Source organism: Pungitius pungitius, chromosome 2, assembly GCF_949316345.1.
Source record: "Pungitius pungitius chromosome 2, fPunPun2.1, whole genome shotgun sequence".
Classification (NCBI taxonomy): Eukaryota; Metazoa; Chordata; class Actinopteri; order Perciformes; family Gasterosteidae; genus Pungitius; species Pungitius pungitius.
The window spans coordinates 26,924,113-27,068,291 of NC_084901.1; the positions used below are offsets into that span (position 1 = coordinate 26,924,113).

At 43.5% G+C, this 144,179-nt stretch overlaps 4 protein-coding genes across 9 annotated transcripts in view; 1 reads left to right on the forward strand and 3 right to left on the reverse strand.

The window, feature by feature from the left end:
* The first annotated feature begins 6,496 nt into the window (after positions 1-6,496).
* dnd1 (DND microRNA-mediated repression inhibitor 1) lies at positions 6,497-13,687 on the forward strand. Its single transcript, XM_037461529.2, has 5 exons — positions 6,497-6,703; positions 9,031-9,136; positions 9,895-10,220; positions 11,160-11,292; positions 12,380-13,687. The coding sequence occupies exons 1-5, from the start codon at positions 6,683-6,685 to the stop codon at positions 12,925-12,927; spliced, it is 1,134 nt and encodes a 377-aa protein (XP_037317426.1). The 5' UTR covers positions 6,497-6,682; the 3' UTR covers positions 12,928-13,687.
* A 104-nt stretch (positions 13,688-13,791) lies between these two features.
* On the reverse strand, positions 13,792-37,593 carry myot (myotilin). 2 transcript variants are annotated; one of them, XM_037461527.2, is made up of 18 exons: positions 37,420-37,593; positions 31,607-31,752; positions 31,344-31,473; positions 31,209-31,268; positions 30,487-30,628; positions 30,216-30,239; positions 29,504-29,623; positions 29,212-29,416; positions 21,989-22,181; positions 20,480-21,687; positions 18,979-19,129; positions 18,768-18,869; positions 18,198-18,235; positions 17,689-17,827; positions 17,383-17,590; positions 17,081-17,246; positions 16,674-16,807; positions 13,792-15,180 (listed from the first exon to the last, which is right to left on the reverse strand). In XM_037461527.2, the coding sequence occupies exons 2-18, from the start codon at positions 31,612-31,614 to the stop codon at positions 15,038-15,040; spliced, it is 3,171 nt and encodes a 1,056-aa protein (XP_037317424.2). In that variant the 5' UTR covers positions 31,615-31,752; positions 37,420-37,593; the 3' UTR covers positions 13,792-15,037. The 2 variants fall into 2 exon arrangements, with proteins under 2 accessions (XP_037317424.2, XP_037317425.2); XM_037461528.2 differs by lacking the exons at positions 29,212-29,416; positions 29,504-29,623; positions 30,216-30,239; ... (3 more) ...; positions 31,607-31,752; positions 37,420-37,593 and adding an exon at positions 28,321-28,691 and having other exon boundaries at positions 18,198-18,241.
* Positions 37,594-39,981: 2,388 nt separating this feature from the next.
* On the reverse strand, positions 39,982-90,562 carry si:zfos-2326c3.2 (misshapen-like kinase 1). Of its 4 annotated transcripts, none has more exons than XM_062560726.1 (34): positions 89,840-90,562; positions 78,999-81,465; positions 78,217-78,282; positions 69,084-69,140; positions 67,916-68,041; positions 67,673-67,783; positions 66,041-66,131; positions 65,820-65,950; positions 65,589-65,643; positions 65,424-65,502; positions 64,558-64,730; positions 62,574-62,646; positions 62,160-62,283; positions 61,384-61,500; positions 60,965-61,099; positions 57,880-57,948; positions 55,123-55,416; positions 54,751-54,885; positions 54,503-54,637; positions 53,633-53,703; positions 53,284-53,363; positions 51,488-51,576; positions 51,216-51,310; positions 50,639-50,723; positions 50,337-50,495; positions 49,758-49,860; positions 49,445-49,600; positions 49,210-49,353; positions 48,992-49,126; positions 48,776-48,876; positions 47,980-48,129; positions 43,945-44,104; positions 43,685-43,824; positions 39,982-43,577 (listed from the first exon to the last, which is right to left on the reverse strand). In XM_062560726.1, the coding sequence occupies exons 2-34, from the start codon at positions 79,053-79,055 to the stop codon at positions 43,494-43,496; spliced, it is 3,780 nt and encodes a 1,259-aa protein (XP_062416710.1). In that variant the 5' UTR covers positions 79,056-81,465; positions 89,840-90,562; the 3' UTR covers positions 39,982-43,493. The 4 variants fall into 4 exon arrangements, with proteins under 4 accessions (XP_062416710.1, XP_062416708.1, XP_062416709.1 ...); XM_062560724.1 differs by having other exon boundaries at positions 57,880-57,951; XM_062560725.1 differs by lacking the exon at positions 89,840-90,562 and adding an exon at positions 86,410-86,545 and having other exon boundaries at positions 57,880-57,951.
* Positions 90,563-104,276: 13,714 nt separating this feature from the next.
* The window catches only part of il1rapl2 (interleukin 1 receptor accessory protein-like 2), a 287,495-nt gene continuing 247,592 nt past the window's right edge, over positions 104,277-144,179 (reverse strand). Inside the window, exons 7-18 of one of the 2 annotated variants that reach the window (XM_062560729.1) lie at positions 133,709-133,841; positions 128,967-129,112; positions 118,347-118,487; positions 117,611-117,671; positions 117,046-117,155; positions 113,976-114,121; positions 113,814-113,891; positions 113,608-113,724; positions 111,075-111,197; positions 110,349-110,588; positions 108,182-108,212; positions 104,277-106,266 (exon numbers count right to left, since the gene is read on the reverse strand). In XM_062560729.1, the coding sequence (XP_062416713.1) occupies positions 106,178-106,266; positions 108,182-108,212; positions 110,349-110,588; positions 111,075-111,197; positions 113,608-113,724; positions 113,814-113,891; positions 113,976-114,121; positions 117,046-117,155; positions 117,611-117,671; positions 118,347-118,487; positions 128,967-129,112; positions 133,709-133,841 (1,415 nt within the window). In that variant the 3' untranslated portion in view covers positions 104,277-106,177. The remainder of the gene's footprint in view (positions 106,267-108,181; positions 108,213-110,348; positions 110,589-111,074; positions 111,198-113,607; positions 113,725-113,813; positions 113,892-113,975; positions 114,122-117,045; positions 117,156-117,610; positions 117,672-118,346; positions 118,488-128,966; positions 129,113-133,708; positions 133,842-144,179) is intronic. The other variant, XM_062560730.1, reaches the window with a different exon arrangement.

A 144,179-nucleotide genomic window follows, 5' to 3' on the forward strand; every position in this document is an offset into this window, starting at 1 on the left:
GAGTGTTCTAAGAGCCATCGCTCAGGGTGTGAAAGCCCTATTTCAAACTGGTCGATATATACTATGTACTTCACTGAATAAAAACAAAGTTTTGCAAATTTAATCCAAAAATTGTAAGTAGTAAGTAAGGGATACTCTTATGATACAATATACCAAAGAGGGTCAAAAGAGGCTATAGAGTTGCTGTAGCATCTGCTTTTGTCCCCTGGCACACATTTAGATGCTTGTTAATAATAATAATAATAATCCTCATCATGAATTTACAAGAATGTATTGGCATCCATTCCATTAACTTCTGGTAACGTGGGCCGGGTCGCACAGTACCTGTGCCCCTACAGGCCTAACCATAGAGGCGTGTGATTGGCAACTCAACGTCGCACTAGTCTACGTACACACCTTCTACATCTTAAACATAGTGGTGGGTTCATGTGAATCCTTTTGATGATTAGGTCTGTAATGTGTGTGTGTGTGTGTGTGTGTGTGTAGTTCCAAGGCGTTGTCGACCGATTAAGGCATGTGGAGCAGGCCTCTTCAGGGGGTGTCTTGTCGACTGCAGATGACTTGTGTTGCTGGAAGGATGACGTACCAACGATTACACACAACAGTTCCTCACTTCCCTGGAGTCAACGAGCAAAGAGTAGTTTTGGCAGGGAGCGCTGGCCAGGGGGGGGGGGGGGGCCCGTTTCCGAATGGCGCGTCCCCCAGCAACACTACAAGCAGGAATACAAACATTCTGCCTCTCCAGCTCTCCTTAATTGGATAGAGTTTGCTTATGGCCAATAATAATATAGAGCTGCATAATGGGAATTGGAGGAGTGCAGTTTCTTTTAGCTTCACTCTAAAATTCAGGATTTCTTTGCTCACATTTTGGCATTTCCTTTGTAAATGTGTCACTGTCAAAGTCCCTCAATATCATGGAAAACTACTCTTATCAAATGTTCTATAATGATGACAGAACAAGGCTAGATTCGGGTAGTGATCAGGGACCACCAGCAGTTGGGCCTGTGTGTAAACCACACTGGTAAAGAGTTGTGCACACCCCACCATCTATTTGAAGGACCAGGCTGATGCTTTTCCATGTTTTTTCCACATAAACAACAAATGGCCTATTACTGCCAACCATTCTCAAAACCAAAGCATATGTCTGTGAATTGATTTCCTACCTTCCAGGCAGCCAGTGAATAGAGCCGAGTTTTAGAGCATCAACGGTGCCTGAAGATGAAATGTTGGGATCTGGAGGCTCTGCTGGGCACTAAAACAGTATCATTATGCTTGATTGGTTTAGAAATTCTCATATTGAAAAACACTCCTGCAGCTCCCCTATTGCTTTGCCCATATCCAGCAATCTTTTCTCTGGTATGCTCCTGATACAATGTTTTAATAGTGCTACAATTAAACAACTGTAATCAAGGAGGAAGTATTCATTCTGTCTTTTTTCAACATTGAATATCCTTTTAATTAGCTCTTGTGTTTCCCTCTTTTGTTATGGCGCCGTGTTTTCCAGCATTCAAGTTCAATTATAATATATATATATATATATATATACTCCAATGATAAATGTGTAATCCCTTAATAAATATATACATATAAATCCCACACAAACTTCTGAGCAGAGACGGTTGTTACTAAATAAAACATTTGAAACACGAGTAAATGTGTCGGGGAGTTGAATGGAGAGCTGGAGACCTTCCTCTACCACTGATAGGCTCACCATGGCTCTCTAAACATGCATCATTTCTACTAACCACCAGGGAGAGAGTCCTCTAGTGCAATAGAAGTCTATAGGAAACGGACTCTACGTCTCTCTTGATTTATTCCTTCAGTAAACATTGTAAACATGGGTTTATGGTCTCAATCTCTAGTTTCACATCTTCTTCAATACAGCATGATGTTCTTCTAGTAAATGATTTTGAGTCTAATAGACTATATAGCAAAGTATACTTTAAGGCGGGCTACCTTGTGATTGACAGGTTGCTGCCACATTCCATATATTGTACCTTCTGTTCAAGTGGTAAACTCTTAACTAAAGGCTTTAAAACATCTTTCGATAAAACAATGTGTGACATCACAATGTCAACGTTTACATCTTTTATGCGGTGTATGCTTGGAACCTAAGCCCATCGTGTGACAATGATTTGCTTTTTTGTTTTCTTTTGCTAAAAAAGGAAATGTTAACTAAATGAGAACTGGTTGAGACAATCACATGGTAGGTCTTTATAGCTTGACAACGCCGCTAAAATGTCCTCAACAAGTCCTTTTCATTTTATTGGTCCTCTTTTATTGATCTCTGTGCTAAGCTACGGCAAATTAAACTAGAGCAAACAGAGATTTTGGATCATGGATCATGGAGCATAACAATATGATTTATAATTTGTGATGTATTTTAGATACAAAACTACAAATAATTCTCAGTATCTTTTAACATATTAAAACTAATAATATCTATCTTTCTTTCTCGGCAACGGCTTCAAACAGATGTGCATTGATGTGTGTGTGTGTGGGCCTGTGTGCATGCATGCGTGTGTGTGTTTGTGTGTATGCGTGTGTTTATGGGGGTGTGTGGAGGCCAGGAAAGACACCTACACAGGCAGAGAAAAGACAGCCTCATAACTAAAACAAATGGCTGAGCTGAAAGTCAAAGTGAGGGCTAGATGGTTTTGCTCTCTCTATGAATTACTTTATAATGCAGCTTTTTGCCGCCTGGTGCTGACGGAGCAGCAGCGCTCCATCCGCTTCATCCTGTGACAGGCAGAAGGACACACATGCAGCGCTCAGTGAGAAAACTCCTTTTTGTGGTGGAGGTGATGGGATCTCCTCAATCCTCAACCCTCTTCAGTACACACTCACCATAACACAAGAGTCAATTAGATTTCCAATATTTTTTATTTATTTTTATATTAACTTATGGAATTTTTCTTTTTAATGAATTGAATTGACTTCATTTTGGGCAGCTCCAAATCACAAATCAATCTGTGTCCCTGCAACATCCTTTGTCTTTAGATCTTCACAGTCAGTACAGAATAAACTCCCCTGAAAAATAATTTAGTGGTAAAAATTGATCATTGAGAAGATAATAATTATTATTGTTATTCCTGGACAAACAAACAATGAAAGAGGTGGAGTTTGTTATTAACAGGCAATAACATTTAGCATAAACTCATTCAGGAAGGAATATTCAAGATTGCTATTTTAGTGTAATTTAATTTAGGAATGTGAATTCTATGTGGCATAAGTGCATCTACATATCAATGTGTTGATTTTCAGTCAACTTGTTGTAGAACATTTTTTTCAATGCAATATATTGCTGTTGGTAGCAAGGTTCTTATTTGCAAAGCAACACTGGGTCAATTTGGAGATTTTGAGCATCCATAATGTCTTCGTTCAGACCAGTGTAACAAAAGCAAAATCCACATTTAGCTATTACTTTGTGTATTTGCATGTCTAGAGTCAGTTCACTAAAGTGTTAAATGTTGTCTAATTTGCATATTTAGATATAACACTTCTTCTTTAATAAATTACATTCTACAGGAAATCGTTGAAAAAATCTATTCATTTGACACCTACTTACATTTTTTTTACCTATCCTACATTCAGTTTATCCTCACAGCAAAACTGGAATTACTACAAAGTAAATCAATTTTGGATAATGGCAATACAAACAAAGTGCTACATTTGGGGAATATATTTCTAATACCACCGACAATAGGATTATCAAAGACGCGAGTGAGATCTCATTTCTCAATATTTATTCTGCATAAATTGTTGTTCATTAAGCTGCAAACACCATGTTTATCTGGGTTACATATCTCATCAGTTTCCCTGCTGCTGGGACAACAGACATGATCCCACACTGACACCTTGTGGAACACAACCTGCTGCCATGCTTTAAAGTCACACATTGTTAATTCTTCTGTCCACTTTGTTATAGAAGACTTTCTTTAGAATCTTGCATTAAAGGTTCTACACAATGGACTCACGATTTTAATGGAAATGTATGGTTCAATATGTGGAGATTGATAGCATAATGTTGCGCTGACTCCTCCATTAGTCACCCTTTTGCTACAATTATTTCTTTGCATATCTGTATTTATTTACACTGACCTAATTTGAAGTGTCATTTGTTTATTGACACTTTCCTTTCCTTAATGTTAAAGGGACTCAAAATACAATACAATAAAATACATTTTAAACATGAAGGTCCAATGTGCAGCATTTAAGGAATCTAGTGGTATAATTGGCATCAAATATAGCTAAGTATATGTTTTCTTTGGCACTTCATTACTGATAATAAGCCTTGTATTTTGGGGACTGTAAAACCAGCTATTTATATTTCTGGTCTACTTTGTGACACCACTGTGATGCAGTCTAGATGAGACTGAACAAACACTGGCCATCTCCACACATGGGATTACTTCTGTAACCCCTCCACTAGATTCCGTCAGATCCTACACACTCTACCTTTTAGATCTAGTTTCCCTTTAGTGGAGTTGATCAAGTTGCTTTAACAAAGTTTTAATGACACATGATGTTATTCAAATCCCAATTCTTATTTTTTAGCGAGTGCATGAGTCTTGTTTTCCAGTTCACTATTTCCATTTGTGTGTATACCTTGTAAACCGAGCGTACATCTTCAGGATCCTACAGGATTAAACATAATTGTTATTGTTAAACACATATAGGAGAAGCAACTTGTGTGACTTCCTACTAAACAATTTGAAAGCAATCTGTGAATTCCTTGGCTAATACAACAACAACATAGACTTCTTTCACCGGGCAGATGGAAATACTATCCCTGTGCTCAGCCATCTGTAGATCTGTAGAGATAAATATTCAAAATACAAACTATTCCAAAATCCTAATGAACATTGCAATTTGAAGAACTTAGCTCCCCAGCTGCTTGCCGCGGTGCTGGCAGCGGCTCTACCACGGGTTCGACAGCTTCTGATGGAAATTAATTTAGTCCTGTGAAAAACTTAAAACACTGCAAGATGTGCAACAGACTTTATGTACCTGCTGAAACTGGCAGCAGCTGTGAAAGAACCACCTGGTTTGCCGACTGGAGTTCCGGTAGATGGCCAGCTCCTCCATGGAGAGGAGGTCAGGTGCATCTCGAACCATCTTTTGTTTTTCTTTTCTGAATTCCAAAAAAATGATACTGTAGACATAGATAAACAAGAAATAATTACATTTAAGGATACGCATTTGGTTTTTTTGTAACTTTTTAGCCAATGTTTCTCTTGTTTTGGCCTTTGGTAGTTAAAAGTTATTAAATAAAAAAATTATCCTGATTAAATGCTGTATCATTCATTGTTTTTCCAAATAACTCCTGAGTGAAAAGCAGTTTCTCTGCATCAAAACATCTGTTTCTGTTTATATCATTCAGTTTCAGTATATCATTCAAATTCAATAGTATTTGTTTGTACGGCCGAAAAGCACAAGTTTGAATCATAGGGCTTTAAAATTGATACAACAATCCTCTGTACAAGAATAAGAGTAAACTTTAATGGAAATAAAAGAAAGAAATATCAGGAACGGGAGAAAACTCCGGAAATAAACAAAGTTATTGATATGCTGATGCATGTCAATAACTTAACCCTATTCACCCTATTCACACAGAAGGAGAGAGAGAAGCTGAGACAGCCCTAACTATAACCCTGAGCCAGCCCTAACTACAAACCTGAGCCAGCCCTAACTACAAACCTGAGCCAGCCCTAACTACAAACCTGAGCCAGCCCTAACTACAAACCTGAGCCAGCCCTAACTACAAACCTGAGCCAGCCCTAACTACAAACCTAAGCCAGCCCTAACTACAAACTTAAGCCAGCCCTAACTACAAACCTGAGCCAGCCCTAACTACAAACCTGAGCCAGCCCTAACTACAAACCTAAGCCAGCCCTAACTACAAACCTGAGCCAGCCCTAACTACAAACCTAAGCCAGCCCTAACTACAAACTTAAGCCAGCCCTAACTACAAACCTGAGCCAGCCCTAACTACAAACCTGAGCCAGCCCTAACTACAAACCTAAGCCAGCCCTAACTACAAACCTGAGCCAGCCCTAACTACAAACCTAAGCCAGCCCTAACTACAAACTTAAGCCAGCCCTAACTACAAACCTGAGCCAGCCCTAACTACAAACCTGAGCCAGGCCTTACTATGTGTCAGATCAAACTCTGTGACCTTAGAGTTTGGTCTAAACAGCTGTGAATATTAATGGTAGGAAGCACTATGCTGGGTTCTTCAGTTGGATTATTTTTTGATCTAGCGATCTTTTGCTATATTTTCAAGATTAAAACCTTTAGCTGTAAATCCAATGAACCAAAAATATATATTCATTTAAAATGTGTTGAATTATCAAATTGCATTTTTTTCTCAACAGCTTTTAACCTGTTTTCCGTTAAAGGATATTTATGACACATTTCTATTTTAGACTACCTACAACACTTTTTCAGTTTTAAAGTAGCGCTCCATACATGTTTGTTTCAGAGTGCACCCATTTCCTGTGAGTTGTGTTTTTTCTAGTTGCTAACATCCCCAACGTCCGGAGGAGGCGACCGGGGCGCGATGTGGCCGTGAGGGCGGCGCCGTGTCAAGTGCAATCTACTGGCCGACAGTGGGCTCCAGGTGCGGTCAGGGGGCCGCAGTCTCGTTACAGTCCGAGCGAACACAACGCCGGTGGAGACCATGGAAACCAAGCAGAGCCAGGTAACTAAAAATGCATTTCATTTGTTTCCCTCTTTATGCAATGCGTCGTCTGTCTTTAAAGTGAAGCGAAAACCACGTTTTTACAGGGAAACGGCGGAGGCCAACTTCTTTTCCCTCCGCCTTTGGACGTTTATCGGCACGAGGTGATTCCGCTTTGATGTCTCGTTATTGTTTCGCGCTCCTCGAGCGGTTTTACAAACACGCGCGTCGCGTCGCACGTGGGGAAGTGGTTTTGCCAACTTCGTGCCCATTAATTCCGCTTGTTTGTCGTGTTTTTTTTGTGGAAAACATTGTTTTTCTGTGGTTGGCTCTTCGGCCTCGTTGAGGCCCACCTGCCGCTCGTTACATTGATAGAGGGCCCTCGCTGTTGTGATTTATTTTGATGATTGTAGTTGAAATGTCTGGATGTTTCCAAAGTAACTCGTTGTATTATATATATAGGGGTATATGCCTCACCCCTATCATTCGCACTAACCGCCGAACCCTGGGGGACCGAGCCTTTGCCATCGCCGCCCCCACCCTTTGGAACTCACTCCCACAGCCCATTAGAAACTCTGACTCACTACCTTCCTTCAAATCAGTGCTCAAAACCCACCTGTTCAAACTAGCTTTTTCGTAAACCCCCTTTTTTGTTTTTTTCCCCCATGTAAAGCGTCTTTGAGTGTCCAAAAAAGCGCTATACAAGTTCGATTTATTATTATTATTATTATATATTTCAAATGGGTTGCCAGCTTAAAGTTCGTCAATAGTTTGTTTTGTGAACCGTTTTGGTAATGCTTCAGGCCGTCTACCAACGTTAAATGTTATCATTATCTCACAAAAACAACTTTGGCATCAATAAAAGCAGACACGATGGCTGCTGTGATTGATTAGTGAACCACATTGAAGCCAACATGGTGTCGTCCATGTGTCCTTCACAAACGGACAAAGAAGTTATGTATCCTAAATTTAACCAAAGTCGACATCAGATAATGCCTCAGTTGCATGTGTTTGCACTTGTTTTATGTAATTAATGATGGGGATATCTTGGTTTTGTCTACTAAATGTAGACTACTAAAAGTTTTCAGAAATAAGTTTTCCTCCAGTAGAATGTCACAATCTAATGTTCTGTAGGTGTTGTACAGGGGCTTTGTTCAAACATCCTTCAGTGGCTGATTTTTTTTATTTTTTAGCCAATTTATCTAGAGCGCTTCCCCAACAGACTATCAGGATGGTGTTTTGTTCAAACATTGGGTCGGAATTAAAACATCACGTTAGTCAAGAATTCAAATTGCTTTTACCACTTTGTGGTTTGTTTCTGTACCTAATTGTTGTGTTTAAATGCTTGAAAACGAAGCATCTCACTTGTTTTCTATTCGGTGGTAGTCTTTGTGCTGTGGAATGAATTGATACATAAACGCATCAAAAAAATCACCGAAGGAAGGCTGGTTTAATACTTCGGTGGGGGCCGTCCGACGGGAGGGGGGCGGTGGTTGCTGACGCATGCTCGGTGTCCGCTGGGGAGCGCGTGCGCTCCTGTGTACGCGCACGTGTCAGTGTCTGCCTGCGTCCATTGGGGGGTGGGGGGGAAGACTTCTAATAACGAGGGAAGCACGGACTTAAATGACTAGAATCAGAAGGTAGATGGCTAGCTAGCCGCTGTACCTACACAAGCGCTAGGCTATTGTTAGCTGCTACGAGGTGTATACATAAAGTGTTTCGATCGGATCAGGAACCGAAAGGCACCGGTGTTACCCCGAAATCTGTGACCCATCAGAAACTGTGACCACAGAGGGCGCTGTTTCACATCGTCTGCTCGTGCGTACTAGACAATGGAGGGCGAAGAAGAGCGCCTACGCAAACGGCGTAAACGTTACTACATTACTGGCTCTGTGAAGACTCCAAATAAGAAAATATGTGTCCAGAGTAATGTGAAGAGATGAAATAATAACCCCGAACAATATTTTGAAGTTTGACTCATTTATTCAGCAGTTATAGTGGGGTCACACATTCTGACTTAGCTAATGTGCTGGTCCATTAATTATTTTGTTCTTTCTTTTCTTAACACTACAATATGATGCTTTCATCCGTGGACGTAATGTATAAACCTTTACTTATATATAGTCTATATATATATTATATATTGGTACCGGTTCTAGACAGGCATGTTTGAGGGGGCAGCCACAAATCTTGAGGGGGCATTGTGCTCCAGCACCTAGTTTGAGGGGGCACAACATTTATTTGAGGGGGCCAGGCCCCCTCTTGCTCCTGCCTAGACCCGGCCCTGTTCTTGATACTTCTTGATGCGCTCCGTGTTCCTCCCCACCAAACCCCCTCCCCAACAAAAGGTGCTGAACCTCGAACGGGTGCAGGCGCTGGACACCTGGCTGAGAACGACCAATGCAAAGCTGACTCAAGTTAACGGCCAGAGGAAGTACGGAGGACCACCCCAGGGTGAGGCGGGCTGCTCGGCCACTGCTCCACACGCTGCTATGACTGGTGGCTCCTCAGAGAAGCTGGGACACGCAGCCGCACCGTATAGTGTTATGTTTAGTCTTAATTAAATCACGTGTACAGGATACAACTTAGCACCTTGGTGCCAAAGGAAGTGGTTTAGCAGCTCACATGTTCACCAGTTATTTGATTGGAGGGTCAAACTGGGACCCATCTGACTAATATACCTCAGTGGAGATTCACACTGACTTGTGTGGGAATGTTAGAGTGTAGAAAACAAGTGTTCAAGACCAGTTTGCCGCCTCGAACACTATCTACGGTCAGAATACAGAGAGCCCTAAAGCATACCATGCTTCATCCTCTATTTGACTTTAAATGGCTAATCATTTACTAAATGATTATCCTGCTGTATAGAAGAAGACTAGAGATTGAGATCATAATGATGTTTACGGAGGTCATAATTCCCTCTGGCAGCCAGTACCTACAATGCAGGGTTCCTCGTTGGGGTCACTTGCCATGAGTTTCTGTCTGCTTCTACTGTCGTTCTTTTTCTACGCAGGAAGCGGTGTCAGTGAGTTAGTTTGCACGATATCAGGATCTTGATACGCAAGCAATTAATAATAATAATTTCATTATTAATCAAAACATATTGTGTCAGAAGCTCAGACCTGGTTCATTCAACATGATGAAACGTGATGCGTGTATCAAAAAATCAGGCCACATCACCAACTCCCCCATGCTCTCCGTTGTGCTGTCAGTGTGGGATGGTCCCGCCCCAGGAGCCCGCTGTGAGGTCTTTATCAGCCAGATTCCTCGGGACGCCTATGAGGATCTGCTGATCCCCCTGTTCAGCTCTGTGGGGCCCCTCTGGGAGTTCCGGCTCATGATGAACTTTAGCGGTCAGAATCGGGGCTTTGCCTACTGCAAATATGGCTCTGCGGAGGTAGCTAACGAAGCCATCCGCCTTCTGCACGGCTACATGATAGAGCCCACCTTCCGCCTCAACGTCCGCCGCAGTACGGAGAAGAGACACCTCTGTATCGGAGAGCTGCCAGCCACCACCAAGCAGGAGGACCTACTGAAGGTACGACAGATCGGTGTGAGAGATGTTCTTTAGCAATTTCACAATTCATTTCATTAATAAATGACAACAAAGATCATTTCCCAAACCCCTTCTCATAAATTGATTTATTTGTCTGTGCCCCAACAATCTTTAATTCACATTTAAAGACGGACATGTTCTCTGTGTAGATATGAGAATTTCTTTTTGAGGTCAGGTTTAAAGGGTTATTTGAGTTACCTATTCCTTATCAATGTGTGACCTACTGTATATCCCCCCCCCCCCCAGCAGTGTGCACTGTTATTTTCATATTCCCCTCGCTGTGCTTTGTCGTCAGAGAGCCGTATCCATTCCGTTCGGTCCGTCTGTGCTCTGTTCAGCCCACTAGACTAAAAAAGCAATGTTGCTTCACAAAATGCTGAAGTTGCAGTTCCCCATTCAAAGTGCTATATGACAGCAAAGGAAAAGGGTGAAAATGTTGTAGGTAGTCTGGGTTTATTCCATGAGGTACTGATCAATAACCAGTTTAGGAACAGACAGGAGCTACACACAGCAAAACATGTGTTTGCGCTCTATTTTTTTCTAAATGTAAACTGGCACTGTTGGTTTTCCTTTGTGCTGCTGCCCCCTGGTCCACAGCACTGCATTGCAAAAGTTACATAGGTGATACCGCCACTATATACAAGTACCTCACAATCCAGACATCCCTCATATGTACAATAAAAGGACAACTTATTTATTGGTATAATAAAAACAACCACTCCCATTAGTTCAGTGCCTTCCCTCCTGCATTGCTTACACATGTGTGTGTGTATATATATATATATATATATATGTGTGTGTGACATATATTACTACCAGTTATGACCACTCCACTGCTAACCTTGAACCCCAGAATGCCAACAGCCGATTGGAATTGTGGAGAAGTGTGAATAAACATTGAGTTGGCGCCATGGTTCCCAGGTGCTGTGCGTACTGGCCGATGGGGTGGAGAGAGTGTCCCTGAAGGCCGGGCCTGGTATAGATGGGGTGTCTGCGATGGTGGCCTTCTCATCCCACCACGCTGCCTCTATGGCCAAGAAGATGCTTGTGGAAGGTATGTTGGTGGAGACGGCTGGATGCATGGGAGCATGTGTATCTGTGAGTGGTCCTATTGGTGGTTACACAGTAATGGAATGCAGATGCAACAGGTCAATAAGTGAAGGGTTTTTTATCAGTGTATCTTTCTAGCTCTGGCAATGTGAGACTTGATCTGACCTGCAGGCTGAAATCTGAGGAGATTGGATTTAGCGACCCATGAATATTGAAAAATGCTCCACTTAACGTAGTTTTCCCAAAGTGTCCTGAATACTAACCAAAATGCTTACACTGACGCACACTTCCAATTATGTCTGCTGGCGTCAGAACTAAATCAAGAAAAGTCCATTTCTACTGATGAAAGAAACTAATGGTTCATTTTAAGATGAACCCATGCACATAAATGAAATGCTCTACTAAAGTTCCTTCCTCATCAGCGTATGGCCTTTTTACCGCCTTGCAGCGGTGGAAAGGATTCTGACAATCAAAATAGGTCTGTTTAAAAATATATAGGACAAACATGAGCATGTTTTCATCTGTTCTATTAAATGTATCCTGCTTTTAGACAGACATCAGGGAGGCAGCCTAAAACATGAGGGATTAGTTATGTGAAATAATCTTCACTACTAAAAGGACGAGCACACCTGACACCAGTGTGTGTAACTGCTCTCAAACACGACACAATAGGAAGTTAAGGGATAATGCTAACATCACTGCTAATCCCCTTGACTTTAACCTGAAGGTGGAACTGAGCTTTACTTTTAGGACCATGTTAAAGGCAACATAACGTTCTCCTTAGCTTCTACAGACCCTTTCACGTCTACCACATGTGCTGTGAACCGGCCAATTCTGGTGTTGTATAGCAAATGCCAAAGGAGCTCCACAGTGCACGGGAGAGAGTACAGGACATCACGCCATCATGAAGTCTGTTTCTGATTGTTTGGGCAGAGACATTCACACAAGTGGCCTGGTGGAAGTAATTCTGTGTGGTTTGGGCAGTGCTTTGCCTGTTAGTCCTTGCACAAAGTGTGTGTGTGTGTGTTCTCTATTTGGTCCCCTTCAGAGTAAACCACCTTCTCAGCCTGCCCTGTTCTTCCTGTGCACAGCATTCAAGAAGCGGTTTTCCCTGAACGTCTCCATTAAGTGGCAGTCCACAGTGAGGCCGAGCCCAGATGAGCCACCGTCTCTACCCAAACGGCCCCCCAGCCTTCTGCCGGCCCCTCAAAAGCCACCGCGCCACACCCCAAGTACCCTGCCCAGTCGCATGGCCCGCCCTCCGTCCTTCCTGCAGGCCTTCTGCAGGGCCGTGGGAGGCCCCGTGGCTCCCCAGCACTCTGCCCTTCCCAGCTCCTCCCGTTCTCCCTCCCAGGGGCGCCCGGTGTCTCCCCCGCCATCCCCCGTGACCTTCCTGCATGAGCTGTGCAAGGCCACCGCCGTGGGCCAGCCGCTTTATAAGACGTACTACAGCCACGCTGGGCCCGATGGATTCCTCTTCTTCAATTATAAGGTACACTTCACCGGAGCGCCCGCCACCTTCGAGGGGCTGGTCATGATCTTGCCGGGGCCCTCGGTGACCAGCACACTGGAAGAAGCTCAGCGGGCTGCAGCCCAGCAGGTCCTCCAGAGGCTGTCCAATAATCAGCTGGCCCCCTGAGGGCCCAATCAGAAACGCCTGCCTTTGTTCAGTCAATGTTCCATCTAAAGAAAGAAGTGTAATCTTTATGTATTTGGTTTCAATTCTGCATGCTTTTATGTAATATTAGTAACTAGTTTTTCCTGTTTTCTGCATGTTTTTGAATGTGTGTTACTGTTTGGTTCCTCATTTTAAGAGATTTGAAAAGAAAATATGAAAGTTTAATTTTGTGGTTGCCTTGATGTTTCCATACCATTTTGTAAAATAGATTTCTTCTTTAAATGTGACGTGTTTTGTATGATTATTTTGGATCAAAACCTTACACTTTACATGCAGTGGGTTTTGAAAGGTGAATATGTGACCCCAAATGGAAAGGTTTATCAGACTGAGTATGGAATGAGGAATATCACAAAAATTAGTTTACGATGCCATTTCAAATGTCCAAATATGTAAAGGAAAAAATCATGAAATCCAATCCCCAAAAGTATTATAGGATATCAAAATCAAATCAATTTCTCCAAAGTATAAAAACAGTCATACTATATTTCATGAAACAAGTTGCCATTATTTACAAAAACAGGAAAATCCTAGTTTCATAGTATACTAAAAAATGTCATGAGTACAACGTATCACGAATGCTTTAAAAGTCATGGAATCATAATATTTAGCGAAACATGCATGTGGATGAATTCATACTATGTTTATTTTCAATACTCTGCCTCTTATTCTAAACGTATGCATGGGTACACGTGCCTCAGCGCTGTGGAAGGAAAACCACGTGCTTGTGTAATGTGAAGCGGCGCTGGAGGAACAGCCCCCTCCTGTGGCGTAGCACATGGAGCCTGCGAGTGCTGGTCTGAGACCAAAACAGAACCGGAGTCCAAGTCAGGATCATAACTTTATTCCTCATTCATACAGTCATATGTAGAACTTACACTACACACTACTAGCTCACTAAAAAGGTTTAACCACATTTGATTCAACACCACAAATAAATAGTTTAGATATCCTGTCACTGAGCACAGTGACTGCACTAGATCAGCAGAACCGGGTTTCTGAAGGTAGCAACACATCCAGCTTTTTGTATTTAAGGCTCCGGTGAGAAAGTGAGTTTGCTTCCTCAACCGATCTGCACTGCAGATGTTATCCAACGTTCAAGTGTGGGGTTCAGTCGTCAGAGGGGCAGGCTGCTGCTCAAGCCCCGACACATGTCACTGACAATTGAACCGTTTATTTGTGAACTGTTTATTAGAAAAGCAACTTTAAAATGACATATTGGACTCAATGAGGAGCAGCTGGAGCTCAAAGACAAGGAGAGCCCCTCAGAGCTGGACCAAGAGGTCAGAGGTGTTTATCTTTTACCTGCCACGTTAGGGGACCCAGACACTTAGCCGGTCCCGAAGAGTGTGTGTGTGTTTGAGAGAGGGACATTGCGGTTTGCCTATACGTTTTTATAAGTTAAGTCAACCCACCCAAACCAAAATAACGTTAGCACAGCCCCACACCCACAGGGTTGTGGGTCGGCCTGCTCACCACTAGTGGGTACTCTCAGGTTGCTCCCGAGGAAAACAGATGCCGCATTGCTGTTTGAGGCCTTCTGGACCTCAATGCACAATGTATCCAGGTCTATTTATGCATCCATGACCTGCAGACAGGCTTACAGCAGCTCTGCAGCCTCTAGCGCACACACACACAGGGGTGACAAACAGCAGCAGATGGACCACATGAGGTTATTTTAACTCACCAGGCTCCCGACTGGGGAAACATTTGTCTGAGTGACTACCGACTGCTCCTCATCACCACGGAAACAAGCACCAGGCAGAGGACGGGTGAGCTTGTTACCAAGACACCGTCAAACTTTTTGTAACAGGAAAACCATGAAATAAATATCTTGGTTTATGTGGAAGATTTCCCCTGTTAATGTACCGTACTCTGTATCGAACAGTAAGAAACTTGAAATAAAACTGCAGAGTTTATATTATAGTACAATAACCAGACATGCAATTGAACTCAAGTGTTGTGTGTCCTGGTTCTGCTGCACTGAACCAAAGACCACTAGAACAAAAAGTGCCTCGAGGCTTCTGAGATGTGTGACGGTTCTGAGGATGTGAGTGGAGGGACGGGGGGACGTCTACAGCTCCTCGCTTTCGTACAGGGGGGCAGTGTGCTGGGCGGGGCTCTCCACGGTCCGGGTAGGCACATGGCTCAGAGAGGACAGCATCTTCAACGTCTTGGAGCCGGGGGGCGCTGTTTTCATGGGCGGGGCTGTGCGAGCTAGGGAGACAGGGAAGGGGGGGGGGGGGGGGGTTAAGACGTACATTCATTTCTCTGACCGTTACTGTGCTTGACAACAATGTGATCATCACTCCATATTCTGAACTGATGTGTAGGTGTAATGTGGAGATCACTTATTTGTGGGAGACTTCAGGTATCGCATATACATCGATCCATATCCAGCTGGCTTTCATTACATGAATACAACGTTCCACCACACATCGTTTAAAGAGACTCCTAGAAATACCACTACGGGTGTGTTGGATCTTACTCATTCGAAAAGTGGCTCATCATTCCTCTGATGCGAGGTGAAATGACTCCCCTGCAGCCCCGCACAGGCTCAGTGCCACATGTGGAACCACCAGACAGTAGTGAGGTCCAGTCAACGCAGGTGTGTGTGTGTGTGGTTATAAAAAGAAAGGTCAGCTCATTCACCCAGCTCATTGATGCCATACATGCAGAAACATGTCACCTGTAAATCTAACTTACCGTATTTTCGTGACTATAAGGCGCACCTTGAATGAATCTCCTATTTAGGGCGCACCAGATTATAAGGCGCATAGAATAGAAGATACTGCACTAAAACGTTTGACCGGGGTTGCGTTATGCATCCACAGATCGGGCTGTGCTAAATCAAACGTTATTAAGCGTTCACTCCCATGGTAACGTTGTTCAAACATTAATGTGGATATTAACAATATCTCTCAACCTCCAACTTTCCTTCTTGATTAATGAAAACATTCTTGGCAAATGCTTTGGTGCATCTTGCGCCGAGAGGCAGCGCTGGAACAGACGGTGGCGCCTCGCGGCGGACCGTCAGCGCGATGTCGACATCCAACTACGAGCTTTAATATACGCTGTTGGAGCTGGAATTACCTCGGCTGCTGGCACCAGACTTTCCCTTCAATGGATCCTCGTTAACCAGTATGGATCAACCAATTGATCCATATATATATATATATGGATCAACCAATTGATCCATATATATATGGCGCTCCGGATTATAAGGCGCACTGTCGTCTTTTGAGAAAAAAAAAGGATTTTAAGTGCACCTTATAGTCGCGAAAATACGGTACACACTGGAGGGACCTTCACTATTCACTAAGCGTCCTTAGTGGTGACGTCCCAGACGTGAGTAGCTCTGTGAAAGCTCCACCTTCCATTGCTGTGGCTCAGGCCTCTCACTCTGCAGATGGCAAGCCATGTGATGCAGCAGAAACCTGATACCTGTCGCTGAGTGGTCTTCAGGGGCCCCCCCTGAGTGTTCCCTGTTCTTCTGCTTGATCACGTGCTGCAGCGTTTGTTTGACGGAGCGCTGGAGACACTGGAGCGTGGGGCGCACAGCGTTCTCCATATGCTGTTTGACTTTACAGTCCACGCTACCACGGCAACCAGTGTCTCCAGCGCTCCGTCAAACAAACGCTGCGGCACGTGAGGTGGGCCCTTTACAGCACGTTTGCGTGGATATTTGAGAACACACACGGTTCACTTACTGCCCACATCCAGCCTGGCGTTGCACGTGGACATGCCGGCTTCATTGATGGCAGACAGCGTGTACCAACCGGCATCCGACTTCAACAGCCTCTCCAGCAGCAGGCACTGGCGCCCTGAGCCGTCCTGGTACAGACTGTGGACCAACACAGGGTCATAATGCTGACTGCAACTTACTGCACATGGACATCGGCTCCGAGCTGGTTTCACATCACTATTCTTTATGGCACACAGAAATCTATTGAATGTTTTTGGCCTCTCAGAAGCAGCAGGGACTCGCGTTACACATACGACATTGAGAAATAAATGGAGCATGTATTGACGTGGCCCTTCTTTAGAGCTAGGGGTGCTTCTGATGCCACCAGTGCAAACAGCAGCACTGAGGGTCCTGATGTGCAGGGAGAGGTACCTCATTCTGTTTGGGTCGATGCGCAGCATGTCCTTGTCTTTCTTCCAGAAGAGCTGTGGAGGCGGGGAGGCGTCCACTTTACACTCCAGCCGAACAGTATCCCCCTCCAGAGCTCTGGAGTTGGACATCTTCTGGACAAAGGTGGGAGGACGGAGAGCCTCCTGGGCTGCAGAGAGGACGTGGCACAGCAGCCCTTCAGTTCTCTTCCAAAAAAACATTTCAAGCAGGACTGGCATGGATGAACAAATGCGTCCAGATCATTGATACGTTGCAGAAAGGTGTGCGGTGGTGACATTCTTCACCTAACACGTCGAGCCTCATGGAGAATCGCGCCTCCCCGGCTCGGTTCCGCGCTACACACTCGTACACGCCGGCGTGGTGCACTGTGACGATCTCTATGAGGAATGAGTGCATCCCCCTTTCAGACACCAACATCTTATGGAAGTCGTCTGGACGAATGGCCTTTCCGTCCAGGTACCAGCACACGTCAGGCGTGGGGAGGCCGCCCACCTGAATAGGGGACACGATAACACCGTTATCGCCATGGTGATCACTATACCAGCTATACAGTGTATTTATGCACCTTGAAGATGCGTGGGGGGGTTCACCTTGAAGTCAATCCTACAGAAGCGTCCCTCCTCCACCGTTAGGTCTGGAGGTACCTGCAGGAAGCGAGGAGCGTAACATTTCTCCTGGATGGCGGAGCCCTCGTTTCCCCGCTCATCCGTGCCTGTGTGGCGCCTCCCCCTGCAAGGAGAGGGACGCTGTTAACAGAGCGTCACCTCGCCCTTATTCACCGTGATGGAGCAGGGATCAGCACCAAGATGGCTGCCTGTGTGTGTGTGTGAGTGTGTGGATACTGAATAAGGGGACTTAAGCCTCCTGACAGAAGGAAGGAATAGACAGCTAAACACAATGATTATGACAATTAGGCAAAAAAGTATTTATATCTTCAATGTCATAAAAAAGGTAGAAATGTTGCTAAAATGATTAACTCCATGCTTTGGTTTAATTTCGACCAAGGGTTCTTACTAAAGGCATGAATCTCATTTAATCATTTAGTTTGTCTTTAAAAGGGAGAGTTCACCACTTCATACAAATATATAAATGGATTTACCAGAGTCCCCCTGTGTGTCTTCCTTCTGGTGAATCTGGCTGGAACAGAAAACACACTCATAAGTAGAGGCAAACAGACGTTTGAACTTTGAAAACCAACCATTTTAGTTTGACTAAATGCCAGCAGGGTCCCTGTGTGTGTTCTGACACAATGATCCCCTTGTGAGGGGCTCCTTCTCAGAAAGCAGGCCAGGAATAGCTGCTGACAAATGTGTGTGTGTACATGCACGTGTTGTGTGTTTGTGTTGTGTGTAAGAGAGAGAGGATAGACGGTGCAAAGCCCTCTAAGCATCAGAACCATTTCTGGCGCACACACACACGCACACACACACACACCTCACTGGGGCTGCTGATTGTACTTTGTCTTGGGGAGTCCATCAGGAGGCCCTCAGAGAGAAGAAGGCTCCCTGTGCAGCCATTCAAACCCAATGACTATAATAATGCGTGCTCTTTACTCGATAGCAGAATAATAGCTGCCGGGCTTTGGACCAGAGCCAACACAAATGTCTGTGCAGCACACATGAGGACGACATGCCGTCGGGTGACTGAATGCAGAAGCTCATGGTCCTACCTGGTCGGGGTGTGAGTCTGAGAGACTGTCTTGGTCCAACGTGTAGTTGGCGTTGTCTGGACCCAGCAGCCTTCGAGCCATGCGCTCCTCGTAGGACAGTTTCTGTTTGAAAATGAAGCTGTAACGTCTCTCACACATGGGTTACGTGATGCAGTTAAACTATTTTAATGATGTATTATTTGAGGTTTAAACAGGCAGGGAACACACACACCTGGCAATTTCTCCTCCTGGCCTCCTTTGAGCGCAGCTTCTTCTCCAGATCCTGGATGAGGGCGTCTTTGGAGCCCTGGATGTCTTCATCTGTGGAGCGAGAGGAGGATGGCCGAGGAGCTACGGCCTTCTTCAGAATGGGCTTGGGAAGGCTGAGGGGTAGAGCAAGAACATTCCAATGGGGCATCGAACGTTTAGAAATAAGCCTTTGTACGTTGCGGAGGGGTTTGACCAAATGATTCCCCTATCATTATATTACGGGGGCAGCCCCCCGTAGCCATGGTTACAGATTGAAAACCTGATATAATAATATGAAGTAATGGATGTAGGATCAGAGAATTGGGTTTTAATGTGGACATCCTTGACCGAGTGCATTTTTCTGGCAACAAAGTTATTATAGACTAAAAAAACATTTTAATATCTAGCCCTCCTATTACTTTTGGAGTCAATTTGACCCCATTCAATGTTTAACGTCTCTAAAAAGATAATTTCTCTTGCTTCACATTTTATGACTTTTCCTAATTTAACGGGAACAACTGAATAAACATAAAATTAGATATGTTTTCCATGTCCTGTACACATGTTGTACACATCAGTGTTTTAGCTGTATAAAACTAATCAGGTCGTCCACAGGTCAGACACAAAATCTGCAGCTGACAACCCAAGCACTTGCAGTATATTATCAAATAATCTACAAAGTAACACATTTGAACCTATTTGAGCTGGGACTGCTGCACGAGACTGACCACCTGACCAGCAGCCTTCTAAAGCATTGGTCTTGGTGCTTTGGGTGCTTTGTTATTCTGCTCTCTCTCTCTCAACTGAAAATGACTTCTAAGGAAACATTTTCTGTCAATGAGGTTTTGTCACAGCTCTTTGATCATGTGACGTTAGAGGAGAATGTGTCCGAGACGAAAGATGATGTTAAGAAAAACCCTGATTATGAGGCATCCTCTGATGAGAATAAGACCCTCATTGTTGACCCACCTGTTGTCTCTCAACCCTCCAAAAATCTTAAGTTATTATGGACCATCTCCCCACATGAACAAGAGGTAGACTTAGTGCTTCTAATGTCATCAGAATGCTTCCAGGTTCTGTCAGCCAAGTCCATGACATAAAATCTGCATTTGAGCTCTTCATAACACCATCAATGGAAAACATTTGTCTTGAGATGACGCATTTAGAGGCCAGGTGTGTGTACGGGGAGAGTTGGAATGACTTGGATGTGACCGACCTGCAGGCCTACATTGGGTTGCTCTTTTTGGCAGGAATGTACAAGTCAAAAGGCGAAGGAACAGCAAGCCTTTAGGCTGCTGACACTGGAAATATATCATATTATAATAATATATATATATATATAATTATTATAATATATTATAAAAAATTTTCGGTTCTGCATATTTCTCCAAAGTCGCTTAACAGTTATTTCCAGATGATTAAGGGAGGGGGTGTTTTTTTTAATTGAATGGGAAACCAGTGGACCAGTGAACCAGAGGACTCACATGCTTGGCGCTGCCTTGTAGCTGGCCGGCAAGGAGACCACAGCAGGAGGTACTCTGCTCTGACCGTTGGAAGTGTTGGGCTGCTGCAGAGAGGAGGAGGACGGAGAAAGAGGGGAGCCAGGGAGGCACGGTGACACTGCAAGAGGCTGCTGGGGGAGGGAGATACCAGAGGAGGACCCCCTTGCGGGGAGGAGAGGGCTTCGGGGGGCAGGTGGGGAGCGGGAGGGGGAGGTGGGGAAGTGGGGCCGGGTGGAGTTGGGAGACAGCTTGGATGAGGAGAAGCCAGACTGGGAGGGCAGCACGGAGCAGAGGTAGGCGGCGGGTGCCGACATGGCGTCCTGATTGGCCGGCAGGGTGGCGCTGCCCAGGCCGGTGGCGCTGGGAATGCTGGGGGTGAGAGTGATGGTGGAACGCATGGTGGTGCGAGGGAGAAGGGATATGGAGGCTGGGACGGTGGAGGCGGGGGCACTTTGCATGGGGGCAAGGGAGGACTGAGGAGGCGCAGCAGAGGAGGCCTGGGGGGAAATGGGAGAGCTGATACTGGAGGAGGAAGACTTGCCCATGCCGTTGGCCTGTGTCTGAATCTGGACCTGGGTCTTGACCTCTGTCTGGGCCTGGGACTGAACCTGGCTCTGGCTGAGGCTTTGGGACTGAACCTGGCTCTGGCTGAGGCTTTGGGACTGAACCTGGCTCTGGCTGAGGCTTTGGGACTGAACCTGACTCTGGCTGAGGCTTTGGGACTGAACCTGGCTCTGGCTGAGGCTTTGGGACTGAACCTGGCTCTGGCTGAGGCTTCGGGACTGAACCTGGCTCTGGCTGAGGCTTTGGGACTGAACCTGGCTCTGGCTGAGGCTTCGGGACTGAACCTGGCTCTGGCTGAGGCTTCGGGACTGTAGCTGCGCCTGGCTCTGCGACGAGGACTCAGACACTGACTGAGTCTGGGAAAAAGACTGTGGTTGTGCGGGCGTGGCGTTAACTCGACTCTGTGTCTCCGTGGGGTTTGGACTATCTTGGAAGCTGCTGAGGTTCTGCTGAGAGCTGTTCTGGTTCTCCTGGGCTTCTCTCAGAACGCTGTCATAGCTGGGTGCCTGAAAGGCGGCCTGCGATTGGATGAAATGGCGTGGGCGCTCATAGTTGAAGGCGCTCGGGGGGAAGACGCTGGGAGTGAAGGAGGGCAGGTCAGACAGGTTCATTGTGGGACCTCCTGGCTGGGAGGACACAAACACAAAGATTAAAGATGCAATTGTGGCATTTCTGATGGCAAAAGGACAAGAAGGACACCTTCTCAAATAGCTAGAAGCTAACAATCTCAGTCAAGACATGGGGGTGGGGGGGGGGTGTTAGTCTTGGCAAGACAGGGCAGAGGAGACAGATGTTTACATTACATTTTTTGACTTATTTATCAAATTAATTTTTCTCTCTCTAGCCAGTCTAATGTTCTAGTGCATGCCCTCCACGTAGTGACCACACATTGGTCCATCTTGGTGGCACCTACAACTTTGTTCTTACAGGGAAACTGAGCTTGGTGGGGCTGAACAGCTTGGGGGTGTGGGTCAGCTCCTTGACTTGGCTCGGTGGAGGTGTAGGGCTAGGCGTGTAGGCTCCGACTGTGACTCCCGGTGACCTTTGCCCCCCTGAGCTCAGCACCTCCTCACTACAGCCAAAGTGTTCTTCAAAGGAGTGGTTGCCCGCCTGTGGTAAACTGACACAAACAGACAAGGACAGTACTGATGGGAGAGCGTGCCATGAGGAGCCAGCAGAGACTCAGGGAACCCGATCTGTGGGATCAGGGTCACTCAAAGACCTGTGAAGTCATCGCTGCTGGGGCTCTCTACCCTGCCTGGAGGTGGGATTAAGCTCTCTACTACAGAGCTGAACCCCTGTAAACGGAAGGATCACAGGTGGTATTTGGAAGTGACAGCTCAGTTCAACGCTAAATTGATCAACGTATTCCATTCAAGTTCTAATGTAATATTGTTTTTTATATTAAGAGTCGATTTGACTGCTATTGCTTATTTCTATTCATGTTATGTGCCAAGTTTACATATGTTATGATGTAGGTATGTTTCTCTATTTAGCATATCATATAGGTCTGCTTATGATATGGTATAGGTTTTATTCTGTGTTCATGAGTCAGGGGGAATACAGCCTAAGTAATTAACAACATTTCCATTTTATTCCCATTATTTGTTACTTCTCATAGAAAGTTTCCACAACTCTAGGTGAGAAGTTGGGAGGAAAATCACCTGCAGGCCCCCAAAGGTTGAAGACAAGAGCTGACGACCCTTACATTCACATTAACAAAATAATAAAGTAAAACTAAAGAACCGGAAACTATACGTCAATGCATGGTGCCTCTGATGGGTAGATTGAAGTAACTCAGATTCAATATAATGATTCTATATGTAAGAACTATGGCTCTTGCTGCATTGTTTCTCTGGAGAGAGACGACACTAACTAAAAGGATGAATTATATTTTATTTACTTCTCTGGGTTCGACATGTTGGCATGCCACTCATCCAGTGCTGATTTTGAACCTCACGTGATGTTATTTCAGCAGACAAACTTTGTGACAAAGTCTCCACACGTACATCCAGATGTGTGTTAAATGATGAGCAACCTTAAAAAGTAACTTTTGGTTCACATCACATTCTCTACGACTGCCATCGTCCGATATCAATAGTCTTCCTGTCATCCAAAACCTGGCCGGTTCCCCACTATCCTCCTGGAAAGAATGCTGCTGCCATGACTACCACGTAGTCTAGGCTACGCAGGCCCTCTTACACACCAAGTCCTGAGAACGAGGGGTTGATATGCAGCACAAAGTGTGGTTGTAAATGGCCTTCATTGATGGATACGTGTTCAATCAAATAGCTTGGATTCTAATTCCACGCAAACCATGTGTGGAGTTTTTGATTGGTCAAAAGCAGTCTCCCAGTAGCTCAATGGCTAAAAGACAAATGGAAATCTAAATCTAAAACATCCTTGAAGGTCTGTTGACTCATTGAATTAAAATGTGAAGATAAGTTTGGAGCGGGACTAGCTTCAAAAACTATAAATACTTTAAATGTACACAAGGCACTTTACATAGTAAAAACAGAAACATCAAAAGCTAGTACAATAAGTCAAGAGATGTTTTAGATTTGACATTTAAGATTTTATAACAGTAGGTGGCAGGATTGGAGGGGAAAGGGTGCGAAGGGCTTTCTTTGAGAAGAAAAGAATTTTGAACTGTTCTATTTTCTTTATCAAGGGCAACGTGATCTCTGGTGCTAGAAGGGGCGGAACAGACTGTGTGTGTGTGTTATTTAGTATGGTGACAGTCTACTCTATGTGTATTCGTGTTTGTATGATTAACTCGGCAGAGCTATATTGGTCTTGGAATTCGGACATCAGCTGGCAGGTGCAGACGCTCTACTGGTGACCCAATCCTTTAAAACACACACACAAGATCTGCATGGCATTGTGGGTAGGAGAATGCCAAGCTAGGCTCAGTACTCCAGCAGTAAGTTACTTCAACTCAGCCAGGGCCAGCGCAATATCATGAAATGAGACTTCATTTTGCCTCACATTTAGGATTTCTTAAAATAACATTGCATACTTGTTGTCACTTTATTTAAATGCTGCATTTAAGGCTGGGCGGTATGGCCAAAAATTAATACAGTTTTTTGTAACATTCTGACGGTATATGTATGTATTTTTTTCAAGTAAACACATTCATTGACACTGAAAAGGACCGCTAGCCACCTGAACAGCTGTTCACCACCAAACTGTATTTTCCTCCACAACTTTGTTCACCCCTCGACTGGCAAACAGACGTTGGTGAGGAGATCTCCCTCCATGAATTGGAGGCCATCCACACGTCCTTATAGTCCACCAATGGTTGTATCAGTGGTCGTATTTACGGATTTCTTTTGACAAAAGCTTTTTAAACAGATTCATTCTTCCGTAATAATTTTTTGTTTATAAGTGGTGGAATTATGCTATGAAACAGGAAACGTGAGACATCTGAAAGGATGTAGTTAGCAGACCAATCACAGCCTTTTTGTGAGCTCGCAAAGCTTTTGACGCAAGTCTAGAAAAATGGGTCGACACACGCAACCACGAAAAGGTATGCAAAAACGCAGAAGCATAAACTAGGCTTTAGTTGTTACTGCTACACTGCTAGTGTTGCCACCAGAGACAATACCGGCGGCTCGACCAACTTTGCAACAATGGTGTTCTGATCTAACTTACGTGAGATTTTTCAAAGGCACTCCAAAAACAGCCCACAGCTCCTTTCTTGGGCCCAAGTTGTGTTGGTGCTCTGGGGGGTATTGCACAGAAGTAGAACAAAGCTATGCAGGCTAGGTGACTTTGCGTGATCCGCTCCTCGCGGCATAATAGGTTGCACGATTGCCGACCCGGGATGAGAAGGTGGGCTAAGTCAACCCAGGTGTACATAGCTGGGATAAGTGCGCATCTACGGCTTTCTAAATAAACCAAGGTATCCATCACTATTTTTTAATAGGATTGTTTTATGTGTTGGTTTTATTGCTTGATGATCTGTGTGTTTATGTGCTAAATGCTCTGGTTTTACTGTAACGTGTCTTTAAGTAACTTACCATGTATAGGACTATATGAAAAATGTATGATTATTTAGTCTATACTTTACCTTAAAAGTGAGCAGAGGGAATTAATGTTCCTCTGGAAATGTACCCTAAAGACCTCATTTCAAACCCTTATTCACAATGCTTGAATATATTTTACAACCATATGCACAAATCTCTATAAGCTGTGCCTAATTCACCATGCAGGCTTCACCATAGCTGTGCGCTAAGGACTTCTGTGCTAAACACTCACTTCTGACAGTACGGCAAATAGTGCATTTATTTATTTATTATCCCCCCCCCCCCCAGGTATTTCTAATTTGCTAAACAGGAGGACCTCCTTGAATATTGTCTGACATGAAAACTGTCTGAGGCAAAAAAGGTTGGGGACCAGTGATCTAAACAAATGCAATAGTAGGGGTAAAACTCGTGACAGCAATAGTGACGAGTGATGCATGTTAATAAAAATAAAACCCGAACAGATACAGAAAACACCGGAATGGCTATTAAACCCGTTTGTTTGGGACCAGAGCGGCAGCTGATTTAACACACGAGACTGCAGGACTAACCTTAGCCTGGTCTGGAGCAGGCTAGCTGCAAAGAATAAATCGTAACCATGGTTACTTGGCTGGGTTTGATTCAACCTGCTTTTATGCAACCAAGTCAGAGGTAAATACATCCAGGATAGCCTGAATAGCCCGGCTGGTTTTCTGTGTTTGCGTGTAGCAACAGAGTTACTTCTTGTTGTGATAGCGGGCGAGCTGCCCCCAGCATGCAGTTTGGTGGGGTCATTTTATGAATGTACAATTATGAGACAAACTGTTGTGTTGTGGTGTTCTACCCCGTCCAATCTGCTACCTGTTTAAAAGCAACAACAGTTGTTCCGGTTATACACTGGTTTGACGCTGTGTGAAAAAAATCACACTGTAAGGAAACTTGGCACACTGTTCTATGATCCGTCTTTACCCACTTCATTACATAATGGTTGAACAAAAATAGCTTTCTGTAGTTATGTTGTGAAAGTGGTCAACAATATCAAGGTAGGAATTGTTCCATGTTGCTCTCCTTAAAGTACTCTTTTCCCAACAATAATTACTAGTCAACACCTTCCCATCAAAACATCATTATTTTTACTGTAGGGTCAAAGTTCAAACTGACAGCTTCGCCCACACACAAGCAACCCTTCTCCATAGTGTGATGATCTGACCAATACAACAATCAGATACACTTCAAATGGTCCAGAGAAAGTGACCCTCAACTTTATGATCCAAGTTTAGGGGTCCTGAAGGACACAGACGCCATGTCTGTACTTTCCATAACAGATGTACTCATTGCTCTGGATTAAATATCACCAAATTTCACATTGATGGATATATCAATACTCTTCTCTCCAGTATTTTACAAAAGCAGATTATTTCACCACAAATTAATATCAACAAACTGCAAAAACAACAACAGTGCATTGGAGACCTAGTGTGCACGTGAACGCACTAACCGCCGGCAGACTTGTTAAATCAGTGACTACTCGCCACTCACTTTTTAATAATTCCTATCCAGATAATAAAATAAAAAACATCTGTCAGCTAAAGTAACGTCAGGGTGTCCTAACCCAGACAGTTTATAGCTAACTATCCAGCACCACTATTGATGGCCGTGTAAAGTATTGGGGTGATTTAAAGGTATTTGTTTTTAGTCCCAACCGTTCAAGCTAGATACATTTCTTAACCAGACTTGGTAAAAGGGCGCTAACGCAGGTGAAGTAGCGGTTTGCTGGTATTCCTCTGACCCGGGCAGACGTCCCTCGTGGTTTTGCACAGAGATGAAATATTGGTTAAAGGATCGCCAAAATGACCATCAATGCTGCCAAATCAATTCCGGCCTTTCACAATAAGATACCCTGCTTCAACACCTCCAAATAGAGCAATAAAGGTCTTCCATTGTCGCCCCAGCATTGGCGGACCGTCACCCACTTCCCTGGACGGCTAAAATGTGTATGTATATTCATGTGATTCGACACGTAGATTCGTTGACATGTGTGAATTAACATTCCTAACTATTCCAAGGTGAACGACAAAAAAAAAGCTTTCGCCGCCTGTCCGACAGACAGTAAAGCATAACCCAATAAAAGAGCCCTGCTCAGAGAAGCAGCTCCAGAGAGCCCCAAAGCGAGAGTGTCCCGTTTCACCTCGGGTAATGTTAGGGTTCATTCCAGATCAGTGGCACTCAGTTCGATTTTTCGTGACCATTAGTTGTTATTTCAGTTTTTAGCTCAGTGGCTTATGCTGGAGGAAAAAAAAAAAGAGAGGAAACGCCGCAAATGACCGGTTGAGGTTTACTAACGTTACATTTCACCAACTTCAGGATTCATTAATGTTGAGGTTCATTAACAATACGGTTCACCATCAATACGGTTCAATAATAATAGGGTCCATTAACGTTAGAAATGGGCAGTATTGTGAGTACTTGTATTTTAAATGCGTATATTTTGATTACTTTGAGTATTTTGTCATTTGTATTTGTTAGGGCCGAAAAAAAAATCGAACATAATGTTTTAACAAAATACTTAAAAGTGTAGTTATTTTGAATTCCAAATTACTTTGAACTTTAGTTACTGGGTAAAGTATATACTCAATGAATTGTCAAGGTAAAGATTTGACCCGTGTGAAATATATTAACCAGCTTAATGTATAATTTATGTCTGAGTCTGGCAACATAACCTATTGTATATCCATGGTGATGGTGAGAATATCCAGCCAGCGATGACTAGCATGCTGTCTAGGCTAGTGCATCATTAGGGTCCATTTAACGTTAAGGTTCATTAACGAAACAGTTTATTACATTAGGGTTGACTAATATTTCGGATCATTAATAGTTAGTATCAGTCCTGCCAACATGCAATGTCCCGCCAACATTAACGTTACTGCCACTTGACATAAAAAATAGATATATTATTAATGAAGAAACTTAAAACTTTCTTCGACAAAAAAAACGGAGTAACGTCGTTGGACAACATTGACGTTGGCTTAATTTGTCTCTCCCAACACTATCTGATGCCACACAGCCCAGAAATAGACCGAGGTCCAGTCCGAGTGCTGCAGACACAGCGGCGGCTGTACGGACTAACTTAACGTTACTCCTCCCCGTGACATGTCCCACACATCAGTCGGTGTAGACACACCGTTACGCCACGGTGGTTAACGCTGCCGAAGAAGAAGGAGGACATTAACGCTACAGCACACGGTGCTTGCTTACCTCGTGTCTGCACCACTTTCAACGCACACGCGACCGTCCCCGCGCGCGGAAAGACCACCGGGGTGAAGCGCGAGGTGACGCCGCGCACTAGCGGAGCACAGTATTCTCGGGGTCGCGCGGGTGCAGCCGATTGGCTCGAAGCTCACTGTCATCACGGTTGTATGTACGTGACGTCAGTGGTTGGGTACCAATAGTCTGCTCTCTGACTGGCGGGCACCTTCTAAAAGTAGGACTCTTTTATTATCCAATGTAGTTTTACATTCATTTGAGTTTGTGCAACCCTTCTAAAGCCCCTTTTCTTATGAATACGCATAATCAATGTAATATCCGTATCATTATCATGACGTTCTTCCTTAAAGTAAGTCTCGTGAAAGAAAGACAAACTTAAAAAGAAAGCAGACCGAAAAAAGGAAGAAAGTGGGGTGAACTTGATGATGGTCTTCTTCTTCACCTTTGGAATGGTGTAACAGCGCCCTGCTCAGGATTTAACAAGGAAGTGCAACCGTTTTAACATCGTTTCTTAGAACGTGTGGTCCTGAACTATTCCTATATATTTATATACTATATATATATAATGGATGATACATTCTAACAAAACAAAATCTGTGTGAATGAATAAATGGGTACTGGATACATACATACGCCTCTTCCACAATCTTTAATTATACTAGTTTCCTATAAATACTATAATAATATTATAAATAATACATAAAATAATATAAGTCACTAAAATTAACCTTGATTTTTCAGTAATGACAATAATGCTTGCAAGTAACTACGAATACTCAGGACCAGTGTCAGAGGTACGTTTTTTTCCTCCGGTTTACAACGCTTTGTGAATAACGCTCATAGAAAGTGACAGTGTGTTACGTGTGTGTACATTTCACTCACTCTGCAACAAGCATGTTGTCTTCTACAGGGCTGTCAGGCCACTCGGGAGGGGGGAGTGTCATGGAGTCGGGCAGCTCGGGGGGAAAGTCGTCGGCGCTCTCGCTGAAGGAGGGAGTCTCGTGTTGGAATGCTGCCTCCTTTCTCCGGGGGGGAGAAGCCTCCTCCTGCTGACCAGCGGCCTCCGCCTCCAGCTGCTCCTCCAGGTCTGCAGGACAAGAGCGGTGTCACTCACAAGGCCGAACCATGTCCACAGCCGAGTGCCGCTCAGCAGACTGCGAGTGAGCCGTCTAACCGTTGTAAACCTCCAGGGCGGCCGAGCAGGATACCCTGCCGAAGGGGTTTAGAGCCACGCATTTAAACAGGCCGGAGTCTTCTGGAAAGGCCTCGGTGATCACCAGCGTGCACAGCTCCTCTGCAGCAGGGCCACACCACAACATCAATGCAGTTTACCATGAAGACGGGATGAAAGCTGCTCAAACTCAGGAACCAACGCATGTTGTTTTTGTGAATGTTTTCTTCTAGAGCCACAGGCCACACATCTAAATAGGAGTGATCTCTCCATGACCAAAGAGAAAACACAATGTATCAGTTATTTTAAAAATGTATTGATCAAATATGACAGGTATTCAGGTCCTTGGTTTTCAAGCTGTTCCTCCGAGCTTCCACATGGAGGTGCCAGAAGGCAGAAGTAGTTTGTGTGGGAATATATCTGGTGTATTCCACATGACATCATGTTGTCACATTCACTCTGATCATTTTCCTCTCTCCCTATTCTGAGCACTAAACCTAGGATGTTCATTATGAACTCACACACTGTTCCAATAGCTTTATCCCAGAGGTATATCCTCTTTAGCACCCTTCAAAGGAAGCAACGACACATGAGTTTTCAGGAAGGATCACAAACAAGCAACAGGCTAAAAGAAAACTAAAGTAACACAAGAGAAAGTTAAGAGGACAGTATAACACTTCCCTTTATAACCATTATTATAGGACCAATACTCTACCTGGCACTGATCCCGAGCAGGTCTCTGGGAAAACAAGCAAAGGGAAAAGACATTTGTTTTGGAAGTAAGCTCATTACCAGAGAAAAAAAAGATCCAAGCTATTAAATGTTTGAAGTGAATCACGCTGAACTTCCATCTTATAACATTGTCTGAAAAATGAAGTCAGATGAAGTATAAAACTGAAGTCATAGCTGCAAAATACTTCTGGTTGGGTTTATTGGAGCTGAAATGACATCGCCCACCCTCGGCCCACTGTCAAACACGCCCTCACTCTTGCGCAGTATTCTGAAATCGTCCGAGTCCAACACTTGCTCGTCCTCTCTGTACCACATGACCTGCAGGGGGGGGGTTCCTCTCAGCCTGCATTCCAGGACCACCAGCTGGCCATTCAGCGTGGACACATCATGGAGACACTGGTAGCGATGGTGAGGGGAGAGGAGACAAAATACAGAGAGTGGAAGAGGAGAGGAGAAAGGAGAGAGGAAGAGAAGATGGAAGACAGGAAGAAGAGAAGATGAGAGGATGTTAGAGGGTACTATTGAGATCAGTAATCTTTCATGAGGCAACAAAACATTGTCTTGATTTTCTTCACAATCGTTGCTCAATACTGATTTAGAGTATGAGAGACAAATGCATCTGTGGTGGGTGGGGGGTGGGGGGGGTGGAGTTTGGCTCAGTGCTCCTTCCGAAGGAGGTGTAAATGGCCTCAGCTGCAGCTTGGTGACTGATTTGTCCCTTGTAAGCAGTAGTGCTGATTGGGCGGGAAAGAGGAGGAACAACGTTCTGACAAACAGAGACTTGTTGTTCCTGCGAGGGCTACTAAACAAATAAAAGGGCTCAAACGCAACCCAAGTGTTTGCCTCATTCAATACACCCAAAAGAACCCCCAGATAAGACTTTACAGCATTACAGTGACTAGCAGTAAGATAAAAACAAATCTTGAATGTGTGTTGCAAAAGATAAATGTATGGAATATTGTTTGTGGTGTTCTACCTTGACGAAAGTGGGGGCCACTCCTCCTGAATGCTGTTGGGTGTGTTCGGGACTCTGTGTCTGGAAAGGAAAACAGTGCATCTGTTTCAATGTGTTCATCTTCACTCCACTCATTGGCTGCTCTGTTGCGGTTACCCTCTGAGGGCTGCCACACAGCGGCTGCACCAGGCTGGAGTTTTTCTGGGCCACGGCGCTGGAGGAGGAGGAGGAGGAGGAGGAGATGGTCAGGGACATGGTGCTGGTCTTCTTCTGCACCCTCTGGACGCTGCAACACGGCACATAGGAAGCCATGACGTCCTCCCTCTGAACGTCTTACATATGTGCGGCAAAAATACACTCCTATACATACTGTGTGTGTGTGTGTGTGAGTGTGTGTGTGCGTGCGTGCAGTAACTCACTGAGCCATGTTTCAAGCGTTCCAGGAGGTGGCGATGGAGGTTGTTCTCCCTACAAAGAAAGAAGGACAGAGCCGGCCGTGTTACTCTCTCTCCCCTCCACCCAGGGGTCTCAGGGCTGCTGCTGACATCCAGGTGTGAACATCCAGCTGTTTAAATGTGAAGTGAATAAGAATAAGTACTGCTGTGGCACTGTTGAGCAAGGGGTCTCTGGGTGGAGGGGCTCATGAAGGGGAACAGCTGTGCAGCAGGTAGACCCCCACAAAGAGCATGAGACCTACAGTGTGTGTTCCTCTGGATGACCAGAGGAGAACCACAAACCTTCTGAAAGGTCGGATCTACTGCACGACTGTAGCGCTACTTAAAAAGGGCTATTGATGGTCAGAAGGCAGAAGCCAAGCACTGTGTATGAGAACACAATGCAGCACAAAACAGCTTAAATTCACTTTACTACAGAGTTTGTCTACAAACAGATATGCCTAAGTCGTAGTCTGCACTACACTAGCTGAGATGCAAATATAGATCCTCTTGAATTGAAGACCCTCAGTCAGTTAAGTGCCTGAGGGTCCAGGGTTTAGGGGGAGATTGGTAGTGTGTCTTACAACATAGACATCTTTGTCTCAGGAGATCCGGTCCCGCTGTCTCCCAGAGGGGGCCACAGCAGCTCGCTGCTCCTAAATGCTGAGGCAAAGATCTCGGCCTGCTTTGTGCCCCGTGGGGCTCAGCCCCCGGCCCCAGAGAAGGAGCTGACGGAGGAGGCACAGGTTCAGGTTTCCAGGCTAAATTTAACTCTGCCACCTCCTGAGCACAGCAGAGACTGTCTGACCTGAGATAAATCTGCTCCCACATTAGCACACACACACACACAGACGAGCAGAGGAGGGTAAACATCTCCTTAACCTCCTTCATTTGAGTGTTCCATCTCTGTGTGTCGGTTATTAACCATGCTGGGATGGCTAACTAACATCCACCTTCACCGAACCCTGTGTAAACCAGAGGATCACAGCGGGAGAAGAAATAGCCGCAGCACATGGACGTCCAGTCCCCCTCCCATAATCACTTTCAGCAGGTGTGTATGTGTGTGAAGCCTCCGGCTGATAAAACAACAGCTGCTTCCAACCCCTCGTATCAATTGTCTCTCTGTTACATAACTGAAGGATTTAGAGCAGCGGCACCAAGCTGCATCCACACATCCACTCCAAAATGTTACAGGGCCAGCAACAGGCGGATGGAGACATGCCGGCAGGGGGGGGCGGGTTCAACAGCCACTTTACCAAGCACACGTTGATGCCAATAGGAAGTCAAGGTGTAATAAACAATCAGACTGAAAGGCTTCTTGTAATTTAACATTGAATATCTGTAAAGTTGGGGATATTGCGGGAGGCTGATTGAAAAGTGTAGGAACACAATGGAAGCAGCAGTCTTTGGATTGGGTCCAACATTTGAATTGTGCAAATAACAACAAACATGAAGTAAAACATAATTTAGCTCGACTCTGGGATGGTCGTGATAACTGTTTGACAAAAGACTTGCTATAAAAAATTAAAGAAATCACACTGGACCTATAATTCCTATAATGTGACTTGCAATAGACCCTCTCTACCTGATTCAAACCAATGTGCATCACAGCAGTATTGCAGAATTAATAATATTATTAATGAAGAACCCATGAAGTAAAAAGCAAGTACACCAAGTGCAGGTCAAATCAGAGGTGGACAATATTGTCTGAACCCGATGTGTAATTTAAAAAGAAAACTATGACACCCACACACTAATACATTGGAACAAGCCAACTGTGCACTAGTGCAGGGACTACATTAAGTGTACTGCAAACTCCATCAGTGTGAAGCTGGAGGCCGCTTCTGGAGCTTCATCCCTTGTGTAAGAGACATTGTATGAACATCCCAAGTGGCTCCCACACCCCCAGCTGCAGGGTTTATATTTACCTGTATGGTAAATGTAGCTGGGATGATCACAACATGATCTAAAACTCCACTATTACTCTGTGTTGCATATCACTGTTCTCCTGATCCTTTCGTTTCCTTTATGCACAGTTATGTCATCACATCTGGCATCATAGGTGGGAAAGGTGGAGGAAATTGAATTATTTTTGGCTTGTGAAATGGATTCTAGACAGAAACATCCCAGATCCCAGGATTTCCAATGCTGCACACTACAACAGAAACACGGACTCTACTTTTTAACTTAGATGTCCGCATTGTTATTATTCACCAGAGAGGAACTGTGCTAAATCCCACGAGCAGATTTCAGGAGAAGAGAGCAGGATACCCACACTAACGCCCCACGATCCTCCTCGTTCAATTGAAACAAACCACCCACTGGGTAATTGTAGCCCTGCAGCGGAATATTCCAACGCCGGAGTGAGATGAAACAGTACACAACTGCAGCAGAACAACAACCACTGTATTTCAATGGTTAGGGTTAGGCAGTTGGAAAATGCTATGATGACTTTATTTAGAATAGGGGACCATCAGGATTTTAGACAGCATAAAACAGCCAGAAAACGTGTCACCTGCCAAGAATTCAGTAATTCAGTACTAACTATCAGTGAAGTTGGGATTTTCCTTGAATAGTAGTTCTCTTTAAGTCATTCAGTAATCTGTTATCCTAATAGTATTTCTCCATGTGTAATTAAAAACTGTCTTGTTGACAATTTTAACACGTTCATCTGACTTCTTTTGCACTAATGTAATGTAATGCAATCTTTTCAATCATCATATACGTAAATGACATTTGCTTTTAACACATCCAATAATGTGCCAAAATGGCACAAAGAGCTAACCACACCACTCACAGTCTACTGCTATGCTAGCGGCTACGTGAGACTGTATCGTAGACCGTATGAAATAGACTACCGGTGCCAATGGGTCAGTAGATCGCCAGACATTGATAAAAAAAAATCACGCCACTGCCAGTCATCTAAGTAAGGGAATGACCAAGAATGTATAGAGCTATTTATATCGATAGTGCCTACTCGTTCGCCCGATTACCTCTGTCACCCCTACCCTGTTCTGAGCTAAATGCTAACATTAAAATGACATTCATAACATACTCATTTTTTGCAACAATTTGTTCACATGTGTGCCGTGTGTTAGCCTTCTGACCTTTGCTAAGAAGCTCACAATTGATGATTTGACCATGGACCAAAGTTTAGTAGGAATTCAAATGTGTGTTCATGTTACATGAATCAACAACGGCATTGTGTTTACCATTTGGAAACCATGAATGATTGGAAAAATGTGTTGTACCTTCATGTTAAGATACTGGTCCTGTTAAAACGTCGACCGTTTGGCGGCACAACTTAAAAACTTAGGCAAGACTCGTCTTCGAGACAATGAATATGTGTGCAAAATAAGATGAGAATTGTTGGTAAAAGATATGTCACTGAAAACCCCAAATGTCGGGGGGCAACACAGGCCTCCTCCTAGAGTTCACATTTCTGTACTATAGTATACACTCACCGGCCACTTTATTAGGTACCCCATGCTAGTAACGGGTTGGACCCCCTTTTGCCTTCAGAACTGCCTCAATTCTTCGTGGCATAGATTCAACAAGGTGCTGGAAGCATTCCTCAGGGAGTTTGGTCCATATTGACATGATGGCATCACACAGTTGCCGCAGATTTGTCGGCTGCACATCCATGATGCGAATCTCCCGTTCCACCACATCCCAAAGATGCTCTATTGGATTGAGATCTGGTGATTGTGGAGGCCATTTGAGTACAGCAAACTCATTGTCATGTTCAAGAAACCAGTCTGAGATGATTCCAGCTTTATGACATGGCGCATTATCCTGCTGAAAGTAGCCATCAGAAGTTGGGTACATTGTGGTCATAAAGGGATGGACATGGTCAGCAACAATACTCAGGTAGACTGTGGCATTGCAACAATGCTCAATTGGTACCAAGGGGCCCAAAGAGTGCCAAGAAAATACTCCCCACACCATGACACCACCACCACCAGCCTGAACCGTTGATACAAGGCAGGATGGATCCATGCTTTCATGTTGTAGACGCCAAATTCTGACCCTACCATCCAAATGTCGCAGCAGAAATCGAGACTCATCAGACCAGGCAACGTTTTTCCAATCTTCTATTGTCCAATTTCGATGAGCTTGTGCAAATTGTAGCGTCAGTTTCCTGTTCTTAGCTGAAAGGAGTGGCACCCGGTGTGGTCTTCTGCTGCTGTAGCCCATCTGCCTCAAAGTTGGACGTACTGTGCGTTCAGAGATGCTCTTATGCCCACCTTGGTTGTAACGGGTGGTTATTTGAGTCACTGTTGCCCTTCTATCAGCTCGAACCAGTCTGGCCATTCTCCTCTGACCTCTGGCATCGACAAGGCATTTCCGCCCACAGAACTGCCGCTCACTGGATGTTTTTTCTTTTTCGGACCATTTTCTGTAAACCCTAGAGATGGTTGTGCGTGAAAATCCCCGTAGATTAGCAGTTTCTGAAATACTCAGACCAGCCCTTCTGGCACCAACAATCATGCCACGTTCAAAGTCACTCAAATCACCTTTCTTCCCCATACTGATGCTCGGTTTGAACTGCAGGAGATTGTCTTGACAATGTCTACATGCCTAAATGCACTGAGTTGCCGCCATGTGATTGGCTGCTTAGAAATTAAGTGTTAACGAGCAGTTGGACAGGTGTACCTAATAAAGTGGCCGGTGAGTGTATATTTTGCCTACAGCAACTTAATTTTTGGTTTCAAAATGTGATTTCTAAAGCTTCACTGAGATTTTGATTTATTGAGATGTTCTCAGTTGCATCATCATAAAAAGAGCTCTTTACCCTCTACATCTCCGATTCTCCTGCTAGCAGGACCGATTTAGCCCTGATGGGATCAGCTGATCTCCGTGTCCGCCAACCACGGCTCAGTGGCCGATCACTGCGTCATGAAGGCATGCCCGGTTCGCACTGTGAACCCCCCTTCCCCCCACCCACTCAGCTTTGGCTGGTATGCCTTATGTCGCCTCACCCTGCTGGCTATTTAACTCACACCTTTTTCACTTCTACCCTTTAAACTTCCAAACGGATGTAACAGATTGACTCAGGGGAAAACATATCAATACATATCGAACGGACAGATGGAAGTATACATATAGATAGATGAAAAGACGGTTGGATGGATGGAATGATAAAGGGTTAAGTACTGGGATAGTTGAATAGATATATCTATCTGATGGATAGAGGCATAGATGGAATGATAGATGGAGAGATGTATATATACTGTATATATGATAAATTGATAAACAGTTTAGCTTGATAGATGGATAGATTGATAAAAGGATATATAGAGAGAGATGGATAGGTGGATTGAAGGATGGATAAATTGATAGATCTTTAGTCTGTCTTGTGGACATATAAATTTAGCTCCAGACAGATCTTCACGGCTGTCCTCTTCTTTCTGACTTGTAACTTATTCACCACATTCCTTCCAACACTCCCCCTCAGAATCAATAACATGCAGCATCAGGAGCATGACGCTCACCATGTGAATTACAACATGGGATTATCTGATTAGCAGAGCAGCACAACTATGACACAGAACATTCCTTCACTCCATTTTTTGACTCCTTCCAAGACTTGTTGTTGGTTCACTGGTCCACAACTCTATCTAACAAGGGGCAATGATCTTCAGTGAAAGGATCGCGATATCATTGTCTCGTAGATATGTTGCAATTCTAATGTCAAAGCGACCATGCACACAACAACAAAAAACGGACCCAACTGCACTTTCAACGCACAGTTCTATCCCAATATGTGGACAACTTTAACAACATGTCCTGCTTACCTGTCTGGCCTTTTCCCAGCACAGTAAATAGAGCAGCAGCAACAACAAAAGTATCGATCCAAAAGGAAAGTGTAAAGCATCCAAAAGCCAAAGGCCAAAGGCTATGTGACAGTTGGCCGGACTCCCTGGTCGCCGGACGCTTCCCACTCTGGGAGAACACACATTTGCACTAACACACAGGGGCATGTGTGCGTCTGAGGGTGGGGGTGGGGGGAACGGGGGTTAGTCTGTGACGGGAGGACAGGAGGGGTTCAGTAGGAGGGGTACCAAATTTAGAGCGGAGTGTGGCCTTGGTCAACAGTGGCGAACTCGGTGCAGAACAGGAGGTAAGCTCAGATGAGCTCCAGCATTGGGTTCGTTGGCTCCATGCTTTCACAACAATTAATTAGTGACAATTTAAAACAATGTAAATGTGGCGGAGGCTCTGTGATCCTAACTTAATCACAGACTGTGAGACCAGTAGCCAGAAAACCTGCGACTGGTGCCAGCCAGTCTTCAGGGGACACTTGAGATGAGTCCTTTGGAAATGAGACCTCTTTGAGGTTACTGACTAAAAACAATCTGAAAGTATATGAAAGGCTGTTAACGTAGAGTAAAAGAATAAAAATGAAAGATAGAAAGAGGGTAACAATGATAGGAGAGAAGCTGAGGAAGGAAACTTGTATTTTAAACGTTTTCACTATTCCATAATCCAGACAATTAACTAGTGAAAAATAAACACTGTTTTTTAATAAACAAACTATGAAATAGGAATAGCCTGGACAAAAATGATGGTACCCTGAACTTGATATTTTGTTATTTTGTGATTTGAGGGAATCACTACAATCAAGGGATTTCTATAATTCTCCATGAGACTTCTGCACCTGTCAACATACTCCTCCTTAGCAAACTCATGGTTTGAAGGGTTCTCCGTACTGAACGTTTCAGCTCTTTCCACAGATTATCAATATCAGGGCTCATAGAAGTCCACTTCAGAATAGTCGAATGTTTTGATCTTAGCCATTCTTGAGTGTTTTTAGCTGTGTGTTTTGGGTCAAAATACTGTTGGAGTACCCATAACCTACGACTGAGACCAAGCTTTTTGATACTGGGCAGCACTTTTACAGAATGAACTTAGGGCTGGCTCGGGTTTACACTTAGGGCTTGCTCGGGTTTATACTTAGGGCTTGCTCGGGTTTATACTTAGGGCTGGCTCGGGTTTACACTTAGGGCTTGCTCGGGTTTATACTTAGGGCTGGCTCGGGTTTATACTTAGGGCTGGCTCGGGTTTACACTTAGGGCTTGCTCGGGTTTACACTTAGGGCTTGCTCGGGTTTATACTTAGGGCTGGCTCGGGTTTACACTTAGGGCTGGCTCGGGTTTATACTTAGGGCTTGCTCGGGTTTATACTTAGGGCTGGCTCGGGTTTACACTTAGGGCTGGCTCGGGTTTACACTTAGGGCTGACTCGGGTTTATACTTAGGGCTGGCTCGGGTTTACACTTAGGGCTTGCTCGGGTTTATACTTAGGGCTGGCTCGGGTTTACACTTAGGGCTTGCTCGGGTTTATACTTAGGGCTGGCTCGGGTTTATACTTAGGGCTGGCTCGGGTTTACACTTAGGGCTGGCTCGGGTTTATACTTAGGGCTGGCTCGGGTTTACACTTAGGGCTTGCTCGGGTTTATACTTAGGGCTGGCTCGGGTTTACACTTAGGGCTTGCTCGGGTTTATACTTGTGTACAATGTGACAGTATGACGCCACCACGTAAGGACTCAGCAGGGTTTTTCCCAAATGATAAATATTTAGGAACTTGTCTGGCTTTTGGGGGCCCACGCAGCATACAGGTGGCTGCCCGGCTTAACGCCAACCCCGGCTCGCCAGCAGGCTCCGGGCGGCGTTCCGGTCACCGCCCTCGCCGCAGTGAGGGTCAAGGACAGAGGATGTTTACAGATTACAAAATCCTTTGAGGCAAATTTGTGTTTTGTGACGATGAGCTAACATGTGAATAGTACGGTGGAATGGGTATTAGAACACATGTACTCCCATATTTTACTGCAGTTTGCTGGTCAAAGGTAATTTGGTCTGGTATGAGCAGTGGTTAAGATTAGCTAATGCAAGCTCCACAGAAATCTGTGCCTGACATACTTTGTCATTTTAATGACCCAACTTGTTACCGATGCACTACTGGAAATTTAAGGGACATTGGGGTGAAAGTATCTTACTAAAGTCTGGAGGAAATTAAATGAATGGCCAAATGTATGACTCATTATGTCACAGCAGCATCTCAGTGTTGGGTAGAGTCTAACCTTCTACTGGATGACCTTCAAGTAATAAACTGTAGTTCACTCATAAAGGATTAAACTGTTGTTTGAATGCAGTTCCTAAAAATAAGTCACGTGGTAGAGTCTTGTTTTTGCAGCCAGAATAACATCAAGTGCTTAGGCACAAAGGCAAATCTTTTGTTCCAATGGAAGATGCAGTGTGTTCTGCACAAAACTGAGCATCAGCCTTTCCGAAGTTGACAGGACAAAGGATTTCTGTGTATTGAAATGTAGGAAGCAATAAACCACCACAGCACACTGCTCATCATATTTATTATTGTCCCACCGTCTCTCATCTCAAAGATATACATAGGCCGAGTGCATAGAATAATGCTCAGTATGGGAAAAAAAATAAATGGTCACGGGCAATATACACTCTTATATAAAATATATATATGTGGGGTCTTTAGACTTTACACATTGCATTTTTCCAAATGTCACTCAACACTGTTATCCTCACGTACTCCTCCTCCTCCTCTTCATAACCATCATGGACATATCAGTGCAGTCTGGTGCCTATTTGCAGGTTAAAAGGAATTTCCTCCCACCGTCTTTCTTAAATCGAGCTTTTGATGAGCGTAGTTTCAGCTTCTAGACCTTTAAACATTCAAAGTGACCTCCATGTTCCTTCTGTGAACCGGCACCAGCGACTACCTCCTCAAACTCTGACCTTCCCTCCCCTACAGACTGGACACCGGTTCCTATCTACATCACCCCCTGCAACACAAACACACTGGTCAAACCAAGAAATAACACTTTCTTCCTCTAATCAATAAGCGAATGGACGCGCCTTTGATCCCTCTTGAATACCTGTAACTCTTTAGCCTTACTTGCTCTTCATCCCAATCTATCAGTTTTTAACACTCTTGATTCTCATGAGTTGGTCATGGATGCACTAAAGAGGAGTACTGCAATGTCTCACATGAAAGCACTGAAACGAATGTTCATACAGGTGCGGTCCGTTAACAGAGAGACTTAAGCCAAGGCAAATAGAGACAATGGACAGCTATGGAGTCAGTGAGACATGAGGACAGAGAGCTGTAGAGAGAAGAGACGATAACAAGAGCAAGCAAATTGGGAGGAGAGTCAATGAGAGCCACGTGTTGACAAAACCAGGGGAGATGTCAGAAGTAAAACCCCATCCATCTTGGTCCTTACTGGAGGAAGGGCGAGTCTCTCCGTCTCATTAATGCAGCGGTGGGCCAAGTGTTCTGAACACAAAACCATCACATTTAGAGTAAGTGCAATGATGTGGAGAATATACACTAGCAACGTGACCTCTGTTCTTAGCTAAAAGGACAGCATTCTCAAAACTCATATACTTCCATGTATCACTCATTACTTCATAAAATGATAACCCATCTGATTGGGGCAATATAACTGAATAGCAATTGCTTTTAAAACTAGGGATAGGGAATCAAACTGGGACCACATTCTCACATATTGTGACTTTGTGTTGAGAATACAGAGGACGTCTGTGTGCGAACATGCGAGCGTGTTGAATAGTGCACCACATACAGGTACCTACTGTGGATGGTCCGTCTGACCACAAGGTAACACAGCGTTGGTTCCTATACACCCCGTCACTCTGAGCATATCTTTAGAGATTCATTTGGAACAATTTATAGACAATTCAAAATATTTTTTTTGTAACAATATCTAATTACAGTAGCTATGGGGATGAATTCCATTCCAAGGCAAAAAATAGGTTTAAAATATTTAGAAAATTTCTTTTGCCTCTAATATATCAGTTGAGCCCAATTTTTTTTATTCTAGCCGTGTTAGCATGTTAGCTAGCTCTCAGACACGCTTAGCATAGCAATGAGACAGCCATTGTCAGAAAGTTCATTTTCCAGTTTAAAATATTCTCACAGAACCAGCTGGAATATTTCTACCTATGTCTGTAGAAAAAAATAAGGTATCAATGCATATAAAATATTTGGCGCAAACATTCAACAGTAAATATAACATATGAGGATAATTTGATATTTGACATAACAAAGCTGAACCCACTGTGACGGATACACAGTATAATGAAAATGGATAGGAAATGGAAGAGCTGCTAATTCACATTTGAAGGGTAAAACCCATTATTTCTTCACTGCAGCCGTCTCTAATGTATACATGTAAGCCATTAAATATATGAAAACTAGCAACATCAAACTGGGTATTTTTGTTGCAATGTAGCGAGACCCATCAGTCCCTGGATATCTTTCAGGCCTCCACAACAAAAACTTTTGACATGTTTCGATTCAGTTTGTTACATAATGGATTCATGGAGACTTTATCTTTGGTTCTCTTTGAGGAACAGAAACGCAGAGCAGATAACAGGCCCAGATCACCTCATCAACGCTAATAAGCGCGTGGAAGTCTAGCCTTGGCTGGTGTCAGAAATAATCATCTAGAGTTCAGTTATGTCTTCAATACTGACTGCAGAATGGCTTGAAAGGTCTCCACTTTGAAACTTTCAAAGAAGGATATGAAAGCATGTACAGGGTGTGCAAACACATGATCTGATCTTCAAGTTCACCATCAGTAGCTCATGTTCGTGTTCATCACCTTTCATAGATGGTGAACATAACATGTTAGGACCTCTGTTATGGGATGGAGGTCCACATTCATAATTCTGATCTTAATTCTGTACACATACATAAAGATGGCTTTTCAATTACAAAATAAGTATACAATAGTGCATCATACAAGAATATAGACATTGTAAGCTGTTCAAAATAGAAGCTGAGCTGTTTTGTGTCTCTCCTTGTGTCCCTGGAAATGGAGTAATGGAATAATCAAAGAAGATGAAAGAGAATGGAGAGAATGCTCCAACTTGAGTAGTAAGGTAGACCATTAAGATTGTGTTACAAAACACCTACTTAAACCATGTTAATGCAAAGTGTGCTATGCAGGTTGTCTAACGATGGGATATGGAAATCAGCAGATGAGCATTCAGAACATTAACGGATTCATCTGCTTGTAGCAGTGAAGAAGAAAACCATTAAATGCCTTGATAAATAACTCTGCTGAAGTATAACAGACATGGGTTGTTCATCAATATGGAAATTGATTTTGGAATCATTAGGGAAGTAGCAAGCAATTAAAACGAGATGTGGAATGACATGGAGTAGTGGTCCCACTTGGTCCACATTTAGATCCTGACCCGGTTCTTAAAATGTTCGGATGAGGTCTATGGAGGGAATAAAGGACTTGTGTTCTTCTGGCTTCTTAGGTGAAGACCAACGGTACAGCTGGACACATCGCTCCGCTGGTCTACTGGTCGGCAGGGAGAACAATCATCCAAGGCCCTCGGATGCTTCACTTGATCCAGTTATACATCACAGTCAGGCCGTGTTGAAGCAAATAAGAGTGAACAACGGATTTTCATCAGAGGAAAAAATCAAAAGAGTTTGAACTGATCCGAGAGCGATGTGAGCCAAATGTTGAGCTGTGGACTGTGCTCACAAATGAGAGTACCTGAACCGTTTTTTGCTTCCGACATTCTTCTCTGTGCTTTTCCATGTTAGATGCTGTCACCGCCCGTTGTACCTTTAGGGCTCGGGTGGAATGGCGTGGGGCGGTGAGGTCAACTTCAGTATTCAAGGATTAAGTGATGGATACAAGCTGCATCACAAATACAATGTGTTTATCTTTGCACGCGATCCAGTATCCACGTAGACGCGCAGCGGTCGGCTCAAATACAAAAAAACACCACCAGGTTAACGCAAAAAAATGAAGCCACACCCCACCAGTCTGATCTCAAAGTAACGGATCCAGTCGTTACCAGTTGAACAGTGAGTTCTGTCCGAGAGTCATGAAGTAGATCTGACTGCTGCCTCCTGACTGCACAGAGGCAAAGAAGACCTGCAACCGGAAGGAGAATCAGCTTCATGAATGATGTTACACCTTTTTGAATAATACACCTCCTTTAAGCAGATATTTAAGGGACACCTTAAAAGACCAACACTCACTTTGTCATTCCTTTCACACAGGAACTTGAGTTTCTGGGCCTTTTTGTGCATGAAAACTCCCTCAAGGTTCCCTGTGTTGGCCGACCTCAGCTCTATGGCCTTTTCTCCCCAACCCATCACCTGATTAGACTGAAGGTAGGCTGGAGAGAGACAGAAACGCACACAGAATCGCTACCATGGATCTGGTTCAGGATGGCTCTCACTGCTCTGCACGGATGCTGACGCAGAATCACAAAGTCACAACAATGAGTGATACTTACCGACGGACGCAGGCATCTCCCCCCACTGCAGCACCGTATCCTTGGTGATGCGGCCATAGGTGTCAATGTAGACGCCCTCGTCCTCATAGCAAACCAGCACCTCTGTTCCAGCGCTGTTTGGCAAAATGATGATGGCATGAGGGTGAATGGAGCCCTGGATCTAGAAAAACGACACACAGCCAACACCATTTCCAACACCACTCCCATAAAAGGTAATGAAGGTATGATACAAACGAGTGAAAACAGAGTATGTTTCAATATATGTGACCTTCTTCATACATGAAACATCTCTCTACTATTCATAAAATACATACTGCCATGCAGCAGCTTTTTGCCCAGAGTGGACATCACAGTCTCTTTGAGGTTACTCAAATTAAATCTGGCAATCTCTTACATTTAAAGAGGCAAAAATGTTTAAATTCTCAGACCACAATTGTAACAGCCTTCTAAAATTAAAAAACAATATGACAGCAAGGGTAAAGACATTGTGAAATTTCGGAGAAATCCTGAGGCAGCTGCTACCAAACTTTTTAGGTCACACACACCCGTCTACATCCCAACTGGGTTAATGCACCCCCAATCCCCCAGCTGCAATACAACTGGACCAATGACTGGACAGTCTGCTCATGCATTGTGTATGTTTACAATATTTAGTCTGCAAACCAAACAAAGAGGCAACTGCAACGTACTAATTCAGAATTGGAACAAAGTTTCAATAAATTCCAATTACGTCACTTTTAAACAGCAATAAGGATGGCGAGGATACAGCCTCAGAGGCAGATTGCATCACATAAAAATCTACGGTTTTAAATCACAACTAACCATCAGAGGTTGGGTATTTTCAAATTATTGAAATGCTGTAAACCACCTAAAGAACAAAAATAGCGGCAGATGCATAGTCCCCCCAGCGCGGGGGGCTCAGGCTGCAGAGAGGGACGGGTGAGTAAGAGCCCCGAGTATTCACTCTGGTTCCTCCCTCTCTCTCCGTCCCTTTAGAAATCAATAAAAGAGCTAATATTGTACAGCATCCTGTTGTCAAACTTCAGAGCCTCCTGCGAGTATCCTCGGCACTGCCCGAAAATAACATTCAATTGTTTTGGCGAACAAGTTTATCCGCTAACATTTACAAATAAGCTGCACAGTGAATGCTACAGGGAACGTCTCTGTTTTTAGGTTACATTCAAATCCTTTCACACACGTCATCCATACTTTTAATAAAATAAATACAAATAGATTCAGAGAGGCACAGATGGGTTGATCTGAAATGCGATGATATACAAATAAGAACAAAAGGACGTTTCTGACTGAAGCCCAAAGATATTCAGCAGGCGACTAACTAAGTGAGGTGGTGCTCCGTGGAGTGGATGAATACGAGTGGTGTGAGCCTGTCTCATACTGTACCAGAGCGTGAGCCACCACGATCCTGAGCATCAGAACAGGCATCCACAGACGCAACGCAATCTTAATCCTCTGCCTTGGAATCAGCATGGTTACAAAGTGTGGAAGATGCGCGTGTGTTCCTTCAAGTGGCCGAGTGCTGCTTCATGTTTCTGGGTAAGTGAATAGCTTTTAGCGGTGATTACAAAGACAATACTGCAGATGTAGCTGTATTTGTGTGGTGAGGTGCGCGCATAAGAAGAGAAAGTGTGTGTGTCTCAGAGCATGGATGCAGCTACAAAGAAGGTGTGAAGTGAAGTAAGTGAGAGGGTTTAAAAGCACTCAGAGTGTGTGTGTGTGTGGTTGTGTGTCTGTGAGTAAGAGAGCTGAAATCTTTACTCTATATGCAAGGCTGAAGAGCTGAAATTATGTGTATAAGGTACCGGTGTGGAGGGGAGCCGGATTAATATACCACAGAGGAAGGGAGGGGGGGAAACGGGTCACTTAGTTAATGATGGCGAGAGGAGGAGGACAGGGGGGAGGTATTTTTGGAGCTTTTTTTCTTTTTTTGTATTCCCATCTTTCTACTTCACCATGCTCCTTGTATAAAGTAGCACGCATTAAGTGTGTGTGGTAAGCTCATGTTAAGGAGTATAAAACTGGTGTAATGCTATCATCTGGTTGACCAAAACTGTAGCACTTAAATTGTACTTATAATGGCTCTGAACAAGTTCGAAATCAGCGGATTTGATTAAATTGCATTTTCCAGTAACAAGCTTAATGAAATGAGTAGGTACCTACACACACACACACACACACACACACACACACACACACACACACACACACACACACACACACACACACACACACACACACACACACACACACACACACACACACACACACACACCCATTGATTAGTCAGAATTGCGGCCAGAAACATTTTCCAAATGACCAGTTTTAGTCTCTATGAGCAAATGCAGAATCCCTTTATCCTCATTTCTAAAGCCTCACATTTAGCCAAAGAAGGGAATTGCTGGGAGAAAAAGAGAAAAAGAGAAATCAATTATTTAGCTGTGCTACTTTCAATACTTGATGTGAAAGGAAAAGAGTTAACTGAGTCACACTCGGTTATGAGGTGGACTGACTGACAGGTCACGTTGCCAAATAACCAAATCATACATGAACAAACAAAGCAGATCACTGCTTTGGTATTGTTAAGCTCCATGTTGTTGGTTGTCTGTCAGTGTGTTTCTTCTTTCTCTAGAATACAGTCAGTCACGCAAAATCAATCAACCACCAGCATCTACAGGAGAGCAGAAGATCTCTTTTAACCCTAACTTCCCCCGATACATCACCCTTAAAGCAAAATATTAAGCTCCATGACAGGTGTACTAAGAACACACACCATTTCTGAATGGAGATCAAAACATTCAGTTGTAAGGAAGCTCTACCTGCACATAGGAAGGACAAAGAGAAGTAAATTACGCCAAAGAAGAGCAAAATGAAGAAGAAAAATGAACAAATCCCTCACAGGATGGCAGGGTGGGAGGAAAAGAGAGGAGGGGTTGACAGCGATGGGATGAGTGGGAGGGCGAGAGAGGATAACAGGAGAGCAATGGCTGACGTCTGGAGACTGCGAGTGGGAGGAGAAGTGCATCCTGAGTGACTGAGATGAGTGAGTTGAGCAGGGAGAAGCTCCTATATCCCAGTCAGGTACTACAGGGAGCTGTGGCTACAGGGTCAATACCATCTGTATCATGTAGATGCTCAGAAATATCTCAAGTCACAGCATCCAGTACGCCTGGTCTGATTGTCCCTGTAAAGCTGGGCACAGGCCGACATTGAAGTGAGAGAGATAGACACAGTTGGCCTACAGTGGGGCTGTCCAAACTACGGCCCACGGGCCAACCGCGGCCCACCATCCATTTTGAATTGGCTTGTATCAAAGTCTAAAAATATAAAGGACTATACCCACTGTATTGCACTTCTTAGTTGAACACAGTTGTGAAAACTGTCATCATAATTCGGGCATGAAGTCTTTACCAGAGAATTTCAAACGTTCCCCTCTGATGCTGAATACTGGGCACTTCCCCACGTTGACCGCAATCAAATGTGCATTTCCAAATGCTAAGCTGTCTGCTAAAATGGGAGAATATGTGTCTGTGATCACATCTCATGAAACAATTCAGTCAGCGATTCCAATATTTTTTTGTCATTGAGAAGAAAATCACACTGTTTGCGGCTCGGTTTTCACCGGATGCAGAGATGTGGATCTCTGAGGCGGTCACTGAGAGAATGACCTCCCAACCTTTTGTGAGAACGTTCGGTTTGGACGCCCTTGAGCTACAGTGTTCGGGTCACACATGTTCTTTTATGTGACGACTGCAACAGGAGTATCATATTTTAGAATAGCAGCAGGGTTAGGGGTTACGCCTTTGGTTCGGATACAGTTCGATATTTGCTAACGAAGGTTAGAAGCCCCAAAAAGGCTTTATGAGACAGCCTTGCAGCTATCTGTGAAAAACTCACAGAGAAACACAAAGCCAGATAAAAAGCACGTACATACCAAGTGTGAGCTGCACACGGCATTGGAAAGGCATTCTACAGACAGACGAACGAGCCAAGCATTAAACATATCAATGGGTGTCTCACATGTGTGGGCAGGTAGAGGTCGTATGGCGTCCCAGAGTCCACATCGATGGCGTGGAAGCCGGACAAGGAGCCGTAGATGACCTTTAACCTCTGACCTTCCTCCACTGTCAGGTCAACAGACAGTGGCTTTTGGGGCAGGGACCTAAATGACTGGGGTGGAAACGCACACACACACACAACTGTAAGGATGGACAAATTGAATCCTAACATTTCATTTAGAAAAGAACTGGTGCATTAATAATGAATCCACAAGGGGCGTGGAGCGTCAGAAGAGCACATGTAACACAGCCCTTCTGAGGGGAGAGGGTTAAACTACGTGGAAGAATAAACCAGCTCAGGCCACCAAGGACATGGAGAAAGAAATAGGACACAGCTCTGCTGAGTGTGTGTGCCATGGCTATGCTCTAGAAAGGTTTTTTCTTTTTTTGGTCCATTAATGTTTGGTCCTAGATGTGCAAAGGTGTCCCAAGGACAGAAAAAGACAGCAAAGGACAGTACTGCTAATTCAATAATGATACTGGCTGAGCAGGTGGAAGTATTCATGCAACTCTGCATGCCTGACTAGGACGTGGGAATGAATATATGGATACAATACAGAGTCCTTCCTTAAGACCACGAATGTGAAATATTATTTTGGGTATGAATCTCAAAACAAACATTTTCCAATCATGTGTGTGTGGACCACCCATGTGAGATGCATATCACGACTGCACACTACATACGTCACACAAATGCTCCTAAAACCTGAACACCATCAGTATCTTAGTAACGGACATTTCATCTCAATGGTACCAACCTTGAAAGCCATGAACTTGTGGTAGGGTTTGGGGGCCCAGGCGTACACCTCCACTGCATTCTTCAAGGCAATCACGAGGAACTTTATCTTCTCGTAACGCACTGCGGGGACCAGACAGAGAGTCGTTATCAAATAGCTGCTCATACAGCTCTCAAATAACACATTTTTCCTAGTTTTCAACTTCCATTCAATGGGCCCTTGGCTGTGTGTACTTACCCACTTTGTAGTGTACACAGCCCTCTAGGTCGCCTACCGAGGTCCAACTCTGCCTCTTCTCCACCTCTGGGTCGTTGTGGAGGATTTTGTTCCTTAACCAGGATAGGTAGTACAGACGGAGCTTGTTCTTTTTACCTACAGGCACGGACGGAGAGCGTCTCTAGAGCTACAGGTTTTACATACAGAGCAGTATATGAGCATCCAGGGCGTCTAAGTACCTGATATAGTGATGAGAACGTTGAGTCCTTCCAGGACGTCCATCTGCTGGAACCTCCGTCTGCTGATGAGGGAGTAGACTTTCCCCTGACCGCTGCGGTCCAGCAGCCACAAGCCGTTCTCTGTCCCCACCAGCAGATTGACGCCTACAGGACACAGCAGACACCAACCTCATACCCCAGCACGACCCTGCGTGAAGTAGCCTTCCCAAAAACACATGAAAGAGAAAGTACAAACCCCACAGTCCTGCACAGAGAACCTCTGTGTTGAACTTCTTCTTGTACTTTCGGATCTCCGGAGAGTCGCTCTGCGGTCGAATGTTGGTCGGGTTGACGTTCACCACAGAGCCCTTCCTGTGGTTTTCCCTCTTGATTTGCTCACCTTCACTGCCCACTGGGTGGAGACGTAACAACAAAGTCAGCGACGCACCATGTTGTTACATGAGCACAGAGTACAAATTAAACGATGTATTGTTGTAAACAAGAACGTCTTTATTTACTCACAGAGGAATAAGTCTGTATGTTAACTGTGTGTGTGTGTGTGTACTTACCAGGGCTCTGAGGGGGGGATGACATGGGGATCAATCTTGGATCAATGAATGACAGGAAGGACGAAGAAGAAGATGTGTTTCCACCAGTAGGACTGCTGACGGCCTGATGTTGAGCATCAACAAAGAAATAAACCGTTTACTCCCCAGCTTCCTTTTTATTGTTTGGCTTTGGCGCCATATCCAATAATACATTGTCCTTTTCACTGCTTTATAGTGACATCAACATAAACTTAGTCTCTTTTTTTTTAATTCCACTCTCTTCCTGAGCCAACAGCGCTCTCTGTTGGACGCTGTGGCAAAATGTAACGAAAGCAACAAGTCCCCTATGAGTGGAAAACCTAAAGATGTGGAGAGTGCCTTTGAAACAATGCTAATGACCTTGTATCATTCAGCTTCTCTATTCTGTTTAGGATACACATCCTGCTATTATTAAAATAATCTTTCATGAGAATATCAAGGCTTCTTTAATCAAAAGCTGATCAGTTCTTTCACCTGAGACTCTTAAAAGTACTGATCCAATAGATTAAACTGTCCATTTGCTTGACTCTCTGAGTGCATACTCCCCTCTAATAAACTCACATGCAGATCCTGGCGTGTGGGGGAGTGAGGGGCTGTGGGTAACTGGGAGTAGTTGAGCTGCTGCTGGCACAGTGCATTGTGGGTAGGACTGCTGGAGGAGGACGTCTTCTGCAGGAGGTCCGGTAGCAGGTATGCGTCATCCGAACCTATCCGAGAGATCTGAAGGATACAGTACGCAGAGAGGAGGCTGTTGTCATCCCCCTCTAACAGTATGGACGTTGCACTCGATGGGGTTTAAAACATACAATTTCAAAAAGGAATAACGTGTGTGTGTGTGTTTGGTGTGTGTGTGTGTAGGGCACCTGGTTGAGATTGTGGTGAGGTTGCAGTACGATCCCATCGTGTATTCCTCTGAAGTATCTCCCCTTCCCGTTGGACAGGCCGGACCTCGGAGGGCAGAGACAGCTACAGCATTAATCAGCTGGACGCAGGATCAATACGCACTCAAGATCGATGATAACCGAAAGCACGCTGCTTAACTTCCAGGGATCAGAACTGTAATCTCATTACCTGCACCATGTGCACACATAACTGTGTTGCTTCACAGCAAAAAACAGGATCCACTTTAAGTTTAGAATATAAACCGATGACAGATGAGGCTTGTCAAGGTTACGGTCTGGATCTCAGTGGATGCATCAGAAATCTGACTTAATTTATTTAAACATTTTTTTGTACAGATGTATCATATTGGTTTCACTATTTGTAGATTACATCTCGCAACAGGGCTTGTTTCACAATTGCGAAACTTTGGGTGAAGCAATAAATTGTAAGTTACACTCTGCCAGTTAGAGTTGGTGTTCTTTGGATGCACAGGAAAGAGGGAGAAACGCATGGTGGAACATGGTGCATGATGCTATCCTTCTATGACGAAGACCTCACCTGTTCCTCTCTTCGTCGTCACTGCTGCCGAGCTCGTCGCTGGACGACGAGTACTCTGTGGCCTTGTTCCGCCGACCCACAGCAGACCGTACGCCCTGAACAAGGGAGGACAGGAGAGGTATGATGAGCTCAATGGGCTTCAGATGAAGATAGCTACACAACACTACATCTAGAAGAGGGACTTCTTCCGAGTTCGGTTACTGCCTACATGTGTGCTCATATCTGGCACAAAGCCCAGTTGGAACCTCTTTAGGAAAACAGCTAGCATTTACGTGTCTGTGTCCACTGGTGATGCTCTCTTGCGTCCTCCTCTGCTGCTGCAGACGGTGCTGTAAAAGAGGACTCTCCAGATTGAAGTAGCCTACAACAAACACACACACACACTCATTAGTTACATTATATTAGTAGAAGCTCTGCAGGCTGGTGTTTAGCAAACCACCGAACCCTACCAGGCTTACATTAGAGGTGAGAAGCATATTTATCAGGGACAAATGAGGCCATAGACACTACATGGGACAACTGTGTATCACCACGTGGTGTGCATTGGTGAAGCTGTGGACCAGAGCACTAAAACGGTTCAGTTTAACTGATTTTCTATAGCCCCAAATCCCAGGGTGGCCTCAGAGGGCTTTACCATGGGCACACATACAATGAGAGACCACTCTGTCAAATCAAACAAGCGCTTTTGAATCACACACAGCAAATGTATCCATTTAACACAAAGACGTGTGGTGTTATATGGTCACAAATATACAATTATCATTTCATTAATTATATATATATATATATATATGTGCCACAAATACCCTTTTCAACAAGAGTATGGTTCAAAGAGAACATCGGCTCTTTTACAGTCACATCCTAAGAAGATAAAAAGCTTTGTTACTGCAGCAAAGCTGCATGAGTCTCTCGGCAGATCTCTGATCTGAGACCAAACAAACAAAGAAAGGCAGCCAAACTGAGTGGGAGGCATCAAAAGCCATTTCCAACTCCGCACAGAGGGAAACTCTCAAACACCCGGAGAATTCTCCTCTTCCTCTTTGTACGGCTCACAGCCACAACAAGAGCTTCCTAGCAGTCACGCACAGGGGACACACAGGCGCAGAGTGCTGTGCTTCTCCCTCCACAGGGGGGGCTCTGAGCTCATGACGGTGTCCTGTGCTCTGGTTGCCATATTCTCCTGTCCCTGGTGGGCTGCCTGTCTGTGGTTTTTTCTTTGTCATATTTCTTTTCACAGCGTTTGCAGTGTAATACCCAGTACAGCACTTCCTCAAGTTCTGAATAGGAGAACTGCTGAGTAAGTGATATTACTTGGTTGAAGCAGCATTGACAGCAATTACAGCCTTAAGTCTTATGATGCTACAAGCACATCAGTTTCTCCTGTTCTCTGAAGCTCTGTCAAAGTGACCACCGGGTTCTTGGTCACCTCCCAGACTAAAGTCCTTCTCCCCCAATTGTTCCGTTTGGCTGGGCGGCCAACTCCAGGAAGAGTGGTGATGGAGGCCACTGTGCTCGTTGGGGCCTTCAATGCTGCAGAGATTTTCCTGTAGCCTTCACCAGATCTGTGCCTCGATACAATTGTGTCTCGGAGGTCTAGAAACAATTCATTGGACTTTTTAGTTTGTACTCTGACATGAACTGTCAACTGTGGGACCGGGTATGGAGAGATGTGAGCCTTTCTTAATCATGTCCTATCAACTAAAAATAGGAGGGTGGACCCCAATTAAGTAGTAGAAACATCTCAAGCACTTTTCCCCCTACCCTGACAGAGGGGCGCCCCCTCCCCCCCTGAAAATGTCTGGAATTAAAAAATGTTTTTTGAACTACTGGCTTCAATTATTCATCAACTCTGCTTTATCACTGTAGATCAACATAACTATGAATTGGGTGGTTGCATGGAAAAATCTATACATTATGCAAAGAAAGCCGTACAGTGCACATTGAGGGTTCAATTCTAGACCAAAGCAGAGAAATGAGTAACTTGAGACCAGATATGAGCCTGCATATTAATGCTCATACAGCCCATACAGTGAGCCTAGTGGTTAGCTGGGCTCAGGCTGACACAGACCTTGGTAACTGCTGCTGCTGGAGGTCACTCCGTGAGACGCAGACTGCCCGCTCTTATCGCCTACAGACCCCGGACTGCCACTAGGTGGAGAAAGAGACACACACACACACAGAGGGGCACAGACGATATTGATATTATACACATCTGTATGTTCCCATCTTTGTTATACCCAATATCTGAGAACATTCACATTCTACATTGTTTACATTGTGTGCTGATGGTTCAGTTTGATCCAACAATGACTTCATAAGCTCATGACATGAGTTCATGGGCTCTCACACAGACCAAACACAGGCCGACCTTGCTAAACGCCACATTCCTCCATGTCTTCAGTATAGTTGTGCTCTACCTTGAGGAGGCCTTGTTGTGTCCCATCACCAGCTCTCGGCAGTAGAACTTAGAGGTGGTGCGCTCTGGGACCTGGAGGGAAGAAGCAGAAGAGTCCATTAAAACAGATTTGGCAGAAACACCACTCTGATTGTGGGATTGTATGCTTGGGAGGGCTCTGATCTTTACGAGGATCCTGTGTCTGGCCGAGCAGGAGTTTGGACTTATTATGGGAAAGTTGCTGCGGTTTATGAAACTTTTTATGTACGGCTACCCCTAAAAGGATGATGAGAAGAGTGCATAAAAGTCTATGTTAAGCCACTGGGGCCATATTTATCCCTGACAATCCCATGGGAACATTTGGCTTGAATGTCTTCACATTTCAATGGTGCTCCTTTGACCATCCAAGTCTCACACGCAGCAGGAAAACTCCATCTGACTCAGGGATATTTCAAACCTTTTTGTTCCAACTGCGTTTCAAAACAGAATCTTTCGACATTTCATTCTCAACCAGCTGGTGACCCTTTGACCCACGTCTCCTGGGGCCAATTGGCCTGGTTACGCAGAACGACACACACCCAGCGGAGCAGGAAGTGAAGCTATTACCCTTCTGACAAGTTGCCCATATCCTGCAGCTGTATCTGAACACACACACACACACACACACACACACACACACACACACACCTCGTGCTGCCTGCACCACCGCGTCCTTAGCGTGGTGTGATCACACTACTAGATGTCTAGCACGCGCCATCACAGGATGCCAATCTCATGTGATGACGGCTGGCATATCCATACGACTACTTCCTCTCTCGGTCACTTTAACGTTTGCCTCACTTCTCTGAATAAAGAGTGTCACCCGGCAGCTAATAGGACACTCATTGGTCACCTTTGGGGGAGTCCTGGAGTCCCAGAAGACGTCATCAGTCGGGGACGTGGGGCAAAAAGGGGACAACGAGGAGACGGCCATGTCTGACATGGAGCTGCAGTGAGGGGCGTCTCTGCTTGAGTGAAGATTGGCATTCTTGGGACAGAGAAGTGGCATAGAGGCATGGTCATCGGTCATCCCCAAAGTTTAACATCATGTGTATAAAACTATCCTAAAACACACCAGATTGAAAAGAAGAGTGTAAGTACCTGGTTGAGGTGAGCTCTCTGCATGGCTGGAGTACAAGGACTAGAGCTGCTCCCTGAGCCCAGCCTGGAGTGCACCTGGTTGGGCAGACCGGCAGCCAAAAGCAGCCTGGCTAGGTTTGATTCTTGGAGGTCCATCTAAACACATCAAACAACAAATGTAAGAGCCATGCGTAAGTATGTATGTTTGTGTGTATATGGACTAGTTAATCAGGTAACACTTATTGCGGACCATGAAACAAGCCCTATGGGGGGCTGGCTGTTTGCTAATTCAGTGCTTTATTGTAAGCACAAACCCAATAAAAGTGGGGGCCTGACGTGTGTGGGGCACAGAGGGGATGAAGGCTGAGACAGCTGAGGAAGGCAGGGTTTTACCGCTGAGCGCTGGCTGTGTGCAGAGCGGCGAGGCGAGGGAGAGGCAGCGTGCCCGCCGTTAGCCGTTAGCTTGTGGACAGCTGGCGCAGGCTTCTCGCTCTGCCTCTGCCTCTCTCTCTCCCTGTGTCTGTGGTCGTGCTGCAGCGACAGGAGCTGGGTTTGGTCCTTGGGCAGCGTGCGGTGGGATCTCCTGCCCGACGAGGGCTGCTGATGCTGAGCCAGAGGCCGGGGCGTGGCTTGCGGCGGGGAGGGCGGGGCTTTGCGCTGAAGCAGCTGGTTCGGCGCTGCGGCCCTCTACGTTGCAGACATGGAAAGCACACACAACATAGGCGGTGACGGGGGCTGGGAGTGTCCATGTGAAATGACGTCATGTGGACTATACTGTGAGGCAGACCATTTTAGAATTCAGTATTGTTATTCTTTTAACTACAGTGTCAATCTCATCGGCGAGCCTGACGGAGACAGATGAGACAACACATTTCCTCCCAGGAAACATATTTAATCTGGTTTCAACCCCTCTCAGAAATATAAGCTGAATCTTGTTCATCAAATCTAATTAAGACTTCTCATATTGAGTAGAATGGCGAGACATTTGTTCATCAGATTTGACTTCTGGAGCAAATCACAGTAAATATTATTAATAATAATATCGGCACAGCTTTTCAGCCTGCAGAGAGTCAAGATGTTCAATTTCAGGAACAATAAGAGCAGATATGAGCTCTGTGGTGAATAAGCAGCCTGGAGGAATGATGTAAACTCTGAAACTTCACGTATGACTTGCTCTTCTCATGAAGAGTTGTCAATGCAAATGAAGGGGATGTTGTGCACGTGTAGATGGACACTCCCATGTGGCGTAGAAACGGACAGAACAAACCCATGGTGGTAACAACACATGCTTGGTCACACAGCCTGACTCAACACACATTCAAAGAGGCACATGAGAAAGAAGCTGTTGTGTAAAGACGAGCACATTGATGAGACAGAAATCTGCCCACTAGCTGCTGCTCTGGATGGAGACTCCGAATGCAAGCAGACATTCTCCAGAGGACGAGCTGTTACTGTCACATGCCCCAAAACGTCTACAGCTAGAACAGAGCCACGGGGAGCAACGCATCTTCACAAATGGAGACACATTTCAAATTTCTTAATGTACTTTGTGCCGATCAGCAGTTAGTAGGCGATACGTGTTTAACTGGTATACTGGTACACAACCATCCCACCCAGTCCGGAACATTCTTCTAGAACAGCCAAACTTTGTTTGGAAATATTCAGCATCACTTTGAATGATGACAGGTGTGTACTGACGATTATTTCACAAGAGTTTGAATGTGAATGGTTCAATCAGTGCATGAAAAAAGGTTGATGGAAAGGAAAATGTGGTGCTTCGTGTCTCCACAAACGCTGGCAATGCAAGACAAAAACAATGATTGGGACGGGAGAAAACGTTGTTTCTTCCTCGTCTGCTGAGCCCTATTCACTGAGGTGCAAGTACAATATGAAAAAAACCTACTGAACGGCAACAAAACTCACTGAAGAATAAATAGCATCCAAGGTACAATAGTTCACTGGAATTATTGCATCTAACAATTATAAAAAAGAAAATTATCGACCCAAACGCGGTAATCTTAATATACATTTCTGAGAGTTAAACAGGATTCCATGAACCCATCTGAGAATAATAAAATAAATGTTCCTTTGCCACCTAAATATTACGCTGTTTTATTATTATATGATGTGTGCATGGAGAAAGATCCAAGAACAACTGTCCTTCGACCTGCCTTTCATAACATCAGGATGACAACAGAACCACGAGGGACTTTGGCAGGAGCGGGCAGGGGAGAGGGGAGGGGGTAAATAAAGACATGCTTGGTGGTTCTGCACATCTGGAACACCTACTGAGATTACATAAGGAAAACGAGGAAGCAGAGGTGTTACATGCTGTGACGGAGCGAGGGAAGAAGCCGCGAGGACGCCGAGACTTCGAAACACAAATGTGACAATGAGCAGCGGCTTAGGAGCTCATCGGGGGGGGGCGGCAGCAGTACAAGTTACAGGTCCTTCCACCTCAAATACAGAAGACTCTGCCACTTTCAATGAGGACTTGAGGACCCCTTTTTGTTCTCTTCCATGCTCCATGGAAGTGTCTGACAATCATGTCTCCTGGCCTCTCTGCGCTCCTTTCACCTTACCAGGGGGGCAGTGAAGTGGTCTCTTACTTCCCTCTCACACACACACAACCATTCCTCTCTTCGGCTTTATAAAACGTCTCCCTTTTAATATCCTTAAGTGAGAGCATTGTTACCTTCTTGTGCTATTTTATTTCATCCATAAAAGGCACAGAACATTTTCTAAATGAAATGGGTGCTTAAGGAATGAAGTCATTATAACACGGTTGAGGAGAAATGTGAGGAAACCACCCATTGTTTCACACCTCTTCTTTTTTTACCTCAGTGAAACGGCACACACACACCCACAAATTACCGCAAAAACACAAACATCGGAAGACATGAAGAAAACATGAAAAGAAAACAATTGCAGAAGAGAACGAGACAAACCATGAGAAATAATGAAAGTGTCCCCCTGCGAGGTAAGCAGTTTGCACACAGATATCGCTGACTCCCAACACAGGTGTGTTACCGCCCCACAAAAACAGGCATTCAGGAGCTTTCCAAACAAAGCCCACCTGCCCTCAGCCATTTGAAGAAATGGAAGAACTAACAAGAAGTGAGTGAAAGGCGTAGCGCGGAGGTTTGTTACCTGCTCTGTGGTGGAGTCCAGAGGCCTCACTGACACATCGGCATACCGCTGTCTGTCTGCCTGGTCCTGCTGCTGACGACACACACGCGCACACACACACGCGCGCACACACACACACACGCACACACGCACACACACGCACACACTTTAATTAGGGTACACTGAGGTCTAGGGCAGAATTCTGAGAGGTGGGAACTAAAATATTCAGAGTGTGCAAGATGGCATGGAGCTTTTAGCCGACGCCCTCAAACCTAAATATTTCATCGTGACCTCTTTCTGAATTTCTCCTAGAAAATCCTCACATGTCCAATTAGTCCAAGCCATAGCAACCTTTAACTTGTTACGCATACTCTTTTTAAGCTCTGTTGAAACTGTGTGTTCAGAGGCGCTTGAGCTGCACGCAGTAACCTTGTTTCAGGGAGCCTAAAACAGCCCTCATTAAGACCTTTCCTACATTTCTGCAATTACCCTTTACCTTTTATTCTATTTTTAGCTTGTTATGTCTTTAATGTATCATTCAATATTCTTAATTGTTTTTAAATTGCCTTTTTTTGGTGAATGATGAATGATGAATACATTGCTCAACCGTAATACTTCCAATGTGACGTAAAATGGTTTTGTTGCTTTTAATTGACAGGTCTGGGGAAACCAGTTTCTCCACAAAGAATTAGTCTACCAGAGATGATCTCAGACGTATGTTACAGATAAATGACTCCGCGTGAAAAAGCATCAATGAAGAGCTGAGATAAGGGGCGCCACATCTGTGTAGAAACAAACCCTCATGATGTGACAAGCTAGCAAAAAAATGCTGCACTGGTCAAACCATTCAAGAACATTACGAAGCGAAACATTACTTTACCACTCTGTCCTAAAGCTTCTCTCCTGAGAATGGCATTTAAAAGGGGTCAGAAATAAAGGGATTCATTGTCATAGAGCCAAAAAGAAATCCAGGTCAATGGAAGTGAGTTTCAGCTTGGAGTAAAGACCGAACACCTTAAGGAGTGGAATGCACATGGGGAACTTTGTCTTTAGCACACATACTGTCGATTTTTTTCATGAGCTCTTTGTTTGTGCAGTATCAGCCATCCATGTATCTCTATACATCAGAGACACTTTGCTCCTGAATATTACAAAGAAACCTCCTGAGGGACGGCAATGACTCATTAAGGACTTCAACATGCTCAAAAAGACGACATTAGAATGCTGAGGTTCAGCCGGTATTCACCTTGGCCCCCCATCATGTGCGGATGCTCATTTTTGCTAATTAAAGCTCAACACGACATAAATTAGCCAGTATCCGAGAAACCACCATGACACATGGTGGAAAGTCTGCATCAACAAAGTGATCAAAATGAGGGATGATGACCACCTGGACCTGACCATATTTGAAGGGACGTAGTGACATGGTGACATGGTGACATGGCGCAGCGTACTGCTCAGGTAGAACCTGACCAATATCCATCAGCTCTCCTCGTTATGCACTATTTGACTCAAAAGGGACCATAACTTACTAAATGAACATCATGCTGTATTGAAGAGGACTTAACATTTTTTTTATTTTGTCATACACTTCTATACAATCTGACTAGAACCACAGAACTAACCAAACTTTTCATGTGACAACCACAGGGTTGAAGGGCGTTAGGGGTCATAGTTTATCAGCCACCGACACGCCACTCATACACCGGGTGGCAAATCCATCAATGTGTGAAGCGATTGGCACGGCCACAAGACACCTCATCACGCACTCACTGAGCCGGTCACATAATTAAATGCAAATGCTCCAAAACGTAATGAAGCATCAGATAGATCCATTAGGCTCGCCTGAACGTAACGATTCAGAGGCAATGTGTGTAATCAGAGTCCGATCTCTGCTGCTCCCACACCGGCACAGGTAGACGTGTAATGGAAGTAGACAGATATTAATAGCGTTGGAACACAGTGGAGAAACTAACCTGCTCCTCAGCGTTAATATACACCCATTGAGACTCAGTGGTGTGTGGGATGGATTCATTACCTCCGTGTTCAAATTAAAGACTATAAAAGGACTCTGCTCTCTCCACTGTTTCACTATCTGTCTTTCTTTAAAGTGACAGGAATTGGCCCGAGACAATTCACCCACACGACGCCACTAACAAACACAATTTCACAGTAACGTGACCTTTAATCTCTGAAAGATCTGTCTAATGTAATAAATTAAGTTTTAAGAAAGTAAAATACATCTGATAGCAGTTGCAGCTTTGTTGCTAAACTAAACTGCAAAGGATTCCTTATTCAATCTCCAACTAATTTGCATAAACCTTTTCATCAGGGAGTGAGATAATTATTTCTTCTTCTATACATTTTATTCCTCAGGTTTAGATGGAAAAAGCCGGTATCATGTGAAACTCATGTTAAATAAGGAGAAGAAGCCTGTTATTGGGTTATGATCAAACTCAAGATGTTTCCAAAAAGGTGCCATCCCCTCTCATTAGCTTCTGGATCCTACAATCATAAGAAGCCTTAAGTCATTTCATTTGAACAGTGGGTGAAGCATGGCTTCATTGCTTTAACAACAGGCATTTTTAAGCTTCAAAAATAAAAGACAACACCATGAACTCGTAGAGAGCTAGAGTCCATAGACTGTAGGTGTACAGCCAAACAACAAACCAACTTCCATAATAAAGAGGAGGGTTTATAATCATGTGCAAACTCATTTCTCATAGTCATAGACTACTTCATTGCCTTCATACAAACCCTGTAAAGACACAAGACAAGTATCACATGAAGAATACAGAAAGAAAAGGTAAAATATCCTGTTAACTATTTAATATGGGTGTAATTAAATAGATATTTAATCACATGGCCATTTTTGAGACCTCCTGTTTCTAAAGCATTTAAAGTGTATTTTATTTTGTTGTATAATTCCCAGGCATTTAAATAGAGTTTTAGTCACAAAGACCAAGTCCACCAAAATGTTATCGGTTCGTCCTATCTATCTCATCCTATCGGGGGAGGCATCGGAATGTAGCACAAACCAATATTGCAGCATTATTTGACTTGTGAATCACACAAAAACGTCTTCCGGACCAGTGGCATGTCTTACCCGTCTCCTGTTGCTCTTCTTGTTTCTGTCATCCAATGAGATTCGGTTGTCGTGGAGATCGGACTCCTCCCCGAGCAAAATCTCTTGGAGCTCCGCCCACTGAAAGGCACAATCTGCCAGCTGCCGCCTCTGCTGCTGGAAACGGTAAAAAACGTCAATGGCTGTGAGAATACAGTCAACAAGTGTGGATGCTGATGTTCTGCATTTCTATTTGCATTTGAGCATTGAGCGGAGATCCAACATGACACCTAGTTACAGTGGGATATCAGGGAGAGCAGCGTGTGCGGTTTAAGGAAGGCTGATCGGACACCGAAGGGCTTCTCGTATGGATGCATTTACTGCTCTGACATGTTGCAGTTCCTGCTTACTCATCTCTCGACCTTGAGTGATCACAGGAGAAGAGAATGAGCAGCACTTACATCTTCTAACTTCTGCCGCTGCTCGTGCTGCTGTTGGATCCTCTTGTGTCTGTCGGCCTGTAGCTGCTGCTTATATCGCTCCTGCTCGGCCAGCTGCTGCCTGTGCTGCTGCAATGCCTGAGCAGGAAGTACAAATAAAATGAGTAAAACAACAGAGGGATATATATTCTATGAACAGGTTCAAGTGCTGATATGAGCCAGTTACACTTCTAACTTTAACAGGACTACACTTACACTGGTGGTCTGTTGTGACCTTCTCTGAACTCGCTGTGCTGAAAACCCTACCTGCATCTACTGCCACTGAATGACTACATCATTACGACTAATAATAATAATCGAGGCTGCGATCACCCATTATTAGTCTCATCAATGGTTAATATGACAATTATTGATAAATATTTTGTCCATCACTCTCAGCTGGTCCGTAGGATTCGGATGTTTTCTGATTTTTATTTGTTTCTAAGAAATATAATTGAGAGCACAGACAAACATTTGTTTTATTGAAAATTAAATTAGATAGCATGTTAATCATAACATTGACAACTAAAGAATCGACATTTTCTCCAAAACATACTTAATGTATAGGGCCATTGCCCAAACTCCTCGCCGACATTGCGTGAGTGTACGTGTGCATAATGTGTGCGTCTGAGCCGCTGTGTGAATGAAACCATCATAATGAGACTATGGGGAGATAGATCATCCTAAATGACTATATGTAATTTACAGTATCAACGGAAATCAACGTGTAAAAGGTTGCCCACAACCTCTGGACCTACCTGTTGTCTTTGTTGACCCCCACTTCCCCCGTGGCCTCCCTTTCCCCCCCCCTGGCCATCCTCCGTCTGTAGACGAAGAAACTCACGCCTTAACGTCCATTCGCCGGGAACATTCACTATGGAGCTGCAACAGAGGGAGGAAAACATGGTGACAACGTAGCATAAAACCACTGGAGGAAATACCAAGGAGACGGTCACAGCTACACACACAGTGAAAGCTCATCCTAGGGCCAACCGGCTCTTTGACGTCCAGCGACATCAAAGGAGAAGCTAGTGCTAGTGTCCCTACTGGACACACACACACACACACACACATATACACACACAGACACACCTGTGGTGTTGCATTAGCTTTAATTGTGAGGGTTAGGGATGAGCAATGACCACACACATAACACACATCTGCATGTGTACCTGGGCTCCCCTTCCTCCTCGGTCACCTCGTCACCGTCTTCATCACTGCTTCTGTAGTCGTACTCCGGACCCTCTGAGAGATAGAAAGAGACAATAAAATCTTGTAAAATTAAAACAAACACAGCAGCCCGCTGCTCACAAGATTTTGCCAAATAATTTTGTTGCTCCAGCTGTTGTAATTGTAATACCTTTTCTGTGCCAAACATTGGTCTGCTTTCCTTTTTTTATAGCATGAATATGACTTTACAGTTAAGAACAATTCCTCCCAGGTATTGAGGATTCGTTTGGATTATTCTTATCCTTCATGGAAGAACGTTTAGTCTTGGTAAGGATTTCACACACTGGGTAGGGTGCTTGGATCTGCTTGCACTGTTGTGGCTCCTCTTCTCTGCCCTCTGGCTTCTCTGGACCAGCTTCATTAAGCATTCCCTCCCACCGCCGGCAGCAGTGAGCAGTCGTTATGGAAGCCGCACTGATGTGCAGCGTGAGTGACCTCGGGCTACAGGAGAGTGAGGGACGCGGTTGTTACGCCACGGCTCCTTAACAGCATTGCTGACTCATCTCAATCCTGACCCCACGCTCTAAACCGAAAACCTGTTCCCTCCCTCTCCCACACACATCACGGTTTATAGTTGGGATTGGAAACCGGTCAAAGTGCTGTAGACTGTGCCAGCCAGCTCACGGTAACAGCGTTTGGCCAAGAGATGGCGTGCGAGCAGCTCACTGCTAACTTATACATCTCACAACACGTGTCGCGCATTGCCTTTAACGCGCTGAAGGGGCGTTTGTTCACGAGGAAATCAGGGTTCTGTTGCTGTCCTGTCACGTTCAAGGGTTTTGGCTTGCGCCTTTCTTTTGGAGCTAAAGCTGGAGAGCGGGGGAGCGATTTAAGGGTTAATGTCTGCTTTCGCTGACTGAGACAGTCATTGGCCAAACTGCCCTCCTGGGTTTACGGAACATGACACATTCCCTTTGGCATCTTGTCCCGTGGTTGGCGCTTTTTTGTTTTTTTCTGCAGAGGTGACTTTTTCCCCCACATACACTTAGACAACAAGCATTTGGCTACTCTCAGCAGTCCAGTTCGGAGCCTAGTTTAATAAGCTAACAGAAGATTAGAACCGGACGGTCTCTCTCCCCCTCAAAGAAGAAGAAGAAAAAAAGGAGCTCTAAAATATCTCCTCCCGCCCCTCTCCTAATTATTTCATCCTGAGCAGGACTCAGAACAGGATGCGGTTGAACTTCTATCTGTATCCATCTCTGATGCTTGTCTTGTGTCTTGGTCTCTACGTCCCTCCTGCAGTTTCTCTTCTCCCCCTTTTTTCAAGGTGTTTTCCCCTTGTTGCCCTTTTTTACCATAAGTTGCTATGGTTCCTTGGGGTTTTAATGAAATTAAAACAAACTGTAACAAAATTTGGTCAAAATACCACAAGGATAATTTAAAACACCCTTTTACCCTGTCTAAAACAGCGCTCCACAGAGTGACCTGTTCCTTTAAATGCTAATGAGCCGGCTCCCCCTTCTCCCCCCTTTCCCCTCTTTACGGATCTGTGCAGCCGACCACATCTTGAGGGCTTCATTTGCTTCATGCTGCTGGCCAGCTATTATAAGTGTATCTCAGGTTTGTATCGGAGTGAAGTGCTTTGGCAAATATCGTAACCATAACGAGTGTAATGGGGCGGGGGTCAAGGCCATGTAAGAGAGACGCCCATTTCATAGTGACGAGAGAATGATAAAGAAGCTCAATCGCAGTCACTCAAGCATGACGTTTCTGACGTACAAGAACCATAACAAATCACGGGAGTTGTCAGAGTTTTGGGTTGGTAGACATGCCAGATACCCAAATTAACGTGTAGAAGCACTAAAAAAGTATTTTCATGGTATGTCCCCTTTAAGATAGAAAGGGGCATGAAGATTCCCTCGGATATCATCATCACTACCATCTTCATCACTGTAAGTGATCACTGGCCCATCTACTTCTCCTCACCTTTCTCACGTTTCTTCCTGGTTCTATCCAGGTGGTCTTTGAGCATGATGCGGACTTGTCGCTCATTGGCCAGATCTCGGATGAAGGCGTGTCGCAGCAGGGCATCCGTGGTGGGTCGGTGCAGATGGTTCTTGACCAGACAGCCTTCTGCGAAGGACAGGAAGCGCTTCGTCCTGCGGGAGGACGCAAAGAGACGGTCAAAAAGGGAGAGGTAGAAGAACGTGCTGTAAAAACGTACCCAAAGAAATGTTTCCCCTAACATTATATTAGGGGGGCTTTTATTTAAGCGGACAGCAGTTCCGGCCCGACAGGGGACCAACCATTTGCCCAACTATTATGCGCCCCTCACTGCAAAGTCAGACTTATTCAACCCAAAGACATCCTTGACAAAAGGCCACCAAATGATTACACATCCAGAATGCCATCTAGGTATGACCTGTTGAAGGGTTAACAGGGAGGTCCTGTGAAATCCGTTTCTCTCAGGTTAACACGTGCGCACGCTTTGTGATCGGAGAGGCTGTGATCACACAAAAGCGTGTGAGCTGCTCTGTCTCTGGTGAGCTTGTTGCCTGGTTCAAAGCCGTTCCACAAACATTAATACTGAATGAACGCCAGCATGGGTTCAACGAGCAGCTCAATCTCAAGGGCTCCTCGTCCGATGAGGAGGGGAAGAGAGAGATCTCGCCTGCTGAGAATGTCAGCAACTTTGAGGTCTCAGCCTCATAGAAAGTGTTGTCTTTTATCTGATTGCTGACCGGACAAACCCACAACAAAGACCACTTCCAAGCCCCCCTTCCAGAGGAGCAAACCTCAACACTGCCCTCTGCTTCCTGCAGTGTGTACTTTGCTGTGTGATGCAGGCTTACCATTTCTTTGATTTGAGTTTGGGTGGAGGGTTGCGTGGAATCAAGAACAGCGCTCTCATTGGATGCATGTCGCACAAAGCTACAGACAAAGACAGGGAGAGAGACAGTGAAGGGGGGGGGGGGGGATCCTAAGCGGAAATAGAATAGACATATTTTGGAACTTACGAGGGGCTCCTTCAGCCATCTCCAGGGCCGTGATGCCTAAAGACCAGAGGTCACTCTGAGAACAAGAGAGACAGGAAGAGGGGTGAGACGGGCCCACACATGAAGCTCCAGCTCTGCTCATTTCCTCTTCATACACAAACGGTAACATGCTTTGGGTGTGCCATTAGGGTACAGATCAGGAATTACACAAGCCATTTCCAATGACCATGAACATTCTGTGTCCTTCAGTACCCTGTAATCATATGTGGCCTCGGGGTTCTCGTCACAGGCGATGACCTCTGGAGCCATCCAATAGGGCGTACCGATGAAGGTGTTCCTTCGACCGATCGTCTTGTCGAGCTGGGCCGACACGCCAAAATCCACTGAAACAAACGCATGTGAGCCGAAACAACCAAATATGTGCTCCTTCATGAGGCCTTTCAGTGCAGAGCGACTTCATCACGCAGTCATACCCAGTTTGACTTCGGCATTCTCCGTGAGCAAAACATTTTGTCCCTTAATGTCTCTGTGGATCACATGATGGGCGTGAAGATGGGAAAGACCCTGAGAGACAAATACACATGTACACACAGTCAGATGACCACTAGCGCTATAATTATGAAGGCACCATTAAAAGAGGAGAAGCATTGTGTCCATTTGTGAAGGGAATGCTGCGCAATGAGTAGAGTTTTCTGTTTCCCAGCCCTCTGAACCCTGAGCGGCGTCGGAGGGCTCTTCACTCCAGTCATAAATCAGAAGCAAAAAACACAAGCTAAAAATGATTTTAAAATTAAAATGAATTGGAAAAACACTGAAAACTATTTGGACAACATTTTTCCAAGCGTCCACAAGTAGCATGCGTTCAGCAGCTTGCAGTTGAATAAGAGTGGAATTGAATCTTTATCACTGTGCCTGTTGGTCTGAGGCGACTGGCCATGTGACAATTTGAACGCTTTGTTTTAGCCACTTCTTTGAACGGGCTAGTTCGACACAGAGAATGTGCTATGGACCAAACGATAGAGGAATCATTTCACAGATCTGGCTTTGATAAAGGGTTTAGTTTTGGTAAGTGTGCAGTCTGCGGTGCAGAGGGTTAATCGATTGGTGGTCCAGTTTGAACGAGTGTGCTGTTGCTTCTTCAAGTGACGATAGACAAACAGAGGAAGTGAGTCTTTTTTCAGACAATGTTCTCCAGTGTGTGTGTGTGTGCATGTGCCAGTCTCTTAAAGTTACTAGCTGGTAAAGAAATGACTTGACTTTCAGTCTGACCGCGATAACGTCATCTTCAGATGTAGATGTGTTGTTTGTTTACAACTAGGTTAAGGGCTGGAGCTTCAGAAAGAAGGGCAAGGACATTCTTTCTCAGGACCTTGTGATCTTCCATAACCCTAACCACGTTTGCAGACGTGTGTTTTGAATTTAAACAAAAAGAAAAAGGAATCATATCAGTCCTTTGAAGCCCCAGAGGGAAAACATGACTATTAAGGAGCGTAGCAGTGGATTTGGCTTCTTCTATTTTTTTGATTGATTGATTGAAGCATTTATTTCTTGAACATGTAGACATTAACAAATAAGATATTTAAAAATCAACATAGACCACAAAATAAAATGAAAAAGTCACTTTTTGTTCAAGAAAAGGAGTAGAGGGAAGCAAAAGCTTATTAAGGCCCTACCTCTATCTTTCAGTTAAATGAATCTTTTACATGACCAACGTAATTTCCTATATATGTTTACAAACCTTTTTTATTTTACTTGCACATTTAGCGGACATACCTCCTACGTTTATTAATATTCACAATTAGTATATATTACGTTGAAGATTAAAATCACTCCTCTGTTCATCATACATACATACACCTATAAGTACACACACACACACACACGCACACTCACACGCACAGCCTTAAATAAATACAATTTAAGATAGTAAACTACCTGTCATTTCCATCACTGAATATTTTCACAGATCTCATATTTGGCTATTTGATGTGGTAGCAAAGAGTCTGAATCTACAGCCACCTGTGCTTTTGAAAGGGCCTCTCCCGTAAGAACACCTCAGAAACAGAGCTCTACGATAACGCCACTGTGTGTTTGCTGTGGCTCACCCTGAGCACCTCTCTGCAGATGTACGCAATCCAGTCCTCCTTCAGACAGTTCCCCTTGGTCTTCTTCACCAAGTCTGTGACGGAGCCAGCTCCACAATACTCCATCACCAACTAGGGGGACGTCAGGAGATGACAACTGGGATTCATGAAAATGATGAACCTGCATGACTAGCAGCTATTTAATACAAAACTAATTCATTTTGAAAAGCTTAATAGTTATAACAGATGTGATGGTTTACAAACCCAGAGTTGGTGGTCCTGTCCAGCAGGACCTTTCTTAATAAAAGCTCCATAATAAGTGGCAATGTTCCTATGGTGGGAATAACTCTTCAACATGTTGATCTCCAGTTTGATCTCCTCTTCTTCCTCCTAAAACCAAACACAGAAGGGATCAAACTACATGGACAGTACATTTGGGGAATGAAAACATGTCAGACAGTTTGATTGCCGTGTCTATAACTGGGCGACAGCCAATTGAAACTTAAGAGTCCTACATAGAGGATTACGTCCAAGTTTACCTCACAAATATGTCCTGCTGGGGGAATAAAACTATTTAACCCACTAATGTTTACCTTTGTTCAGTTATACAGTAGAAGGGGTGTATAAAAAGGAAAGAAATGTTGCGGAATGACCATCATGACCATCTGTCTATGGAAGTGGACCACGTCACCATGGCTACGTTACAAAGACTTAGATTTTGCATTTTGGCTGCCAAAAAACATTTAATGGAAGTGACCATATTTGGACTGTGGGGGAGTGAAGTAGATACGCCATATACGGCATTGGTAGTAACCTGTCAATCAGTGTATAGCCCCGCCCTTGAGCGCAACCTGCTTTATTGTCTTTTTCTATCTATTTGTGTGTATAGTCCCCAACCACTGGGCCGCACAGAAAGAATAAATGACTTTCTTTTTTTTTTCATTTGTCTTTTTAAAAATATACATATGGAATAATGACCGGATTGAGACCGCTAGAGAAGATTCCAGAGATTTGATGTTGCCCTTCTAAAAGGTTCAGCAACTACCAATGGACAGATTCAAAAATAGAATGGCGAAAAATGATTGCAGCAGAGGCTGATTGTCAGTTTTCTGACTGAGGTTACATCTTACCTAAAGTAAAACCATGGCCACATCATGAAATCAGACTGGAGGCGGCGCTGGACACCAACTACTAGGGCCTTTTTTGTAGCTAGTGCCCCTCTGCTATTCATTGCAAAAGTCTGGGCAGGTTCTTTGAGTCTTTGACTCAGACCCCTCTAAGAAGACATCATCGCCGTTATCCGTCCAGAGCCACAGAAGACTCAATACAACTCTTTGCACGTGTCTCTTTTGGATCTGTTGGATCTGGGCCTGTTGAAACGAACACCCATGCTGTACATTTAATCCTCATAATGGGTCATGTTATGGCTTACCTCAGTGACTTCCATGACTTTGATAGCTGCCAGTTGGCCCGTTTTGACATGGCGACCCTGGTGAGACACATGGAGAAAAGGTTTTGAAAAAAAAACTAGAGCGTGTTAATTAAGATAATTAATTAAAATGTGAATTAAGATGAATTAATTACACAAAAAATAACACATTAAACATTTTTTACGCATTTTTACACTTATTTTTTGCACCGCGGAACGTTTCTCACTGGATGAGTTTCGGGGGGACCGATTATACTGGAGCACCAACCAGCGTTCATGACTTCAGACAACAACAAACCACAGTGAACATCAACGAAGAAGCTGACGAGTGTCGGTTGGCCCCGTGAATGGGAAATCTTATAATAAACACACGGATGGAAGCGTCGATAAGAGCGGGGTTGTGTGCAAGCTGTGCAACAAGGAATTCACATCGAGCCTCAAGTATCACCTCAACGCAAAACAATTAGCAGCTAGCGTGGACGTTAGCCCGACTCCGAGTACAAGGACCCACACCCAACCCACACTGCACCAGATGACTGGTTTAAGGACCAGGGTAACTAAGACCACTGAAAAAATAACCAATGTTCTGAATGTACTTGAAAGTATTGGTCTACTTACCTATAGGCTACCTGAATTTCTGAAAGTACTATATTTCTAAATATGCTATTGCTACTCTTGTCTGCTGGAATTGGTTGAACAAAAATAAAAATCCATGTGAAAAAAAATTACTTCTCACTGTTCTCAGGTCAAATATTTATGCAATAAAATGCAATTAATTTCGATTAATTAATTACAAAGCCTCTAATTAATTAGATTAATATTTCTAATCGAGTCCCGGCCCTAAAAAAAACATAAAAGAATCTGCAGAAAACGCAAATTCCACAAGCATTTCAATTAGTGAATGCTGCTTATCCCTGATTTCAGATCTACAAGTAGAGAAGTTCAAACATTATTACCAAAGAAGGGTTTGTGCACAGCTGTTAATAACATCTACATGGACATAAAAACAAAAGACTCAAATTTTACTGTGCAAAGTGTTTATAGTGATCATGATGAGAACAATTATGTTATAATTCAGAAACAACAAACCTGGTCCGGACTCAGTTTATTGTGGTTGTTAAAATCACAACTTTAATCAGCACGACAACAGTAAGCACACACACACACACACACACACACACACACACACACACACACACACGCCCTCTAGGCCAACACTTGGATTGTGATATCACTTTGGGCGCTGGACCCGTCTACATCATTTCAATTTTCTCTGGAGAACGAGAGGTGGGAGAAAAGAGCCAGAGCTGTAAAGTGCAGTCAGGTGAAAAGGGGAAAATTGAAAAACTTGTTACGAGTCAGAAATCTGACAAGATAGCAGAGTAGCTACTCTATAAGCCTTTAAGCTGTGCTGAATGACAGGCCTGTGAGCGCACGTGCGTGTGTAATAGACTGGAGGGAATGACAAATCCCACTATACTCAATCAGTCAGCTAACACTACACGTACAGTAACGACGGACACAGAGGTGCATGACAGCTTGAAAACAAAGACCACTCATAATATTTATCTATTTGCATTTTATTTTTCCCCATATCTAAATGTCTCCTTTCAATCACCTTTCCAAAGAAATATACCTCGCAGGATTTATTTCTGCATTACACCATACCAACCTGGGCATATAGATCAAATGTTTCAATATTTGAAGCCTAGTCGAAGCACGCACAAGGAACGGGGCCCTGTTCTCAAAAGTGAAGTAGAGGTTAGCCCAATGAATCCGTGCTTGAATGGACAGGTGACAGACGGTGGTTGTTGGTGGAACAGGTCGTACATCAGCACGTTGAATGGTGGCACCACACACATAGCGATTAGATCCCGATAATAATCTAACAGACTGTTAAATACCAAATGAAATAAGCAGTGAAGTGTTATGGTATGAGCTTATTGAAAGCAGACTCATTGTCACATAACAACCTAGCTCATATTCTTCTCAAATATATTAATACACCAGATGAGAGATGTTGCGTGTCGGGCTCACCACCCTCTATTCATTGTGGACTTGGTCTTGTCCCCGAGCACAGGACGCCATCTCCATAATTGCGAAGAGCTGTGGCACTGAAGCAGCCGGCGTAATAAATAAGGAAATGGGCCCTCCTGTCCCCTCAGAGCCCCGCTGTGCTTCCCCCGCTACGCCGACGCCTCTCGGCTTGGGATTAACAATTTGCAGCGCTGCTCACACATTTAAGGGCTACCTGGTGCCCACCACAGGTAATTAGAGGTGCAAGGAATCTCTCTCACACACACACACTAAATATGAGACATTGACAGTGGGGACATATGAGAGGAACAGGGATGACGGATACATCTGAGTGTCTCCAGGCTCCTGTCTCGCCACCTGTGTCCCTATGGAATGTTCTCTGTCTCTCTGCCTTTTCTGTCTGTCCAACAGAACAGTTCCTGTGTTTACATATGCGTGTACTTACTGCATCAGTTCTCCTCACCAAACCGCCATGTAGGAACCCAGTTATGTGTGTGTGTGTGTGCGCGTGCGTTGCGCTAAAGAAGCAATCCCTTTCTTCCCAGTCCATTCACATGGAGCCTTCCCTGGCTGGCACTGCAGGCTCCAAAGAGATGGACTGGCTTGACAATATACTGAGCATCACGCTACTAAAGGTTCCACTGTCAAACAGAGCGGCAACGGCAACAAGACGCTTGGGAAAAGTGCCAACAAGCGCATGTTGGGAGAGGAAGAGAAAACGGTCATTTTTTAAAATAAAACGTTAGGAAAACAGTTTTTTTCTTCTCTGCGGACCAGTACCAGGTGGTCGGAGACCACTGGCTTTTGGAACAAGTACTGACGATCAAACAAAACAAGTTTTCATATTTTAAATTTTCATCCATATGATTTATTTTTCTGACAGCTCAAGTCCCTTTAAATAAAACTATACATATTGTGCGCTTCATTTAAAAAAGTCTATATATTAGGCAGATGTAAAACATACATTTTTCACTTTCTGAAGTTTTTTTTTAGTATTTTTAATTTAATTCATTGAATAATTGCAAAAAAAACAACAGATTAATCTATTATTAAAATGATGTTGTTTGCAGCCCTGTCCCATGAGTGACAAAACGTGTGTGGACGTCGGTTAGCTGATTTGAAATCAGATATAGACTCAAGGACTCGAGCTGGAGGGAGAAATGAGCCACACCGACATTTGGGCTGATAATAGCTCATACTGGGACATAGTTTGTCCACATCAGACTAGTGAATAATAATATGAACACATAGTGAGGTCGCATCAGTAGATTTTCCTGTCGAACGTGTTCATAAAACAATTGGTGCATCGTGCACAGAGTTGCATTAGCGTTTATTTAAGTGGCTTCACCACGTCTGCTGTCATCCGATAGCCATTAAGATCCATAGCTGCATTCCAGGGGTTGGATGCTGCACTGTGACAAGTAAAAGCTCCATAGTCAACTCCCAGTTGCACTATGAGAATTGTAGGTTTCATCCATTCGTGAATTGCACTCACACTATTGATAGTTTCTGCTGCATTGCCCTTTGACCACTCTTTTCTTATAGTGTTTTTACAGACTCTCCAACTTTATACAAGTGGAATTAAACATAGCACGTAGTACTTCAGTCTTAGTATTGTCATTGAGAAAGAAGAGAAGGAAAGCAAGTGACTCCTGTACCCAGTAGGACCCCCCACCCACCCACACACACCATATTCTCCCTGCTGCTGCTCACACATACACAGCACAGCTCCAAACCTCATGGGGGGCTGCTTTCCTCTCCTCGCTCATAGTGTCGACAGTCTCCCTCCCTCCCTCTTCCTTCCTCCCCTTCCATCTGCCTTTCACCTCTGTCTTCCTTCCTTTGGCCCTCTCTCCTTCCTCTCTCTTTTTCCCCCCTTTGTGTCTCTCAAACTTGCTTTTTCCTCCACCCCTAACACAAAGTTCTCCAACTGGACAGCGTGTTGAAGGATGGTCTCCCCCCCCCCACCCCCTCCCCCCTTAGCACACTCCCCCTACCACCCTGCAACAGTGTAAACTGAGCTCTGCATTTTTACAATGTACAAGACACAGAATATACTCATCACAAAGAAACTTTGTTATCTTGGATTTGTCTGTACAATTTGGTCAGCAGATCAGTCAGCATGAGTGAGAGGAGAAATATGACATGTAGGTCACAGAAAGGGGAAGTGACGCTCTTGAAACAAGACGGATTTGAGGAAGTGTAAGTGATTCACTTGTGGCGTATTGCAGCCAGCTGGTTTTATGGCCAGCAATGTGCACGGTCAGGTTTACTGAGACCTTGTACCCGGTGGAACAAACTGGGATGGCTGACCTTCCCCAACAGAGAGAGCGCTTCTTCACTCAGTCACAATTCAAGATTTGAGATTTGTATACGTGGGTTTTGAGGTGAACACAGTAAATGGCATTAACAATTAAATCCTGGATCTACTTTACTGTCACAGTCATCGCAGAGCTTAAGTGAGGACACACACACACACACACACACACACACACATTACATTACATGTCATTTAGCTGACGCTTTTATCCAAAGCGACTTACAATAAGTACAATAAGTGACTTACACACACACACACACATGCACAGCGTGCAAGGAAGGGAAGTTCCTTCTGCAAACATGGAAACGCCCTGTCTCTTTCTGTGTGTGTGTGTGATGACTAAACGGTGGGGAGAGGAGCACGCACAGTCCTTGTGTGCTAAGAACGTTCAATAAAGCAATGTTTATGACAGGTTTAAGAGCTGAAATTAGTACTGTGTGTCGCTGCTATAGGATCCAAAGCCACTCTCTGGTTTTCCGTTGCTTCTGAGTGGAACTTCTTTTAAAATCCGGAGCAGGCTGAACGCTCAGTAACCCACGGGCAGAAACTAAACTAGACTGAAAACGTTCTTGCTGAGCGGTTCAGCCACTTGGTCCTAAAAAAGCCAGTCCTCTCAGATTGTCCTGCGGGCCCCAAACTACTTAAGGACTCCTTCTGCATGATACACCCTTGTGCACGTGTGTGTGTGTTCTGCATCAGATCCACACAAAGGATGTTGTCCTTGTGTGCACACTTTATTGAAGTCCAAAAATAAACAGATATCAGTGCATGATAAATAAAACGAAAGGAGAAGATGAGGTGTTTTTTTATTTTTGGGACTGAGGAACCTGGAACCAGTTTTAACTCTTGGCTTTGGCACTGCTCTCCCGCCAGCCGGAAGAACTTCATCGGTGGGGTTTGCAGCACTGAAGGTCACATAGAGGTCCAACCCTGGCGTCATTAGTGACAAACTATAGCACACAAACAGAACAATAAGCCATTCTCTTTCTGTTTTCACAGCTCCCTGCCCTCTCAGAATCTTTTCCCCCAACATCCATTCTAACCGGCTAACAACAGAGAGGACTTTGTGTCAGCTTGTTTCGGGCAAAGGCGACAGCCCCGTCTGCACGGTGACTTCTGCCGTTGCTTCCTTTGATGAAATCCTCTCAGATCTTAAAATGCGGTGGAAAACACAACAAAACAAGTACACAGGAGATCCTTTGAGTTCCTCACTTCCTCGGCACTTGGGGCAATGCGGCTGTAAAAAGAGGGCCTGATTGTGTCTCTGCAGCATCAATGTGGCCGTCGTAAGCTTAGTTTAACGCTTCTGCGTTTACAGAGAAACGCAAGGACACGCACACGTGCTACTTGCGTGCGTTGACCATTTTTTCTAGACTTTTTCAAAAGCTACGCAAGCCTCACGCAGCCCGAAAGGCTATGATTGGTCTGCTAACTACATCCTTTCCGGAGTCTCACATTTCCGGTTTCCTAGCATAATTCCGCCATTTTTAAAAGGACACATTTTTACGAGAGCATGGATCAGATTCAGAAGCTTTTGTCGGAAAAAATTGTTCAACAAACAGTCATTGGCGGGCTATATGGACGCGCGGATGGCCTCCAATTCATAGAGGGAGATCGCTGCAAACGTCGGTTTGCCGGTCGAGGGGTGAACTCTGTGGAAAATACGGGACAAATATGTCCACGAAAAAAAAGCGATGAAAAGCAGCAGTGGCGAGGCAGGAGGCAAAAAAGTCTCTGATAAATCAATAAACAAACCAACGACTTCCAGACCTCACTCTCTTGGTCGTCTTCAACAAAAACGTTTTTCTACCTAGTGTTCTGGCGGTGAATTGCTTTGCAACACGCGCAAGCCTCTTAGAACCATGAATTGAAACGAGTCCGTCTACACAACTGCGCATAAAGACTTAATATCCGAGGGCCAACCAGCGATTACAGGGTGAAAAAAACATAATACCAGAATTATTTGGCGCGTTAAAATCAACGGCTGACTCAACAACACACAGGTCAGTGTCAAGGCTTCAGTTTAGAGCGAGACTCATTTGGCCACATGACCTTCAACCTTCAATGTCCCACACAGTGTGGTTTACAGTAGGGACTCACAAAACTGCACGTCACCGCACACATAAACATCTCCCACCGCCCACTCTTCATCCGTGTGTGTTTTGGAATTTTTCCTGTTGAGTGTCCTAACCGTTTTTCAAAGCTCAGAGCACCCACAAAGGCAACTATTCCTGATGTGCTGTTCGCTGCAGTATTGTACAAAACGCCAGAAAAAAAGACAACAAGTGTAACAATACGCAACAGAACCAGCATCCCCAGTGCTGAGAACTATTTCCCTAACCCTAAGTCATATTCATGGAGTGGCTTTTTGTCTTTATACACCTATAAGAAAAAAGTCAAGTATCACACCCGGAATAAAGAAACGAGGAAGGTGGAATATCTCAATCTTAAATATCGTAAACTATTTGATTTGGATACCAAACTGAACTGCTCTCCCTCAACATTCACAGAGCTGTACAGAGTAAATACATTCTCTGTTATGTGGTGGACATGCCAACTCTGTGATTTGTAACTATCCCTTCATGCTACATTACTAAATGCGGAAAAGGGGCATATAATGGAAATGCAACACACATGTAAATAAACAGAGGAAAAGCCTCTGATGCCTCGTCAGCATCTCCTGCACTATCGTCACGTCAATCTACAACCAAGTGTTTTCTTAAGGGGCTGTGTGTGTGCGTGTGCGTATTTGTGTGTGTGAGTCATTGTTTCTAATGGCCCTTTCCCTGCTCTGTTTCCCAATGAAGGGACTCACTCTATGGCTGAAATCAAACCCAAGCACACTTGGAGAGTTTCAGCATTAGGACATGCAGGAACATTAAGGTCCAGCCAATTGCCTGTTGGCATTACACACTAACATATAAATCTATATACAGTCTCATTTCCGTATTCGCCATTACATTCATTACTTTAAAAAATGAAAATGCTCCCAGCATATATCTTTTCAAAAGGTCAAAAGTCTACAGCCTTGTTTTGAGTTAGTAGCTGGACCGTGGACTGCATAGATGAAGTGGTCATCCAGATGTCCCCCATTGGACCATCATTTACTAGAAGAACATCATGCTGTATTGAAGAACACTTGAAATAGAGATTGAGACTGTAAACTTGTGTTTACTGAGGGAATAAATCAGGGGAGAAGTAGAGTAGAGTAGGGCTGTCGAAATTGCTTAAAAATGACGTTCGAATATTCGCTTTAAAAAAAACACATATTCGAACTTGTTTGAATTTCTGGTTGCTCATTAGGCACGTCAATAACAGGACAAATTAATACAATGAGACATAACTACTTTTATAGGTCATTTCAAGTTTTTACCTACATATTACCTACACAAAAATAATTTATTCATGCAACAGCAAACAGTAGCGCGCCACCCGCAAAGTTTTTTGTTTGTTTTTTACATTTGAATATTCATTTTCACATTCGAATATATATATATTCGGATATAGAATATTATATACAGCCCTGAACTATAGTCACTTTCTCACTTCTATAGGACCAAAGGCCTTCTATAAGCCGGTTGAATGACAACTTCTCATTGGCTCCACTGCGGGCTTTGACTGTCATGCAGATAAGCCAACCACTGCTGCAAGTACCCATGTATAAAACTGTTCCATTCATTCGTATTAGGAGGTCTGTGCATGTTAAAGCATCAACGAGTGGGAGCCATCGGATGAAATTCTGGATTTGGTTTTCACAGCCTCAGTAAGAGCAGCCTGTGTGGAGCCTGACACAGGCCCGTACTGTCCTGGGCCTCTCAAGTCAGCAAATCAAGTGGCAGTCGCAGACGCACACACACACAAGAAGCTTTCATATACCCTAAACTTTAACCTCAATCTCTGTCCATACTTTTTTTTAAGCATTACACACATTTCGTGGAGACAACCCTTAAGATGTATTCTTTAATCTTATCGTATGCATCTTGCATGATTAATTTTAGATTAAAGTACTTTTACATTATATTTTTATATGGCTAGTTCTATTCTTCTGTTGTCTGCAGATAGAACTGCATAATTCTCTAAATAAGAAACAGTTATGACGGTAATGTTTTAGACCCAACTCAAAGTGGGACCACTCCCAAGGGTCTCCCTTCTCAAACACAGCAAGCACCATTTAATTGTAAGAACTGAAGGTCTAGTTACTGTAGATATGAAATGCACTTATTGTAAGTCACTTTGGATAAAGTGTCATTTAAATGACATGTAATGTAATATGGTAACTCATAGTGTGGGATTGCACAAGCATGTCAACTTGATATGCACAGAGGACACAACTCGTTGCTCTGCCCTAAATAAGCCTCAACACCTCATGTAACCACAAACCACTCATACCCAAACAGACATTACGATGAGGAAGTGAGCCCCACCCAGGGCCTTTAAAAGATGCTGCAGATGCTCTGCATGCTAGTGCTAGTGTGTGTGTGTGTGTGTGTGTGTAATCCATTAGTAATAGCTGAGGATATTTCAGTCAGCTGAGAGTTGCTTATTTTTCCTCACTACTAACTGGAAGTAATATGTTTTACCAGAAGTGGCGGGTGTGTAACTGTCATAGAATGGGTGTCTGCAACTTTTTTTTTTTAAATGCAACAAGCAACTTTTTCATGATCTAACTGACTATTAAGTAAACAGTGCTTAAATGGGAACACCATAACAGATGTACTTTTGGATCAGTGCAGCCGTGTTGGTGTGCAACAAACTCCTTAACATGATGCGAGCGCTCACCTTGTAAACCTGGCCGTAGGTTCCATTTCCAACCACCTCCACCAACTCAAAGATACCTGCTGGATCCTGTCAGAAAATAAAAGTGGACATCAGGGTGGATGCATTCAAGTATGAAGCAACAGGTTCATGCTCAGCTACTCTACCAATAAAAGCTTGTTTGTGAGGGACGAGAAATGACAAAACCAAATCGTCCTTTTAGAAAACGTTTTGGCTTCAAATGCTATAGAGATATTATCAGCTTAACATATGTACAATCACATTGCATAACGATAAACAAACCTGAGCCACACAGGACACTGACATGTCCTGTAGGGATACATACTTGCGACATTCCCATTAACTAACAAAACAGGATAAACTATCTGTAATGTATTAGAATCGTGTGCATAAGGTTCAAACCAGTATGAGCTAACTGAGTACATTTTGATCCCAGTTGTCAGTGAACACGGGCTCACGTAGTGGGTTTGGGGGGGTGTCACTTGTTGCATGTCGGGAAAACAGCCCTCCAGTGTGGGAGACGCTAGCTCGTAAAGGTACAACAAGTCCCCCGCGGGGCACGGTGCACGCTCTAACCTCACGACACGACTCAAGTGAACATGACACACGCACGAGCGGTACTGTGGGGTAGAGAAAGCCGGGGCCCACAGTAACATACCGGGTGGGGGGACTTAACGGGGACTTGTTGAGACCCTCGTTACCCGTTATGTTTCAACACCCACTACATCCTGCGAGGTTTACTCCAAAAACCTATTAAAAAAGGCAAGACAGCACGTGCCACTTACCCTTAAAGCAGCGAGGTCTATGGTGTCCAAACTTCGAGTGGTGTTTTCTCTCGACATTGCTGCCAGAAACTTTTGTCAGCGAGCTGGTATTTGAGCAGAAGACATGGACGCTCCCTGTTCCTTCCAGGCAGAATTAACTAACGGGTTTCCCTCCGCTCGGCTTCATTCTGAAGTTCAGCCAGTTGCGACAAAAGGGAGTCGCTGTCAAACATACTACTTCCGGACAGTCCTTTCAAAATAATTGCCTTTAGTACATTGTTGTACGTCTACGATTTGAATTCTGCGTTGATGATGTGATAACATTAAGGAGTAATTATCAGAATGTAGAGTAAAAAGTAGTTATTACCCTAAAAGGTCTAAGGTGGGAAAGTGTAATCTCTAAAAAATTCACGCTGTTGGAACTTGCTTATAAAAGCATTCTTTAAATAAGCGTTTTATTGTGAAAAATGACGTGCCCTCATTTCACTCGATGTTTTGCTCCTTGAAAATGATTAGTTTTGGTTTTTGGTTAGGGGGTCCCATGAAAACATGCTGTAATCCTGTAATTTAACCAGTCCACAGACAACCACACGAAATAACAAAAAAGATCACAACGTTGGAGCCATGGCGTTTACGGGACCTATGCAGTTACAAAATCTCTCCACGTCGATCTCTGTGTATTATTTTTGTGGACAGAAGTTCACATCGTTCGAGTTGCTCTCAGATAATCCCACCAACATCAATTTAAAAATCTATTTTAAGTGACTATTAAGTCCAAACAAGTTAGTAAATTCTTGTACAGCACTAAAGTTAACTGAAAGAGAAAGTGAACACACACACACACAAAAATCTCTTTGACAGGACTGCACAGAAATCAGAGAACGCGAGAAGGCGTGAAAGCAAACCGTTTTGCCATATAGCAAAATATGCAATTCACTCTGAGCTAAATATGACATCACCTGGTGTGTCCCATCTTTTTGTAATGTCCTAATGCAGGCGTGACCGTGTGGAGACCTCACGTGTGAGCTAAGTACATAAGATATGCTGCATGGCACCACGCCACACTTACACAACCTTACCCCAAAAACGAAATGTGTAAACAAAAATGTTTTCATGGGACAAATTTGTTGTAAATCTGAACCAAACCATTGCTTTCAACTAATGTGTTTTAGGGACCTGATACAACGTTAGCTAACGTTAGCTAAATTTGTAACATCAGCTAAATGTTTACTAGTGAGATTTTCTAAAAAAAACCGAATCGCCCTGCTGAATCAGTTCTTGTACAAGAACCCTAAACTCCATGACATAAACATTTCAATTTAATCCATAACTAGAGGACCTAAACTGTGTTACACAGGGTTACAAAAAGAACAGGGAAGGTTCTGTCACAATTTGGTGATGGGAATAGTTGTAGTTTGGGGTTGCTAGTATGAGCCAACTAAGGTCACAGTGATGTAACTTATTGGGACTTGTGCGCTCAATTTCTGCTGTTAAAATGGTGTCTCAATATATATATATAAATGAATATATCACTTTTTATGTCTCTCTCATTTCCTTAAGGTCAAAAACATGTCACAAAAAACCAAGCATGTCAATACCCCTACAGATGCAAACGCTCATTATTCTCATAATTATTATTATTATTTTTTGCTTTACTTGTGTTTTCATGTTTTGGAGTGTAAATATATAAAAGAGATTGTGCTTGACATGCGGGTCCCCTGAACCAGTGAGTGACGTTGTGTGTGTGGGGGGGGGGGGAGTGGATGAGAATGACAGAATGATGGCAGGGGACTCTCTTGCACCCCCTGCGTGTTTTTTGTGAGTGAATGTGACAAATTAAGAGTGAGCGGGAGGGGACATGGGGGGATGTGGAGAGGATGGCTGTGAGTGTGTGTGTGTGAGAGTGAGTGTTTGTGTCGCAGTGAAGAATAGCCTCTCTGTGGTCTTACACAGTGGCTCTGTTCACATCAGGCTCAGCTGCTTACACACACACACACACACACATACTCATACACTCATTTTCGGACTCGTATCCAACCTAAACAAGACAACATTCTGAAAAAACAATTGAATAAGAAAATTCCAAAGTGATAGAGTCCGCGTCTATCCCTTGTCTTTCTGTGTTCTTGCAAACGACCAAGGTTCTCTGAGGAAGTTGACATTCCACTTATCTCAAGCATTTCCTGATAGCGCTTGCATGCTCACACACACACACACACACACACACACACACAAGCACACACGTGTCCCAGAGCTTCCCTTGCTGGGTGCGCCCAGAGTCTTATTCCATCCATTGAGACTGGGTGGTGGGTTAGCTTAGCTTCCAGTGCAGCTCTCCCTCCTGGGGCAATGACTACGTCCTCGTTGGCTTTTGGTTCGGCAGGTCTTGGCTGGGTGGTCAGAGGATGTTGTAAACGGCAATGGCCTCCACATCCACTGTAGTCAATTCACTTCCAGCGCTCCCTCCTCCGGAGCTAATGAGAGTATTCTGTCACAAAGGGGAAAAGACAAATGATAACACAAATACAGAGATGGGCACGGGGGCTGCCCGTAGCCACATCTCTATGGATTCAAGGATCAACCATGCTTTATGATCTGTAAAACTTCAAATGGTTTGAGTTTGCATCAGGACGAGTGTCTCTGGGCTCAACAGTCAATGTCCAACTATGTCTGGGTTTGCCTGAAGTAGCCACAAACCGATTGGTTAGTGCAGTAGCATTAGATCGTCGGGCCTCCTCCCTCACGACTCCGCCTTCAGTGGCCTCACCACATACATGTCATATGCCATGAACAATTCAATAATGAAGACGAAAACCATACAATCGTACAAAAAAACGCAGCATGTACATAGATGTTTCCACAGTATCGGCCAGCGCCACTGTTCCATTGTGTTGTTTATGCTTCATGGCTGAAGCAGCAGCATCTTCAATGCTTTTAATAGATTCTCAGAGTAGACGACTGCAGGGATGAGCAACCTTCCTCTGAATAATATGTTCCCACATCGGGTGTGTGGATCATGGTGATGGAGCGAGCTGTCTTCACTAATTCCTTTCACATGTGGTTTCGGCTTTAATTCAACCCATCAAACCATTCAGGGACCCGAAGTGGCTTTGTGTCGTCATCCAGGAATTCAACAAATTTGTTTAGTTTGTTCCCTCATCGTCCCCTCTAGTCAGATGCATTGTGGGGAGTTATCAACCCAAAGTTAGCATGGATGTGGCTGTTGCGTCATTGTAGCGGTAACGGGAAATGCACCGACTCCTTGATGCTAGTTAACTAATATGGCTGGTCTCCAAAGTCTAAATCCAGCGTGACGACTTGCTCGAATGCTGCCCAACTCGTGCTGAATGAGTTTCTGGAAAACACCGATTGTCTGAAGTTGCACGGTAAAAAGGTGGAGCTTCTTGGCGGACCAAAAGGCCCCCCTCCTCACCACAAAGAAAAATGTTCATTAGAATTATTTTTAAAAACAGATCCTGCAGATCCTCATGCTGAGGTGATTTGCATGTACACTTGTCTATCTGTCTTTCTGTCACACTGGGCTTTTGTCAAACCCTTATGGATAATTGTCCCTTTTCACAGGAACCGGAAATGCGTAATCAACGTGGAAGTGGACTTCCTGTCAAGCTTCAACACATCAGGAGAAAACGGATCCGCGACTCTCTGAGAGTCTTCACAACTTCGCTCACAGATTTACCTACAATTACGTTTGCTGACGTTGCAAGACTGGTGGGGGAAAACTCTGTCACAAAAAGGAACAAAATAAATAAATGGCACATATTTTTCCATGAGGAATTTATCCATCAGTATCAAGGTTGCTTAAGTGAGAGCGATCCACTTAGACATAATGTACTGTATGTAGAGTATAGAGGATTTAGAATACCTTAATAAAGCATTATAGTCTGGTTTTAGTGAAGCATTGTGGTATCAATTTGTTCTGTATGTTGTCCAAGTGAACGTCTTGTGTGCAGCGACAATAATGTTAGCCGAATGCAGAAGTCAACAGCTCAAACACAGGCTCCTTTTTTTGTTTTAGCGGTGAAATGGTTCCAAAGAAAAGGGCTAGGGCACATAATGTCAAACTCGCGGCCCGCCGGGGCGTCTGGTGCGGCCCGCCGGAGTGTGTGTGGCCCGCCGGGGCGTCTGGTGCGGCCCGCCGCCAGCGAACCGTTGGACGTAATGTTCGACAACATTAACATCTAAAGTTAACCAGACAGGAAGGAGATTACCACACGGAAGTTGTGAAAAAGGTCTATAATGACTTTTTGATAAATGATTGTTATCAGGGGTGTAACCATGGTTTAGACATGGTTTAGACATTGGGGGGGGGGGGGGGGGAATCTAAGGCAGACAGGGGGGACCTTCATTGGGGCTTTTTTGGTGGCTTAGCTTCGTCGGGCACCAGTCAGCATGGGGCCCGCCGCGCTGCTCAGGGTCCCGGTGCGTTTCGCTTAGCAAGTGGTTATTGTAAAATATTTTCTGCTGTATATTGGGGGGAGGGGACATGAACCCCCCCAAAGAATGCGTGGTTACCCCCTTGATGGTGTCCCTTACAGTTTGCTACTGAAACACAGATGCTGGAGATTCTAGTATTTAGCGACATTTAGTGTCATGAAGTAATATTTAGTACTATCAAGGAAGGTGACATCAATATGTGAATGCGGTTGTTCCCACGACATTGAAAGAAGATACTGCTGCATATGATGAGTGATTTCCTTGTTGAAAGCTATGCACATGAGCAACAGCATACTTTAATTGCAGGCTCTTAATTCCTGCCGCTGCCGCCGGTCTGCTTTGCCTTTTAGCCACAAGAGGGCGCTGCTGCTCAAGTTTGCCTGTCACTGCTATAATGAGTGACATTGGGAGGGGGGGGGGGGGGGGGGGGGGATTGTCAGAGGCGTTGGACTGCTTTTAGATCCCTGTGAAGGTGCAGAGGGTCTATTTCTTCTCCCTGTGTGCTTCGGTTCGTCCGTCTGCTCTACAAGTGACACGGATTTACGATGCGTTTATTCAGGTTGAAATGGGAAGAGATTTGGAAAACGTGAAACTTGATAGCATCATGTATGACCATGATATTTTGGGGAATATTCTACCAGGCAGGATTTCCAAATGTTAAGTAAATAAAAGTACTGTGTAAACTTCTACAGTTTGATAAGCTACAATGAGGATTCAGCATTTCTTGAACATGATCAGGAAATAGATTTTAACGCGTCAGATTGAAAAGGAAGATGAATCAAATTACTTAGAATAACTCTGTCTCTCCGTTTATGAGCAATTTAAACATGATCAAAGATGCACTTTATATAAATAAGGCTGACATTCATATCTGTAACTTAAATTATGATGATGATGTAATTACCGTGCAATCTGAGGGAAAAGTTGTAGATTGTACTAAAAATGTTTTGTAAATAAAAAAAGTACTTTTTGGGCAGATTAAATAATTACATTACACAGGTCATTTTAAATAAAGATATTCCTTTTTTAAATTAAAAACCATACATACATTTTTATCAATTTATACAGTTTTTATCTGCTATATTTCCATGTGGTGCGTGTAAACTGGTTACCATGTTATTAAGCACAAGCGGTTAATAGGGAAAATTCTTCATGGAAGACTGCAAAGAACGTAACAAGTTAAAAGCAAGTTTTGTAACGATTTGCTACTTATGAGAAACTTTACCTGCTGACGATTTACATTGTGAAATCGTCAAAAACTTTACATCTTCACCATAACGTTAGACATAATCATCTTTTGCTCAGTTTAACAAATAAACATCTGTGGTTCACGACAGCCGACAAGTTCTTTTTACGGCGTGTTAACAGCCATTTTTGTATCTTTGATATAATTCCCATGCTTGTGAAATCCGGTTGGAGTTCTCCATTATTGTTGTTATGACTGAGTTCCAGTAACAGTTGCTCGGCGATTGGGGGACAAGTCCCCTAAAGAAAGTCCAATGTGGAGGATCCGTCAGTGCGATTCCCAAATGTCGCATGCACAGTCCCACGGTGACATCTTCGATGTAAACTGCTTTAACGTGAGCCGAGGCCTCCACTATCTTACGAGGTAAATCCAGAGAGAACACATAGCCCAGTCCCAGGGCATACGGGGGGTAAGTGGACTCAGGGTACACTGAAAACGGCAGAAACCACTTTGAGTCTGGGTCCCGAATAACAGCCGCACTCCTCGCCACCTCTCCTGTCATGTACAGGTGTGGGGGGGCTTTCAAAAGCATGTCCACCAGGTTGTGGACGTTAAGGAACATGTCCGCATCGACTTTCATGGCGTAGGAGGCGTTAGGGCAATGGGAGCTGAGCCATTCAAACATCACCATGGTTTTAATGGTGAGGTTATTGTAGCTATCCAAAAAGTCACTCTGGAGAATATCGTGATGTCGCTGGCTTTCCTGCAACAACTACAGAGGGGGAGGGAGCAGGCACAGGTTAAAGCAGAAGTTAATCAGTTCACCAGAAACAAGCTCTGTGTCCACTAGAACTGCTTCTTCGTGGAAAACTACTCAAGTAAAACAAGCACAGTCAGGTGCAGGAAGAGACTGTGAGATAGAGTCGGGAGAGGGTGATGGTGGCGCATGGAGTGGAGCAGTGCGCAAGGTTGGTGGTTCGAATCCCGGCTGCCCCATGTGCCATGTCGAAGTGTCCCTGAGCAGGACGCCTAACCCGTAATTGCTCCCCAGGCAAAAAATGTAATGTAATGTAATAGAGTGAGTCATAGATGGGGGTTGAAGACTACTTTGTTAGGTTTAGCAGTCCTATGAAAACCATCACGCATGTAAGGTGAAAAGGAAACCTTGACCTCTCCCTACAAATGGTTGTTGGCACCATGCATTGCTCCACCTTTGTCTTCTGTACTCATTATAATACTGCTTCACAATGTTGTGGTTAAAGGACAGAGACATTCCACAGGATATCTACGCAACAGGTTATTCAGTCACAGCACACACAGAAACCGGTTTGGCTCTGTTTAAGGACGTGTGCTTGTGTTCTCTGAAGCCCCATCCATTTTGCCAAAACTAAATAAAGAAAAGCACTTGGATTGGCCCCAGATGAACCCATGGAATGTTCCCTCCCTCCCTTTCACATACAGTTGTGTGTCGAGTATGGTTATCTGTTCGCTGGCGCACTTTATTTTTAACTTCTTTCTTATCCTTTATTTTTAGCCCATAGCCTTATGTTTTCTTTCATACCGTAGAGTTAAGTTGTAATTTGTACTTGCCATTTTCTTGCATTGTGTTATCTTATCTGTCTTGTTGTCCATTGTCTTACTGTCCGATGTCATGCACCACGTCAAATTCCTATGTCTAACTTATTTTGGCAACAAATGTTCCTGATTCCTAATTCCTTGATAGTCATGCTGTATGATGTGTTGACAGCGACAGAAAAAGCAAATTCCGTAACTTGTAATCATTCAACTCACTTGCTCCGGGATGGGTTCTGTGGCATTGGTCTCCTTGGACAGTCCCGTGAGGAAGAAGTGGCTGACCACTCTGCCCAGCACTTTTGTCTCTTTGACCCAGGTGTTGCGTATCGTGTCACGGGCTTCTCTGTTGTGGGGCGCCACTGGGATCATAAGAACCAAGAATGGGCTTTCTTTCCAACATCTGTGTGGTTCGTCCACCACCATGTGGTAGGGGTACGGGTACGCCACGTGGTAAATCGAGGGGGCTTCTGGTGAGACCTGTGCAAACAGATGAGGTTTCCGTTTCATTGGTCATGCAGCGTTCTTCGTTAATTGTTAACTGAATTACACTTATGTTAGTTCCATGTTGGAATGAACCTGAAGCTGTAAAGAGCACCTCTGGTTTATTTGTTTAAATCTAATTGCCAGACTGTTGATGCAGTCTTTTTTTTATACCAAAACAGACAATTAAATGACTGTAAAAAAATAAATGTAGCTAGCAACATTCTTGTGTTTTCACATCGTATAGCTACATCATTTATACCCCTGCACATTTGTTTCTATTCATCAACTTTGCTTACAATTGTCTTTCTTGAAAAATTTGCTTTTGCACTTCATTTGCTATATACAAATATAATTTTACTACCTAAATTCTAATTTTCATATAAAAAGGGGAAAAAATAGGAGTACATTTTCTTATATATATATACTTACAAACTGCACTGGAGTAGCTATATTGTTGTTAGATTGGTTTGACGATGACGTCGGCGTCTGTGTCGCTGTCCAAAACATCCATGGCACTTTGAGGTTCGAAGTGTAGAACATTAATGTGACTGTCCCAATCATGAGTAGCGGCATCACATAACAACACCATCGTCTCATTCTTGTCCAAGGAGTCTTTTCAGTGCCAAAAAAAGGGGAAATCATTAATCCCACATAACCTCCCATCAGAGAAACTTTCCAGCACACCCAATTGGAACACTTTGCTAATATTGCTTTTCTCTTCACCTGTTGGTGAAGCGGTCCTCGTTGGTTGTGATTTATGTGTAAATATTCGGTGCTTTTGATAACAGATGTTTTCAGAGGTTTTCCTGAGCATTCACAGTCCAAGGTCCACTACTGTCTGCGCCTCCACTCAACAACACCAAACAACGGATTCCATCATACAGGCGTAGTCGCCTCTTATTGGGGTGTCCTTTTAACATATAGAGGAGTTTCAAGTTACACAGAAGCAAACAATGCAAATGATATTGTGGCCTCCATTATGATTCACTGGGGGCGGGGGCTTGTTTTTGTTGTTTTCGACCTTCCGAGCAGAGAAATGAACGCTTGGACATTCTTTATGGGCACACTGAGGGAAAGACAACACACTCTTCAGGTGCAAGAGAAGGGGGGCCTCGAACATAAAATGAGTTTGACACCCCTGCTTTACAGGTGCTTTTTTAGAGCCTGGACTCTAATATATAATAATACCCCCCCCCCCCCAGGCACGTGCACAGACATTATGGGGGGCTGGTACTCAAACCAAAATAAAAGGGCACGCATTGCCCAAATTATTTATGGAATTAAAAATAATATGAATAAATAAATAAGAAACACACGTGTCTAATTTGTAGAACAGTAATACTTCCGTTAAATGAGCTGTCTGCCCGTCTCACTCTCTCTCTTCACCAAACATGACAAACGTCAGTAAACAGCTGGACACCGCTTTGAAATCACGGATTTTCGAGTTTGTTTGTTTTGTTTATTCTTTAAGAAACGTCGGACCAGTTGCGACGTGGTGTTTTCAGCGGCGCTAATGTGGTTATTTTTTCACCAAACAACGTCGGGGCATTTCCATTTCCGACACGGAGCGAAGTTGTGAAGACTCTCAAGAGAGTCTCGGGATCAATTTTCTCCTCATTTGGTTGACGCTTGACAGGAAGTTCACCCTGACGTGGACTGCGCATTTCCGGTCATTGTGAAAAAGGTCTATTACCTGTTCGTCCGTCGCCGCAGCCGTTTGGCGCTCAGCACTCTGCGCGAGCACCAAGCGGAGAAGGAGGAAGGAGGGAGGGGCGGGGCTTGTGAGCATGTGCTGGCGAAATAAATGCCGCGTCAGATATCAAAACACATTTGATGACAGAGAGAGTCATTTGCGTTCTTAAATATTGATGAATGGAGAAGAAATTGTGCTCCAGCAGAAGGGGCACTTTTCTCATCCAGGGCAAAAGGGCAAGGTGCCTGAGCACCACTGGGGAATCCATCTGTGCACGTGCCTGACACCACCTCATGGAACATTCTAAATATAGCATCTTTCAATCAACAGATGTAAAGAAGCTGCAAACCCATACCTCCATTTATGAAGCGGTAGTTCTGCAAATTATGGAAGACTGCTAAAAAGTCAAAACTCCCGTCCTAATAAACGGTTTGAATGTTTTGACGAGAGTCCACATTTACTGTCACGTGCTCCTTTCTGACAGTTTGGTTAGGTTATTCTTAGTTTATTGTGAGACCTTTTTGTGTGAGTCGCACCCTGCAGGACGGAGCCTACAGTGTGGTGCAGTGTGCAAACATCCATTCGCTTCCTTTTCCTCATTTAGTTAAATAATAATACACTATTAACTTTTACTGTGCTTATGAATGGTACACGTTTCAACCATTCTGGCAGTAAAGAAGTGTGCCTAGGGTTGCCATCCGTCCGTTAAAATAGGGAATTCGGTTTGAAACAATACGGGGTGGTTGTCCCGTATTTTCCGAGTTGTTTTCAACACAGCATCTCATGCAAATAATGACACCCGAATTCTGCGAAGACTCGTCCTATTATTGGTAATTCCCGCTTTCATCGTTGGTTTGATTGGCCGTGAACCTGAAACAAACCAATCAGAGTCAGAGGAGGGCGGGTCTCTTCGCTTACTTTCGCTTTGAAAGAATGGTGGAGCCAGATACCGCGCCCAGTGTTGAAGCGAAAGCTGACGCAGAAGTACCGACGAGAGTGAAAGGTATCAACCTTAATATCTTGCGCCTCCATCAACCCCACAAACTTCCCTTAGCTTTCTGTATTGAAGGTGGCGACCTTGTGCCCCTACCGGCTGTGTTGCCCGTGGGACATTTAAACCACACATTCTAAGAAGCAGTTTTTTTTCACCTCGGTATTACGTCTGCTCAGATCGCAGTCCTCAGGTTGAGGTTTCAGTGCAGTTTTCAAAAGCATGCATTTACTTACATATACTTGTATATTACAGACTACAACGACAGTCATGACACATATGTTTGCACATCAGACAAGAGCTCTGGTGTTAGAAGGGAGCAGAGACTACTGAAACAGAGTGATCCCTTTTAACAACACACTGAAACTATTCCCTCTCAAGGCTTTCCATTTCAAGAAGAACAAACAGCCAAGGACTTCCCTCTACGGGAATTTAAAGTTAGTACATTGTAAGTAAGCTTAGTTAAAATAACTACTCACCATTTGGAAACAGACTTATCCAGCATTTTGGACAGAGAACTGAGACTGAGGACAGCTCTGCTACCATGCAGCATGCATGTGATGATAAGGATGTTGCTACGGAAGTAACGGTGTTGAAATACATTGTGGGATGTGGTCTGACTCGAGCAGCTTGGCACACAGGGCCTTCCTACCAGACAACTCAAAGCAGGGAAAAAGACATGTTGGAACAAGACCACATAGTTTCTATACAAATCTCGTGCTGTAAATGTCTCGCCTTATACTAGTGAGGACCTAGTGAGTGTGTGTTGGAAGAGGAAGCTTGGTCGACATGGCTCAACATGCCTTGTCTTTATAACTGAAACATTGTGTCATTAACTTTTCTTTTTATCTATCTCCATTACTGATTTTAATATTTGCAAGTTTCATAAAAGGTAAAGTCAATTGTCTGTACATTAATATAGCAGCACTTTCTGAGTTGAACAATTTCATAAAAATTTAAAATGTATAATGTAGTAAAATGTAGTCGAAATAGTTATATAACACACATGCTAAATTTTACACAATTCCTGAGAGCATGAGGGTTGGAAAAATGTGCAATACGGTTGTACTTTAATATAACACAGTGGTTCTCAACTGGTGAACTGGTGAATGATTGTTTTTCAATTCATGTGATTTTATTTTATTATTTATTTAATATTTATTTTGAAGGGACTTTTTCTAATGCAGCGGAGTGTCGTTTTTTTTGCCGGCTCGTCCGTCCATGTTTTCAGTTGGCGCCGCAAAGACAACGGTTCGCACCCCCCCACCCCCCCGTTGACAGATCGATTTGGGTCGAGGCTTGTCATTAAGGGGTGATGGTGGGTCCCGGAGCCAGACCAGTTGAGAACCACTGATATAACAGAAGGTCTGTGCTCTTCTCCACAGAAGTACGTTGTGTTCTGGGTCATGAAACTACAAACGAACACCAGCACACAGAATATGTGTCGGTGCAATTTGGGATCATCGATCCAAGAACAGGTTCACAAACGAGACCTAATGAAACAATTGTTTAGTTAACCTGTTTTGGTCAAAATGAATGAAAGCTGTTGAAGAATGAAGAATGCTGAATGAAGCATGAGTGACTGATGTGAAAGAGTTTGTAACTCAACAATCCTTTGCTACAATTTAGGCTTAGCTACAAGTATTCAGGTCGGGTTAGAGAAAATGTGTCCAGTGCGAAAGTGTAGCAGTCCCAAGGAACCGACAGCAGTTCAGGGCGAAATACTGGGAAGATGGTTGTTGTTTTAGGTGAGGTTTTACCTTAGTTGTGTTGCCTGTTTTTGTTGTGTTGTGTTCAAAATGAAGAAACTCCGGACGAACAAAAGATGTCTTGGATCAAAAAAGTCAAATCAAAAGAATCCCGAACAAGGGGACAAACACGTACATACTGTATATAGACAATCAAAAAAGTTGAGCTAGCTATCCTATTGGTTACAAAGTTCTTCGGTGGTGATTGGGTTGAAGGTGGTGCGGTAGACAGGGTAGGCCTCTGGGCACATGACGTCATCAGGTGTGTTCATGGTGAAACACTATGAAGTTTTCCATGGGTAAAACGGTGTGATGACTTATTACACTGAATGTTGAGTTCAATTTAGCTCGGATTTTGAAGGCCTTTCAGTCTATCAGTTGTGGTGTTATCAAGTATTACATGAATGCATTTCAGTAGATCACATTACGTTGAATACAATCATAACTGTACATTGAAATTATATATTATTGATTACAGTTTTAAAATTACAGTGGTTTTACAACATTCCCATTACTTTGTTGAATACATATCCCCAGATTCATGGTTGTGTTTTGTTGTACACTAAATGCATTTTATCTATAGTTAATTTATGAACCTGGTCGTCAAGTCATTTTTTAATATCATACAGTTGCCACTGTTTTTTAAAGAAAGTCAATGTACCGGCACCTTCTGTTGTGGGTCAGCTGCTTTTTCCCTTTTCCCCTGTCTGTCTGTGCTGATTGTCTCCAGCTGCAAGCGGCGTGTCTAGAGGAACTAGGTCAAGAGGCGTGGCCATTCATCCCGCTCCTTCCTACACAGCTGATCCACATTCCGTGATTCACCCCTGCTGTATTTATTGTTGTTCACCTCTCCAGCGCCAGATCGTTACATACTCCTACGTGATTCCACTGTTACCGGCTGCTTAACCCAACCCACCCCACCCCGTGCCCTCTGCCTCACGTCACTCAGACATCCCCACCTGCTTCACCTGGATTCTACTGTGGGACTCCGTTGGATCTGCCACTGCCTGATTCCCCCGGGCTTCAGCCCCTGCCCAGAAACTCAATTGTTCATCTCCCTCTGAGTATTTACTCTTGTTAAATTATTTTAACTGCTGGCTCATATATACAGTCCTTCACGTTATTGGCTCTCCAAAATCTTCCCACACGGGAGCTGAAGATTGCGGCTTTGTAACCATGTCTATTTGGACTTGTTTATCCTAGTTGTCTGTAGATGTCTTCTGATTCGGGTTTCGGCATGAGGTGGATCAAGGATGTTACGCATAGATATCTATCAGGGCTTTCAACATAAATGCATTAATCAATGCGATTATTGTGGGTATTTTAGCGTAGTGAATGTACCTTTTGTCTACCTACTGAAGTAACTGATACCATGACTAACTAATTTGAAAAGAATTCTCAACAGGACGATCAGAATTGTGGAAACTGCATGCTAAGGGGGGAAGATCATCTTGATCCTCCGAATGCTTATGTCGAGGCCTCAAGGGCCTTATTTGAATAGAATTCTGACACTGGATATTGAAACAATTATGATTCATTATTTAGTGAAATTACGATGTGATAAATTCATTTCAAGGAATTATTAGGGTCCTCGCTACGACTAGTCGTAGAGGAACCTATTGTATTTCAAGGAATTATTATTATTATTATTAGGGTCCTTTGGCATGGATATCTGGACTTTTAAAAAATGTGACAATTTTTGGGTCTCACATTTGTGTATAAAGAAATGTCTCTCTACGCCCTCTAGAAATGTAAAAAAGACCACACTAGGCCAGTTTCTGCCCCCGATGTCCAATCAACTTAAAGTTGGCACACAGGTGCTCTTCGTCATGCTCTACAAAAAAGTCAATCATAGTATGCAAATGCACCTAACTAGATTTTCCGCCATTTTGAATTTAGTGAAAAACACATTTTTGGCTATTTCTCCTAAACGCTGAGTTTGATTGTCACGAATGTGCCCTTGACATATCAATTGACATATCAATGGTGCTGATAAATCCTTGTTTTGATGAGATATGGGCTAATTAACTTCGCAAGGCAGAATCTGGCAGAGTTTTAAATTCCAAATGACTTGGCATGCCCTCACCAAAATTATAGCATTTTCATGATTTCTTACAGTTGTAAAAGACCGAACTCCTCCCAGGTATTAAACCTGATTCTTTTCAAAATTGCGCAGTGTGATTCTGAGATCTTAGGCTCTAAAAATTGCATTTTGCCGGAAGAATTTCCAAACTATGTGTGTAGGGAGCATTTTCAAAAAAACACCATTTGGCATGAACGTTGAAGTTGTTATAACTCGACCATACTTTATCTAATCTGCTCCATATTTCTCATATAGCATGAACTTCTCACCCTTTAAATATCCATATGATCATTTCTAACCTGTCTGATGGTATTAAGAAGATATTACGGTTAATGAACTTTGCAAGGGGTGTGGCTTAATTTGGCAAGATTTATAACTTCCAAATGGCTTGGCCTGCCCTCACCAAAAATACAGTAAACATTGTGTAATGTGTAAACATTTAACCCCTGAATTTACCTGAATTTTGTCATAATTTTTGAAGATTAGGGGGCGCTGCATTTAATCATTAAAGATGTGCTTTTTGGCATATTTTCATAATTTCTTACAGTTATAAAAGACCAAACTCCTCCCAGGGATTAAACCCGATTCAGTGTGCTCATGACAACTTGGCCTCTAAAAGTTGCATTTTGCCGGAAGAAATATTAAACTATGTGCGTAGGGCGCAATTAAAAAAAAACACCTTTTTAAAGATTTCAAAGGAAGTTGTTTCATGTATGGTATTTTGAGAGGCTTTTATTTTGGGATGGAACATCAGAATGTCCTGGTTATCCATAAGTGTCACCTTGGGGATGTTCACTATTTACCTGAAGTGGAATGGTCATGACAGTATTGATTGTTTCCTTTTAAACCCAATCTGAAAATGACCAAATGTAGTCTAGTGATTTTCAAGGACATTGGCTCATACATGGTATTTTGAGAGGCTTTTATTTTGGACTGGTACATCAGAATGTCCTGGTTATCACCAAGTCACACCATGGTGATGTGTACTCTGCCTGAACTCATGAAAGTATCGATTGTTTCCTTTTAAATCTAATCTGAAAATGACAAATTGTAGTCTGGTGATTGAGATATTGAAGGAAATTGACTCATCTATGGTATTCTAAGAGGCTTTAATGTTTAATGGTACATCAGAAGCTTCTGGTTATATGTTGACATAAAAGGCCTAAGACCATGATAATGTCAAAGATAAAGTTTGCATTTGTAACCGTCCGGCCAGTGCCCAACGTGCAATTTTCAACTTTTCTTTTTTCTTTTGTGGAATTATTGGACATTCTAGGCACTCACCTTTACTCACGTGGTGAGACGGCGAGGTAAATGGGCCGGCTGCGACACCGCAGTGTGGTTCTCACACACTGCTGCCGGGCATCTTTCTCTCCAACGTGCGCTCACTGTGCAACAAACTGGACGAACTTCAGCTGCTGGTGAGGAGAGACAGAGACTTTTCTACATCTTCCGTTTTGTGCTTCACAGAAACCTGGCTTTGTGGATCCATACCGGACTCCGCGCTCCAGCTGGCAGGCTTCAAGCTGCTGAGAGCGAACCACGACACGAAGCTCTCCGGCAAAACGAAGGGGGGGGGGGAATCTTCTTCTACTTCAACAACAGCTGGTGCAACGACGTAACAGTGATCCTACAACACTGTTCTCCTGATGTGGAATTTTGATTATTAAACTGTAAACCCTTTTACAGCCTGTTAGTTCGCTTCATTCAGCCTGGTCGGTGTTTATATGCAGGAGGCACAGCGGACCAACCCGGACTCTTTGGTTATTGTTCTTGGGGACTTTAACAAAGGAAACCTCAGCCATTAACTTTCTGAGTTCAAATAGTTTATTAAATGCCCGACCAGGGAGGAGAACACTCTGGATCACTGCTACACTACAGTAAGCAGGGCTTATTACGCCGTCCCTCGCGCTGCGCTGGGACACTCTCACCACGTCATGGTCCACTCGATTCCTGCATACAGGCAGAAACCTAAGCTCTGCAAACCTGTGGTGATGGAATCCAAGAAGTGGACCAGTGAGGTGTTAGAAGATATTTGTGCGTGTTTGGACTGCACAGACTGGGATGTTTTCAGGACTACTACTGACAATCTGGATGAGTTCACAGAGGCTGTAACTTCTTACATTGGCTTCTGTGACAATTCAGAAAACTATGACTGCACAAGTATCAGACATTTAGGATTGGGGACAAAGACCTGTACACAGAGTCAAAATCCAGGTATAGCAATGCGGTGAGAGAAGCTAAACAACTGTACTCTGAGAGACTCCAACAACAGTTCTCAGCAAGTGACTCGGGTTTCCATGAATGACCCCAAGCCCATCAGGGGTTCACACCTGTGTATCAACACCACCCTCCCGCACGAACAACGACCCTCTCTTATCTATAGAGAGATGTTAACAGGCTCTTTAAAAGACAAAACCCTGGCAATGCAGACTCCGTCACCCCCCCCCCCCCCCCCCGCACCCTTAAGCATTGTGCTGACCAGCTGTCTCCGGTGTTCACTGCCATCTTCAACACCTCCCTGGACACATGCCACGTACCAGCATGTTTCAAGGCCTTCACCATCATCCCTTTACCCAAACAAGCCCAGGGTCACAGGACTTAATGACTACAGGCCCGTCGCCCTGTCCTCTGTAGTCATGAAGTCTTTTGAACTTCTGATGACATCCCAATCTTTAACCTTTACGATTTCCACTTTGCAGGTCGAGAATATGCAGAGAAATTGTCAATGTCTACGATAATTCAGCCGACTGGAAACCGATCAACCACAGCGTACATCTACTCACGTACGTGAAAATGGACGCTATAAATACCACATTTGTGAGTCATGCGGCCGTGACCTTTTGCCCTCTGGGGACAGTCGAAGTCAAGGTTTGACTTCTTGAAATGCTAATCTGAATGTGATCGGTCCAGGAAGACAATACAAATAGCATAGTGTTACATCCCTTTTTTAGTTTAGAGGATAAGAGGGGGGTCAAACACACACAAACAGTTGGACAATATGTGAGAAGTCAAAAGTAGGAGTAACGGTTTCAAATTAGATTTATTTACACAAGGTTAACTAAATAAATACTAAAGGTCCTATTAAGTAGGAGAGATTGGAACAAATCCAAATTAAGACAACTAAATTTAAACTAGGCCTGGCTAACTACTTCTAGGAAAGAAACAAACAAAATGGCTTCTCTTACTTCTCTAATAACCTTCTACCAAAACAATACAGAGGGAGCCCCAGCCAATAACCTAATGTTTCTAGACACAAAGTACCCACATGAGTACACTAATGTACAGGGTACCTCAAAGTGACCTACTTTCCTCGACCTCTCACTACAAACCTACACCTCTAGCAGTGTCAGTGTGTACATCACAAGCAGATAACTAAGGTAAAACCATGTATTTTGATGCTTTTGATTGGGAAAACCCTCCCCCATTGCAAGACTTTGTGGACTGTTAGAAAGAAAACACACATGCACTAAGTGGATGCAATGTTTGATTAAATTGATCATTTAGTAGAGGTTGAAGGCTGGGCCAGCAGTTTATAAAGACATTATTAGTTCTGCTCTCTTTACATATATTTGTGTACAAATAGTGGTGGAATGATATATCAAGATCACTTAACTCCACTATGTGCCCTCGGCAAGGTGTTTGGTCATAACGAGTTCCCAGGGAAATTGAGCACCTTTTTACAGTTTCGGACTGAATACCGAGATGCCAATATGGCAGCGGATCCTATACAACCAATGGCGATTCTGGGGGGTGGCCTGAAAGCTCATTGGCCACCCCTGTGGCCACCCGAAATCTGATAGGTAGTTGGTCAAGTTTGTCAACACAAGAAACAAGAGAAATGCTGTCAATCAATGATGACAGCTGAACAACTGATTTAGGGTCAGTTTTACATTTTTAACTAACACAGTAATGGTCGTACTGAGGCTGAGCTGATTTCTGTTCAGCGGACGTTTGGCCATGCAGGTCAGGTGACCCATGAGATGAGCGCGCTGCACCTGCCGCTGGTCCGTGAAACAGGTTTACAACAGCGACAATACAACAACGATAAAAACGCCGGAATCTGTCGATTGAGAGGTATGGTAATTTAATGTTTAGTTATATCGTTGTTCCCTCTGAATGAGTAGGAAAACTTTATCTAGCACTAAGTCGCAGCTAAAAGTCAAACTACACTGCACTAGCTGGCTAGCTTAGCAGCCTGCAAAACAAGTTAAGCATTGAACGTTAGCATTTTATTTTTTTTAATTATTAGGATACCGCCATGAAATATGAAACGCTGTTTTCTGGACTGAAGACTGAGGGTGTTTGTTTGCAGATGTGTGTTCAATAGAGCTAACAGTGACTGGAATATAGTGTGACAGTCTAGATTTAAGTAGCTATAACACAAGAACAAGCTGTAACTTATTTATTTGCTCTGTGATTTAAGGGCTGTTTAAAGACTATTTGCTCTTGGAGATAAAGGACTTTTTGTTTGTATCAATTAGCTCATCTTCACAGTTCACATATTTTTAGACGTTTAAATAGGCCGAGGCAGAGCAAATTGCATTCAAATTCCTGACTTGGTGGGTCTGTCATAACCTCTACATTGGGTCTGCGCAAATGTAACGATGGTGACAAGGATTTCATTAGGAGGACAATCTTCTACCCCATTGTGGACACCATACTTACAGAGTTAGACAGGCGCTTCTCCAAAGACAATTGTGAAATAATGAGAGGAATACAAGCTTTGGACCCCAAAAGCAGATGTTTCCTTCAAGAGGAAGCAGTCTTTCGCCTGTGAGAAATTCCAACCCAGTCTCCAAAAAAAGCGTGAAATGGCTACGTTGGTCCACCGTGATAAACGTAGTCATGTCACGTTTTCCCCCAAAATAACGTTACTATGTTACGTTTCTTTTGGCCCATTCATTTACATTGCTTTGCAAATAGGTCACGTGACTATCAAGTTTCCCGGTAGCAAAAAGAAAAACATGGCGGACGGTCAGCATAATCTCCGTCAAAAACACAATATTTTAAGAAAGCATCAGCATTTGTATGCATTTCGATGGCATTTCTAGCGAGAAGTATGCGTTATTCTTTCATAATCTTCTATCAGAGACTGTAGAAGACCTTCCGTTTATTCGTTTCTGCGAAGATTTGAGTGTCTCTTTGAGAAAGCGTGGCTACGCAACGCCTTTAACGGCGCATTATTAAAAAAACACTTCCAGTGGGGGCGTTACCGTAAAGAAGCGTTCAGCCTTAAAGCCACTAATCGCCAAACAAAACAAACTCAAAGCACACGAATCACATTATGACTTTTTAAACATAAATTCCCTTACTTTTATGAGTTTTCAATGAAAGAATGCATAATTTCCGGGTGTAGGCAAGCCCGGGACATCCCGAATTATGGGCAATTTTGATTTGTCCATCTTTTTGACAGCTCCAGTCCCGACTTCCAATCACAGCCTCCTAAGTCAATGACGCGCCTTAAACTCTCGGTTGTTGGGTGAGTGCAACTTCCCCCCCCCCCCCCCCCGAACAATACGTCTTGTTTACATGGAAAAGGGGGGCGGGGCTTCGCCTTCAGAGCGGAGCGTCATTTCTCGCTCCACACGTCTCCTCTTTTTACTGGCCAGGAAAACGGGCGATCTATCCCACGTGGGTCTGGCTCCATTCCATTGGCTCTGACGAATCCACGGAGAGGCGGGACTTATAATTTGCCCGGCAAACGGAGAGATTTGAACTCCATTGCTTGCCCTGTGCGTGAAGTGGCCGTGAGGCCTCCACTAAAGTCTCTCTCTATTTGTTCTGCTTTACTCAATAAAAGTAAAACCTTTACAGATATACTGTACACACACTAGGCTAACATAACGGAGATTCCAGGCTTCGTCCTTTATGTTTTATGGGGATAAAGCCTCTGTAAGTAGTTTTTTCCCAAGCAAATCTGAGTTTCTTCTGTTTTTTGTGTGTCCCATACAAATATCAAAATATATATACTGATTTTCACATCCAAACACACTCACTTATGTTCCCTTTTATCATGACAACAAGAAATTTCAAGATAAACCTTTTGCTTTCATAAATATGACAGTTTTAGTGTGTAAATGCCCAGCAGTGTACAGTCCGGGGGCCCCTATCGGGCCACTTGTTAGATGGTTCGATTAGTCTATCACTACTATACTTTGATCTGACGACTAATTTGCACATCATGCTCGTACCGGCATGGCTTCGCCCTTCCCAGGCATAGTTCATCATCTTCCGGGGTCCTATAGCCAGTGTTGGTAAAGTTTACTTTCTACATTAACTAGTTCAAAGTTTAGTTCACACATTTTAAAAATGAACTAGTTCAGTTCATAGTTCAAAATATTTGAAATAAGTTCACGGTTCCAAAAAATGAACTAGTTTAGTTCTTTTTTTCCATACGTTGCTGCGAGCTATTTTTTTTATTTTATTATTGCCACAGCCCAGAACCACAGACAGCAATTATTTGATCAGTTTTAACACTGAAGCTATGCATCAGATTTAATCTTCATATCCAATTTTGAATCCTTATCCAACCAGGGTTTACATTAGCATTGAGGGGATTGTTGCTTTAATGTTGCTGTCCATTCACTCCACACTAGCAGCAGTTGCAGAGTTCACCCCTACACTACATTCTCAAACACATGCTGCTTGAATGGTCTTTTTTAAATAAGGTATTATAAAAAGAAAAACAGGACAGTAATCATTAAGGTGCAAATGTTTGCAAAGAAAGGTCAGATTCCTCCCATCCTTACCGACCTTGTCAGTAACTTCATAAAACTCTTTAAAATTATTATACGCCGCCTCTGCTACACTTATCAATGCGCGTTTACGGTGTGTTTTCTATAGAAATCTGGCACCCCATTGAACGACATTAACCTGAAAGAACGTGCCGTAGAAACCAGAATGAACGAGTTCACAGTAACGTTCATCGGGCATTAATACAATACGTTCAGTTCACGTTCACCCAAAATATCAACGAGTTCATGAACTATTGTTCAATGAACGCGTTCAGGCACAACACTGTCCCGAAAGGGCCGGGATCGCACTTCACCCAGCATGCCTCGGCCTTCACTTTTTTCACTACAGAGTTTTGTTGCACCCTGTGACTCCGGCGTTAGACTCCTTCGACTGAGTTTCAAGATGGGTTGGATGGGTTACTGACTAAAATGTATGCCCCCACCCCCTAACTGCCTCAGGGCAAGTTGTAAATATAATAAGTCAAATAAGTCAAACAAGCAAGTTGTATCTGGTTTAACCCTTTTATTCCTGTAGGCGTTTTTTAGGCCTCATGCTGGAAATTGCATTTACACACTAAAACTAGGATAACGCATGTCTGATGATAGTGACAGTGAGTCTGTCGATCAAGATGAGGATGGAGACATAGTAGAGGTTGAAAATCCTCCTTGTTGAACACCCCACAATACATTCTGTGCTCCCTCTGGCATAACATTTCTAATGATATCATGTCCCCCCCTTCAGTATTTTAAGACATTCTTCAGGTTATTGTAGGCCAGTTGAATGTGTATGCCATACAATTTGACACAAAAAAGCCCTTTAAGTTTACATGTTTTGTATGTGGATTTTGTACATACAGTGTTGGTCATTTAATTTCTTTGTTTAATATTTTTGAATTTATGTTTGAATCCATTTGTGGTTAATGTGCTCAAAATGCACTACTTTCTTAATGCTTACATTGCTTGTTTGACCTATTATATTTACAAGTTGCCCTGAGGCAACAGACCTAAATCAAGTTAGGGGGTGGGGGCATATATTTTAGTCAGTAACCCATCAAACCCATCTAACAAGTGGCCGGATAGGGGCCCTCGGACCGTACACTGCTGGGCATTTACACACTAAAACTGTCATATTTATGAAAGCAAAAGGTTTATCTTGAAATTTCTTGTTGTCATGATAAAAGGGAACATAAGTGAGTGTGTTTGGATGTGAAAATCAGTATATATATTTTGATATTTGTATGGGACACACAAAAAACAGAAGAAACTCAGATTTGCTTGGGAAAAAACTACTTACAGAGGCTTTATCCCCATAAAACATAAAGGACGAAGCCTGGAATCTCCGTTATGTTAGCCTAGTGTGTGTACAGTATATCTGTAAAGGTTTTACTTTTATTGAGTAAAGCAGAACAAATAGAGAGAGACTTTAGTGGAGGCCTCACGGCCACTTCACGCACAGGGCAAGCAATGGAGTTCAAATCTCTCCGTTTGCCGGGCAAATTATAAGTCCCGCCTCTCCGTGGATTCGTCAGAGCCAATGGAATGGAGCCAGACCCACGTGGGATAGATCGCCCGTTTTCCTGGCCAGTAAAAAGAGGAGACGTGTGGAGCGAGAAATGACGCTCCGCTCTGAAGGCGAAGCCCCGCCCCCCTTTTCCATGTAAACAAGACGTATTGTTCGGGGGGGGGGGGGGGGAAGTTGCACTCACCCAACAACCGAGAGTTTAAGGCGCGTCATTGACTTAGGAGGCTGTGATTGGAAGTCGGGACTGGAGCTGTCAAAAAGATGGACAAATCAAAATTGCCCATAATTCGGGATGTCCCGGGCTTGCCTACACCCGGAAATTATGCATTCTTTCATTGAAAACTCATAAAAGTAAGGGAATTTATGTTTAAAAAGTCATAATGTGATTCGTGTGCTTTGAGTTTGTTTTGTTTGGCGATTAGTGGCTTTAAGGCTGAACGCTTCTTTACGGTAACGCCCCCACTGGAAGTGTTTTTTTAATAATGCGCCGTTAAAGGCGTTGCGTAGCCACGCTTTCTCAAAGAGACACTCAAATCTTCGCAGAAACGAATAAACGGAAGGTCTTCTACAGTCTCTGATAGAAGATTATGAAAGAATAACGCATACTTCTCGCTAGAAATGCCATCGAAATGCATACAAATGCTGATGCTTTCTTAAAATATTGTGTTTTTGACGGAGATTATGCTGACCGTCCGCCATGTTTTTCTTTTTGCTACCGGGAAACTTGATAGTCACGTGACCTATTTGCAAAGCAATGTAAATGAATGGGCCAAAAGAAACGTAACATAGTAACGTTATTTTGGGGGAAAACGTGACATGACTACGTTTATCACGGTGGACCAACGTAGCCATTTCACGCTTTTTTTGGAGACTGGGTTGGAAATTCATGAAAGTGACTCTGAAGATCTCAGTCATGAACTCCACCAGACAAGGAGGCTTTTACAAAGGAAACAGCAAAGTGGAATGCCGAACTTGTCCGGTATTGTTGAACTTGCAGTGTTCCTTGAACCTCATAAGGATGTTTTTCACTAGCTTTTTCGTCTGTGAAAGATAGCCATAGCCCTCCCGGTAAGCAGTGCTGCATGTGAGCGCAGCTTCTCAGCTCTTAAACTCATCAAGACCCATTTGCACACAACAATGACAGATGACAGACTGAGCAACCTCGGTGTTCTCAGCATTGAGGCTAGAAGAGCAAAGTCACTTGACATGGACAAATTTATTAAACGTTTTGCTACCAATCACCAAAACAGGCAAATTCATCTGATAAGATGGATGAACCCAGAATTTGTCTAATGGTCTTGTTTTTGTGCTGTTAAGGTTTGCTTGGTTTATGTTACAACTGTTTATGTACAATTTGCACAAGTTACATTATGAAGAAGCACCTTAACCCTTTAGTTATATTTGGTCTGGTGGCATTGCATTGGACTTTAAGTCTTGTCTTGTGGTCTTGGCCCTATGTGAAAGCATTTTGAAGCAGCAGAATGAGCAAACGCAAGAACTAGCTACCTCTATTGCACTTTGTTACTATTATTAGAATCCTCTATTGTTCATGAGAGTTTAAAGGTTTACATAACATTACTTCATAGTATATACTTTGTTTGGAGTTAAGATTTGTTTGGTTTTTGTTACAATTGTTTATATATATGTAACAGATTGTATATAGGTTCTGTTAAATTGCTGCTTAAATGGGGACAGCGCCGTCTACCATGGCCACCCCACACTAGCTTTGTGTCCCATCTTGGCCACCCCAGTAAAAATGTTCTGGATACGCCACTGTATACCACCAGTACCTACCGGACCAAAACGCTACGCAGATTTTGGTGCTTCCTTTCGCTGCCCGACCCTGTTGAAAAACGTTATTTACACAACTCTGATGACTCTGTCCTGGCAGCAGCTAACGATTACATACCGCTTGTGTAGCTACAGTACCTAGCTAGCTTCTACCTTCTATTGCCCTCCGTTATTAAAGTTTTTTTGCTACGCGTGACCGGTACACCCCAATGGACACGCGCGCCCACACAGGTGAGCACGCTCGCACCAGCGGACAACAGAGCGCCCCCCCCTCAAAGTTGCACGTTGAGCACTCATGAAGTCAATAAATTGAGACAAAAAGCAAATGAAGGAGCGTCAATCGACCATCTATGTTACATATCTTTAGTTCCTGCAAATGAAAATAAAATAAAATGATATCATATATATATATATATACTTCCGGCTCTTATTGAGAAAAAACACTAAGTATACTGTAAATTGTTAACAGTTAATATAGTGTTCATAGTTTAAAAGTAAAAAGTTTGTTGCTGTAGTCCAGGCAGCGTTTTGCACCGGTATCCGAAGAAACCTAAACAATACCTATCCCTACCACATGTTACTCAAGCTAGTAGGACAGTAGGACAATACAGAAATATGATTGATATGATTGATAGTAGCATTTCAGGAGTTTGTGTAACATGTGTTCTTCTGGTGAAGTTATTGTTTTGCAGGTAAGGGGCACAATTACCAGTACAATCACCATATTTGCACAGTTGCCGGGCTAAATAAAGCTGCCAGAACCACATGCATGGAAAAAGTCCGGCCACTAAGAGGGCCATCGTAACAATCAGAAGGCTTCAGAAGTTGGATGTACAGTGCAGTTGGGAGTTGATGACTAGAGCAAGTGGGCTGGCAGCCAGGTTGAGGTTCAGGAGTTGCAGAGAAGCTGCACAAGAGGAGTGGGACATAGGATGGTTCAGCCTGAAACTAAACACTAAAATCAGGGAAATTGGGTAAGTGAAAGAAGGAAGGAATGACATTTGTATCAAACATTTACAACAGACATCCAAGATGTACAAAACACCTCCTATATTTTTTATTTGCTCTCAGTTAAACCCACATATCCAAAGAAAAGTCCAAAAATGAACAAAAATCAAAAGACAACCACTATACTTCATATTGCCATTGAATATAAATCAAAAAATTATAAATTGTATCAAATCTCAAATATCCAGAGTTCATTAGTTTAAATAAGACAATGAAATTACTTGTTTAAATTCAAACATTATCTGCTTTGCTTAAATATTATGGTAATAATCTTTGTTTCTTAAAGCTCAAAAAGAAAAGTGTGGTTAGGTTCAGCTTGGGGTTTGGCTCTGGATGGAGTGAAAGCCCCCTTTGGCTGACTGGTAGTGGTCTCGAATCCAGAGTGACAGGTTCAAAATCATCAGTCCGTTGGCAGGGTCGTACTGCCGTGAGCATCCACCCGTCTCCACATATCCATCCATCAATCCACCCATGTATCCATCCACTCACCCATTTATCAATCCATCTTACCACTAATGAAGAGAGGAAAATAATGAAAGCATAAAAGAGGCTCTGAATCTCACACAAAATGTAAGAGTTACAACTCCCACAAATAACATAAATTCTAGAGAACAAATCACTGTTGTGTATAGGTCTATGCATAAGTTATGGAAGCTGTACAGAGACTATTGTAACAAACATTAAAAACAAAGACTGGTTATAATGTTCACCAACCTTCTAAAAGCATACACTTCTTAAATATTACAACAGAAAATAAACATATTTTTGGAGGGACATCTCTTTTTTCCCCCTCAGCAGTTTTTATCATTTCTTAATGGCCGGACAGAAAACAAATATAATTCATTAGCAATGAACGTTTTTTTTCTCCCTCCATATGAAAAGAGGCTGCGAGAAAGGATTGTGTTATTTACTCTTTTATCTATATTTGTTTAATTATTTTCTTTTTTTTTTATCTAAATGGGTGTTCATGCAAATAGAAAAAGCCAAGTCCTCCATGATTTTGGCTCGGTGGGTTCCTTGTTGGCAAGCTCACCTCTTGATGAGTTGTGAAGTTCCTGATTATCGGGATACAAGGTGAGCTGGCTGCTTTGCATTCTTTCTGTTAGGTCAAGAAGGAACGCAGTCAGCTAGCCTTAGCCACTACCTCTCCATATACACCAGCAAACCGTGCTTTCCCAGTGACAAAGCTCAGTAATTGTTTCACACATCACTCATTATCTTAATCTTCATGCTGGAATCCATTCATTTTTAGTCAATCATTGTAGCTCCAAAAGTACCAAAAGCAGGAATTGTATTTCAAGAGGTTCACTTGTTGTTTTAAGGTGGACTGGTATTCCCAAAATCATTTCTCGAGGACTGCCATGTTTATTGACCAAGCCACCAAGGCCACAGGTCTGTGGATACACTGAAGTCGACTGACATTCTGCTACTTTAGTTTTTCTATGGGACACTATTTAGTCAAGCAGCTGGCGAAGGGTTTCCCACGCAGACGGCTTCTTTTAGTGCTCCGAGGTCCACCTTGGTAGCTGATTCGACAAACAAAGCACTCCTGCTCGTTCATACATACACACTCATCGTGTCCTGAACCGTTTCATTTCATTGTCCTCGGGCTCCGAATGTGTATGACCTGTAATTGTACATTATCGCTCTTTTACATAGCAGTTTGTCTCAGTTGGTACCCAGTTGGTGTATCCAGAACCGGCATACAGTCAGTTTTAGTTCTGTGTCTGTATGCAGTCTGCAGCCAGTATATCCAAGAGTCTATTCAATCGGCAGGCAGTTCTCAAGTGAAAACCAAGACTGTACACCATCCAAAAAGCCAATAAAAACCCGTCGACCAACCAGTGCCTTCCATTTCCAAAACCGGCTGTAAAAACAGTCTGTGAACTGGTTTGCAATCCAGTGAGCGATGAGCAGTCTACCAGATGTCAGAGCTTAGTTCTCTGCTGGTGAGCGGTACAAAGGTGCTGTTCAGGTGGAGTTCTGGCTTCTTCCCAAGGGTACTGCTCTGAGTCACCTGGAAAAAACAAATCACAACAGTGATCAGAAGCAACGCTCCACCAAGCTACAACTTTTAGCAACAAATCTATTATTAAAAAGAGCACACAGGGTCTGTAATTGACCAGTACACACAGACCTACTGCATGAAAATAGTACACCTGGGCCTCGTTCCTCGTACGTGGTTAACTGAGTTAGCCGGATCATTATCAGGATTAGATAACGTGGATCAGGCTTTTCGGTACCCCGAAGTAGGTTGGGCTAAATCACCATAGCAACACATCGAAAAACTTGAACTTGCTCCGGCGCAGGTTCATTTGAGCTGCTGGGTTAGTTCACCACTCCCCTGGAGAAAAGGCAGCTCACTTCCTCATTGATGAAGGAGCGACATCAGTTAGATCAGTTTCATAGGGAGACAGTTCTCCAGGATCTCCAAAGATCCGTTATGACATCACGATGACGTCCTGTACAAGTGCCATCGATGCTGAAGACTGGAATCATTTATTTACAAGAAGATTTTCCCAAGTCGGAACGTTACGTGATGAACACCACACGCTGCAGCCGAGCGTCCACTGTCCCACAGACTGTCCCATGGACTGTCTCCCACTGTCTCTCATACTCTCTCATACACTGTCTCTATACGGTCTTACACACTCAAGTCTCACACAGTCTCATACTGTATATTTTTGTACAGTGTTACGATGCAGAGAACATCTGGAAGCCGCTGCATGTCGTGCTCTTCGTAAAGTTCTGTTGGTTTATTTGTCGCTTAATAATGTTCCACGTTTCACTGCTTCAATTGATCAAGTGTCTGTTTATGAACAGACACACACACACACACACATAATAAAACTCCTAGCTCTATATGGTCATGTTCATCTACACATACATATGATACATAATACAGTACATGTATCCCCATAACTTTTCATAACTAGTAATCAGAATCTTTGGGCTTGTTTTTACTTATTCTGAAAGAGTTGAGATCATTATTTTTGCCTGCAACATCTTATTGGAGGATGATGCATTCAATGAAGCCTCCTGCCAAAATGTACATTTAAAGAAAAATATTCTGATAGATTAGTGATGAGGCACTTAAAATGAGCCTAAACATTTTACCAACACTTACGCATTTAACGTTGACTTGTGTGTGATACGTTGTCAGGCTTGTACACCTCGCAGGGGGGCGGTGTCAGTTTTTGCCATGGTTATATAATTTATTTAATTTAATTTTATATAGTACAGTATCGCAAATTTGCCTCAGAGGGCTTTACAGTCTGTGCACATGTGACATCCTCTGTCCAGAAACCCTCACATCGGCACAGGAAAAACTCCACAAACCATGAAAAAGCCTTCGATGGGGAGAATAAAGGGAAGAAACTTTTAAAGAGAGATAGGATGGACGTACAGAATGAACAACGTAAAAGATACGAACAATACGTTCAATTCATGACAAAAATGATTCAAATACACATATAATCTCCTTAAATGTGTTCATGATCATCTCCTGTTCGTCAGCTGAGAAAAAGGCGCTCTTCCTTAAAGATTCATTAAATCTAAATCCTTGTTTCTGTGATTGACTCTTCCGCCTTCTGACGTATGCGATTATCCTGATGATTGACATTTGGTTCGAACTAACGAGACAGTTTGCGTGCGGATCCGCCGCCGGGGAACCGAGAGCCTGATGTCAATCATCTTGTTAATTTGAGCTGAAAAATGGGACATTTGATCAACTTAGTTGAACCACGTATGAGGAGCAGGGCCCAGGCCTCATATACAGTATATATATATATATATATATATATATATATGACAACTACAGTGTGTGTAACACCTATTTCCCAGTCTGCGAAAAAATCCTTTTATTTTTTGGATTGGATAATATGAAGTATTATATATATTTTAATTCTACGTTTTCTTTTATCCAAACAGACCTCTTGTTCCCCAGTGATCTGCTCTGAACCCCTGGGGAGAAAAGAGGAGTTTTGTTTTTATTTTGATGAAACTCTGAGTACATGCACATGTCAAGAAAAGGAAAGGATTAGTACAGGTCCTGGGGAAGGTTTGTATGCGCTTCATTTAGCCGACAATATCTCAACTGTTATAGACAAATATGACTGAACAACGTGGGATGTGTGCCACAAATCTCTATCTGGGACGAAAGTCCTGAAAGTTACCATTATAGGTGACACAATTAACATTAAAATTGCCGAATGCAAATTAGGCAAATATGCGTGTATAAACCCCTGAAGCTACAGATTTCTGAGGTGATCACAATGTTCACAATGACCAGGATTACAAGGTCATAAAAGAGTGTAAGCATTCTGATTTGATATAAATAAAATGGCTAACAAAAGGTTACAACTATTACCTATTACATACAACTAGCAACATACAGGAATTTCCAGTTATTCATCGCTTTAAAAGCTTCCTAGCTGTTCTAAATATTGCTATCATCACCTCTAACCTTTTTTTCAACAAAAATTGACTTGGCAGTCATAGTGACCTGAGGTCCCGCAAGATGAATTGTGATATCAAGAAAAGTACGAAAATCTACTCTTATAAGGTGATATTATGAGTTGTAATTTTGTGTATTTAAATAATTATAATTGATTTGAATCTGTTTTCTCTTTAATGTGGTGTGTATTGTAGCTAGCTAATAGCAAATAGATACACATACACCCCCCCCAGCAAACACACGCCATCATTATCGACTTAAAGAAACTTATGAAGAGGAAGATCTTGATGTGATATCACCAAACCAAAAGGTTCCAGTGGTATTAGAGAACTTTTGGTCATCTTCCGTTAGCAAACTGCTTTTCAGGCATTTTATGTTGAGTAGCTGACCACCAACTAAAAAGGCACCAAACCAGTATACCTTGGTACATGACCACAGGCATGGATTGTGTCATCAGCACAAGGAAGCAGGACTATGTTCCATGTGCAGGACGTTTTAAGTCACCCTACAGGATCTACATCACTGACACTGTCATTGTGTGCCACATAACAGTCAGTTGGAGAAGTCTTGGCCTCCAAGAGCTCTGGCTTATCCGCAACTCAGGAGTGAAAAGATCAACATTACCACTTCTCGGTATCTGTGCCTCCCAGCACTACATGGGCTGGCTGGGTGTGAAACAACCAGCAACATTTCAAATAAACGTGCAGCTCTGAACACGGTCCGCAAACCAGACAACAGAGAGGGCAATACAAATGGCAGAAACATTCTTGGTCAAATGTCTCAAACCATCAACAGACATGGAGACATTCTACGACCTGGGCATAGCTGCGTTCGATAGTAATGTCCTCAAGATGGGCTTGAGAGGGCCGCTTGCACCTCAACTATTGCAAGAAAACACACACAAAGAGCCTGTTATCAACTGCAGCATTGGGTCCAAGCACCATTTACAGACACCACCTCAATCTTCACTGCAGAGGCTTATGGTTTTGTAAAAAGGGGGAAGTTTATTAGTCCCTCAGATTCTAATCTCAAAACCTCAAGGTTTGCCAGATCCCTGCTCATGTGGCCAGTGAGCACACTGGCTGGTATCGGTTTTTGCAAGCGGTGGCAAAGGCAAGTGAGGCAATAGTTGTAAAAATCCTATTGCTGAATGAGCTCTCATCATCATCCTCATACCTGGACTCCAGTCCAGGACTACCAGTACCTGAAGTCTTGCCTTGCAACACAAGAAATAAACCTGCAGTTTTGCAGTTTTGCATTTTTCAAATAAAATATGTGTATATAAATTAAAATGCTTGTTTTTTTCTTTAAAAAAAGTCCTGCGTTTATATACAATTGTATTTCTACCCACACACACAGCATCCACCCTGGACATCTACAGAGACACAATTAGAAAAATCAAACCAGAATTCTTACACTCTTAACATATCACCCAAGAGTTTATATGTATGCATATTTAATGAGATATCGCCTAATTTGCATTTATTTCGGCATACATCCCACTTACATTTCAGTCTATAACAGTTGAGATATTGTCAGTTAAATGAAGCGCATACAAATCTTCCCCAAGACCTAGACTAGATCCTAGAAACTATCTAGGAACTGCATAAAAAACTGAAGTGGTCCTGTCATTTTCCCCCCACCTGTCCGTTCAGTAGTGTCATTGGGACGTTGCAATAGACGTGGCGCCCCCCGGGGCCCAGAGTGGAGAACTGCACTGTGGAGAGAGGTGGAAGGGGAGGTGACATGGAGGGAGGCTGTGGGGGAAGCTGGAACTCGTAGCTGCGGCAGAAATGCCTCATTTGGGCAGCAGTGGCCGTGTGGCCGCCTCCCAGTGGCAACGTCATCTGATTGTAGTCAGGGATCTCTGTCGCTAAGGCAACCTGTAATGAGAAAACATGACTTTGTGTTAACTCTTATTATTCCAATAGGCAATTCCAGCTTAGTTTTTTTAATCCAATACTTTAATTTACAGATAAACTGTGTAAGCAAATAAACATCTTTGTCTGCAGTCTGGATGAATAATCATGTAACTGTATTGTCAGACAATGGTGGAAATATAAGCAGTGAAGCTTTTGTGATGGCCTCTCAGGGACAGTGTAAGGACAGAGGAACCTAATTGTTACATTTGCATTACATTTTAAATGGCATGCCCGTAGTTTGCATGAATGCCATTTTTTTCTTCATTTGTATCATTTCTTGAGACTGTTTTTCATTATTATTATTTTACTTTACTTTACTGCACACACCAGAGATCTGAGTGTGATACTTTGTTCTCTCACCTGTTAACCAGGTTTGTGCCACTGTTACACAGCTACATAGACATACCAAGCTTAAGTAACATCTGTATGAAGTAAACCACAGCTTGCCTGATGATGTCCATGGCGGCTCTCATTGGTGGGCCCCAAGGAGGCGGAGGTGGTTGTCATGGCAATGGTGGAGACGGTGGTCTGTAGGTCGCCAAAGAGGCCCTGTTCACCGGAGTCCATTACCTGTTACAATAGAGACTCAGTTGCATTGTTTTTTACTCTGCAGATTCATACAAATGTTTTAGTAGTCAACAGCATTTTATCTTGAAGAATACTCTGCATTAGTAGAAAACATGGTTGGCTCATTTTTTAAGATAAGACACACAGTTCACCAACATAATGACCATTTATATATTTTTTATAAGACTTACTGATGTATTCCTCTGAGCCATAAAGCTCCATTTTTGTCCAGAAATACTGACAAGAGGACCAAATGTGTATAAATTCTCTGCTGGAAGCAATTTGCAACATTATACCCAGTTCACTGCTGTTTTATGGCTTTTGTGATAAGCCTAATTTTTCAAATGATTCGGGTGCATTTTTTAAAGGGGGCTTTAGGCTTTGCACCACACACAGGATATAGAAAGTAAAAAATTCCACACACCAGTGCTTTGTTTACATTATGAAAAACAGAGAATAACATCTCATGACCTCATTATTTAGGGGGGTTACGTTAATTTGTATCAAGATTAAAGTTCCCTGTGCAGCATTTTGTCCTGTATACTCTTGACACAACAGCTGCCAACTGTCTTATAGCCAGTGTTGGGAAAGTTCACTTTCTACATGAACTAGTTCAAAGTTCAGTTCACACATTTTAAAATGAACTAGTTCAGTTCATAGTTCAAACTTCAAACTATTTGAACTAAGTTCACAGTTCCAACTAGTTCAGTTCTTTTTTTTTCCATATGTTGCTGCAAGCTATTATTTTCCAAAATGATTGCCACAGCCCAGAACCACAGACAGCAATTATTTCATCAGTTTTAACACTGAAGCTATGCATCAGATTTAATCTTCATATCCAATTTTGAATCCCTATCCAACCAGGGTTTACATTAGCATTGAGGGGATTGTTGCTTTAATGTTGCTTTAATGTTGCTGTCCATTCACGCCACACTTCGCACTGCGTTCACCCCTACAGTACATTCTCAAACACATGCTGCTTGAATGGTCTTTTTTAAATAAGCAATAAAAACACGACAGTTATCATTAAGGTGCAAACGTTTGCAAAGAAAGGTCAGATTCCTCCCATGCTCACCGACCTTGTCAGTAACTTCATAAAACTCATTTAAATTATTATACGCCGCCTCTTTGCTACACACAGCTGTCGCCTCCATGCATTTTGTTTTTTTTTGATGACGCATGCGCGGTGCGACACTGGAGGCTGGTGTTGCCAAGTTGGGTGTTTTTTCCGCTACTTATTAAGGCGCGTTTACGGTGTGTTTTCTATAGAAATCTGGCAACCTATTTGAACAACGTTAACCTGAAAGAACGTGCCGTTCAGACACCAGAATGAACGAGTTCACAGTAACCTTCATCGGGCATTAATACAGTACATTCAGTTCACGTTCGCCCAAAATATGAACGAGTTCATGAACTATCGTTCAGGCATAACACTGCTTATAGCATACCTCACATGAGTCTCACTACTACTGCATACTGAGTATAGACATCCACTTTAAGAGTTAAATTGTAGATTGAGGCCAAAGCTTCAGGACAATTCAAATATGGTGGTATCACAGCATTTGTTTGTGTCCTACGGTCTGAAACCATTGTATAAAGGTTCGCTCCGTTGCATTTATGTATTTAGTTCATTTCCGTTAGCGCCATCCAAATCCAAGGGAACCAGGAGAGGGAAACAAACATGCATTCAGGCGGTCCATAAAATGTCATCCTCCAAGGTTGCGGTTGGTTGGGGGGAAGTTCAAAGCACAGCTGATGTCATTCAGTGTTTGCTGCTGAGCATTGAGGCATCACTTTTATCTCTTGCATCATTTTTCAAGAACCTAGGGAGACGTTGACGACCCGTGAATTGAGAAAGCACCTCTTCTGTTATGTTGTAATCGATGACCAGGCCCCAAAGCCCTGGTGGGTTGTGTAATCATGCCTGGTGAGTTCCATGGGCGGTCGTCTCACCAAGGCTAATAAAAAAAACTAAAGGTTTGCTGTTCCATCTGTTCCACTCTTATAGTTCACTCTGTATGTGTATCTCCAAGCAGCCAGCAGCAGAACATCTCTCTGCTAATCGGGGCATACGGCACCTGAGGTGTTAACACATGGTAAACATGTACACATTTCTTCCCCACTGTGACTCCGATCTTCATACATTACCTGCATTTAGCAGACATTTCAAATGCCATCTGTTGTTTGTGAGTGCATGTGTCCTCAGGGCAACATCATTTCCTCGGCTAGTCTGTTTTTTTAGTAGGCTCAGGCTTTGTAGGGTTTCAGTGCTTGTTCTTTAAAACATGCAGATTTTTAATGAGTGAGTATAAACTCACTTGGGTCTAACAAAAAAGAAACATTGCTCTACTAAGAAGTTCACGTAAAGAGCTGAGGTTCCGGCTGTGTATATGAACATTTAGACTTTACATACCTGGCGTCTAGACAACGTCTCTCTGCGTTTTGCAGGCATCTCGTAGACCACCTGTTTCCAAAACTTAGACGACAGCTCATTGCTCTTCGGCCCCCTCCACTTGATGATGGATAGAACCTGAGGAGGGAAACCAAATATCATTGAGTTGTCTTCTTGCCTGCAGGTGTTAATGGCACCTTTTAGACTCATCGCCTTCACTGTTTTACCTTGATTGTATGTTTAAGTGCTTCCACCTCTTGGTAGTTGATGACATTCTTGAGGTCTGCACACTCCACCATGATCACCTGGACACACACAAACAGGGAGCGTGTGGGTGTCTGAGAAGCTTGACAAGCATCTCTCCATACGTCCCACCTCCCGATCATCACCTTGATCCCCCCGGTAACCAGCATGGAGTGGAGGCGCGTCTCAATCTGGAAGATGCTCCAGCCTCTCTTGGCGACGAACTCCGGAGTCAAAACAATGATCAAACGTCTGCTTTGCTCCACGCTGCGAGCCAAGTCCTCAATGTAGGCTGGGGGGGGGGGGGGGGAATCAAAGAAAATATATTTTTTGACGAAGAAAATATCTATTCATTCAAAAGCAAATCACAATTTCTCTTTTTAGAATTGCAGAGTGCACCACAGACTTTGAATTCATTTTTTGATGTCCACTTAATATAACCAATATTACCTAAATTCATAATCTATAGTTTAAAAAACAAAGTGCCAGTGAACTATTCAGGCACAGGTTTTCCTCCACACCTGCTCTCTCCTGCATCTCTGTCAATGACCTTGTAGTACGGTTAATTTCCAAAGTAGAAAATATTATTGACCCCCACTAAAGTAAAAGTTGTCTCGGGTAAGCAAAGATCTGTGTAGAGGAATCCCCCGCTGGACAAAATAGAGAAGAGAGAATGTCGGAAGGCTGAATGCAGGTGGCGTTGTCTTCCAAAAAGGAGCAAATGAGTATGTTAAGTGGAACCATCCTGGTCCAGTATCTGCCCTCTTTCTGCTGGCGCCTTCTTTCCTCTGGGACTGATAGGAGTCACAGGAATGCTAGGGCAAGAACCTTAGGCTGAGTTGGTCAATCTGCAGGTGAGGAGATGTGCAAGGTGAACAAAGCAAGGGCTTCATGCGCTTGTATCCGTCCTCGCCGTGGTGCTGTTACCTCCCACCGAGCCCAGCGCTCACTCAACATCCCAAACTGTCCCGCTTCAAATCATTTCTTTGTGACATTGTCAATGTTTTTTGTAACACCGGTCATTGTTTTATTATTATTTTCATTTAGCGGAAATGCCTTTACTGTTGTGTGAGGAAAGCGATGGCCTTTCTTTGTACGTCTCTCCCCTTCTGCTGTTTCTTCGCCCGCTAACTAAATTAATGACAGAGACTCTGCAACAACACATTGCAATTTCACGCTCAATTTGAGGGGGCACAAATAGGACATCCCAAAAATTCAGTCCCTTTCTTTCTCTCGCCTGCTCCGCTATTCCATCTCTCTCTCCCATGCAGTTAACCTCCCCCCCCCCCCTCCTCCCCCTCGCTCCATCTTCCTGCTCCCTACTTTTGAGGATTATGCAAATCAATTAATGAAATAACACAAACCAATGACCCCGTCCCCACCTCTCCCCATTCCTGCCATGGGTTTCTCGCTCCCTTGTTCGTTTGGGAGGGCTTAATGGAGGGAATAAGTGAATGGTGTGTTTTAGGTTGCATTGCCCTGTTGCTCTGTCAATGGCTTTGGTGAGCATTGAAAGGCCCCCCTCTCTGTGTGGTTCACTCATTCACTTTCACACTGCGTAACCTTTAGTCTGCACACGGCTCAGAGTGCCCGCTTACGTGCGCTGTATGTTAGGTTTTTTCTGGATGTTTTCAGGGCGCAGGGAGGGAGCCTCATGTCTGGAGAAGATATGACTTTCTCCTCTCTGTGTGTTTGTGTTGTGAGTGTGTGTCTTGGAGGAGGAATCGTTTTGCCAAAGTGTGATTTATTACAAAGACGTTTAAGAAAAATATATTTATGCTTTTCAGGAGAAAATGTTAAATAGAGCAAAGAACACACATTAGTTTTTATACTTTTATGGCCAAACTATCAAGTTTTTTTTTACAGCGGGTATATTCTTTATTTGAGCTAAATTTTGTGGCAGGCTGAGGTTATTAAACGTTGGCTATGATCGTCTTTTGAATGCATGTGTTTCATACCCCCCAGGGGCCTTGGCTACTACTGAATTTGCTTTGATGAATGAACATTTTTTTAACGAGCAGGTACATTTCATTATCATTCTTCTAAAACACATGTAATGTAAATAATAAATGAATAAAACAGATAAAAAAGATGAATATGTTATGCGGAAATTGTTCAATAAAATTGATTGTAGAACATCTTGGATACCCGGTTATTCAAAGGCAACGAAGGCAAAATGGTGTGTGGAAGGAGTTAAATATTAAAATTAGGTATACAGAGACATTTGTTCTGGGACCACCACGCAAAAAAACCCCATACACAAACACAACCCATCGATGTAACAGTTTGCATACATCTTCTGAATTGTTTAAAAAAAAAGATAGATGTTATTATTTAATGCTATCATATAACAAATTTCCTCCTTTGCCCTATGCCCAGGTGCATGGAAGGGGAGGCAAGAAGCATTAACAATTCACAACTTTAATAATTCTTTCAAATATGTAAATAACCGGGAAAGCAGTTCCTATGTGTATTTGCTTACAGGATAGCTTTAACCATTTTTAAATGTGAGAGAGTGAGAAACAGTTACATGAAGCGGATGAACCATTACAGCCCTGCAGCTAGCAAGGCCAGAGATGAGTGTAACAATGATGGATGTGTGTGTGTGCTGGGAATACAGACAAACGTCTTCATCATGGCATATCTGCCTTTTTTAAACTCATTTTCTGTACTGCCACCACAGTCTCGAAGTTCTTCATCATTTGTGTGTGTGTGACAATAATGGAATTGTTTGTGTGTGTGTGTGCATTTAGGTGTGCGTGTGTGTGGGTGGCAGGTCACAGCATTGACAAATAGAGCAATAAAGGTCATATTCCCCCCTCCTGTTGGACAGAGAGGGATGAATAACCCTAGAAATGATGACAAACGGTGTGTGTTTCGGTGTGTGTGTGTGTGTTTTCACACAAAATAGAGATAGACATGTAAAAAACATGGGAGTTATCGTTAAGGATAAATGCAAGAGATGCGGTCTGAGGTCGAGTGACATCCTGTGAGGTGTGTGTGTGTGTGTGTTTGTGTGTAGGGGGAATGTGGGGAATGAGTGTATGCGATTAACAGCTGAGCTCAGCTCGTGTGTGTCTCTTTGTAAGTGTGTTATGATGAAGAGCTGCATCCCTTGTTATTTATTCTGACAGTGTGATGGATTCTGGGTATCGGGGGCTGTAATGGAGGTGGGGAGGAGAAGGTAGACGGACAGGCAGATAGATGGATACTCACTACTGCTGGGTATTAGATCCCTGTCTGGTAGGAACAGCTTGAATCCATAATGTTTCTCCAAAACGTCCGGCAGGATCTCCAGAGCCAGTGTTTCCTCATCGCTGCTCGACCTGCGGAGGAGGGAACGACAGTTAGCGCTCTACGTCCTAAATCTAGCGTTCCACTTTCTTTATTAATTGTTTTTTCTCTGCAGCCAAGTGGGACAAGGAACTGCATTTTAAGTTTGGAGATGAGGAGTGTCTATGCCGCAAAAACCAAATATTTTCCCAGGAATAACTCACAACATAACAATAATCCACACGCCTTGCTATGAGCAGTCGATGTCATTGCAATAAAAGAAATGATGCCATGCAGAAGAAGAAATGTCCCCCTCCTGCTTTCCGGTTGTATGCTAAGCTAGGCTAACCCTGTAATGACGGCATCATTGCAATCATTGAATGTTCAAAGCGCATGTTCATGGTGAGCAAGACCTCCTCAATGCAGTGCGGTTGTGAGTCTGTTTGTCAGTGCGGTTGGACAACAAAGCATTGTTGAATACACGTATTAATGTGTTGAGGTGTCTGACCTTCCCAAACAGTCCAGCTCCACTTTGGTGTAGGACAGATAGGCGTCGTACTCCTTGTTATCTGGGAAGAGAGACACAGTGAGTGAGAGGACACAGGCACAGGCTATGGGGACACCTTTGGGATTATCAGGAGCTTTGAAGGATTCAGGTCAGATTTTCTCCCAATTCTACCCAAATAATGTTTCTGATCACCTTTTTAAAGCCGAGATCTGCCTTGATCTGCTTTGTCTCAAGAAAAGATTCAACTTTTCAGTGTATTTAAGATTGAGTTTTTAGATTTTTTTTTATGGTTTACTACATTTGGATCCTCAGCGAGTGACCAAGTTCTGAAGGATCATACCTTCTGATGCTCACTACTTGTGGACTAAGAACAAAGAAATCACAACTTGTCCCTGGTGCCTGATACCAAATGTCCAGAAATCGTTTGAAATCAGTGCTTTCAATTAATGCAGCAAAATGACTACTGTGTATTTTTCCTCCTGCATTTTGTTTCGTTCACATGGCTATTATTTAGACAAAATGAATCTACTCATTATTCCATCAATCTACGACAGAAAAAAACAAAAGTCAAGTGAAAAGGAAAATGTTCATCACTTTGGAGCTTAAGTTGTTCTTTTTGCTTTCTCAAAAACGTACACTGACACACTGACTGAGTGTAATTGCTTTTTGTGTGTCGGTGCAGTACATCTGTTGACCCAAGCCCTGCTGCTCTTGTTCCCACTAAAAGTGAGCTCACCGTCTTCGGTTTCATCACTTCCAAAGTGTCTCCTGTAGCACAGCATGATCTCCAGGTTGTAACACTTATAAAGGGCTGTGAGGACTCCCAGCAGCAGCAGTATGACGCCCAGACCTCCGGCCAGCTCCAGACGATACATATCTGCAGTCAGAGCAAAGGGAAATCCACCAGATCAAACTATTTACACTTATTGTTTCAAAGCATTGCTGACCGTGAGGTTAAAACTGAATAACTAATGTATTTTCTCCAATATGTCAGACTGTCATGACCTTATTTTGTTGGTGTAGATTTTCTTTAGTGCTTTTTACAAACTTGTTAAGATCACATCAATTAAGTGTGGTGTGACTTCAAGAGCTATATATATATATATGTACACAGTTGTGGTCAAAAGTTCACATACGCTTGTAAAGAACATAATGTCATGGCTCTCTTGAGTTTCCTGTTATTTCTACAAGTCTGATTGTGTGAGTGATTTCTCTCTGATAGAGTGATTTGGAACCGATACTTCTTTGTCACAAAAAACATGAACATAAAGTTTGGTTCTTTAATGACTTTATTGTGGGTTAACAGAAAAAGTGGTCAAATCTGCTGGGTCAAAAATATACATACAGCAGTGCTAATATTTGGTTACATGTCCCTTGGCCATTTTTACTTCAATTAGGCACTTTTGGTAGCAATCCACAAGCTTCTGGCAAGCTTCTCGTGGAATCTTTGACCACTGCTCTTGACAGAATTGGTGCGGGTCAGTTCAAACTGATGGCTTTCTGACATGGACTTGTTTCTTCAGCATTGTCCACATGTTCTCAATGGGATTTACGTCAGGACTTTGAGAAGGCCATTCTAAAATCCTAAACCAGCCATTCTATTACCACTTTTGATGCGTGTTTGGGGTCCTGGTCCTGTCAGGCTGATGATTTTAGGTTATCTTGAAGAATTTGAAGGTAATTCCCAATTACTCTGTGTAAAGAGTCAGTTCCATTGGCAGCATAATACTACCACCACCGTGCTTGACGGTTAAAGGGTTAAAGGCTTCACCTTTTCTCCTCCAAACATATTGCTGGGCATTGTGGCCAAACAGCTTGATTTCTGTTTCCTCTGACCACAGAACTTTCCTCCAGAAGGTCTCCTCTTTGTCCATGTGGTCAGCAGCAAACTTCAGTTGAGCCTTAAGGTGCCGCTTTTAGAGCAAGGGCTTCCTTCTTGCACGGCAACCTCTCAGTCCACGGAGATGCAAAACACACTTGACTGCGGACACTGACACCTGTGTTCCAGCAGCTTCTAATTCTTGGCAGATCTGCTTTTTGGTGGTTCTCGGTTGACTCTTCACCCTCCTGACCAGTTGTCTCTCAGCAGCAGGTGATAGCTTGTGTTTTCTTCCTGATCGTGGCAGTGACGAAACCGTACCATGCACTTTATACTTTCAAACAATTGTTTGCACTTCAAGTCAAGGCTTTGCTTATTAAGATCCATGCTAAGCTCCTTTGACTTTCCCATTGTCCAATGAGCCCTATTTAATTGGCCTCAGAGAAGTCACCAGCTCTAGTCAGTCATAATCACTCACAAGAAGTTAAGAGGCCATGCTATGAAGCTCATTTCATTGACACAACTTTCTAAGTCACCAAAATTGCTGATTCATGTCGCTGTATGTATATTTTTGACCCAGCAGATTTGATCCCTTTTTCTGTTAACCCATAATAGAGAACCAAACTTCATGAATGTTTTTTGTGACAAAGAAGAATGTGTTCCAATCACTTCACATATATATAAGCAGGAGCTAAAATCCCCTGAGCAAAGATTGGCAAATGTTCTAAATTCATAAAGACTGAAACATGTCCCTCAAACAATATGTATGTAAAAAAGAGAATTGACGTTTCCAAATTTTTCGGTACGTCTAACAAGTACGCAGCTTATTAATTAGAAGCTTCTATCGTTGATTCATTCTTTCATTTGCTAGTTTAGCAAAACTTTGAGTTTAATGGGGCATTTCTGGACGACGTGACTAGAAGATTCAATGCAACAGTGCCAACATCATGCTGCTTTACTCAAGAGAAAGAATTGAGTCATCCCCCTTGTGACAGCTCATAAAGAATGAAAAAAATAACTTCCTGTTTCCTGTTTTATTCTGTTTTGTAAGACCACTGTACTTCCTGTCTTTTAGTTTACCGCCCTTTTTCCCCCCTCAGGCAATTCAGTTTATTATCACCCTCATCTGTATCAAAGCTCCCATCACCCACTCCTCCCTGTCACGTTATCTGTTGTCATACCCGGAGGTTTACGTTTCAAGCCAGTGGTCCTAGTTTTTGTTTTTGGTCTCCCGTTTTTTGTTTTGTTCCCAGACCTTTTCCTTTCTCCCTCTCTCTTGTTTTGTAAAGTAGATTTTTTCCAGTAAAGATCCCTAACCTGAAAGTAAGTATTTTGTTGTTTTATTACTCTGCGCCTCAGTGGTGATCCCTCACACCCCTCTTGTACACAGCGTTGATGTTGGTTGTCAGGTGTAGTAGGCGGTTGATTGAGACACCCAGGAACTTGTGCTGCTTCAACATGCCCACATCCTCTCCCATAATTCTCAGCGGTTGTGGAGCTATCATCTGTCCTCCTGAAGTTGATCATCTCACTGGTCTTTGCGACATTCAGAAGCACTGCCCAAGGTCCCCCATTACTGGCCTCTAGTCCATCGCTACACCCGACCACTGCAGAGTCATCAGAGAGCTTCTGCAGATGGCGTCACTCTGCGTTGTACTGGAAGTCCGTGTGGTGGACACTGTTAACAGAACAGTTCCCTGTGGAGCTCCGGTAACAATGACCTTCATGTCTGACAGCGCACTTCCCAATCAGACACAATGTGGTCTGCCTGTAGTCAGTGATCAAAGACACTGTGGGCGTGTCCGTCCTTCCACAGCAGCTGGACTTCCTCCCGCTTCAGGCTCGTGTTGAAGAGGTATAGACCTTTCACACAACTTCTGAATTTGTTATGGGAAATACGCAATCGTCTTGGTAATCTCCTTCCTGTCTGGTCAGGGCAGCGGTAAACAAATGGCGCTAGCAACGAACAAGAGTTGTTGTAGCGTAGTGGCTGTTCTTGTTATTCCCCAAAGCAGCCATATCTGTCGTGTCATTCCTTCCTTGTTGATGGTGATGTTCGACAAAAATGGATTCAGGCTATTAAGTACCAAACTTTAGCATTGAAAAGGGGAGCACTCATATATCTTCGGGAGCACTGCAGCAGACGCTTTACCTCAGACGACTACGTCTTAGGGATCGCTGTTCGCCGCTTGAAACCAGAGGCCGCCCCAAGCCCTTTTCCTTGGAACCATTTCACCCTTAAAGATAAAAGGGAGCCTGTGTTTGAGCGGTGCCAAAAACTGCAGCTGTTGACGTATGTAAGAGTCGAGATAAAGGAAATAGCAAAGAAAACTTTAAAACTGGACCGCGATTATGCAACGCCTTTATTTATATTGTTCTTTTTTGTGACAGAGTTTTGCTCCATCAGTCTTGCAACGTCAGCAAATGTAATTGTAGGTAAATGTGTGATTGACGTTGTGAAGACTCTCAGAGAGTCTCGGATCCCTTTCCTCCTGTTTCCACATTCCACATACTTTCCCGGTTATTGTGAAAAAGGTCTGTTGCATGACCTCAGTCTGCTGCACGGGGCGGGTTTGCAGAATTCTGGAGCTGATGCCTTCAGGTCCTGCAGCCTTGGATTGATGGAGCCTCTCCAGCTGTCTCCACTCGTCACAGAGAGGGGGGGGGAAGGTCGTCATGGCATCAGTGGGGGAGGAGCCAGAGCAAAACCACAAGCGATAGGATATAGGACTCAACCAGTGGCAAGAAGAGCTCCTCATGGTGCTCCGTTGTATGATGTCATGAGAACTCTAAACTAAGTTCATTTTATGTGTTGGTCTGGCTGCCTTCCTGCGTTCCTATCATTGTTTTGTCGAGCACTGCGACAAATCCAGATGTAAAGCAAGACTATGGAACAATAAGCTACTGGTCATAACAGGTCAAGTATGGCAGCAGCAGCAGTGTCCCCATCATCCTTTACAATCCTCAGAACTTGGCAAGTCCACTGCAACACAGAACGTGTGGCCTTGACTAAAAGAGGCAGAGAATCTCACGCCAACATGTCAGACACACACACGGTCACGGATTGTGTGTGTGTGTGTGTGTGTGTGTGTGTGAATGATGGCGCTATCATGGCCAGTACCAGTGCATAGGAGATTAATGGAACATGGCTGGTGAACGACACCATGGGAAATATGATCTATTACTGTCTCACTGACACTGACAAACACACACACACACGCATGCACACACGCACGCACGCACATGTGTACGGCACACATACCAGCTCATCTTGTTTCACCTTTGACTTTATTTAACACAAATTTGACATATAGAAATATTCAAGTATGTCACATGGGCAGTTTTCCTATTGTATGGTTGTGACTTAAGATAGAAACGTATTTTTCAATGATAAATCTAAAGTAGGTAGTTGAATGGCTTCATAATTATCTTATTTTAAAAAAATGATTTCCTACAATCTTCTTTCAGTTGTGTCTGAAGTTACTACATCTCACCAGTAGACGTCTCCCAAACTCTACCCTACTCTGAGCTGTATTTAAACGGAGCCGCTGACGAGGGGTTGGACGGAGAGGGAGCGAGGGACGGAGAGAGGCGAATCCAACTTAATAACCAAATATTTGTCTGCAGTGGAGTCAAAATGCTTCCATTAGTAATGAGACACATTTACCAATCCCCCCCCCCCTGTTCCTTTGTCTCTGCCCCCTGCGCCCCCCGTCCCTCCATCAGGCCTTTCTTCTCCATCTATCTTCCTTAGATATATTCCATTAGTAATGAGTCCCTTGCCGCCGTCTCCTGATATCAATTCACGAGAAAATGGGGGCAGAATTTGAATGCGGAATTTTAATTATGCTTTTAACTTATTAGGCATGAAAGGAGAAGTCAACGGTAATGGTCGGCGATGTGCATGTGTGTGCTGAGGGAAAGTGAAATGACATTTTTTACATAGCTTTTCTCCCTGCAGACACCACCTTTATTGAATTCCACTACAGCGACTCTATTTTCTATCAGATCCAATATTCATTATTGGCGTGGGCGCAACAAAGACAATACTGCCAAAGCGTCAAGTGATCATGGCTTCATTAGAAGTGCATTCAGCATCTGTTGCCAAAGCATTTCTTGACGGTGAAATAAAAATAGCTTAAAAGTTTGTCTCCCGTTGCACCATCTGTCTCATCATTCATTAGAACCCTGGAAGGCTGAACAGCCTTAACATGAGCCTTCTTTTTAGCCTGCTAGAAGTGAACCCAAACAGGGAACATTTGGAATTCTGACTCTGAGTGACATACATCCTAAATGATACTCCCGACATCATCTTTTCAGCCCCAACAGGTGTTCTCTGTAATGATGTGTGCATGTTGACGTATGACACCTTCCTCCTCTTGTCTTTATTATTACCAACACAGCCAGTCACAGCCTCCGCTGGCCCCCGGGCCACATCCACCCCAATGCAGGGCCCTCGGAGGGCACACCACCAAAAACGGGAATTAAGTGAGAGCTGGTGAAGGTTTTGCGATTCGAGTAAAAGCTCCACCACAGCTTGGTTCCTCGGGTGCATTGGTGTTTATTTGCTTTTCAAATGGGGTCAAAGGTCAGTTTGGGGCTGGTTTTCTTTTCCTCATCTCTTGCCAGTTCTCGCTCTATTGCCCAATTTCTATGCTTTGCTAAAGAAACCTTGGCATGGCAGAATCTGTCGTGCATTTGCCTGTAATTTTCTCTCCATCTCTCTCCTGTCAGCTCCTCCAGTCGGCCTCCCTCCCTCCATTTATTCTCACCTAGTAAGTCTCTCGTCATGGTGGCTGAAGTCAGCTCTTTCTGCTCGGTCAGTCACAATAAGTGGGTGCGTGCGTGCGTGTTACAGGTGCGTGTGCGTGAATGCGCGCCACGCGGATGCACCAATCCGTTATCATCGGGCCACTGCGGGGTGAGAGCACACCCTAATTCAATCACACAGGCGGCGCAGGAAATCAAGCTTTGATAACTCGGGCTAACTTACGGTAGCTTGTGCTTCATTAAGGCTGTCGCCTCGTGTTCAGGCACGCAAATGTGACCCCATTAGCTTGTGAGGCTGCGGGCCGGGAGGCACTGAAACAGTCCGCCGGTTTGTGAACTTTGAGAGAAGGCGCCCGCAGGCTGTCCCGGGCGGGCGTCATGAATGACTTTGCACACCCAAGCGGTTTTCTTCAGTTCACTTCAAAGGTTAACAGTCATCTAGTTAGCTTTAGTACATTCGTTATCTCTAAAGTTCTTAAAACCTATAAGGGCTGCTTCTTTCTTTTATTGCTGCTTCCCAACAGAGAATCAGAATCGCCTCATTGGGTTAGGGTTAGATGTATCATTGTGCCCGTCTGAGCCCTTTTGTGGTCTTTCAAATAGCATTTGACCAGAAACTGTATCCTGACTGAGGTGAATGTGCGTTTTTCCTGTACCGATGGGTTTCGGGACAAGCTTTAAAATGTGACCCCTAATGCCTTTCAAAAGACACAAGGAGCTGTGTGAGTCATGCAAGATTCAAACGGTCTTCATAAGTTATACAATTCAATGGCTTGGTTACTCTCAATTTGTCATGGACAAATGTTAAAGATATCAGCCCAATCCCGGTTAGCTATTAATAGCTCCCAAGGATTGTTTGCAATTTCTCAACTAATTTGCATATCATATTTCATATTTTTACTTGTTGGCGGTATTTTCAATTGGGTTGGTGCTTATTGTGCAAATTTGATGACCCTCGGATGCAACGGGTTGAGTGTGGCGAGGTAGCAGAGAGCCAGTTGATCCCCCCCCCGCCACCCACACCAGGGCGAGAAACCAGGACCAGCACAAGCTCTGCAGGCCAAGAGGAAGAACGCTACACCCCCTACGTGTTCTTCACCAGCTACTCCAAGCGCATTGAGGACAGACAGCACCGTCTGCCCCCCTCACCCCCCTACAGCCACTGGTCAGCTCCATGAACACCATCAAGGCTCGCCTCCAACACCTGGGAAACGCGGAGCCTAATTCCTTCCACATCAACCACCATCGCAGCCCCCCCAGGACTCCATGCAGCTAACACTCGGTAAGGCAAGTCAAGCCTCCACAGCCACGCAGATCCAAGCAGCTCAGCGTCCACTGGCATCTGCAGACCCTGATCTTCCGCTGGGTGGGCACTGCACTCCTGGGACAGCTAGCGTAGTGTGAAAAGGAAGCGGAGTTTGTTCTTTTCACGTGACTGACCCGTGGAGTGGGAGAGATTTTCGTGAATAGATACATTCTTAATGTCAGTACTATTTAAAGAGTCAGAAACAGCCTCCAATCAGCCACTGTTCTGATTTTAGGATTGAATAACATATGTTATTTCTGCATTTTTTTTAAATAATTTGAGCTGATATTAACCCTACATTATTGTGATGAAGACCTGCTCGAAGTAGAAAAAAAACCCCATCAATCCAAGTCAATGTCCTTGGCAGCAAAAAGCATTAAATATATTGTAATAGAAGATCCCTGAACCCGTGAACTTCTACTCAGAAAGAATTGCCAGTGTAAATTTGAGTAAATCCTCTTCAGCTGTCCATCAAAAATAGGAATTATTAGTAAAAATACTTATGTTGCCTATTTTAATGTTTAGAATAACTGAGAAATGCTATTATAAAGTATGTTGCTTTACTTAAATAAATATATTTTTATATCAGCTTTGCACTGTGTCTCTCCAGTGTTTGTCATCTCCTTTGAGCCGGGTCATGACACCCTTAAAATGAAAGGAAAAAGACATTTTAAAAACCATCAAAGCGCTGAAAAGGTTCTCTTGTGGAATGAACATGTAGGAAAGATGTAGGAGATGCGCATTAACACAGAGCTCATCTTTCACATATTTTCCTAAAAAAGCCAGTTCAACTGGCTCCTTTCATGCATACAGCCTTTTGAACATGATTCCTGGGTTGTCTGAGTTACTGAGTTACTTATTTTTTGTAGAGAGAGCTACAAATGCTGGATGAGACTATAGATCAATAGTGGCCTTCCATGGGCTGCCGTTTGGAAGCCTTGAGTTTGACCATATTGAACTTAATTTCCCTTCTAAGTGTGGTAGAGATGCCATGCATAACTGCTCAGGAAATGAAGGCCATAAATCTCATGTTTACAATGTTCACTGAGGTCATGAATCAAGTAAGAAGTACGACTACTATATGACTGCTCTTTGCAACCAGAGGGGACGCCCCCTGCTGGCCAGTAGAGAGAATGCCCGTAAAAAGCAGCAATTGTCTTGTGCTGCCAGGTAATTACTGTGTGAAGTAATGGCAACCCCACACTGGTGGGCAGGTGTGTGTCTTTGTGTCCCATGTTTGTCCCCCGGGTCGCTGGTTAAGTATAGTAAGATGGATTTGACTCCCGAGGCATTGAGCAGCAGTGTTTTTAGCCTCGCTCCCTCCTCTTCATTATTCTTTTTCTTACTTGGTCTCTAAATGTTCTCACACATCCGTCAGCCTCCCAGTCCCAGTCAGATCTCTCCGTCTGCATCTATTATTTCTCCCTTGTTCTCCATTTCCTCGCTTCGTACTGTCTCCCACCGTTTCAGTGGCTGTTTATCCCCCCCCCCCCCCCCCACACACACACACACATTTGCCCTGTCCCTGCTCTTTAGCATCACCTACATTTATTTCATGTGGAGGTTTTTCACGCAGCCTTTTTTTTCCGCCCCAAATTCAAAGGAACAGAAACAATTTGTCTCCTCCTCTGGCGCTGTTCCTCTGTGTCTCTCTAGGTTTCTCTCTCTTTCTCCGGGTCTCGGCCTCCGATTCCAACGACCACGGTTCTCTCTGCTCATCACATGGAAGGCGAGATACCGCAGGACTGCTGCAAAATGTTTTACAAAGGCCCTCATGCATTTTTCAGTGGAATATTTAAAGATGTGACTCCGAGATCCTGTTCTTTTCGTTTGTCTCTGTCAGTGTTGCTCAGCTGTTTGCTTTTTTATGGAGAAAGAAGGTCAATCTGACTCCAACAGAGTGCCCGGCGCTCTCAGATCCTCTTACATTTGCTATTGGTCAGTCAGAGAGTCCACACTGTGTTAAAGACAAGAAGCTTCCCCAAGGTTTGGAATAATTCATGTTGAAACATACTTTGATGTGTTAATCGTCTTGGAAGCTGTTGAAATCAACATATATTCCCTGAGGTAAAGCAGACGGAGGGGGGGGAGGGTGGTGGGTGGGGGGGGGGTCCTTGTTAACAACTAAGGTAATTTGAGGAGTTTAATATTTAGTATGTCAAGAACTAATTAGGTTTGGGACAACACACTGTGGCTACTTGTTTACTATGTATCTTACAGTATGAATATTAATGAAGATTCCTTAATGTTTAACCTGATTTGGAGACAAATTGGACATTCGGGGGAACTTTGCTTATTTCCTCTCTTAGCAAGCGATAGATGAAAATATTGAAATGTTTGCGCTTAGCGCCAAGAGGGGATACGCTTAGTTTACCATGGAAGCCGGGGAAACATACAGCAAAGATCTAATTTATGCCCAAAAATAAATCAATATCTCCAAAGCTGAACTTACATCCAAAATCATGCTTGCGCAAACAGAAGTATTGATGTGATATTTTTCCTAGTTGGGTGGAGGGACTTACTGATTTTTACTTGTGCAATGTGCTAGATAGTGCACTTTAGATTTGTTTACACAATTGCTTTATAGACACGAGGGCTCAATACATTGGTCAAATTCTCAACAAGAAAGCCAATGACTCCGTTTCTCTGACACTCATTATTTACTCCTCACATGAATTCCTAATGCATCGAATAAAGTACCAGGCTTTTTGGCTGACTTCCACACGGGATCAGACATCGCAAAGTTTGGCAGGTATCTTCCGCCCAATGATTTGGTTCTTCATTTTGAATTTGCTTAGGGTAATGAATGTAATAATGAGGGTAACGTGGTGTCAACAGGATTCGTCGATCGATTCTCCCCATGTGAATGTCCTCTAAAGCAGTGGTTCTCAACTTGTCTGGCTCCGGGACCCACCTTTACCCCTTTATGACGAGCCGCGACCCAATTCGATCGGTCAACGGGCGGGGAGGGGGGTGCTTCCGCGTTCGGTAGCGGTGTCGACGGGGGGGGGGTGCTTTTTTTTAAAACATTTTTTTCCGTGCAATGGCCCCCGACCCACTACAAACGGGTCCGCGACCCACTAGTGGGTCGGGACCCACCAGTTGAGAAACACTGCTCTAAAGAGTCAGGGTTCAGAAAGGCACGGGGCTCTGCCCTCTAGGCCCTGTTTAACTGCCCGTGCTTCCTTGTTGAAACCCATCTTTGTAAATTGAGCTCATCTTCTATGTTAATACATTTTTGGGTAACGTGATGCTGTTTTGAACATTAAAGATAAAAGACCACACTTCGACCATATGCTGTGTTTTTTTTAATGAGCTATTTACTTGCAAGCTGTTGTGACGAATCATCCTGCCATGCATTTTATCTGCCACTCACGTTCCTCCTCATCCGATGAACTTCTTTGATTCTGTCTCTTTTAAAGCGCAGGACGGGAAGGAAAGGTAAGGAGATTGTAGTCTACCTTTCTTCTGCAGTATGGCACTCCCGCTGCGCCTCCCGATGTGGTTCTCCACGTAACAGGTGTAGTTGGCCAGGTCCGCTTCGTCCACAGCGTCAAACGTTAGGGACAGCTGCACCTCCTTCTCCCCTAAATACTCCCTCAGAATCCTGGACAAACCAGAAGATTACAGTGAGAGGCCGCAGGGATCCACAAATGTACTCCTCTACACACTTTTGGAGGAATAGACAAAGAACGTAAACCTGCCAGAAACGTTTGATGCTGAATCTCGGGTTACTTAAAATAAGGAAGAAATGAGAGGCACAAAGAGGGAGCGTGGGAACAAGGTAGGATGTGAACATGCATACATGTTAGGAACAGATGGAGGGTCTCACGTTCTACATTGCTGCAAAAGGCAGAGAAGAGGAGATGAGAGGTGAAGAGCAGAGCAGCGTGGAGCACCCAGCAGATGAAAAAGGAGGACAGAAAGGAGCAAGGAGCCATGTGTAGAAAACGCTGGCGACAGCTGGAAAGAAGCCTGGCCTTATGGTGAGGTTATACTGAAAGCCTGCGAGGAGGAGTTGAGCTGGCGTAGAGGGAGACTCAGATGGGTCATGACGTGCACCTTTGAGTCTGACTCATGGTCAGATTTGCCCTTAACTCGTGATATCAGAGTACCAACTGTGCTGACATTTAGTCAGTGTAGCGTTACACGTTGGAGAAACGGCTCTAGAGTCAATGCAATGTTACTGTTGAGTTCTTTTGCTTTTTATTACCTAACAAGTGAGGGAATGCTTTCTGGCTCACATCAACTCTGTGAGTTTGGTAGAAACATCTGTGTGGCTATAAGAACGCTCGGAGCCACGAATGCAGTTTGACAGGGGGAAGGAGGGATGGTGGATTAGTCAAACAAACACTGGACATACAGTATATGCATGTATGTGCAGCCCTGCACCAGGCATTGAACCACTAGGGAGTCGGGCAAAGTGGGAGCGTGGCCCACAGAGATCAGGCAATGTTAAGTAGTTCCACTGCTCTGAAACTCGGCAAGAAAAAGAATCATATCTCTCACTTGAGGCTTTTATCCACGTGCTTGCAAGTTTTGACACACAACCTTTTAGCATGTGGCCTCTGTGGGAATTGAACTCCTGACACACTCAATATTTATGCTTTTCTCCACCCGTTGAGAAGCAGAAGCAGCATAACAATTGTGAAATCTGAATACAGTATTAGTTCTGACACTCAACATTATAGGAGGAATTCTGAGACGAAGAATGTCAAAGGTGCCTGAATAAATACATCGAATGTTTGGCATCCCCACTGTAACGCTCTATTTCTCTCTGTGGCTGCGCTCTACAGCATCATTATCATGTCCACCAGGACGGTGTATTAGAGGTCACTATCAAAGGCAGTGATGTGCTAAAATCCTCTTTTAAAAGCACATTCTTATTTCCCCCCTAACTGTTCAGACCCACTATAAAGAGTGAGATCTCGCCCCTTTTCATGCTCCACCGACGCTGTGTGCAATGTGATCACACTTGGCAATATTTAGATAAGATAAAGCACCTCCTCACCTCAAGCCCTGGACATCTCAGCATTCACGACCTCCTCAAGCTTACTGCTTATCTTGATACATTTAAGGGAAATCGCACTTCTGCCTGGGTCTAGGTCAGTATCACCGGTACTGCCCTCTGGCTTTGTGTTCACCTTTTGTGGACCACCTTTGTCCCAAGGTGGCACATCTGGAAGATCTGATATGATGATCATTGGTGCGAAAGGTCTCTTTATAACTATGCAAACCATGTCCTTAACAGACCCACTCTGTCCTCCACACTTCACATCTGTAAAGGATGTGATGTCATCTGCGTCGTAAGGGGCAATTCATAGAAAGATATTGTGCTGATTATAGTGAAAACAAATCGATTTGTTTTTGCATGAATATCTTATTTGAGAAGAAAGAGGCCAATTTTTCAATTTTTAGCGCAGTTAGGGTTGCCTTAAACTCTTTGTGAGGGCTTTGAGAATTGCGCTTATTGTTTTTGTCTTATTTAAGAAAGTCTTATAAATAATAAATAAAGTCTTATTTAGGACTCCACTTTCAAAGTAACATTCCATTGTGGCTAACGTCAAATTGGTGTGTGAAACAACCTCACACCTCCCGCTCCATGGAAAACTGAAACAGGTCATTTAAAAGTGTAAACATTAGTTAACGATCATGTTGCAGGTGAGCTGTGGTTAAATGAACCTTTGACAGCTGTTGGATTGCACAATTGATGTGAATTTCAAGCTGGAAAAGCAACTTCTTCACACAACTAGATATACTGTATAAGCCAGCACTGCTTTTAAGTGAAAACGTGAAGGAAGCATCGGCCCAAATGGAAACACTGCAGTTACAAATTCCTTGCACATGATTGAACCTTGAACCTTCATAGCTGAGTTGCAGAAATGTTGAGCTGGATAGCATTGAAGTTCTGCCAACCACAGCAGGAAAACTGACAATACTGCTAAGATTCATGATGTTGGTTGTGTGCTTGAGCATATTTTGAAAATAATAAATAAATTACGACAGAGACAGACGCAGGTGGAGAAAATAGTGGGAAACTTCCCGTCAGCCACGTATATTCCCAGGGGGCCGTGCTCTTTAGGTGATGTAGTAATAATGAGCAGAGTGTCAACGGGTCTCTCACACACTGCAGGGTAGTAATAATTGGTAATTACAGGTGCTCACTTTGTGACGGAGTCCACAAGAAAACATTAGAACCTATGCAACCAGACAGGGACACACACACGCACAAACATTCAAATCGCTAATGCAAGATGGGAGGTGGACACCCAAAGTGGACGGATCAATGTGCATCACAGCGGGAACCCGTTGGATTTGGAGTAGCGATGTGATTGGATTACGACTGGCCCGAGGACTGGACTGATAGGCGGAGAACTCATCAGGCAAAGGTTAATTTAATGCCATGGGGCATGATTAGTTTCAAGTTCAAGCACTCATCCTCATCCACACACTCTACTCTATTTTCCTCTGGGAGAGAACATTTATAGAGGCCACTGAGTTGGCAGAGCAGCTGCATAGACCATCCTTTGAATGGAGAAGCCGGGTTCAAGGCCCAGCGGGTCAGCAAGCAAAGTTCCTGCTGAAATGCCCCTGGAACATGGCACTGAAGTCCTCCCAGCTCCGGGGCTACCGCTGGTTAGCTGACCCTGACCTGTGACCTCCCTGTGAAGGCAGCCAGTGGAAGAGGGAGAAGCATTTCCCTTTAGGGAGGATAAACGTTGGTATTAATATTGTTGGGCAAATATGATGGGAGAGAACATTTTGTCTACATTTTACTTTAAAAGCTCTTTTCTAACAATAATAAGTTTACTCAATGCTTCCAGCGTGAAGTTAGAGTCGACGGCTAAAGTCCCAAGTGAACAGAATTAGTTGCTACTGATGCCGCTAATAAGGGTGTAGTTTAAACACTGGAAACCTTATTTGAAGGTGTGGTGACCAATATTAGGTCTAAGGGGGCAACAACCATCAGTGGTTAGAAGATTACAGAGATCATAAATCCACTGCTCTTGTTTGTAAGAGTAGAGCAAGTCCAACAGTCGAGCTACAGAATGTTTGTGACAAAAACACCCTCTACACGCTGACAGCCTGCCATAATGAAATCTAGTTTTCCATGAATCAGTTTTCCATCAAGTGCCGCAATGCAACATACAAGCTTGCTGATTTTGAAATAGGAGGGGCCAAGTCGGTGCACGAATGAAATATTTAATTCAGGGATTCTGCAATACTGCACCACACTGGAATTAAAAGGTAGAGTTTTAAAGTCTGCCCATGTTATTGTGCTTTAATCCTAGCTCCCCTCACAGAGCACTCACACAGTGCTACGCCATGTAGACTATGTAGACATTGATGTCTCGTCATCCGTAAGATTGAATATTTCTTCAGCCTTTGTACTTCTCCCTGCTTGGCAATGTTTAAGAAAAAGCAGGATCATTTGACCCAAGCATGCCATACTCATACAGAGCCCAACGTGACTTTGGGAATCGTTCCTTCTAAAGGAAAAGAGACAAAACGGTGTTGCATGAAGAAAACAAACTATGACCCAAACACATTCATACGGCCCAATGAAATTGAAACAATTCATTGTAATCATTTTTAGATGATCAAAAAATCATTACATCACAGATAAATTGTCACTAGTACTATTTCCCTAATGTGTTGTTTTACATACATAACAAAAAAAACAGTAATGAGTGATCTGTTTTAAGGTATAATGAATATCACACGTGTGTAGGCGTGTGTCTGTGCGCATGTGGGTCTTCTGTTGGTTTCCATGGTGATATGGCAGGTTGTTTAAATTTTATTTGACACCACACAGAGAATCAGGTATTTCCCAACGGAATCTACTGTAATTGTTCCCAACAGGGGAGAAAATGAATTCAATTATACTATATAATTAGTATTCATTCATTTTTTTTAGGGAATTTGACAAGAAATCCTTTAGAGAACCCTCAATGAGTCATGAATCATAAGAGAGCAAATTAGATACTGAGTTCATGGAATGCAGCTGGAGTCAAGTCTTGAATCGTGTAAACTTGAGAGGCTATAATTGATAGAATACTGAATACTGTGTCTCTCAATATTATGTATCATTATGTGTATTTATTTACTTTGGTTTAGTGTCAATTTGCACCTCCTTTGATGTGTTTGTCATTAGGCATACCCACCATATGGGGCTGGGGAATCATGTTCAGTATGTATTTACCTGACTTCACTTTCTTTAATGTGTCCCGCAAGTTCTTCCACAAACTTTTCTCCTTTCATCCAGTAGATAATGGGCCTTCTGTTTTCTCCACTGTAGCCAAAGAACGCCTTGCAGTCTAGACTGAGGGGCATACCTGCAACACAAGCCAGAATACTGTTATAAAACAGACAACAGCATGCTGAGACATAGCAGTCTAGGCAGGGGGGAATGCACACGCTGAAATCCGCCTTGTATACGTATAAGAGAAGAGAAGGTTTGTAGAGAAAGTGGGAAAAAATAGTTCTCATTGCTACCCACAGGCTTGCGGGTGAATGGTAGGTCTACTCCCCCCAACAAACCAGTGCAGATGGCTGCATTTAAGTAGGTGTTCATCAGGGTAAGTGGTTGGAGCCCCTGGAATTGGGCTTATCGAGCAATGTACGAAGGAGCAATGACCAACCCGGCTGCATCATGAGAGGCACAACATTTAAAAACATGGATGAATTAACTAACAGCTCATAAAAATCATATGAAAAGCTTACTTTCCTCTCGGACCAAGATTGGACCCAGATTGATTATGTGAGCAATGTGTCTTTAAAATACTTTGCAGCTTCTCAAATGCAAGAAGAAACATACATGTTAGCACAAAATCAGCATACACAAATAAATTTGATATATATATCTGAAATTTTGTTTTCAAACAATGGAAAGATGCAAGACAATTAATTCAACCCCATTACCAAACAGGATATTGGGAGATTATGCTTTATTTTTAGAATTCTTGCTTTTCTGCAAAATCTGCAAATAGCAACCGTGTTATGTCCAAGGTTGAGGAGGTGTCATCTCATCTTCAAGGATTCCAAGGCGTTCCCAGACCAGGGTGAAGATAAAATGCCAGTCAAAAGTTTGGACACATTTGGTCATTTATTAAATCCAATGAGAAGGCATGTCCAAACCTTTGACTGGTACGGTACAGTCTCTCCACCTAGCCTTGGGTATTCCACGGGGCCTCTTCCTGGTGACCGTGCTTGGAAATGATTTGGGAGGTATAACTCCCAACTCATATGTTTACAATAATGGTAGCTCTGTGATAGCGCACACAAGTTGGGTTCCGTGCCTGAAAGTCATGCAGCTTCATCACCTCACATCAGCACACTCTAGCATAGTGGCAGATTTCCATCTATCCGTCAATCTAGAAATATGCTAAATGCAACAGGTTCTGTGATAGAGTACAGTATGATACTGCTTGAAGAAAGAATAGACAATGATGGAAACACACACCCAAATACACACACACACGCACACTGAAGCAGACTGAATTCACACATCCTCTCACACCCCCTCCTGTAAGACCTTGAAACCACCACTCTGTGATTACAGCTATCAGTGGTGATGATGGAGCATTAATGAGCATTCTAACGAGTGCTACCTCGTTAGGCAGTCAATTAGCAGATCATTATGATAGACCTCTGCATTATCATAATGATAGCTCTATCAGCACTCTGTCTGCGACCGACACACAGTGATGACGTCATGTTTGTATATCAATGCGTTATGTTGTCAGTGGCGCTCTTTGGACATAAACTGGGGCTGATCTTGATGCAGATTGTGACGGTGCTAGTGGTGTCCTTACTCTTCCAGAACGTCAATGCCTGTGATGAATATGGCAGCAAATGGTAAAATAAGTTATACGGGTACAATGAACATTATAGTTAACCTGTTGGTGATGGGCTTTTGTCAAATGTAAATGATATGTGATGCTTTAAATTTGGTTCCATTGCTTTGCTGTTTTTGTTAAATCTCTTTAAAATGTTCTTCAACAACCGGTAAAAGCAAAGTGGTCTGCAAAGCTTCACATACTGTATATTGCATGTGTGTGTGGCGTGTTTGCCCGCTTTTGTGCTGAGGCAGCATCCTGAATTGCTCATGCTCACACACACACACACACACCAGAAAATAAATATCAGAGTGAAATGAGTTCATTTCGACCGTGTGTTTCTACTCTGGTGTGCATACATAAGTGTGTGTCGGTAGGTGTGTGTTTGTGCGCTCCTGCAGTAAGTGATTAGCACCCTGAGGGCGTGTTTGTGTTCTCAGCATGTATGGTGATTAAAATCATCAACTTTGTTTGCACTTGTGCAGCACAAGGGTTTTGTGTGTGGGCTCCTGGTGTTGTGTGTGTGTGTGTGTGTGTGTGCATGTGTGGCAGTTTTCCTTGATCACAACCTTGAAATCAAGCCCAATAAAGCCACAGGGATGGGGGGGGGGGTCATTGCTCACCTAATGCAGCCGGGTGTTTATAAGTAGTAAGAAGCAATGTTGTTTCCACTAGAATAAAAGCACCGACGATTGACCCGAGCTTTTTCCAGTTTCTGCATCATCCCCCCAACCTCCCTCTTCTAGCTGGGCTCAAGTGCACATGAAGCGCCCGCTCTTTCCAATCGAGAGTGAGCATGTCAACAGAAAAGTCATGGCTCATGAGTCCAACCCAATCTGGTCCAAGTCTTCCTGAGTTAGTTCCGCCCCACAGACGGGTGCTCCATGTTGCGGATGCTCACGGAGATGCAGATGAAAAGGAGCGTCGGTCCAGACTGCGCTCGGCTCTCACTTTGTTCCCTAACGCCGCCATCCGAGCGAGACCAAGTGCTGGCTGTCAGACGCAGACTTCTCTTTCATTCAGCGTCGTGTTTTCAAGTTGTTTCCCTGACGTCGGTTCTCACTGTCTCAGTCCGTTTTTCTGTGTTTTGATTCTCTGAAAAGGTAGAGACATGCCCCACAGCGCGCCTTACTGGTATGTATGTATGTATGCATGCACACTTACTTAGATTGGGGTGCATTTACCTTCCATTCAGCGTCTCTATTGTGATTCCACTCAAGTTCGGTTTAATTGGGACATTCATGATTTCCAAAAAGAGGAGATGCAAATGGTCAGAACCACATGTGACTGAACTGAATATGGGAACTGCGCTCTCTCTCTGTTCAAGCAAGCTAATGCTTGGTGAGTGGCCCTAAAGGTCAAGATTCCGATGTTAAAGACACTCTCCACTCTCTGTGTTAGATGGGGTTTACTAACTCCAACACATCACTGGGTTATTATCACATCCTCACAGCAATGGAAGGAAGAAAGTGCGCTAAAGGGTGCGAGCTGAAGTGGAGGGCTGAACAAACAGGACTTCTAGGTCGCGAGACGCTATATTAGGAGCTTACTTCACATCCCAGGCGCACTTGTTTTGAGCCTTTTTTATATGGTACAACTCATTTAGCTGTCCATTACCACGTCAACATGGTGTATCAAACTCATTTTAAATCCTTCTCTGTGACAAATTTTCCTCATGCAAATTTCCCACCTCATGGTTAAGATACATTTTTGCAATATGCCAAATTCCTGAAGAAAGTGATCTTTTGATGTGATGTATGAAGAGTGAGAGGATGGGAGCGAGGGAATTGATAGAAACAGTCCATCAGCTTTGCTTCATCCTTCAACAATTGTCGCTCCTTTGCACATCAGAAGTTCATTCGTAGGGTTTCCATGTTCTCTCCTGGCTTTAACTTATTTCCACACTAAAATAGCTCCTCTCTCTCTCTCTCTCTCTCTCTCTCTCTCTCTCGTGCTCTGTGTCCCGCCCATCTCCTTGTCTCCTCTCCTGCTATCTTTTCTCTCCATGTTTCCTATCTGTGATTACTCCCTCTCCTTTATTTCCCCCCTCTCTCCCTCGCCCTTATCATTCAGTTTTATCTCTTCTACCCTCTGGCTCCACATTGAAAGGTTGAAATGACGGCCCCATGTGTTGGAAAGTGTCACAAACCGAGTACCAGGTGAAGTAATAAAGTATACAAATCATTCAAACAACAATGTTGTGGCATAAATAATAGGTCGGGGGAAGGATTGTTGAAGGGACAACACTAACTGATGGAAGTGAATCACTGAAAACCTAGGATCCTACGTCAGGTGTCTCAGCGAGTCTGCCTAAGAAGAAGGTTGAGAGTTAATAGACTTTGACTGTGATACATTTGAATAATTCTGTCCTCTGTGACGTAGTCCCTTAAATAAACCATGGCCTTCTTATTGCCATCATTAACATGAAATAAAGCGTATTGAAATTGATAGTGTTGCAGTGTTCTTCAGTGTAGAGAAACAGAAAAAACCTCACATGCAGACTAGATTTCATGTTATGGTTGATCCAGTACAAGGACATTTTCACAGCTGCATGAAGGCCACAAAGACTAAGGATACACCTTTATGGCTTAAGATGCATACTTGTAAACTGTACAATGGTGTAAAAAGTTACCTATTGTCGAGCCACGCGTGTCAAATATCTGCTCACACAAATAAAAGTTTACAATTTCACAGTCTCGACAAGACGCAACTTGGACGGGTTTGTGGAACAAACTGCTCAGTTGAGTGACAGATGAATCAATGACTCCGCTCCCTCTGATCATACACTTCTTCTTCTGCACACTTGGAAGAATAATATGATCAGTTCCTTGCAAAGAGGGGTACAGATGAGGTGAGCTTTGGTTGGTACAGAAGGAAATAACTGACTGAGTAAAGGGTGTTGGAGAGAAAGTCAGACGTCGCATCCCTTTCTACTGACTCATGCTTATAGTGTTAGCAAAATGTACCTAAAATGTGAACAGGTCCAGTTAGAGAGAATGTCTAGAAGCAAAAGTCCAGAAGATCCTAACGTGTATCAACATCTGCATGTAATCAATACACTACTAACAAATCAAATGATTCTAAAACTCTTTTGACAATATTTATTGTCACGTAACAAAGAACTAAACATATAAGTGTGACTGCATATAAATAATGCTCTTTCAATTAACTGAATAAAAGTAGGGCTGCATTTAAAAAAATAATTTGTAATTTCTGCATGTTCAAAAAATTGCTTCAATTCAGAAAATAATCTAATAATAGGAAGATAAGCTTGAATTTCCCCTTTTTGTTGCTTGCTGCCCATTTGTTCCTCAGCCGTCTCACCTGTCTCCTTCTCTTGCTTTCTTCCGTCTCACTCATCTTTTTCTCAAACTCCACTATCTGCAGCTGCAGCCATCCAAAAGCACGTCGTTTAATTGAGGCAAAAGCAAGCTGCGGTGACACGGACCTAACTGACCAACTGACCTGTTGCCCTGCAATCAGATTTCTGTAAGAAATTTGCTTGGTGGAAAAAAACCCAACACAATTGGTGCTTGAGCTCCTCCAGGCTCCGAGGCCCGCTCATCAATACGAGTACAGACGCGTGAAGCCAAAGTATCACTTCAGGTCACTTCCCATCTTCCATTTACAAGTAGAAAGGTACCAAATCTTTCTACTTTCATACTTAGTAGAGAGTGACATCATTGTCATGCAGGACATAGTGATCCAAAGCCCAAACATACACCGTGTCCATCTGTCTCTCTCTCTCACTCACACACACACACACACATACACACACACACACACACATACATACATACACATCTTTACACCTACACACACACACACACACACACACACACACACACACACACACACACACACACACACACATACTTGTATCCCATTTCTAATACATCTTTGTCCATCTGCTCATTTAAAAGCACACAGTGGAAGACCTTTAGGTGGTTTGAGAGTGTGTGTGTGTGTGTGTAGTCCAGGTATGGGGTGTGTGGGGGTTGTCTTGGTAACAGCTGAGTTTTAGGTCTTGGGCTTCATGGGAGCACAGCTGCACACGGAAACACAGATGGTGCCACACACGTGCACCCGTACACACACATGCACACATCACACACACTGACGTCAAGTATGCAGATACATACGTGCACATTTACACTCCAAAGCCCTGCACACACACACACACTGTCAGAGGGCAGCTCAGCTGTAACCTGGGAGGCAGTTCACTCCGTCATTTGGTCTACTTGCACACTTCCTGCCTCCGACAAATTCATTTCATTTCAGCGGAATCCTTGGTATTTTTGGGGCAGTGCGGTTTCAGAATCCTTTAACAAATGACTTATGTTCTATATTTGTTTACAGTGTTGATGCTTTTGTGTCGCACTTTGCATGAACATCCCTACTGTGTAGTGCTGTGACGTCATTTTCACCGGGTGCAAACCTCCCATTCTGATCCCCATCTGTGTATGAAAACAATGTCTCCATTAAAGACCCAATGAGCACTGGGAAACAACGTTTTTTGAACTTTTTGTGGTTACTGCATTTTTTCTTCAAATCCTTCTTCTCAAAGCCGAGTTATTTTCTTCTTCTGTGGCATCAACACAAGAAGCGCTTCTTGGATTCCTTCTAAGGATTTTCCGCTGTACTTCTGGCTGCTGCTCAGTCGCTATGCTCCCTCCTTCCCTTCCTGCCTCCTAGCTCTGGCTTGTTGAAGTGAGACGCATCACATGGTTGGTCTCCACAGAAACCACTCCATTGGCACTCATTGGCACAACCAGTGTTTGAACTGGTTTGGGCAAAAGCTCCTCACTCCTGAACCTAAAGAGGCTTGAGGTTACAGAAGAAGAAAATGGACATTATAAACACTACAAAAAGTCTAAATCTAGCTTTGTTTGTTCATACAAATTATGATTTCTACTGATGAGATAAGGGAACGGTTTTGTGAGTGTATATTATACACTTTTTAAGAAGTTTTATTTTCTCACAGCCCAATACTCAGTATTCATCATCCAGAAATCTTACATGCAATGCTCGTTTATTTGTCCTACATGTTTTAAGACCCTCCTTATTTGTAATACGATTTTGAATGGGAACCAAGTGACATGTTTTGAAAAATAATAATATTAAAATTCAGAGGGTTTCATTAGCATTTTAAAAGCACAGACATTCAACAACAGCATCCAAGCAATCTTTTCATCATTTGTCCTTTCACAGGTCAGCTCTGATGGGATTGAAGTTTCTTAATTCTCAACAGAGTGAGACATTCATGTCTGTACACACGCACCTACACAAACCAACCCAACATGTTCCGCTTCAAATTATCCTTTCAGCTGGATTGATTCAAAATCCTGATTTTAAATAGTTTAATACTAAACTACACAGCCATTACATATACATATATATACAGTATATATATATATATATATATATATATATATATATATATATATATATATATACATACTGTATATATATACAGTGAAATTAAATCCTCAGACAGTCTTGTGCAGAATAACCAATATAATGTGACATTACCATTCTACTGCAGTATATTTTGTTGGATATGAGATGGAGAATCACTTCTGCCGACGCTCTATTTCCTGTTTAACAGGAAATGAAGCTGCCACAAAGTTTGAAAGAGACATGTATATTATTCTGAATAAACAAAAGGCTTTCTCTGTCATCCATTTTTACTTTCACTCTTATCTGACTTTTGAGCCTTGACACCCCCCCCCCCCCTCCCCCAACGGCCCCCAGTCCCCTCCCCCATTTGGATTCATTACCACAGAGACATATACCACCTGAGGTGATTCCCATAGAATTAATAACTCTCCTAGGAAAGTAATAAAAGGGAATCCAGTCTCCCTCTTGGTCGATATTTGGCCATTTCCTGACAGCTCTAATTAACCAAGTCCTTCATGCTTCTATAAGTGACATTTGATTGGCTGGGGGGGCTGGCCTTGATAAAAACAGTTTTTAAATTAACAGATGAAATTAGATTGAAGACCACTGCAGATATGCTTGACAAGGTTAATTAAATGACCAGTCATGAGGGGCTTGTTTTAAATCCAACATCACTAACACATTCACAGCTGATATTGTTCATCACTTTTTTTTCACAGTTTTTTAAAAGTTTTGCTCTGAAGTCAATAGTTAGCATGTTCATTTTAACATAGTGACTACTGTACACTCTCTGAGTGTGGTCAGGTGGTCAGACAGGACAGGACGCCTGCTGTACTGCTGAGGGGATTTTAATTCTCAATATGTACTGGCAGGGGTCAGTGATGGCCCCTTGGAGGGTACAGGCTTGTTAAGGCACAAACCTTATGTGTGTGTCTAAGCAGAGGCCCTTGGTGCTTGCAGACCAACCATATCAATGATCACCTGATACACTGGAGATTAGACAGAAAAAGATAAATACAATGGATACGGGAGTAAGCAGATGGTTGTTGCCTTGAGGGTGGTTGACTGTGAGCTGAATAAGGAAGCAGGAATCAACAGCAGGAATCAAATGAAGGACAGAGGAAAGAAAAAAGTGAGTGAGCCCACATGCGGTGAGGAGTGCTAATAGTTTTGCTCTCAGTGGGTGTGTGTTGGGGGGGGAAGTTTCATGACAGAACTGGGTGGCAGGTTGATGGCTGACTGTTACCCGAGGGGCCCAAACCTTCCAAGAGTGTTCTACTTCTCCAGCTCGGGGCCAATGGTTAACAAAGCAGACTAAATTAAGGATTGCAAATTAAATGTGAGCTCCTAGGTTGTTTTGAGTCACCTGTGGTTTGAGTGGCTGTGGGCCTACGAGTGACTGGACAGTTTAGATTCCGTGCGTGCTTTCATGCGGCCCATATTAGTGCAGCGCTCCCAGCTGGACAGCTGCAGCTACAGATTTCCCCCCTAAAAATCCTCTTTACATACCTGTGTTGAAGGTCCTGTGCCTGAAAGCGCCCTACCGAGTTGCTGCACTAAGTTGCTGCGTTTGGCTCGCTCGAGGTCGTCTAAGACGAGCACGGCTGTCTGCGAGCGTCAGAGACCTTTCCACCTCTCTAAAAGTAATAGGAACAAACTATTCCACTTAAGATCCCGCCTCGGCCGCTCCCGCAGCTGTTGAATGTGTGAAAGGAGGCGCGGCGCCCGGGGACCAAACGCACGCCAGCCGTCCAGTGGACACGGGAAGAGTGTGTGCAGGTTGGCTCACACTCCCTCTTCATTATTCACATTATACCTACTCACATATTATCCACGGCAAAAGGGGGTTGCCCAGCTATTTGCAATTTCACAAGGATTAAAAAGATTCGGTTTGATTATTAAAAGTCATTATTGCGAACAAAGGCTCCTCTAAATGAATAAATGACTGTGTCGCAGTCAGTCAGGGCCTGGCTGGAGGTCCGAATTAACCCGCAACCAAGGAACGGACTTACAGGGGAACGCGAGGATTATCAGTGGATTAATAAATGATATGAATTCCCTCAAATATCAGGATATTCTTTCCCCATTTGTTTGATGAAATGTTTTGCTGCTAAACCAAGCAGCCGAAAAAAAACTAGTAGCTGGAAAGACCTTGAGCTACGGAAGAAACACATTACTCATCATGCATGTTGTTCCCATGTTGTTCCCCCCTTCAATGCATTTGGCTTTGTAGAGACGGTGGCCGAGACAACTAAAACAACGTCGACGACTCCCTGCTATCCGGCAATCTCATCAAAAAAGTTTGACAATAAGCCCCACTGCATTAAATCTGATAGAAGATCTCCCGTATATGAATATATGAATAATACCTTAGGAGGACTAGTAGCATGTGTCGAGCCTTAACCACACGCTGCATGGCAAAGATCCAACCTCACACATCCTCACTCACGCTGCAGTCATTAATCATTTCACTGTCACACACACACACACACACACACACAGAGGCAGATTTTGAAAGGGGATTTCTACTTAATAAAAATCCAATTCTGGCTCCACAGGATCCTTCTCCCACAGAGCGGGTGAGAGTTTGAAGAAGAGAGAGGGAGCGAGGAGAGGCACCATGGTAAATAATTAGACAGTGATAGAGACACGGAGATCACAGCGTCGCAAACAGCAGGCGCTGCTGTTTTTTGTGAGGAGAGCGGCTTGCTGGTCCAATGAAATGACCCATGTTATGAAAATCTCTTTGTACCTTTGCATGTTGTTCCTCAAATTAGAGTCAATGTTTCAATATCAAAGCTCTGTTGAATCAATTTGGAGAACCACACCAGTAATAAACTAGATTTCATGTCGAGGCTCTAAATGGAACCTCTGATAAGCATCATTTCCTTGTTCTTTGACATTGGATCAAAAGGTTTCATCTCTTTTTGGACTAATGGTGTGTACAGTATATGACATATTCATACATGTGATATTTCATCCTGTTGCCTGAAGGCTTAAAATGCCATTCAAGTAATTCAATTACTACACTCAACTACTGAGACAAACTAGCTTCAAGGTATCCCCTCATGATTCCATACAAAGTTAATGTTGCGAGTTAATGAATATTTACAGCCTGCAGGTAAGTTATGGAATACTTAATTCACTTCACCCTCACATTCCCCAGCATGCGTACTGCAGCTCTCTAACACACAGGTTTGAATCCACATCCTCTGGCTGGAGAACTTCAACAAGCCGCTGTGAAGATCTGACAACTGCACTCCTTTGAGAACCTGCGCAGCGTTTGGGGGTTGGATACCACTGAAGCTTGAGAGGTGGCCCCCACACACACTCATCGTATTCATGTTTCAAAACGTAGAAGCGTTTAGACCATTTTTACTGCGGTATGTAGCACATCCCTCACTATGTGCTACAAAGAAAACAGGCCGTCCACAA

Coding starts and splice junctions, on each gene's coding strand:
- dnd1 (XM_037461529.2), top strand. CDS start 6,683: ATGGAAACCAAGCAGAGCCAG. Junction 9,137..9,894: donor GTACGGAGGACCACCCCAGG/GTGAGGCGGGCT, acceptor TTGTGCTGTCAG/TGTGGGATGGTCCCGCCCCA. Junction 10,221..11,159: donor AGCAGGAGGACCTACTGAAG/GTACGACAGATC, acceptor CATGGTTCCCAG/GTGCTGTGCGTACTGGCCGA.
- myot (XM_037461527.2), bottom strand. Junction 30,629..31,208: donor TGGCCCCCACTTTCGTCAAG/GTAGAACACCAC, acceptor CATCGCTACCAG/TGTCTCCATGATGTGTCCAC. Junction 16,808..17,080: donor ATCGACCCAAACAGAATGAG/GTACCTCTCCCT, acceptor GTTGGTCCACAG/TCTGTACCAGGACGGCTCAG.
- si:zfos-2326c3.2 (XM_062560724.1), bottom strand. CDS start 79,055: ATGTCGAGAGAAAACACCACTCGAAGTTTGGACACCATAGACCTCGCT. Junction 62,284..62,573: donor GAGGAGGAAGGGGAGCCCAG/GTACACATGCAG, acceptor CCTCTGTTGCAG/CTCCATAGTGAATGTTCCCG. Junction 57,952..60,964: donor AGAAGAGCAACAGGAGACGG/GTAAGACATGCC, acceptor GTGTGTCGTCAG/CAGCAGGACCAGGCAGACAG.